Source organism: Suricata suricatta, chromosome 1 (genome assembly GCF_006229205.1).
Source record: "Suricata suricatta isolate VVHF042 chromosome 1, meerkat_22Aug2017_6uvM2_HiC, whole genome shotgun sequence".
NCBI lineage: Eukaryota > Metazoa > Chordata > Mammalia > Carnivora > Herpestidae > Suricata > Suricata suricatta.
In genome coordinates this window covers 91,217,574-91,361,752 of record NC_043700.1, presented here as the reverse complement: position 1 = coordinate 91,361,752, position 144,179 = coordinate 91,217,574, and the positions used below count along the sequence as shown (strand labels likewise).

General features: G+C 36.1%; 4 protein-coding genes and 1 non-coding gene across 10 annotated transcripts in view; 4 read left to right on the top strand and 1 right to left on the bottom strand.

Moving 5' to 3' along the window:
* The window catches only part of PLK4 (polo like kinase 4), a 20,851-nt gene extending 1,836 nt beyond the window's left edge, over positions 1 to 19,015 (top strand). For both annotated transcript variants that reach the window (XM_029915484.1, XM_029915546.1), the window contains exons 3-16: positions 1 to 60; positions 141 to 255; positions 2,934 to 3,954; positions 4,894 to 4,991; positions 7,090 to 7,457; positions 8,286 to 8,390; positions 9,227 to 9,329; positions 10,273 to 10,422; positions 14,023 to 14,156; positions 14,254 to 14,345; positions 14,495 to 14,648; positions 15,645 to 15,785; positions 18,089 to 18,195; positions 18,611 to 19,015. The exon at positions 1 to 60 is cut by the window's left edge and continues 36 nt beyond it. In XM_029915484.1, the coding sequence (XP_029771344.1) occupies positions 1 to 60; positions 141 to 255; positions 2,934 to 3,954; positions 4,894 to 4,991; positions 7,090 to 7,457; positions 8,286 to 8,390; positions 9,227 to 9,329; positions 10,273 to 10,422; positions 14,023 to 14,156; positions 14,254 to 14,345; positions 14,495 to 14,648; positions 15,645 to 15,785; positions 18,089 to 18,195; positions 18,611 to 18,713 (2,751 nt within the window). In that variant the 3' untranslated portion in view covers positions 18,714 to 19,015. The remainder of the gene's footprint in view (positions 61 to 140; positions 256 to 2,933; positions 3,955 to 4,893; positions 4,992 to 7,089; positions 7,458 to 8,285; positions 8,391 to 9,226; positions 9,330 to 10,272; positions 10,423 to 14,022; positions 14,157 to 14,253; positions 14,346 to 14,494; positions 14,649 to 15,644; positions 15,786 to 18,088; positions 18,196 to 18,610) is intronic.
* Positions 19,016 to 34,109: 15,094 nt separating this feature from the next.
* Positions 34,110 to 77,289, bottom strand: MFSD8 (major facilitator superfamily domain containing 8). Of its 3 annotated transcripts, XM_029941117.1 has the most exons (13): positions 77,099 to 77,289; positions 68,797 to 68,888; positions 61,843 to 61,886; positions 55,714 to 55,954; positions 54,551 to 54,664; positions 51,644 to 51,788; positions 50,861 to 50,916; positions 46,596 to 46,704; positions 43,952 to 44,086; positions 40,727 to 40,830; positions 40,391 to 40,638; positions 38,981 to 38,999; positions 34,110 to 34,555 (listed from the first exon to the last, which is right to left on the bottom strand). In XM_029941117.1, the coding sequence occupies exons 1-13, from the start codon at positions 77,161 to 77,163 to the stop codon at positions 34,344 to 34,346; spliced, it is 1,584 nt and encodes a 527-aa protein (XP_029796977.1). In that variant the 5' UTR covers positions 77,164 to 77,289; the 3' UTR covers positions 34,110 to 34,343. The 3 variants fall into 3 exon arrangements, 2 of the variants coding, with proteins under 2 accessions (XP_029796977.1, XP_029796985.1); XM_029941125.1 differs by lacking the exon at positions 38,981 to 38,999 and having other exon boundaries at positions 77,099 to 77,287; XR_003909496.1 differs by lacking the exons at positions 34,110 to 34,555; positions 38,981 to 38,999; positions 40,391 to 40,638; ... (7 more) ...; positions 61,843 to 61,886; positions 68,797 to 68,888 and adding an exon at positions 74,566 to 74,609 and having other exon boundaries at positions 77,099 to 77,188.
* On the top strand, positions 70,924 to 71,030 carry LOC115303020. The gene has a single exon (XR_003913768.1). It is a non-coding gene; the product is annotated as a U6 spliceosomal RNA (small nuclear RNA).
* A 10-nt stretch (positions 77,290 to 77,299) lies between the features above and the next one.
* Positions 77,300 to 119,953, top strand: ABHD18 (abhydrolase domain containing 18). Of its 2 annotated transcripts, XM_029941140.1 has the most exons (13): positions 77,300 to 77,648; positions 92,088 to 92,196; positions 92,846 to 92,930; positions 97,061 to 97,161; positions 100,994 to 101,072; positions 101,179 to 101,263; positions 103,240 to 103,267; positions 108,300 to 108,438; positions 110,479 to 110,568; positions 111,229 to 111,330; positions 114,933 to 115,311; positions 116,012 to 116,174; positions 117,562 to 119,953. In XM_029941140.1, exons 2-13 carry the CDS (start codon positions 92,105 to 92,107, stop codon positions 117,611 to 117,613), a joined length of 1,395 nt encoding a protein of 464 aa, XP_029797000.1. In that variant the 5' UTR covers positions 77,300 to 77,648; positions 92,088 to 92,104; the 3' UTR covers positions 117,614 to 119,953. The 2 variants fall into 2 exon arrangements, with proteins under 2 accessions (XP_029797000.1, XP_029797001.1); XM_029941141.1 differs by lacking the exons at positions 77,300 to 77,648; positions 92,846 to 92,930 and having other exon boundaries at positions 92,094 to 92,196.
* Positions 119,954 to 143,197: 23,244 nt separating this feature from the next.
* Positions 143,198 to 144,179, top strand: part of LARP1B (La ribonucleoprotein domain family member 1B) — a 128,297-nt gene continuing 127,315 nt past the window's right edge. Inside the window, exon 1 of one of the 2 annotated variants that reach the window (XM_029941106.1) lies at positions 143,198 to 144,137. In XM_029941106.1, the coding sequence (XP_029796966.1) occupies positions 143,636 to 144,137 (502 nt within the window). In that variant the 5' untranslated portion in view covers positions 143,198 to 143,635. The remainder of the gene's footprint in view (positions 144,138 to 144,179) is intronic. The other variant, XM_029941096.1, reaches the window with a different exon arrangement.

Sequence of the window (144,179 nt, the reverse complement as noted above, 5' to 3'; positions counted from 1 at the left end):
CAGAGAGTCCAAAATGAGGTGCAAATACATTGCCAATTGAAACATCCTTCTATCTTAGAGGTAAGGTACAAATTTTATAGAAGTAATTAAGAACCTTGAGTTTTTTATGTTATCATTTATTTTTCCCTTTTACGTTTCAGTTGTATAACTATTTTGAAGATAACAACTATGTGTATCTAGTACTAGAAATGTGCCATAATGGAGAAATGAACAGGTACCTAAAGAACAGAATGAAACCATTCTCAGAAAACGAAGGTAGGTGCCCCCCCCCTTTTTTTTGGCATATATAAATTTTACTCTTTAAAAACTAGTGTTTGAAGAATGTGCTATTTTGTAACACATAACTTTCAGTTATTACTTTCAGGTAGAAAAGAAGACTTTTCACTCCCTGAGAATTAGAAAAGCTGCTAATTCCTGTAAATAATTCAAGCATTACAGAAGTAAAAGAAGAAATTCATTATCTGTCTTTCCCCAAAACCACATTTTAAATTAAATCATTGGTAGCAATTTAGTATCTTTGCAAATCTAGAGATAAGCTGTTTAGAATACCGTTGATGCCTATAAAATAGTTTCTAAGTGAAACACAAATAACTGTTAAAATCATTTATTATAGAAAATGTCAAATATATAAGTTGAGACAGTAGTATAATGAGCCCTCATGAAGTTACCACTCAGCTTCCAAAACGATCAATTCATGATCAGATTATTTATTTAATCTATACACTTGTTATTCCCTCAGTTTTTCATAGTGCTTTGAAGCTAATTGTAGACATCGACATCTTTGTATGCATAAATATTTTATTATATATCTTTAAAAGATAAGAACTTAAAAAAATAATAACCATAGAGTCATTATCACACCCAATAATTTCTTATTATCAAGTGCATAGTCAGTTTCAACTTCACCAGTTCCTTATTAGTAACTTTTTACTGTTCAGATTAGTAACAGATACAGTCCGTAAGTCATCACACAAATGACTGTTTTCTAGTTATCTTAACCTGGTAACTGAGATTTCAGGTAAGCTAAAAAATGTGGTTGCTGTTACACTTTTTGGTGTGTGTGTGTGTGTTTAAATTTTTTTTTAACATTTATTTATTTTTGAGAGACAGAGAGTCAGAGCATGAGCAGTGGAGGGCAGAGAGAAAGGGAGACACAATCCGAAGCAGGTTTCAGGCTCTGAGCTGTCAGCCCAGAGCCCAATGCAGGGCTTGAACTTGCAAACTGTGAGGTCATGAGCTGAGCCAAAGTCAGATGCTTAGCTGACTGAGCCACCCAGGTGCCCCTACACTTCTTGTATATTTAAGTCTGTGTAACCCATTTGAAAACAGTTTGGTCATATGTATTGAGTATGCAAATGTTCATATTCTTTGACTCAAGGTAATAATACGAGTTAAAAATTATCTGTACACATGTTAATGGTGAGTATTGCATTTTTTAAATACTGTAAGGGCTTCTTAAGACAGAAACAATAAAAAGTATAAAGGAAAAAAATTATCAGTTTGATTTAATTAAAATTAAGAACGTGTTTGATAAAAAGTTAAGTCAAATTTAAAACACAAAGATACGAATAAATATTTGTAAAATGTATGACTGGCAAATTAATATTTAAAAATATGAGGGATGCTGGGATGCCCAGGTGGCACAGTCAGTTGAGCATCTGGCTCTTGATTTCAGCTCAGTTCAGGATCTCACAGCGTGTGGGTTTGAGCTCTGAATTGTGCTCTGCACATTGACCACATGTAGACTGCTTAGGATTTCTCTCTCTCTCCCCAGCCCCCTCCCCTGCCCTGGCTCTCACAGTCTCTCAAAATGAATAAATAAACTTAAAAAAATACAAGGAATGCCTAACAAAAAAGAGTAATCCAGTAGAAAATTGGGCAGGGAATATAAGCTGACTTCACAGAAAGTACAAATGGCCAATATATGAAAAGATGATCAAATCTATAAACCTAAGAATGCCAACTAAAATAATGGAATACTATTTTTAAATCATTGGATTGAGACTACCAAATGTTACAGGGATGTGCAGGAAATACAGCCTTTTGGAGGACAAATTGGCAAATATTAAAATACTTTTTTTTTTTTTTTTACTTTTTTTTAAGTAGGCTTCATGCCCAATGTGGGGCTTGAGCTCATGACCCTGAGGTCAATCAAGAGTCTCCAACTGAGCCACCTAGGCTCCCCTTAAAATGCTAAATTTTATCTTTCAACCCAGTGATTCTATTTCTTGAATTTAATATAGAGAACCACCCCATACACAAGCACAAGAAAACAAACATTTCCAAAATGTATATTGGTATGTTTTTTGTTGAAGGAACAAAAATTATTCATTAATAACAATTAAATAAAATGAAGATTTATGTGTACTGATATGGAAATATTTCAAGAAATACTGTGAGGTAGGGAAAAAAGTAATGAAACTGTAAATTTCTATACCATTTTACATATAACATTTATTATAGTGTATTTCTGTAGATTTATATAAAACAATATATACACTATTAATAATGGTTATTTTTTCATGAGAGTTTGGGAGGACATCAGATATATTGCTTTTTTTATAATTAGAATATATTTAAGAATTGTTCATTCAATTATAAATATCTTCTCTTAATTGCTATGGCCTTCTGGGTACCCTAGTTTCTCTAGTCTCTCCCAATTGCTAATAATATTAAGCTTTCCTTAACTATATGGAAAATGCATAAGTTAGAAAGGAAAAAGATTAGCAGGGGTTTCTAGTCGTTTTAAAAGGAATTTAAAAATCTTAAATTATCATTATTTTGGTTTATCAAACTAATAAGCTGCAAGCTGGTGTTCTAATGTAATACTGTGGCACATGTACTTGGGTTTCTAAATACTGAATTCTAAGATTCCAGATGCTGAACCTTTCAGATTTTCTAAATTGTAAATTTTATTATTTGCATTCTAACAGCTCGACACTTCATGCACCAGATCATCAGAGGAATGTTGTATCTCCATTCTCATGGTATATTACACCGGGACCTCACACTTTCTAACCTCTTACTGACGCGTAACATGAACATCAAGATTGCTGATTTTGGGCTGGCAACTCAATTAAAAATGCCGCATGAAAAGCACTATACATTATGTGGAACTCCTAATTACATTTCACCAGAAATTGCAACTCGAAGTGCACATGGACTTGAATCAGATGTTTGGTCCTTGGGCTGTATGTTTTATACGTTGCTTATTGGGAGACCACCTTTTGACACTGACACAGTCAAGAACACATTAAATAAAGTAGTATTGGCAGATTATGAAATGCCAACTTTTTTGACAAGAGAAGCCAAGGACCTTATAGACCAGTTACTTCGTAGAAATCCAGCAGATCGTTTAAGTTTGTCTTCAGTATTAGACCATCCTTTTATGTCCCGAAATTCTTCGACAAAAAGTAAAGATTTAGGAACTGTAGAAGACTCCATTGATAGTGGGCATGCCACAATTTCTACTGCAATTACAGCTTCTTCCAGTACCAGTATAAGTGGTAGTTTATTTGACAGAAGAAGACTTTTGATTAGTCAGCCACTCCCAAATAAAATGACTGTATTTCCAAAGAATAAAAATTCAAGTGATTTTTCTTCTTCAGGAGATGGAAGCAGTTTTTATACTCAGTGGGGAAATCAAGAACAAGAAACCAGTAATAGTGGAAGGGGAAGAGTAATCCAGGATGCAGAAGAAAGGCCACACTCTCGATACCTTCGCAGAGCCCATTCCTCTGATAGATCTAGCACTTTTAATAGTCAATCTCGAGGAAAAACACATACAATGGAACGATGTCACTCAGCTGAAATGCTTTCAAAATCCAAAAGATCAGGAGTAGATGAAGAAAGATACTCACCTACAAACAGCAATGTCAACGTTTTTCACTTCTTTAAAGAAAAGACATCGAATAGTTCTGGATCTTTTGAAAGACCTGATCATGATCAAGCAGTGTAAGAATAATTCTATCAAAAGCATTTTATTTTTCTATAAATGTTATATTAGCACAAATATGAAGCTGCATCTAACTAAAGGGTATTAGTTTTTTTCTAACATTATCAGATGTTCCTGGGTACTTCTAAACTATGATTTCTATTATTAGAGAATCAGAATGAAGTTTTTAAAATTTTTTTAACATTTATTTTTGAGAGAGAGAGACAGTACGAGTAGGGGTGGGGGCAAAGAGAAAGGAAGACACACAATTTGAAGCAGGCTCCAGCCTCTTGACTTGTCAGCATAGAGCCTAACACGGGGCTGGAAATGACGAACTGCAAGATCATGACCTGAGTCGAAGTCGGATGCTTAACCGACTGAGCCACCCAGATGCCCCCAGAATGATGATTTTAAATTGCACTTAAGAGACTTTCAAAATGAATGTATGTGTTCATGAATGTGTTTGTAGTATTTTAATACTTAAGAATTTTTTGTTTCATTTTTTATTTTATAGGAAACAGGTCTGTAGTGTAAAGTATATTAAACATATATGAACCCTAACTATTCTCTCTTTCTTCTCTCCCTCTCTGCTCTCTCCCTTCCCTTTCTCTCTCACATTCACACAAGCTGAACCAATGATGAATAATTATATTTTTGACTGCTTCTCACATGAAGGCTAATCTTTAAGTGATTGTAGTGTTTATTTTATCTGTTTTCTGATCTTTGATTTTTATGCTTAAATTATAAGAGGGCACATATGGAAACACAGTATCATGGGCATTTTGGTCTGGAAGTTTAGCTTCTTAGAGATAATTTGGCTATGCAAATAGGTTTCTACAGTTACCTTAAAACTTTCAGATATTCACATCAAATGATAACTACCTTTTTAAATATTTTTATCTTAAAAAGTTACTACCTGATCATATTTTATTTATGAGATTTTCTCTTTCTCTGTTTAGCTCTAATCATCTTGGTCCAGGAAAAACTCCTTTTCCATTTCCAGACCAGACATCACAGACTGAAATGGTACAATGGTTTGGGAATCTGCAAATAAAGGGTGCGTTTTCTGTTTGGGTTCTCTTAAGAAAATAATACATTAAAAAAATAATAATATGTTTTCCATAAACTATATTACAATAACAGTAATAATAACTTTACTCATTTTAAATATTTGCTCTATCACCTACTGTCCTTAATGCTTAACAAATATTAATTTATTAAATTCTCACACACAAAATAGAAGATACTATCATTAGACCTATCTTACACATGAGGAAATTGTGTCGCACAAAGCTTAATTTGCCAAGCTGCATTCCCATAAGCAGAGGAGCCAGGATTCCAAACCTGGGTTCCAATCCAAAGCAGTCTGGCTCAGAGACTTTACTCTTTATCCCTCTGTTCTTGCAGCCTATCTGTAGGAAGCACCTATTAGTGCCTATAAAATAATCAAAAGATAGTTGACCTTATTTTTAAGTAGAGGCTGATGTGGACATCATGGTTTACTGATGGGACCTTACATAACACAAAAGTACACAGCCTCTACAACCTAAACTTTTTTTTTTTTTTTTAGTAAGCTTTAGGCCGAACATGGGACTTGAATTCATGAACTTGAGATCAAGAGTTACATGCTCTACTGAGTGAGCCAGCCAGGCACCCCAAAACCTAAACATTTTTAAACAGCTGTCATCTAAGTCATTATTTAGGTATAAAGTTTGAAGGTTCAACAGTTCTTATTGATGAACATGACAGACTCACAGAAGGTGGGTTAGAAAATAATGATGGAAAAAAGAATAAAAAAGAAAGCATATGGGGAGGAGGAGATCATTTTTTACTACTGAGTATCATATTACTTCAGTCAGACAAAGAGTGTTTAATATGACTAATTTAAGCAGAGTTGTTATGTCACCTCAAGTATCTTTTCTTCCTTTTCTTTTTAAAAAATATATATTCAAGAGTCCAGAAGGGAATTTTTTATGTGTATTTGTTGATGATGACAATTCAAGTTTATGTTTTTAAAGTATAAAATTGCCATGTACTTAATCTTGCACTTAACCTTCTGTTTTGTTTATAGGTACTTTTATTTGGTGATATGGATATATCTGAAAAATAGAAATAAGCTTGTTTATAATCTGGTGCCACAGTAATTTTAAAGTATATTATTTGGTACAAAATATTTTCTGTCTATGGGAGTAGCAGGAAGAAAGGCACTAAAAAGTGATTTAAGGAAAAAATTGCAATACAAATATTTAGAGGTTAGCATTTAAAAAATTGCCTTACAGAGTAGTCTGATCATTTTAAGGGCTTAAGAAAAAATAATGTTCCTTTCTGAACTCTAAAACTACATAAAACAGATATGGGTAAACTTCAACAAGAACTTTAAAGACTGTTATGCAAATATGCCTGCAATACTAAATATTATTAAGGCTATTTCATATATTGTTTTTGGTTTTACTTGCATATTTTGTAAGTAAAGATGGAATAGACAGTTCTCAGCTTAAAGAGAGTAAATTTACATATTACATAGAATGATTCTCAGAATTCCTCTCAAATCTGTAGTTACTGGAGCATTGGCAGTTGCTTGTTTTACAATTACTCAGCAACCCTACATGACGAGATTTTGCCTTGGTTGAATAAATAATTTTATATGAATATCTTTTCTTTCTTAGTTTTAGGAGTATAAAGGTATTTCTTCGCAACCTGGTTTAAAATGTTCTTTTTGGGGCGCCTGGGTGGCTCAGTCGGTTAAGCCTCCGACTTCGGCTCAGGTCAGATCTCACGTTTGTGGGTTCAAGCCCCGCGTCAGGCTCTGTGCTGACAGCTAGCTCAGAGCCTGGAGCCTGCTTCCGGTTCTGTGTCTCCTTCTCTCTCTGCCCCTCCCCCTCTCATGCTCTGTCTCTCTCGGTATCAAAAATAAATAAAACGTTAAAAAAAATTTTTTTTAAATAAAAAATAAAATATTCTTATAAAGTCACTCTTTTATCATGTCATATCATAAAACCTCTTATTTGTTAGAAATATTATGAGCATTTTTTGAACTAGATTTCTTTTGTACCTCAGAAAAAATTGCTGTTAGAATAATACCAGCATGACATTGCGTTGTGTAGACTTAGTTTTTTAATTACTCACTAAATTGCTTCACTCTGTGTATGTTATAGCTCATTTAAGAGAAACTGCTGAGCACAACAGCATTAGCCCAAACAGAGATTTCCAGGGCCATCCAGATTTGCAGGACAGATCAAGAAATGGTTGGACTGATACCCGAGCCAAAAAGAGCCCTGATGCTTCTGAAGATGTGCATTCTACAAAACAGCTGAATACCATGAAATATATGACTGCATTTCAAAGTAAACCTGAGAAAATTCAACAAGAATCTATTTTTGGCTCAGATCCTCTTTCTGAACAAAGCAAGACTAGGGGTATGGAGCCACCACTGGGTTCTCAGAAACGTACGTTACGAAGCATTACATCTCCTTTGACTGCCTACAGGTTAAAACCAATTAGACAGAAGACGAAAAAGGCTGTGGTATGTTTGTCATCTTCTAAATTACTATGTGATATTTTTCTTGAGTATATGGTTTCTTGTATCAAATATGTTTCTTTAGTCCCTGTACTTTTGATATTTACATGATAAACTCCTTTAAGAAAAGAGACTGGGAGTTTATGGAAAAATAGCTCTTGTTTTCTTCTGGCTACTTTAAGAATGGTGAATTGATACTGATAACTTTTGAATTTTAAGTTACTGATAATGAGAAATATTTAAACATAACACTGGCTAAATACTGTATTAAATATTATTTTATTCATAGCTCCAATTACTAAATTAATATTTAATGGTATCTTTTGCTTTTGTTTCTGTATTTACTCCAGTCTCAGTCCAGATAAATAGCATAGAAAGTATAATTTTTTTTTAACATCTGGAACTACTTAAAGAAAAGGAATATGCACAAAATCAAGTTTAGAGTTTAAATTGCATGAATTAGAAATAGCGATTTTTATTTTTTAGTTCCATCTTTCTCCTGTTTGTACCTTGTTTTCTATTTCACCCACTCTTGCCTTTGTTTGGCTTGCTATTGTCTTTTCAGTCTTTATTCTCCACCCCTACCTTCTGCTTTCATTCTGCTCACTGGTTATTATTTCCCACTTAATTATGCCTTCTTACCTTGGCTCCGTATGTTTCACAGTTGTGCTCAAATACACCTCTGGTTTAGACTGTTGCAGAGAAGCAGCCACTTGATTTTGACTTTAATTTTTGTTTCTGCTATGGTTAAGTACTTTTATGTATTAATATATGTCAGAGCTATTACAGTGAACAAGTATTATTAATTTTAGTTTATTTCTGTTTTTTTTTTAGGTTAGTATACTTGATTCAGAGGAAGTTTGTGTGGAGCTTCTAAAGGAACATACATCTCAAGACTGTGTGAAAGAAGTTCTTCAAATATCTAGTGACGGAAATATGGTAATGTGGCTTTACTTTATTATCTTGCAATTTCAAATTATCATTTAGCATTTAGAACTCCAATTCATGCTACAAGGATATTGTTAAGTTTTTAAAAATGGGTTTTCTTGGAGAACCAGGGTGGCTCAGTCAGTTAAACAATCCAACTCTTGATTTTGGCTCAGGTCATGATGTCACAGTTTGTGAGATGGAGCCCCATGTCAGACTCTGCAGTGATAGTGCAGAGCCTGCTTTAGATTATCTTTCTCTCTCTGCCCCCTTCCCACTCTCTATCACACAAAATAAATAAATAAAATTTAAAAGTATCTATTCTTATTAATGTTTTTTATTTATTTTTGAGACACAGAGAGAGACAGCATGAGCAGGGGAGGGTCAGAGAGAGAGGGAGACACAGAATCTGAAGCAGGCTCCAGGCTCTGAGCTAGCTGTCAGCACAGAGCCCGACGCAGGCTCGAACCCACAAACTGTGAGATCATGGCCTGAGCCAAAGCGGGAAGCCAGACGCTTAATTGGCTGAGCCACCCAGGCGCCCCTAAAAATATCTTTTTAAAAATTGGTTTTCTTAATTTGATAGTTACCTCTTAAATTCAAAAACTAAAATAGCATACTAGATGTATTTAATTATTGTGGTTTCAAAAATAATTATAACTTGTAGCAAAATTTTAACTTGAAGCTTAAGTTTGAAAAGCAAAATAATGACTTCTTGAGAATATTTACATTTTCAATAAAATAATATTTTAATTTTACATGTGAGTGTTTTTCAAATTTTATTAACAAAATATAGCACTTTAATTTGATGGCATATGCTTAGAATTCTTAAACAATTTTTTTGGCAGATCACTATTTATTATCCAAATGATGGAAGAGGTTTTCCTCTTGCTGATAGACCACCCTCCCCTACTGACAACATCAGTAGGTACAGCTTTGACAATTTACCAGGTATGTAAATTTACCAGGGGAGAAACTTAGATAATTTATGTTTACATAAACTCTGTATATGTGAATATCATCGATTGTAAATGTCTTGCTTCAGCCAGGCTGTAGCTCACGTTCTCATACCTTATATGTGGTGAGATGTGGTGTGCCTTATTAATCCAATGTTTATTCTCATTCTGTATTATCACATATTTAAGTAAAAACTAACTATGGAGTATTAGTCATATAGCACACATATATAATTTGTACACTTGTCTAGTTACTAATTTGTCTAGAATCATGTTTAAAATCCAACTTGAAGTATCTAATTTTTGATTTCTGAAACTATAACTATGCTACATAAATGATCATTTATAATTATGGTTAACCAACTTTGGTTATTTGTCCAGTTTCTGGATATTCTGGATGGGGGAATTAAATATTGATTAGTAAGACTTCACTGAAGTAACTTTAGAAACGAACAAGAAAATATCTAACCTAACCCTATTAAAAATCAAAACAGGTAGACAAGACTATTTAAATACTGTAAGTGACTATAGTTACAGGGAATTGCAAATACTTACTTTTGATTTTGGGACCACAAAACTTGATGCTTTACTAACAGAAAAAGAACTCAAGTAGAAATTTATTCCTTTCATTTATTAATACTTTCCTGGAATCTTTACTTATATTAAGGAGTCAGTGATTCAAAGAAAGACTTTAAGTAATGATACTAGTCATCAGATTTTGTTATATACTTCTGAAGAATTATACTGTCTTTAGTTTTCATTAAAATAATAGACATGCATCACTAAAATATCTTATTTTGGTAATGAGGTTACTAACGTAGCAACTTAAATTTTTGAAGAAGAGTAGAAATCAGATATTAAACTTTTAATGAAATTTGTGTTAAGTCAACACTTTATTTCCTAATATTAGATCATTTGTTTTTCTTTTCTCCCCCTAGAAAAGTACTGGCGAAAATATCAGTATGCTTCCAGATTTGTACACCTTGTAAGATCTAAGTCACCCAAAATCACTTATTTTACAAAATATGCTAAATGCATTTTGATGGAGAATTCCCCTGGTGCTGATTTTGAGGTCTGGTTTTATGATGGTAAGCACCTTTTAGAAATGGTAATTTTTTTCCCTTTAGTTTATAATTAGTATTTATGGGATTTTTTTTTTAATTCAGCACCACACATTTGTAAGATATATATATTGTATTTATCATACAAATGAATTACATAGCAGAATGTATTTATTTATGTTAACCAAAATTTATATGTGTACTTTAATATGAACAATTTATTCTCTAATATGTACATTAGTTCTCTTTTCCCTATTTAGCTCAAATTTAAGAACATTCAGGTTGTTCCTGTTGCTTAGTAGAAACTCAAATGGACACAGCCAAATTATGAGAATTATAAATGTGGCAAAAGGATACAGTTGAACCAGAGAATATTATTTTCTAAATCTATTCTGTAAGGATAATTTACATTTTAATCATTGTAAAGCTCTCTCAAGAGACACCTAGCACATATACTCACACAGTGCACATATAATTATAACTGTCTTTCAATTCTGTTTTTGTATGAGATTAGTGAGTTTTTTAATTTTTTAAATAGTTTATTGTCAAATTGGTTCCATATAACACCCAGTGTTCTTCCCCACAAGTGCCCTCCTCCAACACCACCACCTCTTTTCCCCCTCCCCCTTCAACTCTTGGTTCGTTTTTAGTATTCAACAGTCTCTCAAGTTTTGTGTCCCTCTCTCTCTCCAACTCTCTTTCCCTCTTCCCCTCTCCCTGGTCCTTCATTAGGTTTCTTCTGCTCTCCTGTTAGACCTATGAGTGCAAACATATGGTTTCTGTCCTTCTCTGCCTGACTTATTTCGCTTAGCATGACACCCTTGAGGTCCATCCACTTTCCTACAAATGGCCAGATTTCATTCTTTCTCATTGCCGTGTAATATTCCATTGTATATATTTACCACATCTTCTTGATCCATTCATCAGGTGATGGACATTTAGGCTCTTTCCATGATTTGGCTATTGTTGACAGTGCTGCTGTGAACATTGGGGTACATGTGCCCCTATGCGTCAGCATTTCTGGATCCCTTGGGTAAATCCCTAGCAGTGCTATTGCTGGGTCTTAGGGGAATTCTGTTGATAGTTTTTTGAGGAACCTCCACACTGTTTTCCAGAGCATCTGTGCCAGTTTACATTTCCACCAACAGTGTAGGAGGGCGCCCATCTCTCCACACCCTTGCCAGCATCTGTAGTCTCTTGATTTGTTCATTTTAGGTGGTATCTCAGTGTGGTTTTGATTTGTGTTTCCCTGATGATGAGTGATGTTGAGCATCGTTTCATGTGCCTGTAGGCCATCTGGATGTCCTCTTTGGAAAAGTGTCTGTTTATGTCTTCTGCTCATTTCTTCACTGGGTTATGTGTTTTTCGGGTGTGGAGTTTGGTGAGTTCCTTGTAGATTTTATTATTCACCTCATTTATAGCCTTTTTAAACTCATTACACCTGTTTTGAAAGTCCCTAGTCATTGTCTCAGTAGCTTCTATGATGCTTTTCTCAAGCAATTAGTTTTATGACAAGTGTTTTAAATTCTTGTTCAGTTATGTTGTTTAGATCTGTTTTGAGCAGTTTCGTGGCTGTGACTTCTTCTGGAGTTTCTTCAGGGGAGAGTTCTTTCGTTTTGTTATTTTGGCTAGTTTTCAGTCTCTTGTCAGTTTTAAAAAGCTCGTTTTGCACTGTGCAGCTGTTAGTATTACTCTGTTAAAGGAGGCTTATTGACTGTCCAGGGCCTGTTGTTTCAGGAAATGTTCTTTTAATGGTGTCTCTCAGTTTCTCTTGTTGTGCATTTGATTGTTTTATTTCCCTACTCAGCAATATTTGGGACTCTCCATTATGCATACTTTGGCTTATTTCTTGGGGTAGCCCTGAAAAGGAAATCAGACAAACACACAGGGAACAGAAGCATGCAAACGCACAGACAAATCAGACAAATAAATTAAAAGGGGGGAAGGAAGAAAAGAAAAGGGAGAGAAAAGAAGAAAAAAATAAGGGGGGGCAGAGACAACAAAAGACAATGGACAGTCTAAAAGTGTATAACCAGTTGAGGGGAGAGATAAGGACGCGATAAGGGAGAATATATCTGGATGGCAAGAGAATAAAAAAGAAAGGAAAAAGGAAAATAAAGAGTAAAAATTTTTTTAAAAATTTAAAAAATAAAAGTTTAATAATAAGAAACAATAAGTACCAAAAAAAGCAGCTCCCCCTCGCAGATAGGCGTGGTTTGGTGTATGTAGGTCTAAGGGGCTGCTGTTGGAGGCCACCCCTTGTTGGTTGCAGAGAGATGAATGGCAGCACCCCAAGCTCCACTGGAACTAAGCGCTGCAGGCCACTCTTATGAGTCAGATCTCCTTGTGCCGCAGCTGAGCCCAGCTGTATTTTCCAGGCCCGCCTCACTTCAAAATCCTAGTCCATACACTATGCAACCACAGCTGAGATGTACTCGCTTTGATGGCTAGCCTCTTAGCCAGGATCTCATAGTGGGAGGAAGCAGTTTCTCTTTGTGCCAGCAAGGATTTGCGCTGCCGCTGCCAGGGGGGAGGTGCGCTGCAGGAGGTGAAGTGTGCGACCCCATGGATGCCTCCTCCAACTGCCAGCTGGGATAGAGTATGGGGAGGGAGCAGTTTCTCTTGGTGCCGGTTGAGATTTGCGTTACTGTTGCCTGAGGCGCAGGGCGCTGCTGGAAATGAGGTGTGCACTCTGCAGCTGCAGTGCACGCCCCTGCATCCACCGCTGCCAGCTCCCTACCGGGATTGTGTACGGGTGGGGGCTATTTTTTCCCTGTTGGCACCCAGGATTCGGGATTCGCGCAGCCAGTGCTGGAGGTGAGATGCGCTGTGGAAATGAGGTGTGCACTCCTGCTCCTGCAGCCAAGGCCAAACAATGCGCTGCCCCCGCCACTGCCACTAACTCCCTGTGAGATCACACAGGGGTGGGGGCTCTTTTTTCCCTTGTGCCACCCAGGTTCGGGATTTTGGCTGCCCAGCAGTTATATATGGATGAGAGTTTTTCTCTATGTGCGGGGTTAAATGTTCTTTATCTCTTCTCTAGAGACAGTACTATGACTGTGTTCAGTTTCTCTTTCTCTTCCCTTTGTCTCTCAGGGGCTCTGCGTGCTTGCCCTGTGTTGGGCTGGGGCTTCCACCTCCCCTGTCCTTTTTGGGCTGGCCCATTTTCCAGTCTCCCCAGTTCGCACTCACTCAGACATCTTTGAGGTTGTCTACTTTCTGGAGTCTGTATTTTCTCCTTCTGCTCTTGCAGATGAGAGTAATGTCCTTCTCAGTTCGATAGATGGGGCAGAAGATGTTTACAGAGCTCCCTTCCTCTTCGCCATCTTGGCTCCTCCCCCTTTGTTTGAGATTAGTGATATTTTAAAATGTCATAAAAGTATCAGATGTAAGTCAGATATATGCAGAATAGAAAAATGGATGACCTGTATTTATTGAATTTTTTGAGAGCCTCACTTTATTTCTGATAAGTGAGCAAATATAAATGATACCTTGATCTAGGAGGCTTTATTTACTGGTATGATAATAATGAATATATGAATAATGAATGAATATGTATAATGATAATGAATATAAAATAATATTTAAAGGAATGATAAAAGAATGGTTTTCTTTTTATTCTTTAAGGAGCAAAGATACACAAAACTGAAAATTTAATTCATGTGATTGAAAAGACCGGGAAATCTTATACATTAAAAGATGAAAGTGAAATTAATAGCTTGAAAGGGGAAATAAAAATGTATATGGACCATGCTAATGAGGTATGTACATACTTGGGATATGTTTTTCATACCAATTAATAGTGATTCCAAATGAGGTGAAGTAATGACAAAAATGACGATTTTTTGATTGAAATAGGGCCATCGTATTTGCTTAGCCCTGGAATCAGTAATTTCAGAAGAGGAAAAGAAAAGTGGAAGTACTCCCTTTTTCCCGATAATCGTAGGAAGGTAAATATTTGAGAAATTTTTAAATGTGGCTAAAATGTGTAGGAAATGTAAAAATAAAAAAACAGTTTGGTGTTTATTATGAACACTTTTTAGTTTTCTGTAGTTTGAAAGCTTTAAGGGAATATATTTGGACATTTCTTTCCCTTCAGAAAACCTGGTATTACTAGTTCGCCTAAGACCTTATCACCTCCTCCTCCTCCTCCTGTGGATCCAAACTGCTTGATGAGGGAGAAAGCATCTTTGAATAAAATGGTCTTAAACAGTGCTGCTTCTGCAAAACAGGCACCAATATTTAATCCTTGTGTAAGTAAATATATGTCACTTTTATACTTTAAACTTTTCAGTGCCCTTCATATAAAATTTAAATTCCTTATAATGGCCTTACTATCACCTGCCTACTTTCCACTCTGTATTCTTGAAGCTCAAGAGCCTTCTTTTAGTTCTTCAAGAAAGTCAAACTTTCAGGGCTTTTTAGTATGCTATTCACTTGATTAGGAACTTTTCTCCTAACCTCTTAATGGCTAATTCTTTCTCATCCTTCAGATCTCAGTTTAGATTGTTTTTTTTTTTAATGTTTGTTTATTTTTGGAGAGAGAGAGAGAGAGACAGAATGAATGGGAGAGGGGCAGAGAGAGAGAGTGAGAGAGAAACAATCTGAAGCAGGCTCCATGTTCTGAGCTATCAGCACAGAGCCATATATGGAGCTCAAATTCACAAACTCAGAGATGACCTGAGCCAACTGAGCCACCCAGGGCGCCCCCTGTAGGTCTCAGTTTAAATGTTACATCAGTGAGGCCTAACCTGACCCCACTAGGAAAAAGCTAAATATATTAATATATGTATCATTTTATTTTTACTATTAAAATATCATTACTGCGTGAATGTCTATGATAATCTCATGGTTACATAAACGTATTAAATTTTTATTCAGTGAACTATCATGTCAATGAAGTCTATATAGCAATATTGGAAAAATGCAGAATTAAAGAAATAGATATAAATGCAGTTATCAAAAATTATACCTTGGGGGGGAAAAGACAAGTTACCCACATGAAAACTGCAACTATGTGATTTTTCTTCTGTATTTTTCTAATTTTCCCTAATACGGTTATATATTTATATATTTTTACTAATACTTTAAATCTGAAATTTATTGTTTATGTGGTTATATTTCAGATTTTTAACTTTGTTATTAAAAATTATTTTAAGCTAATGAAAATCCAGTCATTTTCCACTTTTGCTGAACTTGGCTTATAAATTGCTGGGGAATAATACCTTCCTGTCTTTTACTGTTTATAGATGGTTACAGATGAAGGACATGGCCTTTCAGCTGCAGCTTCTGGAACAAACATCTCTTCTAGTTGTCTAAAAGATTGTCTTCCTAAATCAGCACAACTTTTGAAATCTGTTTTTGTGAAAAATGTTGGTTGGGCTACACAGGTGAGAAGTTTTTAGAAAAGTGAATGTTCTCTCAATTTCTTTAGTTTTCGTAGTGATTAGGCAATTACCAAAAAATATAAACTATTACTTGTAAATTTCTTTTTGCAAGTAAGATTCTACATTATTTTTTTTACCTTGATTATATTAAACGTTTTGACATTTTATATTTGTATACAGTTGGGAAAATTGTTGATAACAGATTGTTAAGGTAAAGGTGATTTGTTTTTATTTTTAAAGTTTTAAAAGCAAATGTTTTAATTTTTTTAATTTTTAATTTTTTTTTTTTTTTTTTTTTTTTTTTTTTTTTTTAGTTTTTTTAGTTTTTGAGAGAGCGAGACAGCACGAGCTGGGGAGGGGCAGAGAGAGAGGGAGATACAGAATCTGAAGCAGCCTCCAGGCTCTGAGCTAGCTGTCAGCATAGAGCCTGACACGGGGCTTGAACCACAACCGTGAGATCATGACCTGAGCTGAAGTCGGATGCTCAACTGACTAAGCCACCCAGGCGCCCCTAAAAGCAAGTGTTTTAAACTTAGTATCCATTGATAGGTGGATAAAGATGACGTATATGTATGTATACAATGGGATACTATTAAACCATAAAAAGAATAAAATCTTGCCATTTGTGACAGCATGAATGGGCCTAGAGGGTATTATGCTAAGTGAAACAAGTCAGGGAAAAACAAATACCACATGATTTTACATACATGTGGAAGCTAAAAAACAAAACAAAAAATCCAGAAACAACTTTATAAATACAAGAACAAACTATAGTTGCCAGAGCAGAAGAGGATTGGCAAACTAGGTGAAGGGATTAAGAGTTACAAACTTATTTGTAAAACAAGTAAGTCACAGAAATGAAAAATATAATATAGGGAAATATAGTCATTACAATAATAATACTACAATTATTATTGTAATGGTGTATGATGATAGATGGTGAACATCGAATACCATATACAATTGTTGAATCGCTATGTTGTATATCTGAAGCTTAATATAACATTGTATGTTAACTATGCTTCAATTAAAAAAAAAGGCAGAATAGAGGTCTCATGATAATGGCTAATTGTCAGAAATTGAGAATGATGTTCATGACATTTAAGTTTTAGAAACTGTAGTCTATCACTATAGTAACTTTCATTTGGCAGAAAAGGATTTTTGCATTTAAAAATTAAGTCCACACTGAGTTTCAAACTTAGAGAATTATATGTAGGTGCAAGCCTATATGTGTATATTATCTGAAAGCTTAAGGTTGGAGACTTGAGCATAGTGCATACAATTTTTACTTGCCAGTGAAGTTAAAATGCCACCTAGAGCTTTCTGAGGGTAGGAAATAAATGAAGGGAACTCGGCATTTGTGGAGTACCTGCTATGCAGTGCCATGTTTTTCATATATATTGTCTTGTTATTCCCCAAAATAAAACTTAGTAAAGTTGGTATTATCTCCTTTTATAGAGAGTAAAATTATGGCTTATCATTGTTAACTGGTTGCATAGTCCTACTCGTTAGTTGGCAGAATCTGGATATCAGTCAAGGTCTGTTTGATTCCAGGGTCCGTGTCTCCTCTCTGCTGTCTGGAGTGGCACATTGTGTATTAGTGATTATATCAAATACCAGTGACTAAAGGAACAAGTTGCACAGCTAAGCTGTAACATTCTCAGGCAGAAGAGAAATTCTGTGACTCAAGGACAGAGAATAGATGGGGCACCTGGGTGGCTCAGTCGGTTAAGAGTCAGACTTCGGCTCAGGTCATGATATCACAGTTTGTGGGTTCAAGCCCCGTGTAAGGCTCTGTGCTGACGGCTAGCCCACAGCCTGGAGCCTGTCTTCAGATCCTGTCACTCCTTCTCTCTCTGACCCTCCCCTGCTTATGCTGTCTCTCTCTCTCTCTCAAAAATAAATAAAAATATTTTTTAAAATTTTTAATAAAAAAAAAAGAATAGAGGGAAATCCTAATTTAAGAAAATGTTACTTTTGCTATTTCTTAAATCTCTTCTTGTTTAGAAATGCTGTTGGAGTTGGAGGGAAGGAGAGGATGCACAAATACTCCAACGTATTAGTAGAAATGAATGGAAAACAGGATTCATTTGAAATAATTTTAATGTTATAATGCCCTAGATATTAAAGGAATAATATAAAAAGATATGAATATTCTCAGTGTTAATACCATCACAGCCCCAAATTTGTAGTTACATGAGAGGGTTGCTTTTTTCAACTATGTGAAAAACCTGTTAAACAGGAGTACCGTTTAAGAACTTGAAATCTTCTACTGTATAGTACTTTTACATTTATTATTTTTCTAGTTAACCAGTGGAGCTGTGTGGGTTCAGTTCAATGATGGCTCCCAGCTGGTTGTGCAGGCAGGAGTGTCTTCCATCAGTTATACGTCACCAAATGGTCAAACAACTAGGTGAGTTCTTAAAATAAGGGTTCACATTTAGCCCTTTGCTATAATTTTGTTTTCTCTATATGTTGAAACAAATGATTTAATAAGGTTTTGTATGTTGTATGTTTTAGGGTCTTCAATTTAATAAAAAATCCAATTTTCAGTTGTTTCAGAAATCATATATATAGCCAGTTCAAGTTTTTTGACCTGATTTTCTTTTAATTATTTAAATACATTTGGAAAGTGGTCTATTTTAAAAGGAAGCAAATTGGATATGCTTAACTTGATTTAGGTATCTACTTAAATAAGGTTGTATAGTTTTTCTAAGGTGCCTCTTCCATTTGAAGAATTACTGAAAAATATAATACTCCTTTTGGTACTTTCATACAAACCAAGTAATTAAGTTATGTTTTTGTCTTTTTTTCTTTGCTTCATTTAGGTATGGAGAAAATGAAAAATTACCAGAATACATCAAACAGAAATTACAGTGTCTTTCTTCCATCCTTTTGATGTTTTCTAAACCAGCTCCTAGTTTTGAATGATTAAAACTCCTTTTAGATATTTAAGTCTAATAAATAACTGTTGGCTTTCAAGCACAGTGACTTTTTTTTATTTAATATAACTTCTTCAGAAAGCCTTTCTATAAAAGACACTTTTAATCTGTATCATAATGGATTTAATCTAATGAGAGAACAAAGCAGAATAAAACTTATAAATATGTACTGGTCATAGATTAAAATAGTATGCCTGACTGCTCTTAGAACAGACGCCCCCCCAACTTTGTGTTCATATGTTTGTATTGGACAGTCTTTTAAAAGCAAAAATATAAATGGTGTGTGGTATATTTATGCTTTTTTTATTGTTTTCCCTACTTCTCAGACATGTTGAGAATCATGGAAAAAACATGCTGGAGTTTTTGAGTATTTAGACATGTAAATAATGTGTATGTTATAAGTAACATATGTAAACATGTATATTTGTTTTATATTTATTTTTGTAGCACCAGTTTCTAATGAAACATTTCTGAAAATGCATTTTATAAAAAAATAATAAATACAGTGATAAGTTGCTTTATCTTTTGATTTATTTAATTAAATACTTATTTTAAAGTAAGTTACTAGTAAATTCCTTTTAAACTTTGTTGCCTGTTTAGGACCCAGTTAAATTTTTAGAATTAATTTTGCAAATGATAAATACATTGGTTCTCTACCTTTATCTGAAAATATCTGTATATTTTCATGACAAACATTTTAACACTGTAGAACTTAATGCAATAATTAAGATGCAGAAAAAGAATAATAGTGAAATAGCCATTCTCAAGGTAAAATAGGACTGAAATAAAATTATGTAAACATGATAAAGACTGTTTAACAATGTTTCCTACTGTTTTTTTAGAATCAGAAATATTTGAACTTATTCCATTTAGTAGATAGAAATAACTAATGTCACAATTATTCAACATTGTTTTGGATGTTGTTGCCTAAGGCAATGAGAAGAAAAATACTTTGCAACATACATTACCAAGTTAGTAAGAAAAAGACAACCCAGTAGAAATATGGACAAAAGATATGAGCAAATAATCCACAAAGAAAGAAATCCATATAGTGAATCAAAAGTAAATACAGGAAAATTCATTCCAGAAACATGCTTGTAACCCAAAGGACTTGTATATCACAGCAAATTTCCCCATAAGAAAGAATGAAAACTCAGATGATTTGTTCCACAACCCAAAATATTCATATAGAAATGATTATAATACCATACTATAACACAAAATAATAAAGAAAATACAAAATATAAAGAAAATTAAATTAACCTGCACTTATCTTTGAAATTTTCGAGGCTGGCGTTCTCACAGTCTGTGGGTTTGAGTCCCTTGTCAGGCTCTGTGCTGACAGCTCAGAGCCTGGAGCCTGCTTCAGATTCTGTGTCTCCCTCTCTCTCTGCCCCTTCCCCACTCGCGCTCTGTCACTCTCTCTCAAAATAAAGACATAAAAAAAATTTTATTAAACACACTTTAATATATTGATAATCATTCTCAGGAGGAAAATTCTGTAAGCTCTTCTCTTAGGGAAAAAGTATCAGAAATAAGAGTTTCCCTCTAAAACCGGAAATACTTAAAGGAATTTAACTCAATTCCTAGCTAAATTTTGAAGGCTAAATACATTTTGCTTTGACAAACTTTAGGTGCATTTTTTGTCATTTTTTAAAATTTTGTATTTTAGAGAGCACAAATGAAGGGCAGAGAGAGAGAAAGAGAGAGAAGCAGGGCTCACCCAAAGCAGGGCTCCTGTTTACCCAAGGTGGGGCTGGTACTCATTGGATGCAGGGCATGAGCTCACTGGATGCGGGGCTCAAGCTTACCTGAAATGGGGCTCATGCTCACCGGAAGCAAGGTATAAGCCCACTCAGTGGGGCTGGAGCTCACCCGGTGCAGCGCGTCATGACCGGAGTCGGAATCAAAGCTTAGTGACTGAGTCATCTAGGCGCCCTGTCATTCGTCTCTTTTAGTCTTCATAAATTTGTCTTTGTTTCAGATATTTCTCTTATACACACCATATAGCTGATATTTGTTTTTTAATCCAGTCTGATAACCTCTGTAGTCTGCTTTGTTCACATTTATTACCATTTCCGATATGTTTACTGTTTGTCATTATAGTTCCACTATATTTACCTCTACAATTTATTTTGTGCTTTGTATCTACATACTTCTTGTTTGCTTTTTTTTCTTTCCTGCCTTCTTTCAGGTTGAGTTTCCTTTAATCTCTTTTATTCCCTGTACTGACTTTCTTTGAGAGGGTACAATAATGGTTTGTTAATATTCACTATGTACATTATTATAATTATGAAATTATTCATAGCTGAGCTATGTACCACACTGGAATTACATTTCCTGGACAACTTTGTGTTTCTCCGGAATTACTTTGTTTGCTCAAGAGCATCAGATAATCTATCTGTAGGGGTTTTTTTTGTTGTTTCCTTTTTCCCTTTTTTTGGAAACACCTCTCTTGAGCCCTTTGATTTCCTTTTATCTATATGGACTGGTTGCTATGTATATAGCATTTCCAGTGTATAAATATATTGTGATTTGTTTCCAGATTTTAGCTATAAAAACCATACTGCGATGACCATGCTTTGGTGCATATGCACACAAGTGTCTCTACAGTATTACTTAGAACTGAATTTGCAGGATCTTAGTATTGGTGTATTTCTTTTTTTTTTTAATTTTTTAATGTTTTATTTACTTTTGATACAGAGAGAGACAGAGCATGAGAGGGGGAGGGGCAGAGAGAGAAGGAGACACAGAACCCAAAGCAGGCTCCAGGCTCTGAGCTAGCGGTCTACACAGAGCCTGACGCGGGGCTCGAACCCAAGAACATGAGATCTGACCTGAGCCGAAGTCGGAGGCTTAACCAACTGTGCCACCCACGCGCCCCAGTATTGGTGTATTTCAAATATTAGGAAGTAATGCCTAAATTTTTTACACTTCCACCTGCAACATATAAGAGTTTATATTGTTCCACACCCTCATCAGTACTAGGTGTTGTGGTCTATTAAAATTTTTCCACTTTGAAGGACGCCTGGATGGCTCAAGCCAGTTGAAGCAACCAACTTCATTCAACTCAGGTCATGATCTCACAGTTCATGACTTCGAGCCCCACGTTGGGCTCTGCAATGACAATGCAGAGCCGGCTTGGGATCTCTCTCTCTCTCTCTCTCTCTCTCTCTCTCTCTCTCTCTCAAAATAAATTTTAAAAAAACATTAAAAATATTGTTTTTCAGTTTGACAAGTGTAGAATAGGGTATTACTGTGATTTTAATTTGCATTTCCCTAATTACTAAAGAATTACTAATTACTGAACTCTTACATGTTTACTAGATATTCATCTGTCCTCTTGTGAAGTGCCTGTTATATCTTCTGCTTCTGTGTTCCCTTGGGTTGTCTGGCGTTTTCTTGGTAATTATGACAAGTTCTGAATAGGTGTCCTTTGTCTAGTGACATACGTAACATCTCCCATTCTAGGCTCCCACTCTCTGAGTAATGTCTTAAAAAACAGAAATTCTTAACTTTCATGAAGTCCAATTTTACAGACTTCTTTTATGCATAGTGCCTTTTATTTTTATTTTATTTTAATTTTTTTAATGTTTTATTTATTTTTGATACAGAGAGAGACAAAGCATGAGGGGGGGCGGGCAGAGAGAGAAGGAGACACAGAACTGGAAGCAGGCTCCAGGCTCTGAGCTAGCTGTCAGCACAGAGCCTGACACGGCGCTCGAACCCACAAACGTGAGATCTGACCTGAGCCGAAGTCGGAGGCTTAACCAACTGAGCCACCCAGGCGCCCCAACATAGTGCCTTTTAAATGCTGTTGAGGCAACTGCATGGCTCAGTCAGTTAATGGTCCAACTTTGGCTCAGGTCATGATCTCTCAGTCCGTGTATTCAAGACCTGCGTCTGGCTCTTGCTACCAGCTCAGAGCTTGGAACCTGCTTCAGATTCTGTGTGTGTGTCTGTGTCTTTCTTTCTCTCCCTGCCTTTCCCCTGCTCAGTCCCTCCACTCTCTCGAAAGTAAATGTTAAAAAAAAATTAAATTCTGTTTAGTATTTCTTTATCTACATGAAAGGTTGTAGATAAAGATTGTAAACAAGAATAATTACAAGTTTAGTTAACATCAGTCACCTCACATTATGAATTTTTTTCTTGCAATGAGAACTTCGGGGTGTATGTGGCGGGTATTTATTTTTTAAAAAGTTTTTTTGAGTATAGTTGACACACAATGTTACATTAGTTTCAGGTGTACAAATGTAGTGATTCAACTTCTCTACACCTCTTGCTATGCTTTTCACAAGTGTAGCTACTTACTGTCAACAATAGCCAAAACATAGAAGGAGCCTAAATGTCCATCACCTGATGAGTGGATCAAGAAGATGCGGTATATATACACAATGGAGTACTACATGGCAATGAGAAAGAATGAAATATGGCCATTTGTAGGAAAGTGGATGGACCTTGAGGGTGTCATGCTAAGCGAAATAAGTCAGGCGGAGAAGGACAGAAACCATATGTTTGCACTCATAGGTCTAACAGGAGAACACGAGAAACCTAATAGAGGACCAGGGGGAGGGGAAGAGGGAAAGAGAGCTGGGGAGAGAGAGGGACGCAAAACCTGAGAGACTAGTGAATACCGAAAACAAACTGAGGGTTGAAGGGGAAGGGGGAGGGGGGAAGAGGTGGTGGTGATGGAGGAGGGCACTTGTGGGGAAGAGCACTGGGTGTTATATGGAAACCAATTTGACAGTAAACTATTTTTAAAAAATAAAAAAAAAGTGTAGCTACTTGTTTTAAGATCTACTCTCTAAGCAACTTTGAAATATATAATATTGTTAACTTTAGTCACCATGCTGTACATTACATCCCTAGGACTTATTTATCTTATAACTGGAAGTTTTTACCTTTAAAAAAAAGTTTATTTATTTTGAGAGAGAGAGAGAGAAAGAACTTGTGTGAACGGGGGGAGGGGCAGAGAGAGGGAGAGGAAAAAATTCCAAGCAGGTTTGCACTGTCAATGCGGAGCTGAACATGGGGCTCAAACTTGGTGAGATCATGACCTGGGCCAAAGTCAGATGCTTAACTGACTGAGCCACCCAAATGCCCCTAGAAGTTTTGACTTTTCGACCACTTTCACCTATACCTCCTCAATTTCCACTCACCCTTCCCCCGGCATCCCCTGTCTCTAGTAACCACCAATCTATTCTGTTTCTAAAAGTTCAGTTTTTTTCCATTCCATATGTAAGTGAGATCATAGAGTATTTGTCTTTCTCTGACTTATTTCACTTAGCATTTTAATCTTTTAATATACCCCCACCTCTATCATGTATCTCTGCCATTCATTTGTTGAAGAAACATTCGTTCTATAGCATTCCTCAAGTTCTAGAATCAACTGATCACATCCCAATGCTGTCATTTACTATGTATCTTCTGAATTTTCCAAAAGGTCTAAAAACCTGATTAGATTTCAGTATGATTGGGGCAGGGGGAGAGGGAGAAGAAGAATAGTTCTTAGCTGGTACTGTTCTTACTACTAGGAATGTATAACTTGTTGCCCTTTTTGTGATACTAAGATTGATTAGTGGATCAAGAACTGTCATTCTGATCTATGCATTATAAAGTTCCCTATGAGTTTTTTCCCCCATGAGTTTTTCACTCTTCATGATGATCATTACCTAGATTCATGATTTCACTGGGGATTACAAAATGGTGACATTTCTAATTCTATCATTGCTTCCGAATTTTGTCATCAATTTTCAGGTTAACCTGAAATAAAGAAGATATAGAAAAGGCTAGCTTAATGCTTTTTTTCCCCTTTATTTACTAGTTTCCATAATAAAAAGAGTTGGTGCTCTAGAAACCACCACAGTTAATGAATAAGGTGTTTGGGTATGTTTGTGAACTCATAGATTTTTTTTTTTTTAGAGAGAGAGCATGAGCAGGGAGGGGCAGATGGCAAGAGAGAGCATCTTAAGCAGGCTCCACACCCTCTGTAGACACAGGGCTCAGTCTCACTACTATGAGATGATGACCTGAGCCAAAATCAAGAGTTTGAAGGCTTAACTTACTGAGCCAGGCAGGCACCCCAACCTTTGCTTTCTTTTGATTTGTATTGGTCTAGTAGATCTCTACTTAGCATTTTATTTTTAACCTTTCTGTATCTGTTTGAGAAATGTCTCATGTACACAGCTTAGTGTTGAATTTGTTAGCAAAAAAAGATGAAAATCTTTTTTCTTATAAAAGATTAATCATATTTGCACTTATTGATATGACTGATTTGTTTGCTGTTCTGTCATGTTGTTTTATATTATACATATATTTTTATATGTTTTCTATCTATGTATATAATTCTTCATTTTGTGGTCTCTTTTATAAGTTCTTTCATTGTTGTATGTCTTGTATCTAGGGAATTTGTGTTCTTGTTTTACTGATTACCCCTATGTTACTACCTTTTTATAATATCCTTAATTTCCTTCATTTTACATTTTGCCTCTATTAGTTCTCTAACATGAGCATATTAAACTTATCTTGTAACTTCTTCCTTCTTCCTCTTTCCCCCAACATTTAAATAATAACCTTTCATTTCCAATAAATAACCAATATAGCTAACAGCAAGCGTATTCTACTCTCTCCATTCTCCCCCCACTTTTTGGATAATTTTACTATATCTACATCATCAGAACGTATAACCATTATGTGTAATTGTCACTTTTTTTAAGCTTATTTATTTATTTATTTTGTGAGACAGAGAGAGCGAGCGAGCGAGAGAGCATGTGTACACAAGTTAGAGAGGAGCAGAGAGAGAGAGGGAGAGAATCCCAAGCAGGCTTCTTGCTATCAAGGCAGAGCCCGAAACGGGGCTCAATCCCACAAACCATGAGATCATGACCTGAGCCAGAATCAAGACTACGATGCTTAACAGACTGCTCAAGCCACTCAGGTGCCCCAATAATTCTGTCCCCCTGATTTCCATCATTTAGTCTTAGTTCTAGAGGTAATATATAAAAAATGCTCACCATCAGTTTTATGCTGAATTATCTCTTGTCATCTTAGTTTTCTGAAATTTGTTCATAGCTCATAAAAATTGTATTCCTTGGGTTCTTCATGAAAACAGTTTGTAAACTTTATGCTTGAAAGTCAGCTTGACTGGATATAAAATATGTAACTTACACTGTCTTTCTTTAAATAAATATATTAATCCACTGAATTCTGGTATAAAGTATCATCACAAAGTCTGATTGCAATATGATTTTCTTTTCTTTCTAAGTGACTTAGTGACTTAGCTATTTGCCTGGTACCCACTTTTTTTAACTCAATATTTTTAATAATATCTGTGAGAATAGACCATTCTGGGTCAATTATTCAGGTACCTTTTCATATGTATGTTAGAGTTTTATTTTAGTGAACTTTTTTTGTATTATAGTTCTTAGAATTTGTTCTGGTTCAATGCTTTGGTTTTCTTCAAAGACTTCTATATATGTTATATCATATGTGCTTAGTTTTTATACCATCATTTTTTGTGAAATCATTTTTATCTCTTTATTTCTGTTAATTTTCCTTTGTCTTTTATTTCCCTTATAAAATTATCTATGGCATCTTATTTACTTCTGTGTTCCTTCTGATTTGGTCTTCATGTCGAGATTATTTTTTATTTTTTTAAATGTTTTATTTATATCTGGGGGATGGGGCAAATAGAGGAGACAATGGATTTGAAGCAGGTTCTGTGCTGACAGCAGAGAGTCTGAGGCAGGGCTCAAATTCATGAGCCATGAGATCATGAGCTGAGCCAAAAGTCGGATGCTAACTGACTGAGCCACCCAGGTTAAATTTATTATTTAAATTTCATATTCTTTCCTGAGCTTTGCCAGCAATATTTTCATATCTTCCTATTATTTCTCAATTTCATTGAGGAATTATCACATTCCCGGTTAAGATTTATGTCATTTTTTCAAGTTTCCATCATTTCATAATTTCTTTCTGCTCATTTTTGTCTATTTTATGGGCATAGCTATATGACATGTCTTTGTTGTCTATAAGAGTATCATTTAATTCAACTGTACTATTTTCTTGTTCCTCCTCAATACTTATTCCAGTAAATGGTACTTGTATTTCCAGCTGTTCATGTTAGAATCCTGGAAGTCATTTTTCACATCGTCTTTTATCTTGATCTAATCAACCAAACCTGTCAACTCTACTTGTAAAATATATTTTTCATGCTTTGCTTTCAACTCCCAGTTCCACTGCCAGTTCTCAGGTCCGTGTCACCAGCATTACCCACCTGAACTACTGCAGTAACCCATTTGTCTCCAAACATCTACTCTTGCCTCCTATATCAGTCAGTGGTTTTTGTGGGGTTTTTTTTTAATGTTTATTTTGAGAGAGAGAGAGAGAGAGAGAGAGTGAAAAAGAGCGAGCGAGCAAGCATCAGCAGGGCAGGGGCAGAGAGAGGAGGAGACACAGAATCTGAAGCAGGCTCCAGGCTCTGAGCTGTCAGCACAGAGCCTGACGCAGGGCTCAAACTCGAGAGCTGCGATATCATGACTTAAGTTGAAGTCCAGCATTTAATCCACTGAGCCACCCAGGCATCCCTCAATCAGCATTTTTAGTTGCAAACATCAGAATTTACTCTAGTTAGTTTAAGCAGAGAATATACTTGGTAAAGTGTATTGGTACATAGAAGCCCTAGGAGGCACAAAGATTCAGAGATTCAAGCTTTGCAATGAGGACCAATGCCTGAATCACTGAATCCAGGAGCTGCCCCCAAAACATCCTATCACCCTGCTTAACACAGATCCTGCAGCCATGCTGATGAAGCTGAGGATGAGGCTTCAGACATTCTGCCAGTGCTCTCCAAAAGTTAGCCACTGACCTTGTTCCTTCACCAAAATCAATTTTGCTCATGGCGCCCACTTGTTCTTTTTGCTCCATTCCTTATGAAATCTCACATGAACCAGAAACACATGCTCGTGCCTTAGCTGCAAGGGTAGATAAGATAGGGTTTTGGCTTCTGAGAAGCTCAGTGTGAGGAATTCTCCTAATGTAGAAGAGGAAATGAAGAGTGGCCACAAACATGATAAGTGTCCTCTACATCCTATCCTAGTGCACGTTTCACCTGCAGCCAGGTCATTCGAAAATACAAAGCTGATTACTACTTTGTGGGGAATAAGCCTAGGGATCCCCTAGGCTTACACCAAAGGGTTAACAAGGCATAAGGAAGTACAAAGCCATAGAATACTCACCCCCCCCAAGACTGGGTAAACAAGATTAGCATCCCAGAATAGGGAGGTGCAAAGGCACCCCAAAATAGAGAGGGGATGCAGAGCCCCCAGAATAGAGAGGGAGAGGCAAAGGCCCCATAATAGAGAGTGGTGCAAAGGCACCCAATGCAAAGGTGTATGAGGTTAGCATGATTAGGCATTCAGGGCAAAGCGCCCCCCAACTTCGTAGTATAGCAGAAAGCTGCTTTCACAGGAAGAAAGGACCAAATAAGGTAAGCAGGTAAATAGGGCTATAGACCTCTGCACTGTTTTGCAGGTAATGCTGCCCAGAGTGGAGCTGATTTACCAAAGAAAAGGTACCTTGTTAACCTTGACGTGTTTTACCAGATCTGTCTTATCCCCTAGGCTACCTGAGATAAACAGACACAGCACCCCCTGTCTGCCGTTAACAACCATTTGTCTATCTGCCTGGTGCCAGAATTTTGTTTTATACTGACCCAAACCCCAAACACTGTATATCTTCAAAAACCCCCTTTCCCTTATGCCCATGAGTTGATATTCACCGATTCATTGTTTCTTTGTACACACCCATCACATTTGTAAGCCTTCTGATCTTAATAAATACAGGGCAAGGACCCTTATTCGGGGCTCTTGTCTTTTCCCAGACATTATCCATCTCTCTATTTTAATCCTATATCCCACTCTCTTGCTAAGACAAGAGAGAGTTTTAGACTCAGAGTCTATGACATAACTTGAAATTAAATGTGGACATTTAAAAACACAAAAGTACACATGTAAGCATATAAGGAGACTCCATGGATCTCCCACCCAACTTCAACGAATATTTTGCCCATCTTGTTTTCATCCATCCTGATGCCCTTTCCCCATTAGAGTATTCTGAAGCAAATCTGACATCATGTAATTTCTAGCAAATTCTTCAGTATCTACCTTTAACAGATAATAACCTTTTAAAGGCATAACCAAAATACTACCACACATCTCAGAATTAGTAATAATTCCTTAATATCATTTAATATTAAGTCTAGTTTCAAATTTTTCTAATTGCCATAAAAGCATCCTTTTACATTTGGTTTGTTTGAAACAGGATCCAAAAAAGATCTAAGTTTCTTTTCATCTCTGACTTCTGCTCTCCTTCTCTCTCTCTCTGTCTCTGTCTCTGTCTCTCTCTCTCTCTGTTAGTAACTGGATCATTTGTCTATAGAATATATAGCCTTCTGGGTTTAGGTGATTACTACCTAAAGATGGCATTTGACTTTTCTTCAGTATTTCCTGTAAACTAGTAGTTTATTGGCTTAATTAGATTCTGGTTTAATTTTTTGGCAGGAACACTTTTCTAAGTGGTTCTATGTACTCCCTGCTGCATGCAGTTATGAGGCACATAATGTTACCCACTTGCAGTGATGTTAGGAATGATCAGGGGGCACCTGGGTGGCTCAGTCAATTAAGCGTTCAACTTCGGCTCAGGTCATGATCTTGCAGTTTATGAGTTCGAGCCCTACATCCAGCTCTGCTGTCAGCGCCAAGCCTGCTTCAGATCCTCCGTCCCCCTCTCTTTGCTTCTCTCTCAAAAATAAACATTAAAAAAATTGATCAGTGGGTTCAGGTGTTGTCAGCCTCATTCATCCTTTAGAAAATTCCTCGTTACTCTTTCACCTAGTTGTTTTGGCCTTCACTGATGATTGTTGCCCACCTGGAGCCTTTTCTGATACTTCTGCCCAAACCATTTTTTCTCTGGAATTGTGAGTTACAAAGATGTTGCAAGCCTGGAGCCGCCAATGGCCATCTTGCCACAAAAAAGTAAAGTCAAGCAGAGGCATGTAGAACTAAAAGAAAAAGAATCCTGATGACATTCTTTGGACTCTTAATTCAAACCATGCTTAAAGTTAGAATTCCTCTTACTACAGGAGGACACCCTACTGCCTGAGGTCTATAAGGCAACGCATTTTCCCTCTATACCCTCAACTAATATGACTCTTTTTCTCAGTCACTATACTCTATAGTCACCGTACACCTATTTCTAGTTCCGTGAAAGTCCCAAGATCTTACCACCTTCGGCCTGAAATGGACTTGTCTCACTCTTCACCAGTCCAAACAAACCATTCTCTCCACCAGGCCTTGGTTAGTCATTACGTCCTTAGCCAAACAGTCCCTGACTTTCCTGTTCAGGTCAGATCCCCTGTTGGTCACCCTCACAGCTCCCTATGCTTCTCTCTCATCATCCTTCCCTTAAGCATAATCATTTGTGTAATCACTTCACTAATTAATTTCTAATGTTCCTGCCAATATGGAAGGTCCATGAGGGTAGGGGCTCTGTATGCTTTATTCACTGCTTTATTCCCAACAATGATATGGTGATTGGTACATCGTAGGTGCCCTTTAAATATATATTGAAGTTATGAATAATTTTAGGCTTAAGGCACATATACATAATAATTGTTTATTATAAATGTATATTCACAATGTTAAAATACATTAAGTTACAAAAAAGTTGCAGTAGTCAAAATGGTACCCAAAATATCCTCTCCCAATAAATTAATCTATTCTTGAGCAGATGCAGATGGTAGTTTATCCTCCCCAAAACAAAAAAATTACATATGGATTTATTTCCCTTTATGCAAGATAACTAGAGGTGTTTAAGTGGAGGCAAGTTTAGAAAGGTAACATGGAGATGCTTTGTGAAGCTATAAATCCCTTCAAATATACAAACCATTTCTTATTAAGTTTAGATTTTCAAAAACATACTATGCATACTATTTTCAGTTTTTCACACCTTATGTCCTCCTATCATCGTTTGCAGTTTATACTCCACTTGCCCCACTCATGACCTTCGCTAGTGACCTTTTTCCTCAGACTTTACCTCCCTGCCCTCTCCTCCACCCCATGTCACTTCCTTATCTTCTTTTGAGTCAAGATGTGTGTTGGTGTAATCCCCAAGAAAAGAAAGCATTCTTAATAAAAAGAAAGGTGTTAGTTGTTTTTGCAAGGTTATAGTTTATCTGAATTTTATCCAGTATTATAAATCTTTGGAAACTGGGAAACTTCTCTGTTGTACTTTCTTGCATGGAAACAGTCTATTATGCTAGGATAACAGCCCCAGTCAGTGGGCTTCAAATATGTTTCTCTTTCTTCTAATAGGAGTCATTGGTATACATAACTTAATTTACTCTAAAATAAGCAATTAATTAACTGCTCTTAAAACTTTTGGGGTTATTTCCCATACTATAAAAAACTCGGTGGTTAAGTGTGTGGACTCTGAAGACAGACTGTTCCTTTATCTGTAAAATGGGGTCATAGTAGCACTTTCACTTTATAGGACTGCTATGAAAATGTACATTACACATTACCTGAAATATGAAAAGAACTCTATAATTGTTTGCTATAATTGTCATCATTACCATTGTTGTTATTACTATCTAAACCAAGGGTGGAGTTTACTCTTTAAGATTAGAAGTTACCCAAAAAATATAAGACTGAGGAAAGAGTTGCAGCATCAGGGAAGAGAGGTCCCAGGACTTGACCAAATAGCCAGAAACCTGGCTATGGCTCTCTCTGATAAGTCTAACTGAAGCAGAGTCTTACTATGAGGGGTGGAAAAGAGTAAACCATCTCTAAAATTTAATCATGGGATGATTTCCATCAGATTAAGCTTTCTATTATGGCTGAAGAAGTTTGAATTTAAAAATACAGCAAATTTCAATAGTAAAAAAAAGACAAACTGTATAATTTAAAAATGGGCAGAGGAGGGGTACCTGTTTGGCTCAGTTAGTAGAGCACGTAATTCTTGATCTCAGGGTCATGAGTTCAAGCCCCACATTGGGTGTAGAGCTTACTTAAAAAAAATTTTTTTAATGGGCAGAGGATCTTAATGGACATTTTTTCAAAGAGCATACATATGGTACATGAAAGGATGCTCCACATCAATAATCCACAGGGAAATGCAAATGAAAACCACAATAATATGTCATCACCTCACACCAGTTAGAATGGCTATTATCAAAAAGACAAGAAATAAGAAGTGAGAATGTGGAGAAAAGGGAACCCTTGTGCCCTGTTGGTAAGAATGTAAATTGGTGCAGCCACTGTGGAAAACAGAATGAGGTTCTTCAAAAACTGACAACTACCATATGACGTGGCAATCCCCCTCATAGGTATATATCCAAAGGAGATGAAGGCAGGATTTCAAAGAGATATGTGCACTCCCATGTCCACTGGAGCATTATTCACAAATGCCATGATATGGAAACAGCCTAGATGTCCATTATGGATGAATAAAAAAGATGCATGTATGTGTTGGAATATTATTCTGCCATTAGAAATATGGAGAAATAAGGAGAAATTAGAAGCAGAGAGCGGGACAGTGGTTGACAGGGGCAAGAGGGTCAAGGAAATGAGATGTTGGTCAAAGGACAAACTTCCTGTTATAAGATGACTAAGTTCTGGGGATCTGTTACACAGCATGGTGATCACAAGTAGTAAAACTGTATGATACACTTTTGTTGCTAAAAGAGTATATCTTAAATGTTCTCACCACAAAAAAAGAAATAATTCTGTAATAGGATAGAGGTGTTAGCTAATGCTATGGTGGTAATAATTTTGCTATATACAAGTTTATCAAATCATCAGATTGTACACCTTGAGCTTACACAATGCTATATGTCAATTGTATCTCAATAAAGCTGTAAAACCAACCAAACAAACAAAAGATCCAGGGAGAAGATATCCATTTACAAGCCAAGGAGCAACCTCAGAACAAACTAACCCTGCTGACAATCTTGGTCTTAGACTTCTAGCCTCCATATTGTGATAAATAAATTACTGTTGTTCAAGCCAAAAAAAAAAAAAAAAAGAAAGAAAACAAATTAAAAGGAAAAAACCAACACAAGAATACAACAAACATAGTATAAAGCACAGATTATAGTGTTTACTTGTTTACTTTCAGATTTGAAAACAGAACTTAGAGTAGGAAACATTTGGAAAAATATTTAGAAATATTTTTGCATTTTTTGGTAATATTAATTATCCATATATATAGTTCTATACTAGTTCCTTTTATCAACATTCAACTTATATAGAGGTAGAAATGCACACATAGTATGATTTAGGCAACTTCAAGTAAACTCAGTAAACTGTTAGATTAAAGCAATTTTACCTCAAATATTTATTAGTCTAACTAGATTAGGGCTGTCACGGCCCATCCAAATTTAAAATTCTGCAGTTTGGAATAGTTACAGAGACATAGCTTGAAAACTGCTATGTCTTCCCTGTCACTACCGAGAGATGGGAAAAGTAAATAAGTTAAATAATTTAATTAAATAATTAAAGTGATAGTTTTTCTCCAGAATTTAAGGGAGATAAGAAATGCCATATTTTAATAAACAGTTGACTATTCAGTATATGTATACAGTAACATATCTGGTTTATGATTCTAAAGTGAATTATTTATTAGTACTTGAAAGAAAAAATAATCAGTCCTACAAAAGGTAGGGAAATAAATCTTGATATCTTAATCTTTATTGCTCAAATATTAGCATTATTTGCACCTTCCTATAAACTTAAGGAACTAAAATAGGACAGAAGGTATAGAATTAAAAATAATGACTTACAGAAGGTAAGGTAGGATGGCACACATGGTAAGTGGAAAATTTAAGAGTCATGATTTGCATTTCATAAGCAAATCTGATAATAGAAGCTGCATTTTTAAATAAATAAAAAGTAGGTATCTTCAAACATAGGTACCTCTATTTAGGTAAATAATTTCTATGATTTCATTTTTGGTAATTCATACAGAACTCTCCTTATGGTTTCAGTACATAAATACTTTCTCATTATTTTAATGACACCTCTGCAGTTTGAATTAAGAGCACAACTTCATATTTATAAACCATTGTCCATTCACTCATGAGTTCATGCGACTGCTAAAGAGATATTATATGAAGAATGTTTTTTGGGGGCACCTGGGTGGCTCAATTGGTTAAGCATCCGACTTCGGCTCAGGTCACGATCTCATGGTTCATGGGTTCGAGCCCACACCTCGGACCCTGTGCTGACAGCTCAGAGCCTGGAGCCTGCTGCGGATTCTGTGTTTCCTTCTTTCTCTGACCCTCCCCTGCTCATACTCTGTTTCTCTCTCTCAAAAAAAATAAAAACAAAACAAAACAAAACAAAAACAATGTTTTTTGAAATACAGAAATTATGAACCAGAATGTTTTTATATTACTGCTCATATTTACACATAGAATTTACTGTATTATTCAATATATGTTCTTGTTACTCAAAATACTCAATACTTGCAGCCTGACTTTTCAAAATTGATTTATAGCAATGGTCTTGCAGAGCCCTGGAAGAAGAAGCCCCTTAACAAGTACCTTCCATCACTGTGTTAGTTAGGTTATTCTTGAATCCTTCCATGCCTTACAGAAAAAGCAACAAGTCTTTTGTAAACCACACCCAGGAGCATGATGGTAAGCACCACTATTCCACACACAAGACTGAATGCCCATCGCGGCCCCCAGGAAGTATACACTTGGCTGATGAACACAGGTCCAAGAATCCGTGCTGCACTTCCAGAAGCTGTTAACCAGCCCATGTATACACCCTGTGGTGGAGAGAGAGAAGCACACTGATAGTTAGGTTTAGTTATTTTAAAAATAAGGATGAAAGTACTATTACCAAACTATGACAAACTCACAAAAATCACTTTATCTTTTATTTTTAAATTAAATATAAAATTGCTCTCTAAAAATACAGCAAATAATGAACAGTATACTTATTTGATTAGTCAGTTTAAGAAAAAGAAAAGTACTCAACACCCAAAAAATAAATAATTCAGTGAAGAAATGGGCTAAAGACATGAACAAACACTTCTCCAAAAAAAACATCCAGCTGGCCAACAGGCACATGAAATGATGCTCAACATCACTCATCATCAGGGAAATACAAATCAAAATCACAATGAGATACCACCTCACATCTGTCAGAATGGCTAACATTAACAACTCAGGCAACAGCAGATGCTGACGAGAATGCGGAGAAAGAGGATCTCTTTTGCACTATTGGTGGGAATGCAAACTGGTACAGTCACTCTTGAAAGCAGTATGCAAAAACCTCAAAAAATTAAAAATAGAAGTACCCTATGACCTAGCATTTGCACTACTATTTATCCAAGGGATACAGTTATGCTGTTTTGAAAGGGACACATGGATCCCAATGTTTATAGCAGCACCATCGACAACAGCCAAAGTATGGAAAGAGCCCAAATGTCCATCGATAGATGAATGGATAAAGAAGATGTGGTATATATATACAATGGAGTATTACTTGGCAATCAAAAAGAATGAAACCTTGCCATTTGCAACTACATGGATGGAACTAGAGGGTATTATGCTAAGCAAAATTAGTCAGAGAAAGAAAAATATCATATGACTTCACTCATATGAGGACTTTAAGATACAAAACAGATGAACACAAGGGAAGGGAAGCAAAAATAATATAAAAACATGGAGGAGGACAAAAACCTAAGAGACTCTTAAATGTGAAAAACAAACATAGGGTTACTAGAGGGGCTGTGGGAGGGGGGATGGGCTAAATAGGTAAGGGGCATGAAGGAATCTACTCCTGATATTGCTGTTGCACTATATGCTAACTAACTTGGATGTAAATTTTAAAAATTAAATAAAAATTTTAAAAAAGAAAAAGAAAAGTAGTATAAACAATGTCCAATGTCTATTAAAGCTGTGGGAAAAATATAATTTTTTAATCTACCCTTTATGGCTAACATTTATTTTGTATTTACTATATTCCAAACACTGTGCTAGGTACTTTACATATATTGTTTCCAATATACACAAATTTCTGCAATTAGTATTATCCTCATTTAACAAATGTGAAAGCTGAAGCTTAGAAAACTCAAGTAACTTATCTAAAATATTTGAGGGCACGTACCACTTTCTACTACACCATAATGTCACTCTTCCAAAACTGTACTCCAAACTATAACCCATACAATCTACCCAAGAACATACAGTGCAGCAGTACTTTTAATATCCCCAAGTTTAAACACCCTAACAATCCATTAATGGTGGATTAAGTAAATAAATTATGATGTATTTAATGAATGGAATGCTAATCAGTTGCCTAAAAGAATAAGGTCCTGTATAGAGTTAAATATTATAATGAGAACATCTAAATGCACTAACATGGAAAAGAAGGCTACGGCTATTAAGTAAAACACTATAAGATGGAAAAAAATATATATATATGTATTATGTACATGAGATAGAATATACTGTTTTATCTTGTTTTTAAAGGCATGAGTGCATTGTAAAATTGGTATGGAACCAGAAAAGACCCCAAATAGCCAAAGTCAAGATGAAAAAAAATAGCAAAGTGGGAGGCATCACAATTCTAGACTTCAAGTTGTATGTATTACAAAGCTATAATCATCAAGATGGTATGTATGGTACTAGCACAAAAACAGACACATAGATCAATGGAACCGAATAAAGAACCCAAAAATGGACCCACAAATGTATAGCCAACTAAACTTTGACAAAGCAGGAAAGAATATCCAATGGAAAAAAGACAGTCGCTTCAATAAATGATGAGAAAACTGGATAGTGACATGAAGAAAAATGGAAACAGGACCAGATTCTTATACCATACACAAAAATAAATTCAAAATGGATGAAAACACCTAAATGTGAGATAGGAAACAACCAAAATCCTAGAGGAGAAAACAGGCAGTAGTCTCTTTGACATTGGCCATAGAAACTTCTTACTAGACACATCTCCAGAGACAAGGGAAACAAAAGCAAAAAATGAACTATTGCGACTTCATCAAGATAAAACGCTTCTGCACGGCAAAGTAAACAATCAACTAAACCAAAAGGCAACCAACAGAATGGGAGAAGATATTTGCAAATAACATATCAGATAAAGGGCTAGAATCCAAAATCTATAAAGAACTTACCAAACTCAACACCCAAAAAACAAATAATCCAGTGAAGAAATGGGCAGAAGACATGAACAGGCATTTCTCCCTAGAAGTTGTACAAATGGCTAAGAGACACATGAAAAAATGCTCAACATCACTCATCATCAGAGAAATACAAATCAAAATCATAATGAGATACCATCTCAGACCTGTCAGAAAGGCTAAAATTAACAACTCAAGTAACAACAGATGTTGGCAAGGATGTGGAGAAAGGGGGATCCCTCTTACACTGTTGGTGAGAATGCAAACTGGTGCAGCCAGTTTGGAGAACAGTATGGAGGTTCCTCATAAAGTTAAAAATAGAACTACCCTATGTATGACCCAACAATTATACTGCTAGGTATTTATCAAAAGGATATAACAATGCTGATTCAAAGGAGCAGATACACCCCAATGTTTATGCAGCACTATCAGCAATAGCCAAATTATGGAAAGACCCCAAATACCTGTTGACTCACGAATGGAAAAAGATGTGGTGTGTGTGTGTGTATATATATATATGTATGTGTAATGGAATATTATTCACCCATCAAAAAAGAATGAACTCTTGGCCTTTTGCAACAATATGGATGGAACTAGAGTGTATTATGTGAAGTGATGTAAGTCAGAGAAAGACAAATACCATATGATTTCACTCATATGTGACATTTAAGAAACAAAACTGATGAGGGGCATCTGGGTGGCTTAGTCAGTTAAGCACCCCACTCTTGATTTTGCCTCAAGTCAAGATCTCATGGGTCATGAGATAGAATTCCACATCGGGTTCTGTGCTGATAGCATGAAGTCTCCTTGGGATAATCGCTCTGCCTCTCTCTCTGCCCCTACCATGCTCCCTATTTCTAAATTAAATAAAACTTAAAAGAAACAGAACAGATGAATACTAGGGAAGGGAAAGAAAAATAAGATAAAAACAGAGCAGTAGGTAAACCATAAGAGACTCTTAACTATAGAAAACTAACTGAGGGTTATTGGAGGGGAGGTAGGTGTAGGGGTGGGGACGGGCTAAATGGGTAATGGGCATTAAGGAGAGCACTTGTGATGAGCCTGGGTGTTATATGTAAGTGATGAATCACTAAATTCTACTCCTGAAATCAATACTACACTATGTTAACTAATTTAATTTAAATAAAAACTTTAAAGAAAAAAATAATTAAATACTTGTAATATACAAAAAAACATTTTCATAATTTTAGCTCAGTATTTGTATCATTGATATTTAACACTCATTTATAAATAACTAAATACTATATACTAATAAATATCTTCCAATTAAAAAAGGCATGAGTCTGCTTCTATACCTATGCTTCAATAGGTATAGAAAAACGTCTTGAGGAATACAAATGAAATGAACAGGGGTCGATTTTAGTCTGTTGAGGCTAAGGGGAGTCTTCATTTTCAGCTATACACATTTCAAACTATTTGAATTTTTACAACTGTCACACATTGCTTTTGTTATGTGCTTTTTAATTCTTGGTTTTGAAAATACAATATTATGGATTAAAAGACTCAGACAGTACCAAATGTTTTACCTACTATTACAGCTTAAAAACACAGTATTAAAATTTTTCTTTTCTCTTTGCTTTATTTCAATAGAAATACTAACTTTTACCCTGAAAATATAATACTATCAGCGAAAGTTTTATTTTATTCTTTTGTTTTTGTTTTTCATAAAAAGGATTTATTGTTTATTTATTTTTGAAGGAGAGAAAGATGGAGCATGAGTGGGAGAGGGTCAGAGAGAGATACATAGAATTTGAAGCAGGCTCCAGACTATGAGCTGTCAGCACAGAGCCGGATGTGGGGCTCAAACTCACAAACTTTGAGATTATGACCAGAGCCGAAGACAGACGTTTAACTGACTGAGCGACCCAGCCGCCCCTATCAGTGTAATTTTTAAAGAAAAAAGTAATATTTTCATTTTGTGACCATTTAAGTAACTTCTACTAAAAAGAAGGGTTAGAAGTAAATCCCAGAAATAACCTAAATGTACTATAATTGGAAAATGACTGAATAAATGATGGTACATACCTAAAATGGAATATGACATCTGTTAAAAAAATTAAAAGTCATAAGACAATATTTACAATATATTGTTATATATATATTTTAAAGCAGATTATAAAATAATAATGTGATGCCTGGGTGGCTCAGTCAGTTAAGCGTCCAGCTTCGGCTCAGTTCGTGAGTTCAAGCCCCTCGTCGGGCTCTGTGCTGACAGCTCAGAGCCTGGAGCGTGCTTCTGATTCTGTGTTTTCCTCTTTCTGCCTGTTCCCCTGCTCACAGTCTCTCTCTCTCTCTCTCTCTCAAAAATAAATAAACGTTAACAAAATTTTTAAATAGTAACAATGATATAATCCTATTTTGTTTTAAACACCCACAGACATAGATAAAAGATTGAAAGTATAATTTCACCAAAATATTAATTGTCTCTGATAGTTTTCTCCATTTGGACTCTATATTTTTTATAACTTTTATATAATGAATAAGGAAATTCTTACAATAAAAACTAATTTAAAAATTTTTTTTTAATTTTTTAATGTTTTATTTATTTTTGATAGAGAGAGAGAGACAGAGCATGAGAGGGGGAGGGGGAGAGAGACAAGGAGACACAGAACCAGCAGCAGGCTCCAGGCTCTGAGCTAGCTGTCAGCACAGAGCCCGATGCGGGGCTCGAACCCACGAATGTGAGATCTGACCTGAGCCGAAGTCGGAGGCTTAACCGACTGAGCCACCCAGGCGCCCCTAAAAACTAATTTTAAATTATACATAGCTGTTATACATATTTAAGACCTCTGTGTTTTCCTCTCTTAGTAATTGTCCCTAGGACTAGATGAAATTAAGCCTAGATCCACATTTGTCTATCAGTTTTGGTTTCCTAACTTTTGCCTAGTTTAAAAACAAGTTTCAGAAATTTATGCTTCAGATATTTTTTTCTCTGAAAATGATTTTGAGCTCACAATCTTGAATTCAAAACATTTTTGAGCTCTAACTTATTCTTTGTTAAATTTCTGCATACTAAGCCCTATAAGTACTTTACAAAAGTTGCTTTTTTATTTAATTTTTTTTACTTAAATCATTTTCATTTTTTCTTTTTTTTTTCCAGTTTCTTTTTTTAATCTAATAGTTTATTACCAAGTTGATTTCCATATAACACCTAGTGCTCTTCCCCACAAGTGCCCCTCCCCTTGACCATCCCCCCCCCCCCCGCCCCTTCCCCTCTCTGTCTTCAGCCCTCAGTTTGTTCTCAGCATTCAAAGGTCTCTCATGATTTGCCTCACTCCCTCTCCCCAACTCTTTTGTGTTTTTTTTTTTTAATTAAAAGTGCTGAATACGATAAAAATCCACCAAGTAAGTTTGTGTAAAAATAGAGAATGGTAGAAAAAAATGTATTTACATGTATATTTCATGTGATTGCAATATCAGCATAAACTTGCTCACCTGAGGTTTTGGTCCCAGAATTTTTGAATATAATGTATAGGACATAACGTTGCAGGATGGATAGCCTACTCCAATTAGCATGGCTGCTGTAAGGAACTGGGCCAGATGGATCATGGGGGTGTAGAGGCACCAGCCTTGTTCAGCTGGGCAGCCAGTGGGTCCTTCATTGTGATCTTCTCTTGGAGACTTCCAAAGTGTAATAATAATTTCCCCAAATGTGGTATTAGGGATTGAATTATTATGTAAATCTATAAAAACAAAATTAGTACAGTACATTACTTGCTAATTTTAGATGAATAACAGCGGGTAACATTATAGAAATATGTATGGCTATACCTTCCCACTGTATTTTGGGAAACTGATTTCCCCAAGGTAACAAGATAAAGAAGCCAACACATACAATGATGAGTCCTCCCAGTAGAATTGCACGCTCACCAATCCTGTTAAAGAACAGAGACTCTGTAATTTAAAAATAAAACATTATTACATGGTTTTATTACTTTTCTATTTTTTTCTATTTCATATTTAGTCATATGCCAATTATTATGAATGCTAAATAAAAATTTTCACTAAAAGGAACCAGCTGATTTCAGATCTGGGACAGAAAATGTGTAAGATGAGCCTAGATATTTTTTCATACCAAAGAACACAAAAGCTATCAGTGGCTACTAGGTACTTTTAGTATCTAGATAAAGGTACTCTGAGCCAATTTGAAGATGCTGGTCAGAATACAACAGCATGAACAACAGAAATGATAGTAATGACAATGGATTAAAACATACAAAAATGTTGCAATCAATGAATCACTATTACATTAAAATAAAATACTCTTGGTTACATTTAGAGGATGTTTTAAATAAACTCTTATTTAAAAAATCAGTTAATAAAAGGAAACAGTCATCTTGCCTTTCCTATACAAACTGTACATCAAGATAACCAAGTAACTGGTGATAAGAAGGTTCTCTTCATAGAAAGTATCCCAAAAAATTATATAAGGACATGATAGAATGAAAATATCAACATTTTCAATTATCTATTAATATATTAATGAATCTAGAAATGATCAATGGTCACTAACATTATAAAAAGAGATAAAATGTAATATTTCTCCTGATAGAAGCACATATTACCACTTACAAAGTATATTCTTGCCAAAAATCTGAACTTAAATTTCATCAAACTTCTAGATGTAAGTACCAATATTTGAGAAATACAGTAAACATGGGAAAATGTTAACACCACTATCACCACCACCATAGGAATTCAATTAGCAAGATTCAAAATGTGAGACTCCATAAAGCATACACCCTGGTTTCTTCAATTTGTAAGAAAAAAAGAGAGAGATGAAAAACCTATTGATTAAAAGAGATTTAAAAAACAAGAGTCTGGGGGAGCCTGAGTGGCCCGGTTGGTTAAGCATCTGACTTCGACTCAGCTTATAATCTGATAGTTCATGGGTTTGAGCCCCAGGTTGGGCTCTGTGCTGACAGTTCAAAGCCTGGTGCCTGCTTCAGATTCTGTGTTTCCCTCTCTCTCTGCCCCTTCCCTGCTCATGCTCTGTCTCCCTCTTTCTCTCTCAAAAACAAAAATAAACATAAAAAAAAAAAAGAAACTTAATAGCCTGAGTCAAGTAAGCTGTGAAACAAAATAAAACAATATGAAACAAAACAAAATAAATTTTAAAATATTAAAAACAGTGGAGAAAATCTGAATACTGTCTGGATATTTGATGATATTTAGAAATCACTTAACATTTTTAGACATGATAATGTTGTCATCATTAACTTTTAGAGATACATACTGAAATGTTTATGGAAGATATGGAAGGATATCTGGGATTGGCTTGAAAATAATCTAGGTATGGGGGCAGGGAGTGTGTAGTAGGTAGAGGTATAAATAAATCACAATTTTACAAGGATTCAGAATCATTGAAGCTGGGTAATAGATATTAGAAATTCAGTATATGATCCTATCTACGCCTTTTTATATGTTAGAAATTTTCTATAATAAAAAATGAAATATACAAACAAGACCAAAGACTTTCTATTTTTTTTATGTTTTATTTATTATTGAGACAGAGAGAAACAGAGCATAAGTGGGGGAGGGTCAGAGAGAGAGGGAGACACAGAATCCAAAGCAGGCTCCAGGCTCTGAGCTGTCAGCACAGAGGCCCATGCAGGGCTCGAACTCATAAACCATCAGATGGTGACCTGAGCCAAAGTTGGCAGCCCAAACTACTGAGCCACCCAGACTTTCTAAAACAAAATAAATAAACCCAAACACCTCACATCACCTTCAGAATACCTACAAGGCTTCACATCTTTCCAACCTGATCTTCTTCCACTGCCATTTCTTTCCTGCTCTGGCCAAATTTGCCTTCCTGCTTGCTCCTTAAACACACAAAGCTCATATTCTGGAGGCAGAGAGTTCCAGGCCCCTGCATGACTGTTTTCTGACTTTGTTGAGGTCTCTGTTTGGATGTAACTTCTTCAAACACACCTTCCTAGAGCAGTCAGTCAAATCTCTCTCTCCCAATCCTCCCCCTGCTACTCTTAATTCTCTTCCTCTGTTCCATTCTTCTTCACAGTACTTACCATTCATTACCTGACTTCATATTTTTGTTTCTTGGTTTTCCTACCCAATAGAACACAAGCTCTTTGAAGATATGGAACTGGAAAATCTGTAAGAAGGCCTATCAGCAGAACTGCTCTATTTCCATAGCAAGAGGTATTTACTAGTATTTAATTTTGAATATAAATCTATGTCTATGTCTATATCTACATCTTACCCCTCTACTTGGCTCTATAAGCATAGGAATCTTCATAATATCCCCAGTGCACCTAACCCAACACACTGAATCAAGATGTGTTAGGGGCTCCTGGGTGGCTCAGTCGGTTAAGCACCAACTTTGGCTCAGGTCATGATCTCATGGTTTGTGCTGACAGCTCAGAGCCTAGAGCCTGCTTCGGATTCTGTCTCCCTCTCTCTCTGCCCCTCCTTTGCTCATGCTCTCTCTCAAAAATAAATAAATAAATTGATTTTAGAACATTATAAAATTTTAAAGTATTATTAAAATATTTTAAGAATATTAAATTGTTAGAATTGTCTAAATTTATCAACTAATGTCTCATCTCAGACTACCTGAATGAACTTAATTTTATATACGCACTTCCCCCAAAGTGTTTTCTTTACACTTGTAGTTTTACAAAATGCTTCTTTAAAACCATGTTCTATGGTCAAAGTTACAAATAACTTTGTACAAAAACTGTGTTATGCTATATAATATATTCATCATAATGATAACATCATATTTATGTACTGAAGATTTGAAAGTTTTAGAGTAAAGAAGTTTGGTACTTTTAAGCAGAATTTTCCAGACTTAACCATTAAATCCTTTCTGTTACATAACATATATTACCATCCAGGGAAACAAAGTTTTAGAAAATATACTTTTAGAAATACTTTAAATAAAACATAATATACAAAAGATACATTAGAAGATAATTAATTCACTTTGTAAAACATCTTGCTTTACCAAAGAATATATCATATGGTACTTACTTCTTGGAAAGTAATTTAATCCCCATGAAAACAATAATTGCCTCAACTCCAAGAGCAGCAAGTATTATTCCACCATATAATACAGCTTGTTTTCGAGTCCAGGCATACATATCCATTGTTAATGGAGTAACAATGCTAAGAAAAACAAATCATTATTATTAATTTAAATCATAGTAATTATAAAAGTGAAATAGAAGCTTTAATAATGATACTGACACATTCAAGAACTTGCATCTCTTTTAACACTGACACCAGCTCTCTAAATAAAAAATTTTAACACATTTAGTTGTTACACGCACAAAGTTTGATTGTATTTTTATTTACTAATATTTATTTTAGTTATGTAAGTAATATATTCACACTGCAGAAAGTCTAAAAGACAGGAAAAGAAATAAACCAACCATAATTCCTACTATTCTAACTAATCATGATTAAATTTGGTGTAAAATGGTTTCTTTTTTATTTCAATGAAATAAGTAATAACATAATAGTACTAATGTTACTATTAATTAGTAAGTTATTAGAAGCTTGTTGGATTTTTTTTCTTTCTCAGTCTCTTTTATCTCTATCCTTGAATGTATGTATCTCTCTTCCTATCTCTGAATGTTGCTCTTCCTTTATATGACTATCTGTCTCCTTCCTTGCCAAGCTTCTTCTCCTACTTTTTATCTCCTCTGTTAACTGGATACAAAATGGAATTGAAATATATTTAAAATATTCATTCTTTTTTTAAAAAAAGGAACAATGCCATTTTTAATTTTAAAATCAACTGATGTGGAAAATGGTTCGGTGATTTCTAAATAACTTAAACAGAATTACCGTATCATCCAACAAATCCACTTCTGGGTTTATCACCAAAAGAATTGAAAGGGGCTTAAACAGATGCCTGTCCACCAATGTTCATCACAGCATCATAGCATTATTCACAACAGGCCAAAGGTGGAAATAACCCAAATGTCCATCAATCGATGAATGGACAAATGAAACTGGTATATACATACAATGGAATATTTTTATTAAAATTAAAAAAAGGATCAAGAAGATGTGGTATATATATATACAATGGAGTACTATATGGCAATTAAGAAGACTGAAATATGGCCATTTGTAGGAAAGTGGATGGACCTTGAAGGTGTCATGCTAAGCGAAATAAGTCATGCAGAGAAGGATAGATACCATATGTTTGCATTCATAGGTCTAACAGGAGAGACCTGGCAGGGGACCATGGGGAGAGGAAGGGGGAAAGAGAGCGGGGAAGACTGAGGGACACAGATCAAGGGAGACTACTGAATACTGAAGACGAACCACGGACTAAAGGTGGAGGGGGAGGGAGGGAGGGAGTGATGGTCATGGTGGGGGGCACTTGTGGGGAGAAGCACTGGGTGTTATATGGAAACCAATTTGACAATAAACTACTGTAAAAAAACAAAAACAAAAACAAAAACAAAATAAAGTCATTAAAAGGTATGAAATTCAGATACATGTTATAACATGGATGAACATTTAAAAACATCATGCTAAGTGAAATAAGCGAGGCACAAAGGACAAAAGGATATGTGTTGTATGATCCATTTATATGAGGTACGCAGATTGAAGAAGGTAGAAAAAAGGCTCCCAGGAGCTGGGTTAGGTGAAATGAAGACTTACTGTTTAATGGGTATAGAGCTTCTGTTTGGAATGATGAAAAGATTCTGGAAATGGATAGGGGTTATGGTTGTACAACATTTGTGAATATACTCAATGCCAGTGATGTGTAAGATTAAAAATAGTTAAAATGATATATTTTATGTTATGTGCATTTTACCACAATTTTTAAAAATGCCTCAAGAATCAAATGAACTGAAATTTTCATATATCTCAATAATTTTAAAAATTAAAATAAATTAAAAATCAAGCCAATCTACATGTACTGTTATAAAAATGTTATAATGTATTGACCAAAAAATAAACCAAATTTTCAAATGATAATGTCACATAGTCTATGTTGATTTAATAGACAGACATGCACATACTATTACTTACACATGTAAGTATAACTAGTACTTACAGTTGTATAGAAAAAAATTTGAAAAATTATACACTGAAGTATTAGCAGTGGTTACTTCCAAGGAAAGGAGTCGATGTAGAAATACAATTGTAGTGCTTATTACATTTACACCAAGAATACGTAATTTTTATAACATAACAGAAAGGCATTTTAAAAATAAAAAAGCCATATAACTAAAGGCCAACAAAGCCTACACCAGGCAGAGATTTTGTAATATATACTAGTTTTTTTTCAGGATCAGATCTAAATAGAGTTAACATTGCCAGACTGAGCTCCATAGACATAGAGTTATGTAGCTTAAAGTTAATTTACTCATGGCACTAAAGTTTTATAAGTATATTTATCATAAAACTCCAAGAAAGGGAGGAAAGACTAGTGAAACAGATTCCTTTATAAGGAAGATAAAGTAAGATTATAGACAGAGAATTAACTATATTCAAGTTAAAAGCATAAAATTCATGTATATTTTTTACATCATGACAAAAAGTTATGCCTTCCATAAAGTTTCTGAGGACATCAATAAACCTATTAATGTTTCATTAAGAAATACAGATAATTTATGCAATATGATTTAGATGAAGACAGAATAAAACTTACGTTTCAAAAAGAGCAAAGATAAATAGAACCACAAAAAACAGAACATTGGTGGCTACAACAGCAACTTGATCAATATTTCCTTGGGGAAACTGAACTTCATCTGTACTTGCTGTAACAAACAGGAGAAAAATTATATTACTTAAAGATTTATTTTTTCTTATGACACTAAAATAATGTTGAAAGTATTTGTAGCAAATTCTGTGACTAAATATTTAAAATCACTTTTAGGCTTCTAAGTGGTTTAAAAGTAACAATTTATACCACAGAAGTAATTTTTAAATGGCTTTTAAAAGTAAAGTGAATTTTCTTCCCAAGAGACATACTTCAATTCTGTCATCTATAAGGAATACTCAGATTTTTTAAATTTTTTAATTTCTTTTTATTTTTTTTATTTACTTATTTTAAAATAGTTTATTGTCAAATCAGTTTCCATACAACACCCAGTGCTCTTCCCCACAAGTGCCCTCCTCCATCACCACCACCTCTTTTCCCCCCGCCCCCTTCAGCCCTCAGTTCGTTCTCAGCATTCAATAGTCTCTCAAGTTTGCGTCCCTCTCTCTCCCCAACTCTCTTTCCCTCTTCCCCTCCCCCTGGTTCTCCATTGCTTCTCCTGTTCTCCTGTTAGACCTATGAGTGCAAACATATGGTATCTGTCCTTCTCTGCCTGACTTATTTCGCTTAGCATGACATCCTCGAGGTCCATCTACTTTCCTACAAATGGCCATAAGAAATACTCAGATTTTCTATTTGCTGTCTCTTAATCCAAAATAGATATATATTTTATAAAATTCTATAAAATGATCTCATACTAAATATATTTGCTTTAAATTCCCACTGCAAGTTTTTTTCTATTTTACATAAATCTTAAATTTATGAGGATTTTTTGAAGACCTCAAATAGTTTATTAAATCAGTTAGTTCTGTGATTCACTTCAGTGAATATGTATTTTGAATATCAGTGTTATGTGAAATTAGTATGAGTAAATATTCTTATAAGTTATTACCACAGTTTAAAAAATCCTTATATTATCATTTATATTTTTGTAAAGAAATATATTTTGCAAATAACCACCAAGACTTGATGGTGGTTTTATAATTTAGGAGAAAGTGAGTATATTAACTTATCTTAAACTATGTATTAAGCTACATATTTAATATTAGCTATTCCTTATATAACTGAGAAGTGTGAAGCCAAATACATCTACTTATATACACTTGTCATGCTATTTAATAATTTACCCACTTATTCAGAGTAAACCAAATAAGTAATTCAAGAATGTTTTCATTTTATGCTATCTTTAAGTGTATATGCAGCACCAGCAAGGGGCAAGGGGCTATTTTCCCAAGATATAGTAAGTTTCTATAATTTTTTTCATAATAGTGATTCCCTTTATATCTTAGGATTCCTGACAAGGAGCTCCTCCTCCAATAATAAATGAGACTTGGAAATAGTCTGCTAAATTTGGGGACAAGGGAGCACCCTGAACACTCAACAAAGAGTTATGATTTCCCTTTCTAATTGCACAAAGAAAACTGGTCACCTTTGTCCAGATCCTTTTCCAGGATAGACTCTGGTCCTTGTAGTCCTTATATTATTTTGGACAAACCTCTCTGATTCTCAATTACCACCTTGAACCCAGTCTTTACTCCTTTGAATTAAAAAGCAACATTGCCCCAGGTTAGGCTGGAGTTTGCATCATTTGTGATTAGTTTCCTGCAGCCTCTACCCAGTGCTGGCTTCAGTGGGAAAGCTCAGAAATGTTGCATCCTAAGCTGTGAGAATTGACTGGGTATCCAAATTGTAAGAATTTTAGGAAAAGACTACACTAATATATTAATTCAAAGACTATGTAATTAGCAATTATGATCCTATCCAATGATAACATTTTTAATAAGGAAAAACAGAAACATTTTATTTAAAATTTTTACTGAAATTTAAAAACTATTTTTGTTTTAGAAATTATTTTGAAGTGCTTAGAAATCTTATGAAAGAAAATAGATCTGGTCTTTAGAAACCCTCACCTGTGCTGTAAGGGCAGTGTTTTACAACAGAACTCTGACATGGTGGAAATGTTCTTTCTCTGTGCTGTCCAATACAGTTAGCCACCAGGCACACAGATACACAATTAGACACTTACAGTGTTGGTAGTGTGACTGAGAAACTTCTTCAGTGTAATTTAGTTAAATTTAAATTTAAATAGCCAAATGTGGCTGGCAGCTACCATATTAGACAATGTAGTTCTAGATCTTTGCTACTTGGTGTGGTTCTTGGACCAGTAGCATCAGCTCCCATGATAGCTTACTATAAATGTAGATTCTCAGAATCTCACTAGGTTTGCCAGATTTAGTAAATAAAAATACAGGATACTCAGTTAAGTTTGAATTTGTGATATAATGACTTTAAGTATTTTCCATGCAATATTTGAAATTTAAATATAAGAAAGTTCCATTAAGTATTTGAGGCATATCTATAATAAAGATTATTTGTTCCTTTTTTGAAATCCAAAATTACCCAGCTGGCACATATTTATTCTAAACAATTATTCAAATTCTCCTGGGCATTCTGCGTTTTACCTGGTGCTTTTGGGTAGCACAGATGCTTTGGAAGCACATTAAATTCAATGAAGCCCTAATCAATATTGCTATTCCCTTCCAACTTCTGAAAGATTTTGCTTCTTGTGTTTCTTTCTTTTCTCAGCACCTCAAACTCACCCTCCTTAACTTGTGCATTCCTTTTACCTGATAGGTCCTTTAAGTTAGCACCCTATTTTTCACCTTAAAAAAAGCGGCTTAAACCCCATGCTGGCACTTCCTCATCATTCTTTCTTTTTTTTTAATTAAGAAAAAAAATTTTTAATGTTTATTTATTTTTGAGAGAGAGAAACAGACTGTGAGCAGGGGAGTGGCAGAGAGAGAGGGAGACACAAAATCCGAAGCAGGCTCCAGGCTCTGAGCTGTCAGCACAAATCTGCAAACTGCGAGATCATGACCTGAGCCGAAGTCGGATGCTTAACTGACTGAGCCACCCAGGCGCCCCCTTTTCATTTTTTATTTTGAGAAATATCAATTATAAACTCAGCCTCTATATTTAACAATATTTTATCATACTTGATGCATCTACCCTTTCCTTTCCTTTTTTCTGTCACTCTCTCTTTGTTGCTGTGGTGTTTTTCACTGGCTTACCTTAAATTTGTATCTCTAGCTTTGATGGCTAAGGCCAAAATTACAAATGCCTCTGGCATTTTCTAGTTGTGCTAGTGTAGCATTAAATTTAGCTTGATTCAAACTAAAATCATCTTCTCTGTTCAGCCAATGTCCTTTCCTAAATTCTTGTTCTCTCCCATTCTTTCATTTAATCTAAACTCAAAGCCTGACAGACATCTTCAACAACTCCCTCTATTCCTTAATATTCCCTATCCAATCTGTCAAGAATCTTAATTTTTTTTCCTTCAATAACTCATATCTGTGTCTTCTCCATTCTTATTTGTTGCCTAGTTCAGGCCTTCATACTTCTGGTTTAGTCTCACATGAAATTTGACTACTGTCATACTTCTCTCTTTTTTTTTTTTTTTCAAAAACTTACTAACCCTCTTCACCACTCTGCTCTCCATCCTGCTTTCAACTTTACCTTCCACTAGTTTTATTGTGAAAATTAAAAATAATGGCTATAGAAGACACTATGTCTTTTCACAACTTTACAAACTCCTTAAAGGCAAGAATTGAGTTGCAATCTTTTATACAGAGGGGGACACTCCCCATGGAAGACATAACTAGTATTTAAATAAGGGTTAACTTATGAAGATATACCTCCTGACCAGGCTGGTTACTTATTTCTAAGTCAGAGAAAGATCTAAGGGATGAAAATGTACATTTATAGAATATACCAAAAGAATAAAAATATAAAAGAGAAACCTATTTCCATGATTATGGAAGCAAAGAAATGCTTGAAACGGAAAGATACATTTGGTAGGAATGTCACAGAAATCATTCCAAAGAACTGGAAGGTTTCAGAATACCGGCTCTTTGCAAAGAATATGAAGTGGGTTTTAGCAATGGTTTTAACCTTGCCAGTCATGAACACCAAATAACTAATCTGAGCATGCCTTTTGAAAAAATTATCATTTTAGGTAACTTTTAATATCGAAGATCCTCCCCCAATCACCCATTGTACTCTCTTCACAAGTAAAATCCAAGTAAAATACCAAACAGAATAATAAGAAATACTTTGATAATGTTATAGTAATTTAATCAAAAGGCTGATAGTACCTTCTTCAAAATTAACACTTTTACACTGTCGTCCTGAGTCATCCACACGATGTTCTCTTAAAAAGAAAAACATAAATACTGTATCCATGAAAGCCTTACTATAATAGATATATGGCTTTATTAGCACCCTTCTATTTTTTCACATTCTGATATAGTTTATTTTACTGACTTCTAAGTAATGGATTTATTACCAATAAGGTATAACCAACAAAATTTAAAAGATGTAAGTTACAATTCTTGTTATATTAACATATAAGATGAAGAATAATATTCAATTCATTAAAAAACATACATGATCTACCTTAATAAATATTTGAAGTTTTCCAGTGATTTTAATCATTTGTAGTAAACATTTTTGGGCCCTTAGATAAAGCACTCCAAAGAAATATAAAGGAATAAAACTTCTCTGGTTTAATAAAATTTCTTTTAATAAATACAAGATAAGATATAAATAACTTTTATATTTAAGGTTGATACCAATCACTAATCTACTTAAAAACGTGCTTTCGTGTCATTCCTGTACTTAGAAACCTGCAGTTAGTAAATCAAGACCAAACCTTTAATCTTCAATGACTTTATAATCTAGTCTCATATATCAGAGTGTCTATTATTTCAGTTACAAGTACTATATGCATTAGCTGATCAAACAACAACAAAAAAAGAACACAACCGTAGACATCAAAGACCAAATAAAGACCATTCAGAATAATTATCTTCCAATAATGATCGTGCTTATTTAATTTCACAATCTACAAAAGTAGTTTATCATTTCTATCTGATTACCTTAATAGAGTAAAGATCAGAATAATATTTAAGACTCCCAGGAATGCGCCAAGTAAAACTGGTGCTGTGTACATATTTATCTGCAGCTTAATGGCATCCCATGTCACACCCTTTTCTCCAATAAGTGCAAAACAAGTCTGAAAAACTTAATAAAAGAAAATGTATACATATAAATGATTAAGTGGGAGGCAAGGGCAAAAAAAAGGGAAAGACATTTACTACAAAACTGGAAGCAACTTTATGGAATCATCCATCTATATCACGCATCTCAATAGAGGTAAGGGGACAAAATATTTACTTTTTTCTGTATAAAGCATAAATATTCATATAGTACATAAAAGATATACAATTGATCTGTGGAGTTAGGAAAAAAAAAGTCTAAAACAGCTCCTTAGTGGGACAATAATGAAAAAAAGTTTGAGAAACACTGATATACATACATTCACAAGGTAGTGGATCTAAAGTAACTTGTCAGTATCTTCCTTTTTTTAAAAATATCTCCACAGAAAATTTAAATGATCCAATTTCTTCCATAAAAATTATAATTTCATTATAAGAAATAGAATGTCACATCTGAAGTCAATATTTCAAATTATCACTATGTATATGGTATTCATATCGTACATATTTTAAAATTTGGATCTGTGGCAAAAATCAACTTGGAAGAGAACTGATTTAGAGTCTCTCTCTGGCTCTTCCAATCATTTACATGTAACCTTAAGGTAAGGATAAATAAGATATTATACATAAAACACTTAAAACAGTATCTAGCACATAGTAAGCATTCAATAAATGCTAGTGGTGTTAATGTGGTTATTACAGGAGAGGTTGTCTAATCTTTTTCAGACCTACATTTACTCGTCTAAAGATAATACAAAATATTTAAAAGAGATAACCTTTAAAATACTTTTTCTTTTTGATTATTTCTCTTATTCTCAGGTTTAAAATGTGGCAAATCAATGAACAAGGTGATATAAATTTTAGTATTCATCCTTTTTTTCTAATTTCTGGTCTTTTTTTCTAATTTCCTGTCTGCCTTTGAAATAGCTGAAACTCTCTGAACCTCCGTTTTCTTAGCTCTGAAAAAAGTGGGTTGACCCAAATAATTTCATAAGCCATTCCTGGTTCTAAAATGCTATGAAATCTACTACATGGCTTTACCTCTTTTATTTTATCGTTATTTAATCTTTAAAATACTTCTTACTTACTGAGAACCTAAGTCTATACCAGGTACTGTGCCAGATACTGAGGGAAGAGTGGTAAATGAAAAGACCCAGACTTATGTCCTCATATATTTTATAATATGGCAGTATGCAATTATTCTACTTTTGTACTTATATTTTACTCCAAAATACTAAACTGACAGCTCAGAGCCTGGAGCCTGCTTCAGATTCTGTGTCTCCCTCTCTCTCTACCTCTCCCCTATGTGCTGTCTATGTCTCTATCTCTCTCAAGAATAAACATTAAAAAAAATTTTTTAAGGAAAACAGTGGAAACGGAGGTGAGGGTAGGATATTAAAATATATGGAACTGGATTCAAAGTAATGGTATTCATAACTGTAATATTCAAAGCACGAACCAATAATATAATTGTTCAATGTTTTTCTTTCTTATTTATTCACTTTTTTAAAGGCTTATATATTTATTTTTGGGAGACATAGAAAGCTGGGGGGAAAGGCAGAGAGAGAGAGAGAGAGAGAGAGAGAATCCCAAGCAGGCTCTGCACTGTCAGCACAGAGCCTGATGTGGGGCTCCAACTCACAAATCATGAGATCATGACCTGAGCTGAAACCAAGAGTCAGATGCTTAACCAACTGAACCATGCAGGTGCCCCTTCAATGTTTTTTTTTAAGCATAAAAATTACTAATTTATCTAATCAGCAAAAACTTGTCTTGGAGAAGTACTAAGTTTTATTGTTTTACATTCAGCTAAAGGATGGATGCTTTGAAGAACAGTCTTTAAGTAGTCTTCCATTTTCTTCAACCTCAGAAAAGTCTGAAAAGAATGGGCAAAGAGCAAAAGAGTAAAGAACTTTCTATACCTTTCTTCAAATCCTTTGGTCAAAAGAATTTTGTTTCTGGGATGTCTGGGTGCTTCAGTTGGTTAAGTGTCCAACTTCAAATTTTTTAAAAATTTATTTATTTATTTTGTGAGAGAGAAAGAGCACAAGTAGGGGAGAGGCAGCAACAGAGCAAGAGAGAGAGCATCCCAAGCAGGCTCTGCACTGTCAGCACAGAGCCCGCTTCAGGGCTCTAACTCACCAACTGTGAGATCATGACCCAAGCCAAAATCAAGAGCGGAAATCAAGAGTCAGACATTTAATGGACAGAGTTACCCAGGCGCCCCCAGCATCAAACTTTTGATTTCAGCTCAGCTCATGATCTCACAGCCCTGGAATCAAGCCTCACATTGGGCTCTGCACTGAGCCTGGAGACTGCTTGATTCTCTTTTCCTCTCTCTCTGCCCCTCCCCCGCTTGCACACATGCACAGGTACACTCTCCAAAAAAAAAAAAAAATTTTTTTTAAGAATTTTGTTTCTAATAAACAAGAAGAAAGCTAACTATAATGGAGATGTCAAGCTAAATGATTATTTCACAGAACATACACTATGGAGTCAGATAGAGTTAGGTTTGAATCTCATATTTCCCGTTTGTTACCTGGCTGACCTTGAATAACTAACTTAGACTCTCTATGCCTTGGTGTCCTAATCTATAAAATGGGACTAATATTATTTACTTTAGAGAACATTTGTCAACAAAGAGCCTAGCCTCCTGCTGGATCAAAAGTATTAGCTTCCCTACCTTTCCTTTTAGCTATGAGGTTTTATACTTGGCTTCCATTTAACATTTGAATCTCAAAAGTTCTCCCAATTCAAATTCAAGTAATGACAAGTAAAAATTCCTACCTGGACCTAGAATAAAACCTAATGCTTGACATGCACTTGTGTTTGCCATGGAACTTATTCTTTCCTGAAGGGAAGTAGCACCAGCGATGTATGATCTAACAACTGCTACATTTCCTAAAACACAATAATCCAAAGTCAAAGAAAATATTCTTCAATTTATAAAATTCATCTTAATTTGGCTTTATATAGAACAAAAATATTATTCTATAGTACAGCCACATTTCTTCTTTATGATCATACAAAGCATATACATTGAGCAAATATATCAATTAGTGAAAAATCTTGCTTTTAGCAACATGAAAACACAATGAAAGACCTGAATAAGTGAAAAAATAACATTATAGAAATGTTTCAGATTCTGTTTCTCTCTCTCTCTCCCTCTCTCTCTGCCCCTCCCCCACTCATGCTCTGTCTCTGTCTCAAAAATAAATAAACTATTTAAAAAAATAATAATCACATAATATGTATAAAACAGTAACATCACAAAAGTAAAATGCCATTCTTTAATTCTTATAAAGTAAATACAATACTTAATAAAGTATGGAGAAAGAACTGAGTAAATGGCAAACTACTGATTGTTACAACTATTTTTAAAACAAAGACATCACAAACTCTACATGCTTAAATGTAATATAAGAAACAGAAAAAGACCCACTAACACTTTGACTCAAAAAAAATTGTTAAAAAAATGTATTGAGTTCTTATTATGTTCAAGAAACTCTTCAAAAAAGAGGCCACAGAATATTTTAGGAAGTCATAAATTACCTCTAATTATAAAAAGTTTACTATCTGGTTGGTGATAAAAGATGAAAACAGAGCAAAACAATATTATCAGCAAGTGCCACAGACGTGCTAGAGACAAGAAAGATCTGTTAAGGGGTAGGCTAACCTAAGAATGCTTTATGGAAGCTGTGGAACTTGAACTGAATCTAGAAGGATGAAGAATGATGGGAACAGAATAGAGAAACTATAGGTAATGGGAATATCATGAACAAAGGCCAAAATGATGGGAAGATATTTGTCTGTCTGCAATGAGGAAACTATATGTTGAGTCGTGACCTATGATATTGAGAAGGGGTGGCACCAGGTGAGAGAGTGCAAATTCAGGGTGAATGTGAATCTGAACAGCCAAACACATACATACATACATACATACATATTACCTGCTCCAAATCCCACCAAACCACGAGCAACCAACATGTAGTATTTATTATGAGAAGCTGGAACGTGGACATATGCATAGAGGCAGTTAGCCGCAACCGAAATGAAGATGGAGACAATAAGAGGTTCTTTTCTTGGTCTATAATTAGACCACAAACCAAATACAGGTGAAGCTACCATTTGGCCAAGGCTATATGAAGCAATAACCCAGCCCAAAAAACTTGCATCAGCTGTCTGGTCAATCTGCAGAAAAAAGGACAATGCTTTAAGAACTGTTATTCAAGAAAACTGAAGTTTGAGACCTAAACACATTTTTCTGACTATGCAACATTTCCTATTTAAGTAAATAAAAACAATAATTCTAACATAAGTTTTGTAACATTACTACTTATAGTAAGAGATTCAAACTTCTGACAGTACAATTAAATGTCCTACCAATTCACTATATACTAAAAACAATACTTGGAAGCTTCACCTTTTAGAATGATTATAGGAATTTTTGGTTCATAAAAGTCTTGCTAAAAAATAATCATATTGGGGGCACCTGTATGGCTCAGTTAGTTAAGCATCTGACTTTGGCTTAGGTCATGATCTCATAGTTTGTGGGTTCGAGCCCTGCGTCGCGCTCTGTGCTGACAGTTCAGGGTCTGGAGCCTGTTTCAGATTCTGTGTCTCCCTCTCTCTCTGCCCCTCCCCTACTCGTGCTCTGCCTCTCTCTGTCTCAAAAATAAATAAACTATTTAAAAAATAATAATCACATAATATGTATAGAACAGTAACATCACAAAAGTAAAATGCCATTCTTCAATTCTTATAAAGTAAATACAATTAGTTAAACTTATGCTACTCCATAAGCTAAATAGCCATTAGCACTGTAAATCCTTTTTTTTTTTAAACTGGGCCCCATAGTCAAATGCTTAAAGAAGAGAATGAAAACACAAAAGCTGAATTATCTCATTAAATCTATTTTTAAGTCTTCCTCTCAACATGAATGACTCAGGGTTCTACCACTGAAAGAGGGTTTATGTATCATGATAAATGTTGAGGAGATAACCAAATGATTAAATTCAGAAAATAAAATTCTTTCAAAAAATAGAAAATTTTACTTTATAAAAGGGACTATGGAATAAATTAACAGATTTAAAAAAATATATATATATATGGTACACTATATAGTAATTTGGAAACAAGAACCATTAAATTTTTGGAAATAAGAGGTGGTTGGGTGGCCCAGTCAGTTAAGCTTCTAACTTCAGCTCAGGTCATGATCTCACAGTCTCAGAGTTTGAGCCCCGCGTTGGGCTCTGTACTGACAGCTCAGAGCCTGGAGCCTGCTTCAGATTCTGTGTCTCCCTTTCTCTCTGCATTCCCCTCCTTGTGCCCCATCTGTCTCTCAAAAATAAATAAACATTTTTAAAAATTTAAATTTTTAGGAAATAAGATTAAACATATATAAAGTGGTAGAACAACTTAAGGAAACCATGGCCTTTTCTTTTTTAAAGATATTTTTAAATAGTTTAAAATGAAAATATTTAGGTACATTCTCTTGTGGGGGATGAGAAGTAAGAGTGAATACATATAATGATATACAATATTAAAGTTCTAGCCTTTAAAATATCTCTTATTTTAGGCACTCTGGCTTTTATTTTCTACCCATATTACCTTTAGCTCCTTTGATCACTCTATTAAAAATATAAAATAACTTCATGTCATAAAATTTTTTAAATTAATTTTCAAAAAAGCAGTGAAAACTCAATTTTAATGTTAAATGTGTAGTGGTTTGAAAGCAAAAGGATCAAAGTGCCTTCTCAAGGTATCAATTGATCATAGTCAAGTATGTGTTTCAGGGACAGAAGCTGACTCTTGCGGATAGCTCTAAGAATATTAACAATATTTTCCAGAGACCAATGGAAACTTTTATTTTAATTGGATACTATTCTTCACAGTGACTAGAAAACTGGAATCTGTTAGAAAACTCTGCTAGAATTTTAACAGGAAAGTAAAACAGTTTGGGAGATACAGGTTCTACACCACGGAAGGTGTCACTCCAGTAACTGAACTGTTATCTGCACTCATGTGTGTTTCTTTTACAGCAGTAACAGCATCTTATTTCCAGTCCTCTGGCCACCTCTGGTGATCTCTATTATGCCATTTTGGGGATAAAATCTAAACTGCTTATTATGAAAAACTAGCTCACAAGTTGGCCACAGTCTCTTCTCTAGCCTCGTCTTTCTGCATGTATCATTCCCCCAATACTAACTTCCAGCTACATAAAACTGTCTGAAGTTTCCAAAATGAGTCAAATTCTTTGCTTCCAGGCCTTGGCACTGAATTCTCTAATGCACCCTTCTACCAGCTATGACTTCCCAACCTCCTACTTTTCTTCAGGAACCTAATTTCTACAGACATTCAGAAGTCAGCCCTGGTATAACTGATTTTTGACAGTCTTCCAGAATTTCTATAATTTGGATTAGCAACATTGCCCTAACAGCCCATGTCTGTCTGTCTGCCCACCTATCTCTCTCTCTCTCTCTCACACACACACACACACACACACACACACACACAATTTTAGACCTTTATCCACATATACTGTAAAGTAACCATATGTAATTAACTTGTTTGCAAAAGAAGTTCAGTAAAAGTTGGAACTATATCTTCTCAAAAAAAAAAAAAACCCCACAAAAAACCTCCCCCCATCATGGTCATTTCAGAAGTAAAAAAAAAAAAGAAAACAAACCACACACTTCAAAGTACATGGTATTGAATTTCACACATTACTTTCTAAACATATTAATAATATTGACAAAGTCAAAGTTCTGGAAATCTTCCTTTTTGGTATGGGAACTAAGATATGAATATTGGTGTTTAAGCATTTTAAACTTTTATTTATAGATGATTGCTTATTAATTCAATTAACAGTCACTGAGTCTTTCTCTGTGACAAAAACATGCTAGGCAATATGGATACAAAAGATGGGTTAACACAAAGTTTCCAAATCAGGTTTCATCATAGTGAAGTTTCCAAACTAGATTTTACTTATCTGGTATTTGAGTAGCTGGGAGAAAAATAACCACATGCTTCAATTTTTTATCTGTTAAATAAGAATAACTTCACAGAGTTGTTAAAAGAATTATTTGAGCAACGTAGAGTGCTTAGGGCAATGTCAGCATATATATGCACTAAATGAATATTACCTATGTGATAGAAAAACTAATATTTCTTAGAATTTTGTTTTTACTAATATGTCAGTTTTATTATTATATTTTATTATAATTCATACATTATAATTTCCACTATCTCCCTGGCCCTATAAAATAACTTATCCTTCCAATCCAAAATCGAGTTTTATAAGAGTATGAATCTTCCTGGAAGTTTATCTCATATCTGGGCAACCGAGCCTCAGGAATCACTTGCCTGATGGCTGTCTATCAGAGATTTACACTGGTGCAAAATTCCTTTCAGACAAATTATTTACTGTTTTGTTTTGTTTTGTTTTCTGGATTTTTTCTTGGGAAGGGGGCTTAATCTCGCTTTTTATCCTTCTCACAGATGGCTTTCAGCTAAATAGTATTTTTTAACATGCTATTGGAAAAGAGACAGAAGCCTTAAATTAAGAATTAATGAGTTTAAGACAGTAGGCAACACAGCACTGTCGTTGAGTCAGATCTGGGTTTCAGATAGGTTTGGCTCTGCTATCTTCTAGTTGTTATGACTTGAACAACCTACCCAGCTTTCTGACTATGAGTTTCTTCACCTGTCAAACAGGAGTGATAATAATCACTTCATAGGGTTGCTATGGATATCAAAAGGTGAAAAGTTTAGTATTGTACCTGGCACAGAGTGAGCTCTCACTATTATTATGAAATAACTTGAGAAAAGTTTTTTAGTGAAATTGTTACATTTGTATTGCCAAAGAACTAGTTACAAGTTCAAGTACTCACTAAATTTACCTTTGAAGAGCTTTCAAATATCTGGAGAAAGGAGTATATGTTTTCAAAATTCAACATATTGTGCTGAGTAGACCTAATTATTGTAAATACCCTTCTTTTGAGGTTAAGCAGACTAGATACAGAGACCATAGAAATAAAGAGTTTTGATACATGGAAATATATTTTTGGCAAAGAAAATATTGCTCTAGAATTGTTAAATATTGCTAATTCTCATAACTGTGCCAATAAGGAAATAATTTTTAGCATCATGGCTAATAATTTCATGTCAAATAATTTTTTGATTAACTTTCAAAATAACAATGAAAATGTGGCACCAACTCAGTAAAAAAATAAAATTTGTATTTTTGTCCTTATTCCTTTTATAATATCAAATATTTTACAAGTTAGCATTTTCAAAAAGTTAAAAATTCATAAAAACTAAAAAATCTAAAATGAAGCATAAAATGCCAATAAGCTTCTTGTATCTCAGGCATTATTTAATAACAGGAATAATAGATGATAGGGATAAAGATAGTATGGAAGAAGGTGGAAGGGAAGGAGAGATGAAGGGAGAAACAGCATCTCAGAAAAAAACAAAGAAAAATGTATAAAGGCCCCAGGAACCTAGGTTCATTCAAGTAGATACATCTAATAAATTGTTGGCTATAGATCTAATATGAGCCAAGGCTTAGGATTTAATCTACAACACACACACACAACACACACACACACACACACACAGCCCAACTTTTGGGAAAAAACAACATGTAAGGAACAAGTTAATAAAGAAAACTCACAAAAGAACAAATATTTAAAGAGCAAAGCTAGGACAGAGAAATGTACAGAAGCTAAGAAAGGGTTTTCAGAAGCAGGGAGGTGTGCCTGGGTGGCTCAGTCGGTTGAGCATCCGACTTTGGCTCAGGTCATGATCCCACGGTCTGTGACTTCGAGCCCTGCGTTGGGCTTTGTGCTGACCGCTCAGAGCCTGGAGCCTGCTTCCAATTCTGTGTCTCCCTTCCTCTCTGCCCCTCTCCTGCTTGTGCTCGGTCGGTCTCTCTCTCTCTCTCTCTCTCTCTCTCTCTCTCAAAAATAAACATAAAAAATAAAAAAAGAAGCAGGGAGAGGTCGACAATGTCAAACGCTACCCAAATGTCATGCAAAGGACTGAAAAGTATTTATTTGGTCAGCAATCAAGTCACTGGAAACCTTATTAAGAGCAGTTTCAGGGTAGCAGAGGAATGAATCAGATTGTAGCAGGTTCAAGAGTGACTAGGAGGGGCGCCTGGATGGCTTAGTCGGTTAAGCCTCCGACTTCGGCTCACGTTTGTGGGTTTGAGCCCGCGTCGGGCTCTGTGCTGACAGCTCAGAGCCTGGAGCCTGCTTCTGATTCTGTGTCTCCCTTTCCCTCTGCCCCTCCCCGCTCATGCTCTGTCTGTCTCAAAAATAAATAAAACATTAAAAAAAAAAAAAAAGAGTGAATAGGAGGTTGGAGTGTACTGGGAACTCCATCAAGAACCTTAACTAAAATACTGTTATAGATGAATTATGTCTGCAACTTATATACTGATTTTTAGCAAATTCATTCCTGCAGATTTAAGATAGAATAGACATATGTTATATGTCAAATATTGTTTTTTTTAAATAACTGGCAGGACTTGATGATTAACTGACGCCAGGGCACCTACTAAACTTGCATCATCTTGTCATCCCTTCTTCCCCATCTAGTAACCGCAGCATCAAAATACATATATTACCTATTCTTTTCACAATGTCACTGGACAACCCAAATTAATCCTATGGGAAAGCACAAAATTATTCCATAAAAATGTCATTTGTAACTTTCAGGAATTTAGACTATCTGTAATCTAGTTTCCTTTTCATCAGGGAGGGGGCACTGATGGGATATGAAAGTGGCTAATAAGTAGGTGAGCATACATCTACATTTGTCTAGGACTATCCAGGTGTAATTCTGGATATTCCTGGCATAGTGCTCCCTTCACTTCAAGAGTGTTCTGGTTTGCACTGTGAAGCACTGGATCGCCTTACTAAAAGCCTCTTTTGAGGAATTATTATATCAAGTCACACTAGTGAAGACTAAATCAGTAGACTGTCAAAGAGACTGTCAAGAAAACTCTTAACTATGTAAGAGTCACTACTACTATAGCTACTTAAAAAAATAATAGATTGAAGTATACAGACCTTTTGGAGATATGGCCATATTGACATTATCACAATAGAAAATCCTGTAAAGAAGCAAATTCTGTTAATTTTAAAATGTCATCACTATTTATAGATATAATTTTTTGAACTATAAGATGGATTAAAATATTCTCAATTTACAAGTTTATGCCCTAAAATCTTTTGTATTAATCAATGGAGTTATATTTATCAGAAGGAAAATAAATGTTAAAGACTTGAAAATCATATGTAATTATAGTCCCTGGCCATAATTAGGATAATAAAAGCAGAAGACCTATTTCTCCTTATTCACATGTCTTTACTGTAAACAGAAACTTTGGAAAGTTTTATAAGCCAAAATGAATGGACAAAAGGCCACTCTGTTACAGAGGAAGTGGTAGACTTCTAATCTGTGTTGTTTGGCAGAGATCATTAACAGTTAGGGAAGTCTAGGAAAAGGGAAAATGATCATATAAAGGAGGCAGTGGCTATAAAGAATCAAAAGGCTTCAAGATGGCTCTGTAATGCCCAAAATTTCAATATCACCCCCAAAAACCAGAGACCACCAGGGAGACCGAGTCACGCATGCAAAAGCAAAGGGTAGTTTTATTACGGCTTAGGCTCGCTGGGCCTAAGTTCGGTCTCACGGCCTTCACCAACGCAGTGGATCTGTGCTGAGAGCCCCGAACAAGGGCTGAGTAGGGTTTTTATGGGGTTTAGGAAGGGGGAGTTAACAAGAAATTGTGACATCCAATCATTATTGTGTAACAGCATTGGCAGCAACTTTAACCATACACGTTGTTCAAAGCGTTCGTTACTTTTGACGGGACCAAATTACAACATTTAGGGTATCTTTGAAATTAACCAATTACAGGGCGAGCCTAGGGTCTTGTTCGGAGACTATCGGGGTTAACTTTAACATTAGGTAACAGGGTACTATCTAAAGTTCCCATCTGCAGGTCTCACCCTTAGTTAGGAATGTGGAGAGTGGTAGCTGGCCTTCCCTGATTGGGTGTTGGGAAGGTGGTCTCTCTTGCTCTAGGCAATGTGTAACTGCCTGTTAGTTTCAGGGAATTGAAACCTAGGCCTTCTATTTCAGAGGGGAAACTTAAAGCCTGTCATGGCATCTATTTGGTTTAGCCTTACAGCTCTACCTTAAAAAAGAACTCATTATCTCTGCTACCCTTTACTGCTTAAGATTTGTCATGATAAGCTTCAATCCTGTCAATTTTAATGTTAGGCATGTCCAATCAAAATTCTATAAAGGCTATTTAAAAAAAACACTTTTATTAAGATATACTTCACATACCATAAAATCTACCCATTTAAACTATTCAAGTCAGTGGGTTTTAGTATAATCAAAACCATGTGCAACCATCACCATTTGAGTCACATCACAAAGAAACTCTGGACCTTTTAGCTACTACTCTGCTGCTTTCCATTCCATTGCCCACCAAGCCCTAAGCAACTACTAATCTACTTGTCTCTATGGATTTTCATATGAATAGAATCAGGCTACACGTGGTCTTTTGTGTCTGGCATCTTTCTAAGCATAATGTTTTCAAGCTTCATCCATGTTGTAGCAGTTATCAGTACTTCATTCTTTTTAGAAAGCCTATATTAAAAATAATTTAATTATTAGTTTCATTTTAGTGTATTTTGAATTGACATTGATTTTGATGAAAAGAAGACTGAAAGAGTAAACCAATATTTGAAATCAAGGCTATAATTTCATAATCAAGAAACTTAAAGAGGTAAAATGTTTAACATGCTAATTAAAATCTAAAGTTATATAAGCTTTGTGTCTGAAATAAAACAATATTAGCACAGAGATCAAAACGATGAAAAAAGTTGCATCAATTCTGTCATTCTGTGTAACTACTGGGAGCTTTTGTGTTTAAATTTTTTGGACGACTTAGACATTTGAAAGCTGCTAGAATTGATCTTGAAGAAACAACCACATGGATAGTATTCTAGTTTTTGGAATTAATAATGGGGTTTTTGTGACTATGTTCAATGTATCTTTATGTTTACATCTTTTCCTAACTATAAGTATATATATTGCTTCATGTGAAACTTTGCAAAATTAAAATGAGTAAGAGGATTCTTTGATCATCTATGATTGGACATAGGTTTATGTATCTGATTATATGGCCTAAGAATTGCAAAGATCAGTTTTGACAAGTCATTATCTAATCTGCAGACGTTAACTTCATTAAGAAAACCAGTAGATTGGAATTCAGTTTCAGTATTGCACAGTGGGCTTCCTTAATGCCTCATGCTAAAGTGTTTGCATAAGATATCTCTCCTCTCTTCCCTTCCCCACTCTATTTCTTAAAAAAATGACATTAATGTAATTAAAGAACATTAATGTGTTACTTTTTTCCCCGTTTTTATACTTTACTATTTATTTTTTACTTTTTAGTGACAGGATTATATATTCCAAGTTTAATAAAAAATATTGGGGGGCCTGGGTGGCTCAGTTGGTTAAGCGGCCGACTTCAGCTCAGGTCATGATCTCACACGGTTCATGGGTTCAAGCCCTGTGTCAGGCTCTGTGCTGACAACTCAGAGCCTAGAACCTGCTTCTGATTCTGTGTCTCCCTCTCTCTCTGACCCTTCCCCACTCACACTCTGTGTCTCTCTCTCAAAAATAAACGTTAAAGAAAATTTTAAAAATAAATATAATTTAAAAAATTTTAAAAATCTAAAGTTAAATTAAATTTTGCCATTAACAGTGAAATTATTTCCTATAATTTTAGATAATTGAGTACTAAAAATTAAAAGTATTTCATTTTATTTATTTTAATTCCAGTATAATTAACATACAGTGCTACATTAGGTTCAGGTATACAACACAGTGATTCAACATTTCTATATATTACCCAGGGCTCATCATGACAAGTGCACTCCTTAATCCCCATCACCTATTTCACCCATTCTCCCACCTTCCCCTCCCCGCTGAAAACCATCAGTTTCTTCTCTATAGTTAAGAGTCAAGGTGCCTGGGTGGCTCAGTCAGTTAAGCCTCCGCCTTCAGCGGGTTCAAGCCCCACAGGCTCTGCTAACAGCTCAGACATAGCCTGGAGCCCACTTGGGATTCTGTGTCTCCCTCGCTCTCTGCCCCTCCCCCACTCACATTCTGTGTGTGTGTCTCTCTCTTTCAAAAATAAATAAACCTTAAAAAGTCTATTTCTTGGTTTGTCTATCACTTTTTTTCCCTTGGCTCATTTGATTTGTTCTTAAATTCTACATATTAGCAAAATCATATAGTATCTGTCTTCCCCTGACTAACTTATTTGGCCTAACATTAATACACTCTAGCTCTATCCATGTTTTTGCAAATAGCAAGATTTCATTCTTTTTATGGCTGAATAATATTCCATTGTTATTACATAAATTATTTATGTTATTACATAAATTATGTTATTACATACATTAAAGAACTTTATTTTTTAAGTGTTTATTTATGAGAGTGTGCAAAAGTTGGGGGAGAGACAGGGCCCAGAGGATCTGAAGTGTGCTCTGTGCTGACAGCAGAGAGTCCTATGAGAGGCTTAATCTCAGGAACTGTGGGATCATGATCTGAGCTAAGGTCACACACTTAATCAACTGAGCCATCCAGGTGTCCCATAAATTAGCAGTATTTTATTTTAACTTTTTAGTGTTTATTTTTGAAAAACAGACAGAGACAGAGTGTTAAGCAGGGGAGGGACAGAGAGAGAGGAAGACAGAATCTGAAGCAGGCTCTGCAAGACTGTGTAAGAAATTATTAAGATTGTATAAGAAACTATAAGATTGTGACCTGAGCCAGAGTTAGATGGTCAACTGACTGAGCCACCCAGCTGCCCATGAAAGTATTTTATTTTTTTTTTAATTTTTTTAATGTTTTATTTATTTTTGATAGAGAGAGAGACAGAGCCTGAGAGGGGAAGGGGCAGAGAGAGAAGGAGACACAGAACCAGAAGCAGGCTTCAGGCTCTGAGCTAACTGCCAGCACAGTGCCTGACGCGGGGCTCGAACCCACAAATGTGAGATCTGACCTGAGCCGAAGTCGGAGGCTTAACCGACTGAGCCACCCAGGCGCCCCCCCATGGAAGTATTTTAAATGAAAAACAAAAACAAAAACAAACAAACAAACAAAAACTACTGCAGAGGTTGCTACCTACACAACACTCATTTTCCCCCTTCCTACTTCCTGATAGAATCCCATGTTTATTCAGGTATCCATCATTCCTCTCCTACATACTCTCTGCCTCTCAAAATAAATAAACTTAAAAAAATTAAATGAGGTTCATAGGCAGCAAAAGAAAAAAAACAGATACATTGAACTACATCAAAATTAAAAAGTACTGTGAATCAAAAGACACAATCAGTAGAGTGGAAAGAAGAGTCCTAGAATGGTAGAAAATATTTATAGGGGGAGGAGGGAAAAGAGATGGTGGTAATGGAGGAGGGCACTTGTGGGGAAGAGCACTGGGGGTTATATGGAAACCAATTTGACAATAAACTATTTTTAAAAATATTTATAAATCATTTATCTGGTAAGGGGTTAATATCCAGAGTATATAAAGAACTTCCACAATTCAACAACAACAAAAAACATGATTATAAAGTGGGCAAAGGAATTTCATAGACATTTTCCCAGATATACAAATGGCCAATATACATATGAAAATACCCCCAACATTACTAATCATTAGGGAAATACAAGCCAAAAAAACCATTAGATATCATTTCTTGCCCATCAGAATGACAACTATTAAATAAACATAAAAGTTGGTGAGGATGTAGAAAAATCTGAACACTGCCTGTCTGTTGGTGGGAATGTATAAATCGTATAGCAGCTGTGGAAAACAGCATAGACTTCCTCAAAAAATTATAAATAGAATTATCATGTGATTCAGCAATTCCACTTTTTAAAAAATTATTATTAATGTTATTTATTTATTTATTTATTTATTTATTTATTTATTTATTTATTTATTTTGAGAGAGGGAAGAGACAGTGCAGGGGAGGGCAGAGAGAATCCCAAGCTCAATTCAGGTCTTTGATGGGGTTTTTGAATGTCAGGGGTTCAGAGACTACAGCCAAGAAAGAATTCTTTAGATGCATTTGGTACAAAAAAGGTGATTTTATTAAAGTACAAGGACAGGACCCATGGGCAGAAAGAGCTGGGTTATAAGGGTGACCTTTTATATATCATGCAGTTGGAGGAGATCAAGTCAAGAGAAGTTCGAAAAGGGATTTTCATATGTTAAAGAAGATTCATAAGATACCAGAGGCCTAGGTACTGTCAGGCTAAAGTTGTTTTTCCTCCAGTAAAGCATTAATATTAGGACAGTAGGAGTTTCCTGAAGAAATGTTTTACTCTATATTTGCCACAAGTATTTGTCAATGGGCTGCAGGTTATAAGAAAATTTAATTTTACCTGCCATTACCTTCTTGCCTTTGTTCCCCCCATGACTATGGAGGGGAGCTTCAGGAAACTTGTCTACAGGTTTTTGGAGATTAGGCTGTTGCTAAGATTGCCTTTTTCATGTAATCTACTAAGACATTTGTAAACTGATGGAGACTCATGTCCTATATGAGTGTGATATCTATCATTTGTTTTCCATTCCTTTGTTCTTGGGCAGCCAGGAGTGTCTAAGGAATATCATACATATCCCACCTGGTGAGAGGGATGGTGCACATGCTAGCTTGTGCTTTGCCCTTAGCTTCCTTTCTGCTCCCTCATCAGCTTGATCTCACGAAACATGAGATCATGACCTGAGCTGAAAACAAGAGTTGGACACTTAATCAACTGAGTCACCCAGGCACCCCTCAGCAATTCTACTTCTGACTGTACATACAAAAGACCTGGAAAGCAGGATATGAAAAAGATACTTGCACATTAATGTTCATAGTAGCTATTCATGAGAGACAAATGGTAGAAGCAACCCAGGAGTTTGTCAACAGGTGAATGAATAAACAAAATGTGGTATATACTAAAGGGCATCAGAACATGCCGCCCCCAAAATCTGCCACTTGGGCATGCTGATTATTTTGAAGTAAAGGCAACTAACAGCAGATGCATGAAGAGCTCTCTGCCCTCCCCCTTTCTGCCTAAAACAGGCATAAATTTCCCTAGGAAGTTGCTTTCCCAGGACCAGGATTCTTATTCCTGCAGATAGAGAATCCATGTTGAGATGTGACTGTACAAATAACCCTTACTAAAATCTTCCTTCAGTGTTCCTCATATATTCCCTAGTTACTTTCCTACAACTTACCATCCATTGAAGCCCAAACTCCTTTCCTTAGTCATTTCTTTACAATCACTGTCCATTGTTAAAATAGTATATAAGCCCCCAATTCTAACCATTTCTTTGGAATTTTTACTTCTTTTCCATGAAGCCCTGTGGAATGTAAAAATATTAACATCAAATAAATTTGTAAGTTTTTTCCTGTTGATCTGTCCTCCATTGCTTTAATTTGCAGATGGCAGCTACAGAATCTTGGAAAGAAGAGGAAAAGATTTTCCTCCCTCACCATATATACAATGGACTATTATTTAGTGTTCAAAAGAAAGAAAATTTTGACTCATACTATAACATGGATGAACCTTGAGAATATTATGCTAAATAAAATAAAGTAGTAACAAAAAGAAAAATACTGTATGATTTCACTTATATGAAATATTTAGTGTAATCAAATTCATAGAAACAGAAAGTATGGTGGTTTCCAGGGCCTGGGAGGAGGGGGAAATGAGGAGTTGTTTAATGGGTAGAGAGTTTTAGTTTTGCAAGATGAAAATATTCTGGAAATTGATTACATAACCATGTAGATATATGTAACACTTCTGATCTTAGAAATGGGTAAGGTGGGAAATTTTATATTATGTGATTTTTACTAAAATAAAAAATAATTTTAAAAATTAAGTGACATTAAGATACTTTATCTGAAATTTTTAAATTATGGATAATCTTTAATACTTACCTACACTGCTGAAAAACATAGTAAGATACAGAATCCTAATAGATATCCACCGGCTCCTACAATGCTCTTCAGTTTCTGTAATATCCCATTCTCTAGGTGTAAAGAAGAAAAAAGTAGTTTAATGTTATCTCATTAAATGCAAATCTTTCTGTGTCACAATTTAATTTCTCTCTCCTAAAGTAATAAAAATGCTATGACAAAGCTATAATTTACTAATATTCATCTTTGCTGTACTAATTATCCATGAGCAAGTATTATTTCTTTGAACTTCCATGATTTATACTTGTACTTCATTACACATAGAAACTTGGGAAACATGAGGTAGCTTAAAAAGGCATAATATTTTGTCAGCCAATTATTTTGCTATCATTGACTTGCTATGAATTAATTAAGTGTTGGAATTTGTTAAACTTACAAATTAAAGTCTATCAAAATAAATCAAAGAAACTAGCTAAAATTGTACCTCACATGGATGAGATATACAACTATTACATATTTTAAAAAATGATAACAACCTGTCATCATTACAACATTTTCCACTTGAAGACAGTAAATTGACTGCAGGAAGGTATTTTGGCTGGGTACTTTTAGCAAAATTAATATAGAAGTGACACCAGCAAAGTTTGATGTGACCTAAGACATTCCTAATCCTGGGACCTCTAGAACACTTGCCCTTGTTCCAACATGGGTTACCAGACAAGTTCTGTTAGTTGACTAAAGAGAGTCCAAAGTCCCTCTAGAGTGGGTTGATCTTTCATATAAGCCTGCAACCTGTAGTAAGGGCAAGTATATTGAGCACACATACTACCTAGAGGGGTCAGGTGATACATGTATTGTTACATTTTTACATACATATACAGAAAGAGTTAACAAACTTACCTTAATGTAAGCCATGTGTTTTCAAATAATTAAGATAAACACAACAGGCAAAATGCCTTCTTATGTTGAAAAGAAATTTTCTAAAATAGACCTTAGAGCTGTCAACTTAGTCTTCAAGAGAGAAACTTTTTTTTCAGATGTGTTGTGATTGGGAGTGGTAGAGAATGAATGAAGAAGAAAGATAAAATTAGATCTACTATGTGCCAGGAGTGTTAGTTATTGATATAATATAGATGAAGTCCTTAATACTATATGTGCCATTCCATAAAAATAGACCTTTCACCATAATGTACCATACTTGAAAAACAGCAGAACCCCAGAGGCCCATAAAGATTTTCCTTGACTTACATTTGGGTTACCATCCAACAAACCTATTGTAAGTTGGAAGTATATTAAATCAAAAATGCATTTAAGGGGCGCCTGGGTGGCTCAGTCGGTTAAGCATCCGACTTCGGCTCAGGTCATAATCTCACAGTTTGTGGGTTCGAGCCCCCCATCAGGTTCCATGCTGATAGCTCAGAGCCTGGAGCCTGCTTTGGATTCTTTGTCTCCTTCTCTCTCTGCTCCACTGTGCTCTGACTCTCTCTCAAAAAAATAAGTAAACATTAAAAAAAAATTAAAAAAAAAACCAAAAATGCATTTAATACACCTAACCTACCAAATATCATAGCTTAACCCAGCCTACCTTAAACATGCTCAGAACACTGACATTAGCCTACAGCTGGGCAAAATCATCTAACAGAAAACCTATTTCATAACAAAGTGTTGAATATCTCATGTAATTTATGAAATGCTGTACCAAAAATGAGAAATGCGATGGTTGTATGGGTACAATGGTTGGAAGTGTATAGGTCGGTTGTTTAATGATCACATGACTGCCTGGGAGCAGAGGCTTGCTGCCACTGTTCAGCACTGCAACAGAATATCCTACCATATATCACTAGCCCAGGAAAAGATCAAGATTCAAAATATTAAGTACAGTTTCTACTGAAAGTGATCACTTTTGCATATATATAGTTGAAAAATCTTAAGTTAAACCGTTATAAGTTTGGGATTATCTGTATTTGGAAATCAATATGCTGGAATTTGGAATTCGTAATGCAGATAATTACACAGCAGCAAAAGGTATGCACCATTCAATCCCACAGCACTGTATTCTGGTATTACTTTCCAGTCTTGGGTATTACAAATTACACTTTTAATAAACCCATTATTATTTCTTGGAGATCAGAAATGAAACTGGCCATCGTGCTCGCTTCGGCAGCACATATACTAAAATTGGAACGATACAGAGAAGATTAGCATGGCCCCTGCGCAAGGATGACACGCAAATTCGTGAAGTGTTCCATATTTTTGCATTATCTGAATTTTATCTCCACAACAAACCTGCAAATTAGGTATTATTTCTACTCTCATCTCATAGAGGACATAAATAAAACCTGGAAAGGCAAAAAATAAAAATAAAAAGAAATGAAACTGGCCATCAATAATAAGAACTATCATTAAAATAAACCTGAAAATTTCCAATAACTATTTTGCTTAGATCTTATCTAAGTTAGGAAACCAGAGAAGTAAATAATTTGATTCTGAAAAGAATGTAATATAATCGTTTGAATTACTTCAACTTGATTTGGAGCTCAGTCAAAACTTTCTTTTTTAACTATCAATAGAACTCCCATATGACCCAGAAATAGCACTGCTAGGGATCTACAAGGGATACATAAGTGCTGATGCATAGGGGCACATGTACCCTAATGTTCATAGCAGCACTTTAAACAGTAGTCAAATCATGGAAAGGGCCTAAATGTTCATCAACTAATGAATGGATCAAGAAGATATATATATATACACAATGGAATACTACATGGCAATGAGAAAGAATGAAATCTGGCCATTTGTAGCAACATGGAGGGACCATGAGGGAATCATGCTAAGCGAAATAAATCAGGCAGAGAAAGACAGATACCATATGTTGTCACTCACAGGTCTAACAGGAGAAACCTAACAGGGGACCATGGGAAAAGGAAAGGGGGGGAAAAGAGTTGGGGAAAGAGAGTAAGGCAAATCATGAGAGACCTTTGAATCCTGAGAACAAACTGAGGGCTGAAGAGGGAGGGGGAAGGGGGATGATGGTCATGAAGAGGGAGGGGCACTTGTGGGGAAGAGCACTGGGTGTTATATGGAAACCAACTTGGTAATAAACTATTAATTTAAAAAAACTTTCTTTTTTAATGACAGCTATTAAATATTGAAGAGATGACAGAATTAGAAAATCACTATTTAATAACTAGTTTCCATATAATAATGGATGAATGCAAGGGTCATTTATGGATCCTAAAACAACTGGTTGAAAGATTGGTAAGGACAGGATAGTCACAGGGCCTCAAAGTATCACCTCACTGTCTACTTTCTAATCACAAAATGGAAAATTAAGCTTTATAGCAGTCACCCTCTTTTTTTTAAGTTTATTTATTTTTTAGAAAGACACACACACACACACACACACACACACACAGAGCGCAAGTTGGGGAGGGGCAGAGAGAGAGAAGGAGGCACAGCATCTGAAGCAGGCTCCAAGGTGTCAGCACAGAGCCCAATGTGGGGCTCAAACACATGAACCACAAAATCATGACCTGAGCCAAAGTCAGACATTTAACTGACTGAGCCACCTAGGCGCCTCAACAGTTACCCTCTTAACCAAGTGGTCAAGCTTGGCTTCCCCAAGAGTTGGATGACCTAGCATTTGATGTCTCCTAACATTAATTGGGATAGTCTCAACATAACCCATGAGATGTCCTTGCCAGGAATGTTTGGCCAGGACCTATTAAAAAAACACAACAGGCTAGGGGCACCTAGCTGGCTCAGTTGGTAGAGCATGGGACTCTTTTTTTATATATATATAATAGTTTACTGTCAAATTGGTGTCCATATAACACCCAGTGCTTCTTCCCACAAGTGCCCTCCTCTATGACCATCACCCCCTTCCCCCGTCCCCCTCCCCCTTCAGCACTAGATTCGTTCTCAGTATTCAATAGTCTTTCATGATTTGTGTGTGTCTCTCTCTCTCCAACTCTCTTTCCCTCTTCCCCTCCCTCTGGTCCTCTGTTAGATTTCTCCTGTTAGACCTATGAGTACAAACATATTGTATCTGTCTTTCTCTGCCTGACTTATGTCGCTTAGCATGACACCCTTGAGGTCCATCCATTTTGCTACAAATGGCCAGATTTCATTCTTTCTCATTGCCATGTAGTATTCTATTTTGTGTGTGTATATATATATATATATATATATATATATCACATCTGCTTGATACATTCATCAGGTGATGGACATTTAGACTCTTTCCATGATGTGGCTATTGTAGAAAGTGCTCCTATGAACATTGGGGTACATGTGCTCCTATGCATCAGCACTTCTGATCCCTTTGGGTAAATCCCTAGCAGTGCTATTGCTGGGTCATAGGGGAGTTCTTTTGATAGTTTTTTGAGGAACCTCAATATTGTTTTCCAGAGTGGCTGCACCAGTTTACATTTGAGCATGGGACTCTTGATCTCAGGGTCAGTGGTTTGAGCCCCAAGTTGGGCAGAAAGCCTACTTAAAACTTAAAAAAGAAGAAGAAGAAGAAAAAGGAAGAAGGAAGAAGAGAGGGAGAAGGTGGAGGAGGAAGAGGAGAAGAAGAAACAGGCCAAAAATCCAGAATGTGAGATGTTCTACAGAAAACTGACCTAGACTTGTCAAAGGATTAATTCGATGTTAGGAAGAACAGAGAGAAAAGATCAGGGAACAGTTATAGGTTGAGAGAGTATAAAAAAGATATAACAATGCATGACCATTAATTGGACCCTATTTTAAAAAAAGAATAGTTATAGAGTACAGTTTTGGAACAAATGAATATTCTTGAGTACAGACTGTATATTGCATGATATTTTGCATTAGTATTGTATTTTTAGCTATAACAGTGATGTAGTTGTGTAAAAGGATATTTTTGTTTCGAGAAGATGCAGGCTGGATCTTCTGACTGAAATACTTGGGATAAAATTGTCATGATTTCTGCAAACTACTTTTGGGTAGTTTGGCAAAAGAGGGGTGTATATGTACACAGATTTGAGCAGTAACCTTGAACAAGGCTAATGCTTAGTAATAGGGTGTACAGGTGTTCACTGTACTGTGTTTTCAACTTTTCTATAGATTTGAAATTTTTCAAAATAAAGAATTTTTCTTTTTCCTTTTTAATTCAAAAAATATAATTTTGGTGAAGAAGCGTATCTTTCTACTCTGTTAGAGAGATTAGGAACATTGGAGAGTATAGCTGTTCTTCAATGAAGTTACCATTTTTACTGTGTTTTCTTAACTGATAATTCAACCAGCCATGTCACATGGCTAAGATTGAGTTTCTAAAGGTTTCTGTCTTGTATTAAAAAACACAAGAAGAAATGCTGCACTTCCAAAGCAATTTGTTTTACTTTTTGATTCCTTTCTACTATTACTGCTGTCATTTGGTATTAGTTCTCCATTTGAGATTCTCCTTCAAGTATAATTATAATGCTATAGAGTTTTGTCCTGCTCAACATTTTCATTACAAACTATAATACCTCAAATGATAATATGTTTATCAAACCTGTAACTTAAAAACTAGGAAGAATACAAGATATCCTGGAGTGAGTTAATCCCCAAAATAAGAAATAAAAGTTAACAGGAACAAGTAAGAAGTGCCAAATTCAGGTTCAATAAATCATTATTTAATACAAGGAGGCTTGGGGCGCCTGGGTGGCTCAGTTGGTTAAGCCTCCGACTTCGGCTCAGGTCAGATCTCACTTTCGTGGGTTCGAGCCCCGCGTCATACTCTGTGCTGACAGGCTCAGAGCCTGGAGCCTGCTTCCGGTTCTGTGTCTCCTTCTCTCTCTGCCCCTTCCCCTCTCATGTTCTGTCTCTCTCTGTATCAAAAATAAATAAAACATTAAAAAAAAATTTAAAACACCATTCCTCTTTAAAAAAAAAATACAAGGAGGCTTGAGTAAACAGCAGTACTTTATTTTCAAAAAATGACTCTAGATTTACTGAGGGAAAAATAAAATTACATTTATCAGAGAGAGCATCTGTGAACTACTGAGAGCAAAAAAGGAAGCTATATTCAAAGAAGATAAGAGAAGTGTGTGCTCAATGACAGAAGAGTGTAATGGTGTTCCAGCATAGAATTTAGAAGACAGAAATAAATTGAGAATGTTCTAAGGATATGCTCTACAAGAACAGAAGTCATAGTAATATTTATATTATGGAAATTAGGCTAAAGTTGCAAAGAAAAATTTTAAGCACCTGTAACATTTTAGGATATTCTAAGAAAGGGATCAGCAAACTACAGACCACAATCCAAATCCAGTCTATCACCTATTTCTAGATCACCAGTGAACTAAGAATGATTGTTACAGATGAATATTTGTGATCAACTTAGTAGAAAACATTAACTTTTAACTCTAGTTAAGCAAAATGTTACCTCCGACATTCTATTCCCCTCATAGATTTGTATTACAAAAAATGTTTTACTCATTTATTATAAATTTCAATTTTTTTGAGAACTGGTTTTATTTCTTGTTATCTAAGTACCTATAAAATATCTTTGATTTCACTTCTTGTCCTGCAAAGCCTAAAATATTTACCATCTGGACCTTTACAGAAAAAGTTTGCCAACCTCTATTCTCTCAAACATTGTAGATAGAGTCAGTAGAGACCACTGAGGACTCATCAGACAATAAATTAAAACTAAACCCTCCTAGTGAGGAAATGTTGGTAGTGAACAAGGCTGAAGTTTCCACAATTTACTCAGAGTGAACACAGCTTACCAATTAGTTATATTTGTGTTCACTTTACTAGGGAATCCAACTGTGCTTTTAAAGACAGTATACTTTTTGAATTATTCTCAAAATACATTCTTATTTTTAGATTGCTAAATCTAGAACCTCAATCAAGTATTGTTTATGGTCAGAATATCTGAATTTAGATGCACCCTAATGAGCCTCAAACAATCACTAGACATAATTAAAGCTAAGAGTAAGGGGAAAAAATATTTTTTAATGTAATTTGGGTACAGTGACAGAATGTATAGCAAGACTACATCTAACCATTAACTCAAAGATTCTGAATCTATATGGAAAATAGCCAAGAACCAGTAAGAAGCAAAAAGAAGTTTGAGAAATCCAAATGTGGCAGCCTAGGCACTGAAGCACGTGCACTTGACTAATAAGACAGATCGTTAGCCCTAGTCATAGCTTCCATATTCTAACAACACATAGTTCTATTAAGCTTAGATATGGTTTTCAAAACAGCAGCAAACTAGAAGTCTCAAAATAAAGTTGAGAGAAGAGAGGTTGCCGACAGCAACAAAAACAGAGGTTGTCAAAAGATAGTAAAAACATGATGAGGAAGTTAGCCAGCAACAGAATAGGCAGAAAAACTAAGAAGCAAACATAAAACATTAATGGTGTAGCAAGTGCAGAATAAATTTGTAAGAAAGTGTAAGAAAATAGTGTAGAATAAATAAGCTAGTATAGAAACAAATGGTCCAAAAATGTCTCAATAAGCCCTGAGGACATCACTCTATTATGACATACTTAAGCATTGATAATAATTGTATTGATCTCAATTTAAAATACAGATAAATTGCAATGCATGTATTCTGTTTAGTAAATTGGGGACCAGAGAAATATGCTGTTCAGAGTTTCAAAGTAGTTAAAATAAAAGTTTGGTGCTTGAGAGACCAATGAGCAAAAATTAACATGGTCGTTGACAGCTTAACTGGTATTAATTTACTTGAAAAATTATGTTTCAAACATAATGATACTTAATTCCATTTTCCTAAAAATAAAAAGATTCTTAATTGCGTATTAAGAGACAAATTAACAATTCTAAATTGCTGTCCATAAACTAGAATTAAAATAACCAGAAATCATAAGGGGCGACCTAAAGTTCATCCTTTAAATGCTAAGCAATTCGTTTTTATATATTTAGCATAGGAGAAAGCTGTGCCCATTTTGTACAGGGTTACTTGCAAAGTATCAAAAAGTTACCACCCAAATAGGTCAATACTAAGAGAGAGATCTGCAAGTATCGACTGAAACCATCATTTCGGAACTTTCGGGAAACGTGTGAAGTGATGAGTTCTGTAGAGGAATGCAGGGGCTTAATGGCTGCAACTCTGTTGGAGTGAAGGTCCAAGAAGCAGTTTGAGTTTCTCTAGCACCTTTACCAGAGCCCCGCTGGCTCACCGCGTACTTCTTTTCTCAGGAGCACATCGCCTGGTCTCGCCAGGCCGGCCGCAGCCTCCCGCCTCCATGAGACCCATCTTTCGTTCCCCCAAGGGTGACGCCAGGAAAGGGGCCAGTCCCAAAGCGCAAGAAAGTATGGGGGCCTTCCCCTAACATCCGCTCACCTGCTTCCGGGTGTGCAGTTGCCTAAGAGCGGCTCCTGCTCGGTCTCGATCCCCGAGCTCGCCATAGTTACACCGCCTACAAGGATGTGAAGCCAACTCTCGCGATACCTCCTACTCCCTCCCACCTCGTTTGGCCAAAGCTGTCAAATAAGCCAGCAAGTGCGCGTGCGCGCGCAGCTACCAGAAGTGGGTGGAGCGTCCCGGGGTCAGAGACCGGGGGAGTCACGGGGTAGCTTGGACCCGGCGGGAAGAGGTCAGGGGCGGGGCCTTGTGTCGTAGCTCTCTTTCTTCCATCCGCCCCTCGTTGCTTCCCAAGACTTGGTGGGGGTCAACGGGGGAGGGGTTAAGGGCGTGTCCGGACGGTTACCCCGCCCCGGGCTCGTCCCTCTCTAGGCTTCACTGCCCGCGCACCATTGCTACTACGTTACTGGAGAGGTTGCAGTAGCTGCAGTTGGGGCTCCGACCAAAGGCAAGTCCTGGGAGCCCCGGGGACGATAGTCCCGGGAGAATCGGCCAGCTGGACAGCAGGCGCACTAAGAACGGCCATTGAGTAAGTAGCGGTCCAGGCCGCACTCCCCCCGCCTCTCAGCACACTGCGTACGTGCCAGGAGGCAGGGACTGGGGGCGCAGGCGTTGGCCGCAGACGCTGGGGTCTAGGGCGCTGGACGAGGTGGGGCTTTGGGGCGCGCTCTGGGCGACCCTGGTGAGTTAGGCTGGCAGGTGGTTCCTTTACCCCTGTGGAAGATGAAATTGTCTCGGCGCGGTTGTTTTCTCACTCCGCTAACTACTGAGGCATCTTACCGGGAGTGCAGTGTTAGGGCCTGGATGGGGGTTCTGAAGGTGGGGACCCTCAGATCGGCATCTCACGGCCCGATGGGGGATTCAGTCTTGCAAGATGCCACTGAGCAGACCCTGCTGCTGTAACCTACGGGTTAGAAAAGGCACGACACCAGTTTAGCGGTGACCAGCTCCTTTCATCAATAGAGAAGATGACATTTTTAGAAAATATGGGTTGTTGGGGGGTTTTTTCCCAGTAGATCTTGATTCTCTTTCTTTCCTTGTGTTGATATATAAGCATCTAACTTCTACAAGTAGGTTTGTAAGCTAATTGGTAGCAGTAGTCATTATATGTCCTAATTATTGTTTTATTAGTGCTAATACATTCTCATGTGATATCATTTGACCACAACTGTCCTGTGAGATAGGTAAAGCAGACACATTTATATTTAACAGAGAGCTAAGGTTCAGACAGGTTGATAACTTACTCAGAGTCACTTGATGTGAAAGTGGCAGAATTGGGATTCAATTCTTTCAACCAATATTTATAAGCAGTTACCCTTTACCAGGCCCTATATTAGTTATATATTGTGTGGTAAATGCCATCAGTTCTAACCTTTGTCTGGTTTGTGTGTGACCTTCCTGTGTTTATCCTGTCATGCACATCCCACTGATAAACAGCTAAATTTGAAATGTGTTTTTTGTTAGTTCAGAATTATTTTCTGAATCCAGACTTGACTTTTTGGGCTTGGATTCAGTCTTTCAAATTTGTAAGAGCTCACAAAAACCTATCAGATTCCTATCACTGGTACCATGAAGGTACCTAGGGAAAAAAACATTAAGTGTTATTTTTTGTTTTTTGGGTTTTTTTTGTTTTGTTTTGTTTTTGCCATATGTTAGGCTTTAATGTATCATTGACTTTTTGAATCCCGGAAGTCTAGCAGTTTAGCACAGTGTGTGTGTGTGTTTGACGTGGGGCTTTTAACCAGTATTGCACCAAGCAGAATGATTGCTACATAAATGGATGTTGAGTGAGTGATTATTGAATTATCACATTTAATCCCTACAACAATCCTCAGAGTTGGGATTGTGTCAAGCATAGAAGGAAATTGAAAGCATGGAGAATAATTTGCATAGGGTCATACTGCTAATTATTAACAGAGCTAGAATCCAAGAAACACAGAAATCCTGACTATAAAACCTGGGCTTTTTTCAACAGCACCCTTTCTGTGAAAATAATTTTTAAGAAGAATCTTTTCCTATATCTCTTAAAATATATCAAAACAGGTGACCAATTTTTATATAAATTGAATGATTTGCTATGTGTGTATAGTAGGCTAGATACTATTCTCCTTTTATAGATTAAGGTGGTTTACTCAAGGTCACATAGCTAGTGAAGGAACCCAGGTCGTCTGACACTGCTATTTTCCATTGCTACCTCCAAGTGATGACTGTAGATCACAAAAGCACATGGAATGAGTATGTGTAAAACTGGTGAAATCTAAGTAAGTTCTGTGTATTATACCATAGGAAAAAAAAAAGAAAGAAATCATTTCTTAGGAATAGTACACCCAAACAAAGTAAACATTTTAAAAATCTTTTAAAAATATTACTTTCTTTAATGTCTATGGAAAAGAAAAGCTAAGTTTGAAAAGAGCTGAGATTATTTGGTGAATGTTTCACAGAAGGATATCAGACAATCCACCAGTTAGATTTCCTTAGATGACTGCTTAGAATAGACAGCCACCCCATAATATGAACAGATAAACTTCCTATTTATGGAACAACTTTGTGAGGATAAAAATCCAAAAAAAAATTAGGATTGCATTGTTTAAATGCTTAAGTATTAGAGTGATAGGACATAAAAGTATACTATATGGTATATAGACACTGAATGCCACTTTAGCAATAGCGCTAATTTCCAGGAAAGATTTTTCATTCCTCGGCGCCGTAGTAGAACTACTTTGTAAAAGTTTGTTTTTGTAGAAGTGCTTTGACATTTCCTTTTGCATTGGCTTTATAAAAGTATAGATGACAATTTTATCAGTTTGGCTTTATACATACTTAAAAAATGGATCATGTCTGCAGAAGCTCACTGGTGTCAATCCAACCCGACATAGAGTATCTGATGTGCCTTTAGATGATGCCTCCTTTTGCTGAATTGGAGTTATCTCTACCCTGGACTTAGATTATTCTCTGTTCATGGCATTGGATACCAGTTAGCCCTGTTTAGAAGACTTATGTGTTTAGAATGTCCCAGAAATTAATATTAATATTGTTCTTGGAACTGAAATGGGATTTAAGAGGTTCTATGTAATCCTAAACTCCATAACCAAGCTTATAGCACACTTTGTGTGTTCTTGATTTGCTTTCTGTAGCTTATTGGTCAGTGGCTTACTGGCAGGTAAATACAGCAAGGAAGCAAGGAGTATGCTGGCTTTAGATTTGGAGTGCTGACTGTTAAGGCCTGTACCATATGGAATTAAAGTGATTTGGAAAGCTTTTCTGGTATAGAATTGAAAAGAGTTTATTTTTTATTTCATTGTTCTCAGGTCTTTTCCTGCTTCTCGTGAACTTTACTTTTGTATATTTTCCTTTGTTTACCAACTTAGAAGAATACTGTATAGAAAAATGGAATGTCTAATGAGCAATTTAGTACTTTTCTTATTGAAAAATATGAGTGTTGGAATTTTGCTTTTAAAAGTGCCTAGGGGGGGCGCCTGGGTGGCTGAGTCAGTTAAGCCTCTGACTTCGGCTCAGGTCAGATCTCACCTTCGTGGGTTCGAGCCCCGCGTCAGGCTCTGTGCTGACAGCTAGCTCAGAGCCTGGAGCCTGCTTCCGGTTCTGTGTCTCCTTCTCTCTCTGCCCCTCCCCCTCTCATGCTCTGTCTCACTCTGTATCAAAAATAAATAAAATATTTTTTTTTAAATGCCTAGGGGCGCCTGGGTGGCTCAGTTGGTTAAGCGGCAGGCTTTGGCTCAGGTCATGATCTCACAGTTCGTGGGTTCGAGCCCCGCGTCGGGCTCTGTGCTAACAGCTAGTTCCGAGCCTGGAGCCTGCTTCAGATTCTGTGTCTCCCTCTCTCTCTGACCCTCCCCTGCTCGTGCTGTCTCTCTCTATCTCTCAAAAATAAATAAAAGACATTAAAAAAAATAAAAAATAAATAAAAATGCCTATTTATTTTTTAGAGAGAGAGCATGTGCAAGTGAAGGATGGGCAGAGAGAGGGGGACAGAGGATCCAAAGCAGTCAGCCGTATGTGTGGCTCGAGCACATGAACCACCAGCTCATGACCTGAGCTGAAGTCGGGAGCTCAACCAACTGAGCCACCGAGGCGCCTGGCCCTTTTTTTTAATACTAATGGAGAATGTGTTAATTGCTTTTGATGCCATGAATGTTACAAAGGAAGATATCAACTCCATCCATTTCCACCACTATAGAGAAAATAAATGGCCTGTTAAATGATAAATGATGTTATGTTACATGGCAAAGTTGATGGAATGACACTCCTATGGTTACATTAAGTTATATTAGATTCCATCTTGCTAGCACAGTCTCACTCTTCTGTTGGCCTTGAAGAAATAAGCTGTCCTTTTGTGAACTTCTATGAAGACAGCCATGTGGTAGGGAACCATAGATAGCCCCTTGGAGCTGAGGTTGGACTCTGGCTAACAAACAGCAAAATATTGAAACTCTCAGGCCTATAGCTGCAAACAAATGGATTCTGCTAATGACCTGAGTGAGTTTGGAAGCAGGTTCTTCTCCATTCGGGCTCCAGAAGAGAACAGAGCCCAACTGACATTTAGATGGAAGCTAGATGAGACCTGAAAGCAGAAAACCCAGGTAGGCTGAGTTCTCTGAAACTAATCCTCAAGATGGGGGAAGTGTAAAGATAGGAGAAACCGATAAAAGAGTCTTATTCTTCAAATTATTCTATTTAAAGTAGCACCTGGGTAGCTCAGGCTGCAGTTATGACCTCACAGTTGCTGAGGTCCATTCCTGCTGAGATCCAGTCCCAGTCCTGCATCGGGCTCTGTGCTGAAGCGCAGAGCCTCCTTAGAATTCTCTCTCTGCCGTACCCTGCTTGTGCTCACTCACTCTCTCTCAAAATAAATAAATGAACATTAAAAAAACTATTCTATTTAAAAGCTTTAGTGAGGTCTTCAAATATTTAAATTATGCAATGGCATAGTGTTGAAGAGAATAATACATGCTTTGAGTTCTGTTCTTAGATCAATAGGATAATGAACTACTTATCCTTACTGAGAAAGTTAACAAGAGGGAAAGAAAATATCAATTCACTTCTGAAAAAGTTTGTAGAGCAACTATCAAAGTAACTCCAATTTCTACATTTTTTCCAGCTTTTTGTGGTAAAATACACATCATATAAAATTTACCATCTTAACCATTTTTAAGGGTACAGTTTAGTGGTATTAAGTTCAGTAATACTGTTGTGCAAACATTACCACCATCCATCTATAGAACTCTTCATCTTAACAAAACTGAAATTCTCTATACATTAGACAATACTCCAGGCCCCCTTCCCTGTCCTCTCAGCCTCTGGTAACTACCATTCTCCTCTCTATTTATGAATCTGGCTGCTCTAGGTACCTCAAAAAAGTAGAATCATTCAATATTTGTCTTTTTTGTGACTGGCTTGTTTTACCTAACATAATTTCCTAAAGGTTCTTCCATATTTAGCATGTTAGAATCTCATTCCTTCCTAACGCTGAATAATATTCCATTGTATGTATATACCACATTTTGCTTATCCATGCATCCATTGGTGGTCACCTGGGTTTTTTCCATCTGTTAGCTACCAAATTTTAAGAAGTCAGACAAAACATGGCTAATTAAATAACTAGTGTTTGTTTTAGATAGAATACTGATTTTAGATGTACCTTGTGATATATTTAATTATTTTAAAGTCAATATTTATGTAGTGCCTGGGTGGCTCAGTCAGTTAAGTGTCTGGCTTCAGCTCAGGTCATGATCTCATGGTTCATGAATTTGAGCCCCAAGTTGGGTTCTGTGCTGACAGCTTGGAGCCTGGAGCCTGCTTCAGATTCTGTGTCTCCCTCTCTCTCTGCCTCTCCCCAGCTGGTACTCTGTCTCTGTCTCTCTTTCTCAAAAATAAATATAAACATTAAAAAAAAGATTCCTTCAAAAAAAATAAATCAGTATTTACATTTTATATATATCATTTTATAGGGTTGGATAATTTATAATTTTCATACAATACTTTGTAAGAGCTGCTTGGAAGGGGTTTAAAAAAGAGAATTAGAAGGAAAGCTTCTAAACCCATTCTATAAAGCCAGCATAACCTTGATTACAAAACCAGACAAAAACCCCACTTAGAAGGAGAATTACAGGTCAATATCCCTGATGAAACTGGATGCAAAAATTCTCAACTAGATATTAGCAAGTCAAATTCAACAGTACATTAAAAGAATTATATTCACTATGAATAAGTGGGATTTATTCTTGGGCTGTAGGGATGGTTCAGTATTTGCAAAAAATCAATGTGATATACCCAGTTAATAAAAGAAAAGATAAAAACCATATGATCCTTTAAATAGACAAAAAATCATTTGACAAAATACAACATCCTTTCTTGATAAAAACTGTCACAAAAGAAAGGATAGGAGGAACATACTTAAACATCATAAAAGCCATATATGAAAGGCCCAGAACTAATATCATCCTCAATGGGGAAAAACCTAGAGCTATCCCCCTAGGGTCAGGAATATGACAGGAATGTCCACTCTCACCACTGTTGTTCAGCATAGTACTGGAAGTCCTCACCTCAGCAATCAGACAACTAAAAGAAATCAGGAAAAAAGAAGTGAAACTCTCAAACTTCGCAGATGACTTTTTGTGGAAAATCTGAAAGACTCTACCAAAAAACTGCTAGAGTGATAGCAGTCACAGAATATAAAATCAACATACAGAAATCGGTTCCATTTCTATACACAAATAATGAAGCAACAGAAAGAGAAATCAAGGAACCAATCCCATTTACAATTGCAACCAAAACCATAAGATAACCTAACCAAAGAGATAAAAGATCAGTTTGCTGAAAAGAAAGCTTATGAAAGAAATTGAAGAAGACACAAAGAAATGGGAAAACATACCATGCACATGGATTGGAAGAACAAATATTGTTAAAATGTCTATACTACCCAAAGCAGTCCACACATTCAATGCAATCCCTATCAAAATAACATCAGCATTTGTCACAGAGCTAGAACAAACAATCCTAAAATTTGTGTGGAACCAGAAAAGACTCTGAATAGCCAAAGTAATGCTGAAAAAGAAAACCAAAGCTGGAGTCATCACAATTCTGGACTTAACCGGTAGTACAAAGCTATAATCATCAAGACTGTATGGTTCTAGCACAAAAATAGACACATAGATTAATGATACAGAATAGAGAACCCAGAAATGGACCCACAAATGTATGGCCAACTAATCTTTAACAGAGCAGGAAAGAGTATCCAATGGATAAAAGTCTCTTCAGCAAATGATGCTGGAGAAACTGGACAGCAAAATGCAGAAAAATTAAACTGGACCACTTTTCTTAAACCATACACAAAATTAAACTCAAAATGGATGAAAGACCTAAATGTGAGATAGGAAACCACCAAAATCTAAAGGAGAATATAAGTAACAATCTCGTTGACATTGGCCATAGCAACTTCTTACTTACTAGACACATCTCCAGAGGCAAGGGAGGCAAAAGCAAAAATGAACTATTGGGACCTCATCAAGATATAAAGCTTCTACACAGTGAAGGAAACAATCAACAAAACTAAAAGGCAGCTGACGGAATGGAAGAAAGTATTTACAAATGACATATGGGATAAAGTGTTATTATCCAAAATCTATAAAGAATTTACCAAATTCAACACCCAAAAAACAAATAATCTAGTGAAGAAATGGGCAAAAGACATGAATAGATATTTTTCCAAAGAAGACATCCAGATGGCTAACAGATAAATGAAAAGATGCTCAAAAATCACTCATCATCAGAGAAATACAAATCAAAAGTGCAATGAGATACCTCCTCACACCTGTCAGAATGGCTAAAATTAACAGTTGAGGAAACAACAGATGTTGGCAAGGGTATGGAGAAAGGGGAACCCTTTTGCAAACAGTTGCAGCCATTCTGAAAAACAGTGTGGAGTTCCCTCAAAAAATTAAAAACAGAACTAACCTATGATCCAGCAATTGCACTACTAGGTATTTATCCAAAGGATACAAAAATGCTGATTTGAAGGGGTATATGCAGCCCCATGTTTATAGCAGCACTATCAGCACTAGCTAAATTATGGAACAGGCCCAATGTCCATTGACTGATGAATGGATAAAGAAGAGGTAGTAGGGGGTGCTTGAGTGGCCCTATCGGTTAAGCGTCCAACTTCGGCTCAGGTCATGATCTCCTGGTTCGTGTGTTCAAGCCCCAAGTCAGGCTCTGTGCTGAAAGCTCAGAGCTTGGAGCCTGATTCCAAGTCTGGTCTCCCTCTCTTTCTGCCCCTCCCCTACTCACGCTCTGTTTCTCTCTGTCTCAATAATAAATAAACATTAAAATTTTAAAAAAAATAAATAAAACATTTAAAAAAATTTTTTATAAAAAAGGTAGTAGGGGCACCTGGGTGGCTTAGTTGGTTAAGCGTCAGACTTCAGCTTAGGTCCTGATCTCACAGTTCATGGGATTGAGCCCTGCATGGCTCTGTGTTGGATTCTGCTTTGGATTCTGTATTTCCCTTTCTCTCTGTCCCTCCCCTGGTCATGCTCTTTCTTTCTCAAACATTAAAAAGAAAAAAAGAAAAGAAAAGGAAGAAGTGTGTGTGTGTGTATATATATATATGTATATAGACACATGTGTGTCTATATATATATATAGAGAGAGAGAGAATGGAATACTACTTGGCAATCAAAAAGAATGAAATCTTGCCATTTACAACAATATGGATGGAATCTAAGTGTATTATGGTAAGCAAAATAAGTCAGAGAAAGACAAATATCATATGTTTTCACTCATGTGGAGTTTAAGAAACACAACAAATGAACATGGGGGAAAAGAAGGAAAAATAAGATAAAAACAGAGGGGAAACAAACCATAAAAGACCCTTAAATACAGAGAACAAACTGAGAGTTGCTGAAGGGGAGGTGGTTGGGAGGTTGGACTCTGTGGATGATGGGCATTAAGGAGGGCACTTGTGGGATGAGCACTGGGTGTTGTATGTAAGTGATAGCTCACTGGGTTCTCCTCCTGAAACCAGTACTGCACAGCATGTTAACTAAATTGAATTTAAATAAATAAATTTTAATTTTAAAATATCTACAAAAAAATCCTGTTGAAGAAAAAGGAATCATTCATAGTAGTTATCACAAATACTGAATAATTTATTAGTCATGTAACATGTTTAATAAAAATACTTCAAGGATAAAAAATACTGAAAGGATAGAATAAAATATTAATGGAGGAAATAAAGAAAACTGGATGAAAAGGCTAAAAAATAATAAGAGTGTTTCTAAGTTAATATGTGAATTGAACACACTGTTGGTTACATTACAAATAGAATATTTTATAAGTTATGACAAACATAATTGGAATGTAAATGAAAAACTCATTGTAGACTTATAAACACTAGAACAAGTTTGTAAAAGCTGCTTAAAAGGGGTTTTAAAAATAGAATGTAGGTTTTAGAACTAGATCTATGTTTATAAAAGGTTTCTAGGCTTAAAAAATAGTAATTAGAGAGGAATAGAGAGAAAAATAATGTTTCTGGAAATCTCGTTAATAAAAAATATTTTATAGTGACCTCCAATGACAAAAAAATGAGTGACAGGTGGTAAGGAGGGCACTTGTTGAGCAGTGGGTGTTGTGCCTACATAATGAATCACTAAGGTCTACACCTGAAACTAATATTACACTGTATGTTAACTAACTGGAATTTTAATACAAACTTGAAACTACAAAAAATAGGGGAGGGTCAGAGGAAATGTAACATTATAAAAATTGAATCATACCCTTCTGCCAATGTGTTAAGGATGTGTGAGATGGATTGGTTTGATTATACAAACATTTAAGAAAATTTGTAGAATGCATGTAGAACTAATTTTCATAATTAATAGAATGGTAAAAGCTTTTTTGCTGTGAATCAACTTTCACAGTTAGTGTCAGAGATATCATTTAAAGTTGATACATCAGGCTAGAGAAGTTAATATACCTAAAGGTATAGAGATAAGCACATGAAAAACTATCAACCAAAATTGGGTCGTGAAGTGAAAGGAGTAAATATCCGTCATTATTTAAATCTGAAGTTAACAAATACTGTGTAGAACATGGAAATACAGGTTTGAGTATTAAATAGTTAAAGTGTAGAGGTCACTTATAGGCAACCTACTTAAATAATGGAAACCTGAAGGGGCATCTGGGTGGCTCAGTCGGTTAAGCGTCCAACTTCAACTCAGGTCATGATCTCACGATTCATGGGTTCGAGCCCGTGTCGGGGTCCAAGCTGACAGCTCAGAGCCTCGAGCCTGTTTCCAAGTCTATGTCTCCCTCTCTCTCTACCCCTCACCACTTGTGCTCTGTCTCAAAAATAAATAAATAAAAGAGAAAAAGTTAAAAAAAAAAAGTCTGTTAAAAAAAAAGAAACCTGAGTAAGGTAGAAGGGCCCACAGTGACCCCCTATCCCGTGGCTGAACACATAGGCCCATTAGACCCACAATGAAATAGGCTTAGACTCTAACCAATTAGAACCAGGCACAGTTCCTAAGATTACCAAAAATGGGAAAATTCCGTATGTTCCCATGCTCCCTCACTCTGCCCTAAAACTGCCCTAAAACTGCACAGCCTTGTGGCAGACAGTCTCTGCTTTGTTATCCTTCCTGCCACTTCCTTACAGTGTATTCAGTAAACTTCTGTCTCCATTATTCTGCCTTGGATGAATTCTTTCACTGTTTGCACTGCTGGCTTCCAGCCAGTCCAGTTGCCCCATATTTCGTGCCCCCCCAACCATTTGGGAGACACCACAATAAGGATAATCAGTAATATTGTTGCTATTAGTAGTAGGTATAGTACTTAAATTTACAAAGTACTGTTTAAGTGTTTCATAAATAGTAACTAATTTTATTTATTTATTTATTTTAATATTTTTGAGAGACAGCAAGGGCATGTGCACATGTGAGTAGGGGAGGGGCAGAGAGAGGAGGGACAGAGGATCTGAAGTGGGCTCTGTACTGATAGCAGAGAGCCCAATGCGGGGCTCAAACTCATGAATTGTGAGATCATGACCTAGGCAGAAGTGGGATGCTTAACTGACTGAGCAACCAGGAGCCCAAGTAGCTCATTTACTTCTTATATCAATCCTAAAAAGTAAGTACTGTCATTATCCCCATTTTATAGATGACTCACAGGTATATCACTGTAAGGATAAACAACTTGTGCAAAGTCACATGGTAGAGGACTCAACCAAGGAAAAAGGGTATGCTCTTAGCCATTAAGACATACTAAGCCTTAAATATTTCTTTCAAATTTATATATACTCAAATGTACAACAATTAAATATGAATAATTTTTTAAAACCAAAAAAATCAATAAAACTAAAAATGTAACAAAAGCTAAACCCAAAAGGTATTATAATAATAAATATAAATGGGTTAAACTCGCCTATTATTAGAAAAAAATAAGGCAGTCATATAAATCAGCACAGTGAGGAAGAACATTGGAAAAAGACAAATATGAAGTTGGTCTCTTCTGTATTTAAAAAAAAACCACCAAAAACTCCTAAAATATGTATACATGTATACATGGATAGGGCTCACAGATATATAGCACTAATAACAATGATCACCATTTGGGAAGAGAGGAAACTGCACAGGAGTAAAGAGAGAGTTCTCCGCTTTGCTGTATATATTTTTATGTTGTTTAAATTCTGCCAAAAATGTGTAACATATCTCCTAAATTTTTCAATTAAAAGAAAAATTTTTAATGTTTATTTTTGAGAGACTGAGAGAGACCGAGTACAAGCGGGGGAGAGGCAGAGAGAGGGGGAGACACAAAATCTGAAGCAGATTCCAGGCTCTGAGCTGTCAGCACAGAACCCTTTCTGTGGCTCAGACTCACCAATCAGGAGATCATGACCTGAGTGAAGTCAGACCTTAACCGACTAAGCCACCCAGGTGCCCCTCCTAAGTTTTCTTAGAGTTTGTGTAGGTAAGTAAATAATATCAAGGAAAACAGATTACAAACTGTTAGCACTAAGTATCTCTGAAAAGTAAAAGAAAGTAATGGGAACAAGAATATTCTTCCCCTTTTTACTGTATCTCCTTCTCTATTTTTTGAATTTAAAAATGTTATGGTGAGTGGGTGCCTGCGTGCCTCAATCAGTTATGTGTCCAACTCTTGATATCAGCTCAGGTCTTGATCTTGGGGTGATGAGTTCAAGCCCCACATTGGGTTCAGTGATGGGCATGAAGCCTACTTAAAAAAGTTACAGTGAGCATCTTTAAAATAGCAAATAAAGAAGAGAATATGTGATGATTTGCTCTTGCCTTTCTTCTTACATAAATTATCTATTCCTGTGCTTTACCCACTGACTAGATAGTTTTTACAAATTTTATTGGAATATTTCCGTGAGCAGACTTCCAGAAGTCTATGATTTTAATGAGCTCTGCAGTTTAAAGTCGTGGCTGCTGCTGCTTATGTAGGTCTTGACTTAAATGTTACCTCTTTGGTTAAGTGGGGCTTTTTTTGACACTCAAAGGAGTCTTCTTTATCACACTCTCTTGTTATAGTATCATTATAGTCTTGTCATCATCTATCCTTTGCTTTTTAAAAAAAATTGTTTTCCTCCATGAAAATACAAGATCTGTGAGACGAAGAGTGTGCCATCTTCTAGCACAGGGCCTAAAATAATGTTTAGCATATAGTAAGCACTTAATACGTGTTGCTTAAATGGAAAAAAGTAATATTCTTAAAAGTTCAGAAACTTGCATTTTTGTTAGGTCGTCCTAGAATGGTTTAGCTTTGGGAAACTAAATGATGATAATTTACTGGAGTCTGGTAACCAGAATGCCAGTTTGTTTATTTATAGTGGTAGATACAAGTAGTATAATAAACAAAGTTATGTGTCCAACTCTTGATATCAGCACTATGCACTATGCACTATGGTTTCTTTTCCCTAACATTATTATGCTAAAACCAAATTTTTTCAAGGACAAGAATTGATTGGGGTGCCTGAGTGGCTCAGTCAGTTAAGTATCAGACTTCAGCTTAGGTTATGATCTCACAGCTCATGAGTTTGAGCCCATGTCAGGCTCTGTGCTGACAGCTTAGAGCCTAGAGCCTGCTTAGATTCTGCGTCTCCCTCTCTCTCTCTGCTCCTCCCCCAGTTGCATTCTGTGTGTATCTCTGTCTCTCTCAGAAGTGGAGAAAAAAATATTTTTTAATTTTTTAAAAAATAATAAATTTATTAACACATGAAAATTGGCAAAAAGAGTTGAGTGGTATTAAAAAATACTAAATGCTCTACTCTGTCTTTAGATTGCATTGTTTAATAAGTAAATTATCTAGTAAATGTTTGTTCTTGATTCTGAGAATTATGAAACAATATGAATAATTTGGTTTTGCTGGTCCAGTCGTAAAAACAATAAAGTGTCAGCCCAGTTAATGGTAGGTTAGACTGTGTACTTATATAAACAAAGAGGTATATTAAGTTAAACTTGCATTTTGTTACAAATCAAAAAGCAAAAGTATAAAACATAAGTGGTGCTCCATAAAACCTTCACAATAATAGATAAGAACTTACTAAAGCTCACTGATGGAAATGCACATTTCTTTTTTCCTTTTTTCTAAGTAGAATAAACCCTGAAAATCAGGCTTTGCCCACAAATCAAAACTACACCATTCTATTTGAAAAGAAAGAGGCAGATATTTTAAAATAAAATAAAGTAAAATAAACAAAAAAAACACTTTAGAAATATTTGGGAACAATAAATAAGTGGTACAAAGTTTATTACTTTTCATGAACCATAATGTAGTAGACAGGCCATGTAAAATAGTAGTTAAATCTGGGGTTCCTTTTAGCTCTACCCACCACTAGCTTGTGTGATCTTAGATAAACCACCTAGTTTCTCCACGCCTCAGTTGGGATAACAGACCCTTCTTTATAAAGTTGTTGAGAGGTTTAAACAAGAATGTGTGTGTGCATGTGTTTGTATTTTTACAGAATGATGCCTGGCAGATTGTACAGTACTACCTAAGCAACAGCCACAGCTATTGTTATCCAATAAATATTGAGTGTTAGTTGCTGTACTGAAGATGTGAAGACCTTGCCCTAAATGAATACACACAGTTTATCTTCTCTACTTTCATCCCAGTCCCTTTTTTCTTTATTTCATATCTTATATTCAAGAGAATCAATTTAAGGTTCATAGTTTAATCTCAATCTTAAATTTTTTCTCCAGTTTTATTTATGTATAATTAATATATAACATTGTATTCATTTAAAACTTATAGCGTAATGATTTGATGTATTATATATATATTGTGAAATTGTTAATAAGTTTAACATCCATAACCAAACATAGTTATACATTTTTTCTCTTGCAATGAGTACTTTTAAGATCTGTAAGATAAGTAGTTCTGCAGTTGTAATGTCCATTATGGTAGCTGTAGTTAAAAATATGTTTATATCGGCACCTGCTGGCTCAGTTTCTTAGGTGTCTGATTCTTGGTTTGGACTAAGGTCATGGTCTCACACGTTTGTGAGTTTAAACCTTATATCAGGCTCTGGGCTGACAGCAGGGAGCCTGCATGAGATTTTCTTTCTCCCTCCCTCTGCCCCTCACCTGTTCATGCTCACTGTTACTCAAAATAAATAAAAAATATATTTATATAAATATATTTATATTATATATATGTATATATATATATATATAGTGGCAACTGGGTGGCTCAGTTGTTTGAGCATTGGATTCTTTATTTCAACTCAGGTCATGATCCCTTCTCTGCCCTTCCCCCACTCACATGTGCACTCTCTATATAAAATTAAATATAGATAGATGGATAGTATATTTGAAAGTTGCAAAGAGAGTAGATCAATCTGTAATTTTTATCTGATATTTAAATAGATGGTTAGAAAATTGACCTGGTGCCTAAAATAAAATATTTTAAAGTTGTTTTAAATTTTGTTTCATAGATGTTTGTTTGCTACTAATGGGTGTGAGCAAGTTAGATATTTTATACCGGAGACTTCTCCTCACAAAACTTTTTATCAGAGGATGGGGGAGGCCAGAGGATCTCAAAAGGTAAGCATTTTTTTCTGCATACTTATTCTAAATTTGTTTTAGTAAAAAGATTCAAAATTTTTTCTAGTGATAAAATCCTTTGCTATAAATATGAAGTGATTGGCAAATTAAGCATTAAAGTATACAAAATATTAAACTACTTCCTTTTCTGTCTTTTTAATTATTTCTCTTAAGTTTTATCCTATATAATCCTAAATTATTTTAAAAGTAATTTTAAAATTAAAAATAAAGAGCTCTCAAATACAAAGTAGATTTTTAACTTTAATTATTTTTAAGTCACTTATAGTTTCCAGGGACAGAGCTTCCTCACATAACTTGAACTTGTAATGACTGTAAACCTGGGATATACTGTAGCTCATAAAATATATGGACTTAAGAAAATGAATTTTCAGGTTTTATGCCTTTAATTTTGAGTATCTTGAGTATTGTATATGTTAATTGCTTTCTGAACAATGATATTTCTCAAATGTCTTAAGAGATAAAATGTGCAGCTTAAAAAAAAATAGTAGCCCCATCTTTTTCTCTAATGATTCAAATTAAATTTTAACATAGCTTATGAACTGGACTTGCAAATTTTTCAGCATTATACATCACTCTCAGTATAATGGACATGCTGTATTTTCCCCTTTTTTCCCCCTTATCATAATAGACTCTTCGAATTCAGAAAGATTATTGGAAATCGAGAAAGATGTCAGAATCTGGTTTCAAGTGATTACCCAGTACACATTGATAAGGTATTCAAATGAAAGAAATGCAATTACAGGATTTCTGGTTTAATAAATACGTGTCAAGAATAGGTTGAGGGGTATCTGGCTGGCCCAGTTGGTTGGGTGAGTTCAAGCCCCATGTTGGGAGTAGAGACTACTTAAAAGTAAAATCTTAAAAAAAAAACATAAAGCTTTTAAAAAAGCCTGGGTGGCTCAGTTGGTTAAGTGTCCAACTTCGGCTCAGGTCATGATCTCATGGTTTGTGGATTCGAGCCCCACGTCGGGCTCTGTGCTGACAGCTAGCTCAGAGCCTGGAGCCTGCTTCGGATTCTGTGCCTCCCTCTCTCTCTGACCCTCCCCTGCTCATGCTGCCTCTCTCTGTCTCTCAAAAATAAATAAAAAACATAAAAAAATAAATTTAGAAAAGAATATGTTGAATATTGGAGTAAAATAACAGTAAACACTAAAACATGAGTACAGTATAGATTTTTCATTTAATATGATTAAAACAAATACTATATGTATTCTAACAGGATACATATATTTCATGAGCATATATTTAGTACTTGCCTAAATAGAAAATATTTAAGACGTGATCTTTTTGAGCCTCATTTTGTATCTTTAGGATTAGAAGGGTTAAAATATTTCGGAAGAATTATGAGTAATACAGGGATGTATTCTAGTTGGAGACTCAGCACATGAGAAGTTGTTACCACCACACCTATTAAATAACATCAGGGAAATGTTATGGGATATAGTTAATTGATGAGAGAATGGTAAAAAGAAAATGCAGTAACATTGGAGAAGATTAGAAAATACATTTGAAATAGTGTTGTTTTTTAGCAACCATATATTTTTCTGTAAAACAGTTCTAGGATTACATAATTGGATAATTAAAGTATTGTTGGGGAGGGGTACAAATGCATAGGCTTCAAATCTCATTGCCCTTCAACCAAAGTAACTCTGTTTTCATCTCTTATTATGTATTGGGTATCCTTAGAGGATTTCATTTTTCAAAACAGTTCCACTGCTAAAATTAAAATTTTATAAATTGGAAATCCCTCATCCATACCATATAGCTGTTCTTTCTATAACTTCTGGATTTAGAACATTTCTCCCTCACATTTTGCTAAATATTATTATTTCCTTGTTTTTTTTTCCTATTAAAAAGCATAGGCTTAAAATAAAATGAATTAAAAGCATACCAACTAAAAAGTAAAAAACTTCCTGCCATCAAAAAATCTAACTTTCTGCCACTTTCCACCACTCAATTCTATTTCTCTCCCAAGGAAGAATTACTGTTAAGATTTTGGGATGCATTCTTCCTCTCTCCCTATTGTCCCCATCACTGTCTATCTTGGTTTTTAAAAATTGAGGTAAAATTCACCTGCCACAAAATTCACCCTTTTTAAAGTGTGCAATTCAGTGTTGTTGTTTTTTATTCTTCCCAAGATGGCCAATCATCACCACTATCATTATCTAATTCCAAAACATTTTTGTCTCCTCAAAAAGAAGCCAGATACCCATTAGCTGTTAATTCCCACTTCCCACCTGTGAGCAGTCACTAATCTACTATCTCTATTCACCTATTCTAGACATTTCATATAAATGGAATCATATAATATGAGATCTTTGTATCTGGCTCATTTCACTTAGCACATTTTCAAGATTTATCCATGTTACATAACAGTACCTTCCTCTTTTTTATTGCTAAGTGATATTCCATTGTATAGATATGTGACATTTTGTTTATCCATTTATCAGCTAATGGACATATGGCTTGTTTCTGCTTTTTGACTATTATCAATAATCATGTGATTATTCATGTTCAAGTGTTTTTGTGGATATATGTTTTGAATTTTTTTGATATGAATCTAGGAGTGGAATTTCTGGGTCATATGGTAATTCTGTGTTTAACTTTTTGACAAACTAAGAACTGTTTTCCAAAGTGGATCATTTTACTTTTCCCATCAGCAGTGTACCAACTGTCCACATTCTCACTCACTAATATTTGTATTAAATAGCCATCCTAGTGGGTGTGGAGTATTTAATTGTGGTTTTCAATATGCCTTTCCCTTATGACTATGAAGTTGAGCATCTTCCAATGTGCTTACTGGCCATTTGTGTATCTTCTTTGATGAAACATCTATGAAATCATTGCCTATTTTTAACTGGGTTATTCATCTTTTTATTGTTGAGTTGTAGCTTGTTTAGTTTTTAAGTCTATATTGCTTATGGTTCTAAATTGCTTTTTTTTCTTAACAAGTTGCCATTGGTCCCAACACTATTTGTGGAATTATTACTCCCTTTCACATTAATCTGTGCTGCCTCCTTTATCAAATAATTTATTATTATAAATCCTATAAATTCATATTGTACACAATAGGTGTCCTTACCATTTTGAAAAAATGCAGTGCAATCATAATTAAAATATTCAATTTAGGACTAAAGTCTATAAAAGGATCCTGAAATTATTTTGGGAAGAATCATGAAAGTAAGATCAGATCAGGAACATCTAAAAAAAGAGTAATAAGTAAAACCTACTTCAGTTATTTATCAGTAGGCTTTATAAAGCTGCAGCATGATCAAAACAACAAAGATATTGGTATAAATAAAAGATAGGCTAATAAACATTATCTACAATAGCCAAATTATGGAAGCAAACCAAGTGTCCATCAACTGATGAATGGATGAAGAAGGTGTGGGGTGTGTGTGTGTATGTGTGTGAAATGGAATATAATTCAACCATTAAAAAAAAGTGAAATCTTGCCATTTGCAATGACATGATGGAACTAGAGAGTATTATGCTCAGCAAAATAAGTCAGTCAGAGAAAGAAAAATACTGTATGATTTCACTCATATGTGGAATTTAGGAAACAAACGAACCAGAGGGGGAAAAAGAGAGAGGGAGGCAAACCAAGAAACAGACTCAACTACAGAGAACAAAGTGATGGTTACTGGAGGGGAGGCAGATGGAGGGATAGGTAAACAGGTGATGGTATTAAGGAGGGCACTTACTGTGATGTGCACTGGGCGTTGTATGTTAAGTGATGAACCTCTAAATTATACGTCTGAAACTAATATTGCACTGTATATTAACTAGCTAGAATTTAATAGAAACTTGAAACAAAAAACCAAAATAACTTTTAAAAGAGCGGGGCAGAAAGATAGACTAATAAAACCTATTAAAGGATTGAAAATAATTTTGTTATTATTTATTAAAACTTACTTTATGATATAGTTGCATTTTAAGTCATATGCAAAAAAATGTGGATTATTTAATAAGATATTGACACTACTGGCTGGAATTTTTGTTTTAAGATGGTTATAAACAGTGTCTACAGATAAAGTCTTTTGTTTCCAATTTTAATGAAAATATGTGGTGTTTTACTGCTAATTTAATTTTGACTATCAATCTGGTAAAGATTTTTTATTTTATTTTTATTTTTATTTTAACATTTATTTATTATTGAGAAATAGAAAGAGACAGCATGAGCAGGGGAAGGGCAGAGAGAAGGGGAGACAGAATCCGAAGCAGGCTCCAGGCTCTGAGCTGTCAGCACAGAGCCTGACGCTGGGCTCAAACCCACAAACTGCGAGATCATGACCTGAGCTGAAGTTGGACGCTTAACTGACTGAGCCACCCGGGCACCCCAAGATTTTTTATTTAAAAACAAATAACTTCGAGGAGGGAAAAGTTTAGGTGTCAAACACTAACAAATGCCTTTGCTATATACGGAAATATACGTGTCTCCTTATTTAATGTTTATATGACTCCTCTTGCTTAAATATCAAGTAAACCCTTATTTGATTGCAGTAAATTATTTTTACAGTTTACTTGTAAATTGTACTTACGTTTATTTTTATAATTTTGCATTTTTCCAACTAGTATTTTATTGACTTATTTCATGCTTTTGTATAAAGGAAGTTTATTTATAGTTTACTTTTCCAACTAGCGTGCAGTAAAGGATGTAAAAGGAAAAGAAATGTGTGTGAGGAGCCATGCCTTCAGAAAGTTGACTGAGGCAAAAGAATACATAGTAGTCAGTGAAAAATTTTTTAATTGAATGGAACGTTTTTATATGAAAACATGCATGATAGACCAAGATTTCTTAGTCTGTATGTATGTATACATTTTGATTTTGCTTTTCTTTTAGATTGAAGAGCAGTCAGACTGTAAGATCCTAGATGGACACTTTGTTTCCCCCATGGCTCACTATGTGCCTGATATAATGCCAATTGAATCTGTTATTGCAAGGTAAGAATTTTTATTCAGAAAGTTTAAAGTAGTAGGTTATTTTTTATTTACAATTATAATATCAATGGCATATTATTTTTAATAGTTTAGCATTAATTGCAATAATTATTTAGCATTGCTCCCATCATGTGGGGTGGGGCAGAATAAAAATATAGAGCTTTAGTGTGCATTCAGACTTAACAACTTTAAAGAGACTGTTATAAATAAGATAATTTTATAAGCTTCATGGAACCACAAAGCTAAAACCTATTAGTTAAACAAAAGACAAAGAGAAAGAAATCTAAGCATATTGCTACAGAAAATCATCAAATCACAAAGAGACAAAAACAAGGAACAAAAGAATAATAATAAAAAGATTAACAAAACAGCCAGAAAACAATAAACAAAATGGCAATAGTAAATTCATAACTGTCAATAATCACTTTAAACGTAAACCATCTGAATTCTCTAATCAAAAGACGTAGACTGGCTGAATGTATTAAAAAAACAAAAAACAAAACAGGACTCCTATGTGCTGCCTATAAAAGACTCACTTCCTGGACACTTGGCTGGCTTAGTCAGAAGAGTATATAACTCTTCATCTGGCGGTTGTGAGTTTGAGCTCCACATTGAGTGTAAAGGTTACTTAAATAAGTTTTAAAAGAAAACGGTTTTAAAAAAAAGATTCACTTCAGATGAAGGACATACACAGACTGAAAAGTGAAGGTATGAAAAATGATACTCCATGCAAGTAAAAGCCAAAAGAAAGTGGAGGTAGCTATATTATATCATACAATAAAGACAGAGATTGGAGGGGCACTGGGTGGCTCAGTTGGTTAAGCATCTTACTTTGGTTCAAGTCATGATCTCATGGTTCGTGAGTTAAAACCCTGCATGGAGCTGTCTGCTGTCAGCACAGAGCCTGCTTCAGATCCTCTTTCCCCCTCTCTCTCTACCCCTCCCTCTTTCTCAAAAATAAATAAACATTAAAAACAAATATTGGAGGGGCGCCTTGGTAGCTCAATTGGTTAAGCATCTGACTTCGGCTCAATCATTTCATGGCTGAATGGTTCAAGCCCCACATTGGGCTCTGTGCTAACAGCTCGGAGCCTGGAGCCTCCTTCAGATTCTCTTTTTCTCTCTCTCTCACTCTGCCCCTCCCCTGCTTATGTGCATGCTCGCTCTCTCTCTCTCTCTCTCTCTCTCTCTCTCTCTCTCTTGCTCTCTCTCTCTCTTTCAAGAATAAATAAACATTAAAAAAAATTTAAATATTGGATAAGGGGCAAAGAAGGTCATTATATAATGATAAAGGGATCAGTCCAACAAGAGGATATAACATTTATAAATATTTATGTACCCAATTTAGGAGCTAAATATATATTTAAAAAAATTAACAAACTTGAATTCAGCAATAGAATAATAGTAGGGAGCTTTAATACCTGATTTACAACAATGGATAGATAATTCAGACAGAAAATCAATAAGAAAACATTGGACTCAAACTACCCATTAGATCAAGTGGACTTAACCAAAGTATTCACAAAATATTGTATCCAACAGCATCTGAATACACATTCTTTTAAATACACAGAGTGGGGCACCTGAGTGGCTCAGTCGGTTGAGCTTCTGACTTTGGCTCAGGTCATGATCACAGTTCATGAGTTCTGGCTCCATATCAGGCTCTATGCTGACATCTCAGAGCCTGGAGCCTGCTTCCGATTCTGTGTCTCCCTCTCTATCTGCTCATCCCTGGCTTTCACTCTGTCTTTCAAAAAAATAAATATTTTTAAAAAATTAAAAATAGAACTACCAAATGATCCAGCAATTCCACTTCTGGGAATATATTTGAAAGAAACAAGAACATTGATTTGAGAAAATATCTACACCCCTCTGTTTGTTGCAGCATTATTTACAATACTCAAGACATGGAAACAACCTAAATGTCCATCAATGGATGAAGGGATATGGAAGTGGTATATATAAAGAGAGTGCAATATTCTTCAGACATAAAAAAGAAGGAAATTCTCCAGGGGCACCTGCGTGGCTCATTTGGTTAAGTGTCTGACTCTTGATATTGGCTCAGGTCATGATCTTGTGGTTGGTGGGATTGAGTCCCATGCTGGGTTCTGCACTGACATCACAGAGGCTGCCTGGGATTTTCTTTCTCCCTCTCCTCCCTCTAGCCCTCCATCCCTCCCTCTCTCTCTTTCTCTCTCTCTCTCTCTCTCTCTCTCTCTCTCTCAAAGTAAATGAAATAATCAACAACAACAAAAAAGGAAATTCTCCCATTTGCAACTACATGGATCTTGAGAATATGCTAAGTGAAGTAAGTCAAAGACTGATACCGTATGATCTCTCTTATATGTGGAATCTAAGACAATGACAGCAACAACTTTGAACTCAGAGATACAAAGAACAGACTAGTAGTTGTCAGTTGGGGGTGGGGGCTGGGCAAATTAGATGAAAGTGGCCAAAAGGTACAAACTTTCTGCTACAAAATAAGTCTTGAGGGTATAATGTACAGCATGATGACTGTAGTTAATACTGTATTGTATATTTGAAAATTGCTAAGAGTAGATCTTAAAAGTTCTCATCACAAGAAAAAAAGGATTTTGTAGTTATGTATGGTAATGGATATTAACTAAACTAAACTTATTCTGATTATTTCACAATACAAACATATATCAAATCATTAAATTATATACCTGAAACTAATTATGTCAATTATCTCAATATTTAAAAAAATTTTTTTACATTTATTTATTATTAAGAGACAGAGATAGCATGAATGGGGTGGGGGGGCGCAGAGAGAGAAGGAGACACAGAATCTGAAGCAGGCTCCAGGCTCTGTGCTGACAGCTCAGAACCCACAAATGTGAGATTCAGTGTCTCTCTGTCTCTGCCCCTCCCCCACCCATGCTTTGTCTCTGTCTCAAAAATGAATAAACATTAAAAGAAAAGAATGAAGATGAATGGTGGTGATTGTTGTACAACACTGTAAATATACTTTTTAAAACATTTTTTTAAGTTTATTAATTTTGAGAGAGTGAGCGGGGGGGGGGGCAGAGAAAGAGGGAAAGAGAGAATCCCAAGCAGGCTCCATGTTGAGAATGCAAGCCTGATGCGGGGCTCAAACCCACAAACCATGAGATCATGACCTCAGCCAAAACAAAAGTAGGAGGCTTAACTAACCGAGCCATCCAGGCACCACCCCAACAATGTAAATGTTCTTAATGCTGCTGAACTGTACTACTTAAATATAGTTAAAATGGTAAATTTTATGGTAGGTGTATTTTACCACAATTTTTAAAAAAGGTAGAAAACATTAAATGAAGAACAAATTACTACAATAAGAAGACAACAAATAGGGAAAATTGTTTTTTCCCAGCGTTTGGCATGAATTGCTTTCTTTCCAAGTTGAAAAAGAAAAAAGATAGCATAAAATATTTTACTGATACATCAACAACTTGTACAACCAAGCATTATTCCTTCAAGGAGAAAAAGCAGAGCTGTATAGAGAGTTGTTTTTTCTAAGATTTACTCATATAGAATGATATCTCTACAAAATAAGAAAATTTCAATGCATTTATAAAGTTGTGATATTGAATAAGGTAAAACTGATTAGAATGAATTTAGTGTTTATATTGTACTGAATATTTTAATATCCTAACACAAAACAAATTTATAATGTCTTATTTGCCTTTATGCAAACATGAATTAATCATAATTTGAATGTCAAAATTCTGAATGATCTCTTCTCCCAAATAATTTAATTATGAAACTTTTACAGACTGAAAGTTTGTATTAAAAACCTTCTAAAGAGAATTCTACTTACGTGTTTTATTGTAAATAGGTTCCAACTTATTGTTCCTAAGGAGTGGAACAGCAAATACAAGCCTGTGTGCATTCATCTTGCTGGCACAGGAGATCATGTAAGACTTTTCTTTTAATGCCTTAATCCCTAATTTGTTAACATACTGCTTGTAACACAGACGTGGTTGTTATAATCTTTAAGTGCGTCATCTTTTCTTTCCTTAGCATTACTGGAGACGGCGAACGCTCATGGCTCGTCCTATGATTAAAGAGGCCCGAATGGCTTCGTTGTTGCTGGAAAACCCTTATTATATCCTTTTGTGACACCTAGAAATCTTTTATTTATAGATTCAGTCATCGAAGGAATGATAGATAGTAACCAGCTTTTCTAAACCGGTTAAATTTATTTTAGTTCAGAAAATATTTAAGAAGCAAAAGCGAAAAGAAGTAAAAAATTGTTTCATGCCTTTAAACAACCAATGTTAAGGATTGTGCTTCCGCTGTATAATGAAGATAATTGTACTTTTCTTGTAAAACTTATGCTGGATTTTAAAGTATTAAGTCAAATGTTTGATATTAAGGAAACCTTGATGTTTTAAATGCATTTACATTTAAGTCATCAGTTGAGGTGTAGAACAGTTCTTAACTTGACTTTCAAGATGACGTCATACTATTCCCAGAAGAAGAAACGAAACTGATGCACAGATATAAAGAAATGTTCGGGGCACCTGGGTGGCTCAGTCAGTTAAGCATCCGGATGGCTCTTGGTTTTGGCTCAGGTCATAATCTCACGGTTCGTGAGTTTGAGCCCCACATCGACCTCTGTGCTGACACTGCAGAGCCTGCTTGGGATTTTCTCTTCCCTCTCTGTCCCTACCCCATTCACATACTCTCTTTCTCTCTCAAAAATAAATAAACTGTTAAAAATTTTTTTTAAAGAAAGTAATGTTCAATATTGCTGGTAATAAGAAAAATATAAAGTTAAAGCAACATTACCAAAGTCTTAAAAAATTAAACCCAGGGTGCCTGGGTGGCTTAGTCAGTTAAGCGTCCAGCTTTGGCTCAGGTTTGAGCCCCATGTCAGGCTCTGTGCTGACAGCTAGCTCAGAGCCTGGAGCCTATTTCAGATTCTGTGTCTCCATCTCTCTTTGACCCTCCTCTGCTCGTGCTGTCTCTCCCTGTCTCAAAAATAAATAAAAAACAGAAAGAAAATTTTAAAAACATAAAAATAAAAAATAAAACTCAGTAGTTGTGAGGCTATTATATTTTTAAAAAATAGGCAGTCTTATTACTAATGGCTGTGAAAAACGGTTTAATCATTGGGGAAAGCATTTCTACCATATGTATCAGGAGCCTTAAAAAATCTTACAGCCCTTGACAGTGATTCTGATTCTCAGAAATTTATTCTAAGGATAAAAAAACTAAGAAAAGAGAAAGTGATAGGAAAGAGAAAAGAGATTTATATAGCCTTCTTTAAAATGGTAAAGCTATTGGAAATAGTTAATGTCTAACAATAGAAAAATGGTTGGGAAATTTGTGGTTCATAAAATTAGAATATTATGCAATTGGTTATGTTTATTGCTCTACCACACACTACCTGTATGACCTGTTACTTAACCTGTAGTACCTCAGAGTTTTCACTGGTAATTGGGAATAATCTCTTAGGTTATTCAAAGTATTAACTAGTTAATACTGTCTAGAATAGTGCCTGGTAAATGACATTAAGTACATTTTAATGGTTAATTGTTAAGAAGTTTACAGTCATGTACGAAAAGTATAATGCAGAAATAGGATACAGCACTCTGTGGTGTGACATAGATATGCAGAAAACCTAAAAACAGAAAATACATTAAAAACTGTGTAAGAAAAAAAATACTGGACATACACAAAAATACTAATATAGTTGTCTATAGATGAAGTAGTTTTTCTTCTAATATGCTTTTCTGTGTTTTCTAGATTTTATACAATCAACATTATAAATGAAAAAAAACCCTTTCATTTTAAAATTAAGTTGAAGATTGCACAGCTCTGAAGATTGCACATTAAACTGTACACTTAAAATGGGTGAATTATATGTTGTGCAATATCAATAAAGCTGTTTTAAAAAAGAAAAAAATAATCACTTTGAAAAACCTGAGACCTCAACAGGCTATTTGAGATAACTAGAAAATAGCTATTTCAGTATTAAATTGTGTTCAAATGTAACTATTTTGCTTAAGTTAATGTGTTTTGAGACACAAACTGTATTTAATTATTTAAAACTTTCTCTTTGACCCACATTCTTAAATGGCTGCAGGAAACCCAAAGACCAAATGTAAGTATCCATCACCTTCATATCTATAGTCTTTATGCCAAATTTTCAGTGATATTAATTTTTTGTTAGTCTTTGGTTAATCATTTCTAAGTTTAACATGCAAATGTTTTTTGGGGAAAAAATTCTGTTATAACACTGTAGTAGGCATGTTGACTTAAGTTTTTATTTTAAGCTTTTTGTCCTTAAAATGTTTGATAAAGAGATAAGAAATTTTAGGGATGCATGGGTGGCTCAGTTGGTCAAGCATCCTACTTTTGATTTCATGTTAGGTCATGATCTCATGCTTTGTGGGTTCAAGCCCCTCCTGGGTTCCATGGTGCAGAGCCTGCTGGGGATTCTCTCTCCCTTTCTCTCTGCCCGTCCCCCACTCTCAAAATAAATAATAGAAATGTTTTTAATAGGCTGATGGAAGATGTATTTTATTTGTAAAACTGTAACTGAAGAAATGTTAAAACATTTTCCTTCTTAAAGTACATTTACTTCGCGAAATTAACACAACTCTTTTTAATCTTGCAATATATAGTATCAGTAATATGAAGATAATCTCCTTTTGGGTTTTTAAAATGATGAACTTTGAAGGCAATTTTTTATGCACTTCCATAACCTATATCATGTTTAGTTTTGATTCATTAGTAAATATTTGATTCACTGGGAAGATAGCAACAAAAAGACAAGGTCCTTACTGTCATAGAGCTTATATTCTACAATGGGAGATAGATAAAAATAAATAAGACAAGTTTGGATATTTATCAGTGCCATGAAGAAAATAAAGCAGGGCAACCAAGTAAAGATTAATAAAGGGTGGGTGCAGGGCTGGAGCAGTATTAGATATGAAGATATGATCTCATGAGAAGGAGTCACCAAGATGAAAACCTAGAGGAAGATCAGCCTCAGAGAAGGAAGAATGAAAAGCCTAATATGAGCATGGGAGAGTAGTGTAAGACAAGGTCAGAAATGTAGCCACAGGCCAGATTTACGAAGAGCCATGTGTTTTGAATTTTACTGTAAGTGTAGTGGGAAACCTTTGGAGTGCTTTAAGCAGAGGAATGATCTGATTTGTGTTTTTAAAGGCTTATTTTGGCTTACTGGGGCTAGAGTAGCAGCAAAAAAAATCAAATAGGAAGCTATTCCAGTAATGCAGGAGAAAAAAAAAAAGGACTTTAAGGCAGTGGCAGTGGAGATGGAAAGAAGCTCTCATGGATAATTAGAAGTTGAAATGATAAGACTCATTGATAAGTTGCATATTGTTGGTAAGAAATCAAAAGTTCTGACTTGCACGTGTTAAATTTGTGATGTCCGCTAGAACTGCAGGTGGAGGAGTTAAGTAGGGAGTTGTAAAGTCCTGGAGAGGTAGATTTCGAAGTCACATGTTCTATGTGGTCATGACACAAGGGAGGTATAGATGACAGTGGGGTGGGTTGGAAGCAAACCTATATCCTATGAAGGATAGGTTTGAATAAACTTTGTGAAATGTGAAAAATTATTGTCCAGGCTAAATAGTTCAAGAATTCTAACTCTGGAACCCAGCTCTGAATTCAGAACTAGCTGTGTCATTTTTACTCTGTTCTATTGGTGGTTAAAAACCCAAAAGAGCTTACTGAGTTATAGTTAGAGGCAGCATGGGTTTAACAGAAAGACCTTGACTTTGGAGTCATAGAGACATAGGTTGCAATTGTAATTTGTCCTTTAATAATCATATGACCTTGGTCTAAGTATCTGTTACCTCATTTATAAGGTGAGAATACTCTATAATTTTTTCCACACAGAATTGTTGTGAGAATCATGTCTATAACATAGTCTATCATGTATCATATACCTAGGAAACATAGTAATGCAGCAATATATTTGATTTTTCTCAAATAATTCATTGTAAGAGATGGCTTGCAATTTAAATAGTAAATTTATTATTCTCGCTCTTTTTAAAAGCCATGTATGCCTGTTTTCATCGAAAGTGTTTAAACATTTTGAGACTGGGCCCACTGTTAAAATAAATAACCGCTATCCTAGAACACCACATCAGTAACTTCTATTACAAGAGTAAACTGAGGTGAGTTTGATAATTCAAACTTCCATACCAAACCAAAATAAATAATCAGGGAAGTTATGTGATCCTAAATAGAAAATTGGAATGAGAACTGGACACAAATGTAGGGATACATGGGCTCTTTTATGAGGAAGCACATGTATGATCTTTTTTGACCGAGGATAGCATAATTTCCAAAAAGAGGAATTCTGCCTAAAGGACTTAGAGCTCTGAGAAGATGTGGTAGGACAGTGGACATAAGCTCTTTGGGGACCAGAAATCTTTTCCACAGCTTGGCATTCCTACAGCAGCTAGTTCATTGTGCATAATTATTCTACGTAGACATACAATAAACCATTGATAAAGTGAATTTTGTGCACCTTGACAAGGTTTCATCCAGTAGCCAATCATTTATGTCTTTATATGAACTAAATTTTGAAAACAGATTCTAACTTGGACACGTCAATAATAACATAGTATTCTTTTTTATCACTATTCAGGCATACCTTGGAGATATTTCGCCAGCTACATTAGCCCCTAACAAGAGTCAGCCTCTCCTTTGAAGCTAGCCATTGACATCTCCTCTCTAGCTATAAAAGTCCTAGATGACTTCTTCCAACAGAGTGCTGTTTTTCAACATTGAAAATCTGTTGTTTAGTTATCATCACTAGATCTTCTGGATAACTTACTGCACTTCCATATCAGCGGTTGCTGCTTTACCTTCTTGCACTTTTATGTTATGGAGATGGCCTCCTTCCTTAAACCTCATGAACCAACTTCTTTTAGCTTCAAACTGTTCTTCAGCTTCTACACCTCTCTCAGCCTTTATAGAATTGAAGAGAAGTAGGGCCCTTCTCTGGAATAGGCTTTGGCTTAAGGCAGTGGTATGGCTGGTTTGATTTTCTATCCAGATCAGTCTTCTCCATGTTAACAAGACTATTTTGCTTTCTATTTTGTGTGTTCACTGGAGTAGCACTTTTAATCTCCTTAAAGAACTTTTTCTTTACATTCACAACTTGGCTAACTGTTTGCTGAAAGAGGCCTACCTTTTGGCCTGTCTCTGCTTTTGACATCCCTTCCTCGCTAAGCTTGATAATTTCTAGCTTTTGACTTAAAGTGAGAGATGTGTGATTCCTCTTTTCATTTAAACATGGAGGCCATTGTAGGGTTATCAACTGGCCTACTTTCAAGATTTTTATGTGTTAGAAGACTGGAAGGTGGGAGAGAAGGAGAGAGGGAGTCAGCATAGCTGTTAGAACACACATGGCATTTATCCATTAATTTTGCCATCTTATCTGTGCACAGTTCCATGGTGCCCCAAAATAATTACAACAGTAACATCAAAGATCATCATAACAAATATAATGAAAAGGTTTCTAAATATTGTGAGAATTACTAAATTGTGACAGAGACATGAAGTTAGCAAATGCTTTTGGAAAAATAGCACCAATAGACTAAATTGATACAGAGTTGCCATAAACCTTCTATTTTTTTTAATGATTGTTTATGTATTTTTGAGAGAGTGCAGGAACACACACATGTATAAACAGGGATAGGAGCAGAGAGAGATGGAGAGAATTTCAAGCAGACTCTGCACTGACATTGCAAAGCCCTACACAGGGCTCAATCTCACGACCTATGAGATCATGACCTGAGCCTAAATCAAGAGTTGGACGCTTAACTGACTGAGCTAGCCAGGAAACCCATAAACCTTCAATTTGTAAGAAATGCAGTATCTCCAAAGTGCAATAAAATGAAGTATGCACGTATAAGAATAGTTTGGAATCTAAAAAGATTTCAATAAATGTACTTACATGTAAAATTAGTTTCTAAAGACAGAAAATTCTAGTTAAATTGGTTTTGTTTTGTTTTGTTTTTACTTGAGAGAAAGAGAGAGAGTGGGGGGAGAGAGGGTGAGAGAGAGAATCCCAAGCAGGCTCCATGCTTGGAGTGGATCCTACCACCCTGGGATCATGACCTGAGCCAAAATCAAGAGTGACACACAACTGACTTAGCCCTCTAGCCGCCCTTATTTAAGTTAATAAAAAATTACATATTTTTATGAAAAATTACTTTTTCAACCAACTTTAATTATAAAATAAGTCATAGAGATGAAAAGTACAGCATAGGGAGTATAGTAAATATTTTAATATATGTAATAACATTTATATGATGACATATGGTGTTTACAGTTACTGTGGTGAGCATTGAGTAATGTATAATGTCAAATCACCATGTTGTACAGCTGAAACTGATATAACATTGTATGTTAATTATACTATGATTTTTAAAAATCAAAATAATTTTTTCCAGGTGATTATATTCATAAATTGTGTATTTTGTGAAAATAAGCAACATATTTAAGCTTTTGGTAATGCATGAGCCTCGTATTAGGTTAAATTATTTTACATTGCCTTTTTTTTTTAATGTGTTTTATTTATTTTTGAGAGAGAGAGAGACAGTGCGAGCAGGGGAGGGACAGAGAGAGAAGAAGACACAGAATCTGAAGCAGGCTCCAGGCTCTGATCTAGTTGTCAGCAGAGAGCCCAACATGGGGCTCGAACCCACGAACCATGAGATTATGACCTGAGCCGAAGCCAGATGCTTAACCAACTGAGCCACACAGGCACCCCTTACATTGCTTTTTAAAATTTTTATGCTTTAAGTTCTATTGTAATGACTTACCCCTATGTAAATTCATAGGGGACAACTATGAATTTCTTCTAACAGTTTTAAAGTGCTATCAAATAAAACATTTTATGGGCTTCAAAATAGCTAATCAAATTTCAATAAAGATTCAATAGAGAGCAGATACAACTTTAAAAATAAGTTTTATTGATTAATATGTAGAATAATGTTAGCACTCTTAATTTCTTTAATTTTTCCATTGTTTTACTTAGCTATCTGGTCCTTTAAAAGAAAACCATGAAGTCTGGCTGCCTGTTGTAATTTTGCATATATTAAAATTTAAATACATAAATAACTTTCTCTTTTGTCTTGTGAGGCTAGAAGGTCCAGCCTAAAAAACGTGTCTGACCTTTTTGTGATGGGAGGAGCTCTTGTTTTAGAATCTGCAGCTCTCTTGCACTGGCTAGAGAGAGAGGGTTATGGACCTCTAGGAATGACCGGAATATCCATGGGAGGACATGTAAGCCTTTTAATTTCAACTGATACTTAATTGTGATTATGTTCATAAGATCTAGAGAATGTAGTTATTTTAAATATTCACTTCAGGTGTAGAATTAATTTTAGTTTTGGCAAAAGCAGAAAATGTTTCAAACTTTTACCATTATAAAGTAATGACTTTTTTTGTTATGATTTATGTAAACATTGATAAATACTTCACATTCATAGCTCAGGTATTGGACTTAATTTAATATTTTATTAAAAGCTGATTTTTATAAAAACAACTTTTTACATCTCAAATGTAAGTGACTTATTTTCTGTTAAATTGGTAAGGATAGCAAATGTAGAAAATACTTTTCATTTATCTCTTACTGCTATCCCCAGTGATAAGAGGTACCTATTTTACCTTTGTCTTCTAGACTACTGAAACAGCCTCCTAACTGGTTTCTCTGTCTCTAGTCTTTTCTTTCATTAAACTTCTTAAGTAGTTTTTCTGCATACCATAACTAGAGTGATTTTCCTAAGTCTCATCTCTGCTCTCCTATTTAAAGCCTGCCAAAACCTTGCTGTTGAAGTGGGCACTAGATATGAGGGTGCTAGCATTCCCCTAGTGCTTCTCATGCCTTTTCACTTAACCCAAATAATAGCTTGCCCTTCTGTTTCCGGTCTAGAGCTTACTTCCTGTGAGAAGCTCTTCCTGACTACCAGCCTAATCCCAGACTGTACTTTATCTCTCATTAGTACTTAGTTCACTGCACTGTGATTACTTGTATAGCAGTTTCTCTCCATGAAGCAGTAGGTTCAGTAAGGGCTATTAATATGCTCTAATTGTTTCCTGAACATATTAGTCACTCCTTACATTTAAAAAACAACAACAACAACAAAATTTATACAGTTTTTGTAAGTCATTTAAATTATAAAATTGTTTAAAAACTGACTAAAACTCAAACATTATCAGTGAAATTGAAGGTGGAAAATTATATCTTTTCCCTACCTAGTAGTGTTTCCATTTTTATGACCTAGATTGGTATCTTAGAACTTTTACCTGAATACTGCTGTTGGTTTCCCAACTCAGATCTCATCCTCTCTAGTAAATCCAATAAACTGCTATCATTTTAGCTTCCTTGAATCACTTCTTTAACAATATCACTCCTTTGCTTAGGTCTCTTTATTAATTTCCCATTATATTCAGAGCAAAAGGGACCTCTAATCTGATGCTGTTCAATCTTTCCAGCCTACCTATCTCCCTCACCCCATTCACCGTATATGCCCTACTGACCAGCCAAAGTAAGGTATATTGGCAGTTTTCCTAGCAGACTTTGCACTTTTTCACCATCTTGCCTTTGATCATGTTGTCATCTTTATATGGAAGACAAGACCCCATCTTTCATTTCCCCTAAAAGACAAGCCATTTTATGAAGCCTTCTCTGATTCCCCTAGCCAAAAATATAACCCTTTCCTTCTCTAAATACACACATTACATTGTATCAGTTATACAATTTACTTTGTAGTTCAACAGCCTTTATTCAGTTAGCTTCAAAGGTCAGAGATTTTATAGTTGTGATTTTGCTGTCAGTGAGCAAGTCACTTAGTTATAGAGTGTGATCAGCCTGTTGCCTAGCATCTACATTTCAGCATGTTTGCTCTATATTTACCCAGTAGAAAATAGTTCTCTGTGGAGGGTCTTGAGATTACCTAAAATTTCCAATGTACTTTATTGCTTTTAAGGGAGAAGTTATGTTATTGTTGAATTTATGATTTGGGGAGATTCAGGTTGCTAGACATTCTCCTGAGTATTCAGAGATTTTTTTTTAAGATTTTATTTTTAAGTAATCTTTATCCCAATGTGGGGCTCAAACTTAAAACTGTGAGATCAAGAGTCACATGCTCTACCAACTGAGCCAGACAGGCACCCTAAGTATTTAGAGATTTTGTTGTGTTCATGTCACCAATGTGTTCATCTCACCAATTATTACCCAGACCACTTCTTAATAGTAAATAGTTTTCATTTTAATAAATAGAAATTTAAACAAAAGCTCTCTGACTATTAAACATATTTCAGATGGCTTCCTTAGCAGTATCCAACTGGCCTAAGCCCATGCCGTTGATCCCATGTCTATCTTGGTCCACAGCATCTGGAGTCTTCACTACGGTAATTTAATTGCATTTAATACTTAGATTGCTATATATAATGAAATGTAATTGTTTTGGGGGTTCCCAAAACCCCCTCCAGGTTTGGTGATTCTCTTGAAGGAATCACAGGATAACCACATATATATAGTCTTACTCACAACTAACACCAATTACATCAAATGCATCCAATACAGAATTAACAAAGGGAAAAGACATATGGGGCAAAGTCCAGAGGACATATGGGGCACAATCTTCCGCTGGAATCTCACAGGATGTGTTTAATTACTCTAACAGTGCATTACAACAATATGTACAAAATGTCCATCAGTGAAGGTTGATTGAGCCTGGGAGCCCAGGGTTTTTATCAGGGATCAGTCACTTAGGCAGTCTCTGCCTCATAAGTACCAAAACTCCAGATGGAAAGTGCGTGTTCACAGAAACTACATTGTTTAGGCACAATGACCCGCTTTATCATTTAGAAAGATATATATTGGGGCAAAGCACTGTTTATTAGTCAAGTTCCCAGACTCTAATCAAGGGCCAACATCTCAAGCAGGGCTTTCTAAAGATGGGAAATCTCAAACCTACTATGTTTACTTTCTTCTGCACATTAATAATAAAATTATTGGACAAAATACTTGATGGTATGGTTTGATCTTAATTTAGTTTGTTATTTCAGGGTGTGCTAAGTAAATCGATTAATTGGAGGGAGCTGGAAAAGCAGTATTATACACAGACAGTTTATGAAGAAGAAATTATTCACATGCTTGAATATTGTGGAGTAAGTATTTTTAATATCTGCATAACATTGGAGGGGGGCAAAAGTTAATTGTATTTCATGATTTAAATTTTTAAAAAGAATTGCAAATTTGTTAAAAGGCAGTACTATTTTTTAGTTTTTGAGATGCTTTATTTAAAAATAGAAAGAGAGAGAGGGGCACATGGATGGCTCAGTCATTTAAGCCTCTGACTCTTGATTTCGGCTCAGGTCATGATCTCACAGTTGTGACATTAAGCCCCATGTTAGGCTCTATGCTGACAGTGCGGAGCCTGCTTGGGATTCTCTCTCTCTCTGCCTCTCCCTTGCTTGGTCTCTTTCTTTCTCTCAAAATAAATAAATAAACATTTAAAAAATAAATAAAAGAAAATTTAGATATAAAAAATCATACAGAGCAAACGTATGGCTTATAACATTTATTCCAAGGCAAATCTATTTGTAATAGGTCAAGAATAGAAATTGACTATCCAACACAGAAACCACTTTCATGTGTCCTAATTAAAAACTCTTCTCCCCACACTACTAATCATTACTCTGATTTTTATAGTAATTACTTCCTTCTGTCTTTAAAATAATTTTATTGTCCAAATATGTATCCTTAGACACTACAATTCTTTTATTTGATGTGCTTTTCAGTGTCTTTTAATCTATAAATTCCCTTCCATTCCTTTCCTTTTTCTTATAATTTATCTGTTGAAGAATTTAGGCTATTTACCTTTAGAGTTTCTCACCATCTAGATATTTTTTAATCTCATGGTATAGTTTAGCATGTTCACTCATGTTCTATATTGCCTGAAAGTTGGCAACTGGGTCTAGAAGCTTGATTAAACTCAGTTTTTATTTCTTTGGTATGAGTGCCAGAAGTGCATAATGTCTGGTTGTCTCTTTTAGTGATGTAAGCCTCTATGAATGTTTAATGCCCGTCTATTAATTAGTGGAGGACTGCAAAATGCTGATATTCTAAATCTATCATTCCTTTTTTTTTTTTTATTTATTAGTTTGAATGCCTGTATAAAAAGGCACTTATCTACTTTTTGGTTACTTATTCTTTGGCTCAGTTCATATATGAAAGGCAGGAAAAATGCTTGATTTTTCCCTTAATTTACCAGTTTTCAAGATAATGAATTGGTTCCCTCTTAGTCTCCTAAGGTGACCAATTCCTTTCATGATTTTTTTTTGTATTAATTTTTTAAATTTTATAGATTCAGTTTGGAAGTTACCGAGGATCTCAAGAAATCTCAGAAAGAAAAAATATCTCTACTATCACTTAGGACTTTTTATTTATGATTACATCACCATAAATCTCACTCTTATAGAGTAAATCTATCTTGCATGATCTCAAAGGGTAGTTATTTACTTGCCTAAGAACTTTGTAACAAAATACCTCTACCTGCTAGTTACTTATGTTCTCCCATACATATAATTTAAAAATTCCTATATTTGAGACCTTACAGTAAACTCAATATGCATCTTTTTAAAGGGAGAGTCAAAATTTTTGGTTCTCTGAAATGGCAGTGTAGTCTCACCCAGCACTTTCTTTATGTCTCTGACTCTCGGTGGTTCTATACAAGTCTTTTAGTCTCAGAACTTATTCACAGCAATGCATATTCAGGGAATGTCAAGATGGCTTCCTTATTTTTTGTTATAAAAACTGTTTTTCCAATCAAAAGCAGTTAAAGTTGTTGATGTACCACTCCTAGTAATTCTAGGGTGCTTGATCTTACATTTCTCATATGTTTTTAAACTTCTTTCCCTTTTGTATTTCTTTGGTCCAGATGACTTTAGTGATTTTTTTATATTAATAAAGTTGTTGAATGTTTTTTTCCTGCCTTCAATCAATTTTTCATTCTTAAATTTTTTTTACAACCTATTTATAGTAGTTTTTTTTTATTTTTTTTGAGAGACAGAGAGACACAGTGTGAGCAGGGGAGGGTCAGAAAGAGGGAGATACAGAATCTGAAGCAGGCTCCAGGCTCTGAGCTAGCTGTCAGCACAGAGCCCGGCGCGGGGCTTGAACCCACAAACTGTGAGATCATGACCTGAGCCGAAGCCGGACGCTTAACCAACTTAGCCATCCAGGTGCCCCTCATTCTTAAATTTTTTAAATAGCTTATAGGTCATATAGTTAAAGCATCAAAAAGTATAAAAAGGCATATAATGAAACAATTCCTACCCCTACTCCCAATTTGTCTAAGTCCTACGTCCTTAAACAAATAACACACTATTTATTAATGTTTCAAGGAATTTTTCAAACCAATAGAAATATGACTTTTTTTGTACCTTTTTTTATGGACTATACCCAAATGTTTCCTTTTTCTTTTTTACTGCTGCATATGATTATATGGATGGACATAATATGATTTATTAACTAGTGCCCTGTTGATGAGTATTTATGTTGTTTCTCATTTTTCACTAGTAACAAACACTGCTGCCATGAATAAATTTCACAAGTGTAAATTCCTAGAAATATTGTTCCATTTGTAATGTGTCATCAATTTATACTACCAGCAGGAACATGTGTTTCCGTTTTTCCTTAATTTCACAAATTCAGTGTGTTAGCAAATTTACGGGTTTCATTTTTTTTGTCAACCTGATGGTGAAAATTGGTATTGTTTTTATTTAATTTACTTAATTATAAGTGAAATTGAACATGTTTATAAGTTTATATTTCATTTTCTATGACCTTTATGTGCATATACTTTGCTCACTTTTTCTATTGTGGTTTTGGACTTAATATTCACTTCTAGCTTTTAAAAATTAAAGCAACTAGCTCTTTGTCATAGGTGTTACAAAAATACTTTTCCAGGCTGTCATTTTTTTTTCTTTTGACTTTACCATTAGTATTTAACAAAGTTTATTTTTACTTAAATTACATTGTACTTACAAGTCCTTAAACTTAGTACATACTTTTGAGATTTTAATAGGCAATTTTTTTTCCTTGATAATTTTTAATTCTTCAGCTTAAGAAAGGGATTTGAGGTAGCTGATGTATTACTGCCAGGATACTCTCATAAGGCTTTTGGAAGTTCTAAGATTAAGGCAGATCATGAATTTCAAAACTTTGGCAATAAAATCATGATGCAGACTAAATGATACCCTTCACTGTTTAATAGGAAACATTAAGCAATATAGTATGTCATTAATCTTAGTCCTCAGATAAATTCTGACCTCTCTTTTTTCTGTTATTTTTTGAGTTTTAGTCAAATGCATGCAACATAAAATGTACTATTTCAACCATTTTTAGGTGTACAGTTCAATGGCATTAATCAATGCATTCACATTGTTGTGCAACCATCACCTCTGTCGGTCACTACCATCCATCTCCAGAACTTTTTCATTGTACTGAAACTCTGTACCCGTTAAACAGTAACTCTTTGTATCTGGCTTATTCATTTAGCATAATGTTTTCAAAGTTCATCCATGTTGTAATATGTGTCAGAATTTTGTTCCCTTTTAAGATTAAATGATAATCCACTGTATGTCTATACTACATTTTGTTTAATTCATTTATTCATCGATGGACATTTGTGTTTTCTTTTTGTTTTAACAAGGTTATTAAATAAAATGTATTTTGTACAAAATGATGTTTTCTTTTGTATATTCAGACAGATTCTTTCAAAATGGGACAGGAGTTTGTGAAACGGTTCCCTATCGATGCAGACAAGCTAACTAACCTTAATCTGGTGTCTAGAACTTTAAATTTAGATATGACAGACCAAGTTGTATCCCCAAAACCTAACGACTACCATAAATCTAGTAAAACATCTATCAGTGCCACATCAGAAGGACTCTTGTTGCAAGATACCTCTAAGATGGAGTGCTTCAATCAAACACTTTCAACTAATAAAACCAGTTATACAAGTTGTGGTCCTCAGTCATATCACCTACTCAGTAAAGAACAAAGAAGAAACAATCTTCAGAAAGAATCTTTAATATTCATGAAAGGAGTCATGGATGAATGTACTCATGTGGCAAATTTCTCAGGTACCAATTTTTATATGAAATGGAGAATGTTTGCTGGTGTGTAAATATTTGTGAAATATTTTTAAGGATGCTTTACATTTTAAGGATGTTTACAAAACAATTTCGTATTTTTGAAAGTATGTTTCATGTTGGCTCCAAAATGTATTTTCCAAGATAAGTTGGTTAGTTAAATGTATCATATTTTATCCATGAAACTCTAAAGCCATCTTATTAGGGGTGCCTGGGTGGCTCATTTGGTTAAGTATCCAACTCTTGATTTCGGCTCAAGTCATGATCTCACAGTTTGTGCAAGCCCTGCGTCAGGCTCTACGCTGACAGCACAGGTCTTGCTCGGGATTCTTTCTCTCTCCCTGTCTCTCTGTCCCCTCCCTGCTAGTGTGCACACATGTGTGCTCACTCTCTCCTAAAAAATGAGTAAACTTAAAAAAAATACATCTTAGTAGTTAATTAAAAATATATTGGCTTTCCTATATATTTAGAATGTTCATCTCATTGTATTAGAGATAAATATTATGATATTATGTAATATTACAGTTGATGTTAATCAAAAAGTTTTAGTTTGACTAATGTTTCACTTAATGTACTATCAGGTGTATTTCTTTTTAGGTGTATTTCATTTTCTAATATGATAGTATTTATATAAAAATCTTAGAACTTTTTAAAAGTATATATATTGCATCTTTTAAAATTCCATACCTAGTTCCAGTTGACCCAAGCCTCATTATAGTGGTTCAAGCCAAAGAAGATGCCTACATTCCACGAACAGGAGTTCGAAGTCTACAAGAGATTTGGCCTGGTTGTGAAATCCGGTATCTAGAAGGGGGTCATATTAGTGCTTATCTTTTTAAACAAGGACTCTTCAGGTAAGATGATTGGTCTAATATCTATTTATTTGTTTTTTGGAATTTTTTTTGCCTCAAGAAACAAAGAGGATTGGGTATTTTTATTGTATATTTTAGTCTTTTTTCTTCCCTCCCTCACTCAATTCTCATTTCTTACCTATCTCATCTTTTTATTTTCTTGTTTCTTCTAAAGAACTAGAGAAGTAGTATGATAGGTGTATTTTACTGCGTTTTTACCCTCTTCAAATGTTAATAGCCAGGTATTTTAGGGCATAAGGAGGAGCACAGATTGTAAAACTTGCTTTAGTTCAGCTTGAGTTTTTCACTCCAGTCTTCTCTTCTCTTTTAACCTTATATGACTCCAGTATTTATTAGACCTTAAAAAACATTTGATTCTATATCTCTAGTTTTTTATAGCCTTTATTATTTCTACCTCTATTCAAATTTGATGGCAAAAGGTATCATTGGGATATATTTATCATTAATTATTAAGTAAATCAGTTCACATAAAATGCTTAGAAGTGTACCCTGTACATGATAGGTTTCAAAACTGCCAGCTGCAGGGGCGCCTGGGTGGCTCAGTTGGTTAAGCATCTGACTTCGGCTCAGTCATGATCTTGCAGTTTGTGAGTTCGAGCCCTGTGTCAGGCTCTGTGCTGACAGCTCAGAAACTGGAGCCAGCCTCGGAATCTGTGTGTCCCTCTCTCTCTCCCCCTCCCCTACTCACACTCTGTCTCTCTCTCTCAAAACTAAATAAAACATTTAAAAGAAAACTGCTAGCTGCATAACTATGTGATAAAAGAACTGTGTGTACTATGTTTAACATCTTTTAGCTCTTTTGAATCCAAGAAGTAAGTTTGTTTGTTGTGACTCATTTAGTTCAACTTTTAGATGTCATCTTAAATGTCCAATTAAAATACCTTGTGAAGGTACTGCAGGAAACTAAGGCTTTTTTTTTTTGAGGCTTTTGCTTTTACGTTCAGTTTTTCTGGACAAAAATATCCTTATCTTAAATTAAAAAATAGATTTAATACTACATTATGAAAAGTTACATAGCCAATTAATTTTCAACAAGTGACTTACATATGTATACTTTATATTTTTCATACACATAATATATAAAAACTAATATATATAATATAAGTTCTACAGAACAAAAAAGTGCTTTACAGAAAGGATAGTCCTTCTGAATTCATCATCAGTTGAAAGCACATTGGAGGTTTTCTATAATGGTGATGTCACATGGATCCAAACACCTACCCTCGAGTACCCGCCTCTTTCCGATCTGTTTGGAGAGGAAGTCAGGTTGCAAGCCCCAGGTGATTTTGGACATAAGCAGCAATAAAAGTACTGTCTATCTTCCTTTTTTGTTCATTACTTATAGTTTTCCTTTCGTATTTAATTTTAGACGCGCCATCTATGATGCCTTTGAACGCTTCCTCCATAAATACGCTGACTAATTGGATATCTGTATGTAACCAGTATGGCCATCATGTTTTTTACAAAACGGGTTTCATCCTTTCATGATGTGAAGAACAAGCAGACAGCACTATATTTCTAATTGGTGTTAATTTAGTCTGGAATTCATTGATATAAATCCGTCAGTCATCAATCTTTAAATACATTTGAATAATTTTAAGCCAATATTTGGATGAAATAATGTTGAAATATTTTGTTATTGTTTTGTGGAAATCCCATATACTCAGTATCTAGTCTGTTGTTACTATTTATGAAAACTTTAGATTTTTAATTGTGAATAATTTATTAATTAAAATAAATTTATTCATTGAAGTCCTGTTGGTTTTTAAAGAACTGCTAAATCAAACTAAGTTTGTAACACATCAGCCTTTATTGTATAGCTTTATGTGATAGTTCTACTATTGACTTGATTTGAGAACATGTTTCTTTCTTTTTTGGATTCATAGTGAATTTATAATCTTATTTTCAATTTAATTTCTGCCATGGAAATACTTAATGGTGTGTAAAATCAGTGTTAACTTTGAATTCTAAAAAAATCCTGATGGCCTCATATATAAGTGGTTTTAATAATTAAAACAAATGTGAGTATGCAAATAAGATGCATATGACTTGGCTGTACTTTCAAACTTTGCCAAGTACTAGGTTAGAAAACAATGCCAAATCTTAAAAAGTGTGAATTCATGAAAAATGGAAATAACGAAAGACTTCTTGCATTACTTGATACTGTGTCTTTACATTTTCTTGTATACCTGCCCTGGGTTTGCTAAACATCTAACTTTAGTTAGATATAATTAACAGCTTTGGCTTTTTAATTTCAGAAATTAAAGGCCACATATGAAATTGATTTGTTCCATATGACTTTATTTTACAGAAAAATGATAATAACTACTAACTTTTAAAGTGGAAGATTATATGGCTAGATTTGGTGCTGTGCTTTTGTTTTATGTTAAGCTTCTCAAGCTAAGATCTAAAATGTTTGAAAAAAGGTAGAAAATATTTTTGAGTATTGTACCAGGTTTGGAATAAATGTATTTGAGTTTTATTTGTTTGAAATTTGTGTTGTATGGATTATTTTAAAATATGTATTCCTAGTCTAGCAAGGATATTTGAATTATAATATGCTTTTATAGCCTTTTAAAAGATTTTGTCACTCTAATGTCTCCATCACTTTAATTTTTAAAAGCTATTTAAAAATCACTAATGTGAAGTCATTGCTGGTATATAAAATTGTAAATTCTGTAAAACTGCTTTGGCATAGCAAACCAAACCAACTAGGTTACAGCCATTTGGCCTATATAGCAATTTTATATCTTCAGACTAAAACCTTTACTTTTAACTGAAAATATAAAACCTACTAAAATTCTTAAAATACCTTTTAAAGATAAAGTAAAACCTATTGTTAACTGAATTACAAGTATTTTCATCATATATAGTGAGGTAATATGATTGAATGCTTTCTGAACTATGGCTTTAGTAAAACCAGTATTTGTTTTTCACCTAAATATTTCTTACTAAGCAGTAATGTGCTGTGGTATATAACTTTCTATTGGTAAAAGAATGAAATTTCATTTCATTTTTATTAACTCATGTCATAAGTAATTTTTCCCAAATAAATGTGAAAGTAGATATTTTAAAAGTTTCATGTTTTAAGCAGATGTTTTTAAGATATATCCATGCAACTTCCTAAATTCATTAATTCAAGGTGCAAAATACCTTTTCATCCCAAAATAGTGACTCAAGCTTTATATATATATATATATATTACACATACTATGTGATATATATATGTATATATATATCATACATACATATATAGTGACAACATATTGATTTTAAAATGTGCAGTGTGCCATTTTGAGAATTGGGTATGTAAACTGCTAGAAATTCACTTAGGCCAGAGTTGCAAACTGGCATTCAGTACTGGTATTCAGCCAGCTTGGCCTACTCAGTGTGCATAATATTTCCAAATTGTTTTAATTTGAAGTCTTTCAGCTGGGCATGCATCCCTAGTTTTCCAGTCTTCTAGACTCCTTATATCAGGCCACTTCACGCTACTCTGTGTTTCCTACTTCGTTAGCCCTGAACACATCTGAGTTTGAGACTCTTGATTTAGATCTGTGGTTTGAAATGTTTCTGAATTTCATGCTTTGCTGTTGTAATTACTATTAATTATTTTTTCATATTCATTTTAGATTGTTATGAATGTCATTTTTAATGTGGTGCTTTCTCTTGGAAAGATTATTGAATTAATACTGTAACTGAAAAATTTTTAAATCACTTATGAATATTTTATACTTCACAATAAAAGTCTCTTAAAATTATTTCATATATTCAAGGGGATTTATTCTAAATACAAAAAACATGTGTCACATTTAATTAATATGTCCAAACTTGAATTGAGTGTGTGTTCCTTCTTAGTTCTATTATAAACCAAACAAGGTAAGGCAGAAATAAGCAGGGAAGGCTCTGTCAGCATAGTATTCAGTAACTTCAAGAGTCAGATTTACCCCCAAGTTGTGTGATCTCAGGGAAACTGATAAGAGAAGATAGGATTCTGCTGGCAGAGAGGGAAATATTAGTGCCTGAGGTCCCAGGGTGGGAGAAAACTTATTTTGGAACAATGCTGGGAGTGTCTGACTCTCAGGCATGAGGTTCCTCTTAAGAATGTAACAGACCCCACCTACTCCACCTCAGGTTTCTCCTTTGGAATTTGAAGGAAGACCTGAGTATGGCCTTAGACCACCCCTCATACAATGGAAAGTAGCCAATCAGGAATGGACAGCCCAGGACCTAGAACTGTCAAGCCAATAAGGTTAGATAGAACCTGAGAAGAAACAAAGGGGAAGAGAAGGGAGAGGGCTGACCAGAACCTTATAAGACAAGGACCCTTGCCTACAGTCCTTGGACATTCACTTTTTAATGTCTTTCCTTCTATTCTTCCTTTCTAATCTTCTATTCTAATAAATTTTTGCCTGCTACTCATTTTGTTCCCACCTCTTCATTCTTTGAAGCGAGGAGACAATGAATTGTGGTTAAAAAAAAATACTACAACAAAACCAGCATTCGACAAACTGCATTTTTTTTTAAGGTGGGGGAAGGACAGAGAAAGAGTCTTAATCAGGCTCCACACCCAGCACATAGCCAATTCTGGGCTAGATCTCTCAACCAGCCCTGCGATCATGACCTGAGCCAAAATCAAGAGTCAGACATTTAACTGCCTGAGCCACCCAGCCACCCCTGGCAGACCATACTTATCTGAGTGTTGTATAACTCACTCTTGGATATAATTAGATTTATACTAGTAAATGTACAAGCAATTAAAACCTAGAGATAAGAATTTAACTAAAGGACTCAGCATGGAAATGCTGGTAAGAGGCTGCTATAGAAATTGGATTTGGAAATTGTTATACCCACATTACGGGTTCCCCAAAGACCAAGACCACCAGGGAGTCCAAATCACATATGCAAAAGCAAAGGGCATTTATTCGGGTTTAAGCTCCGTCTCTCGGGCAAAGGGAATAGAGGTACTGTAAGGACGCAGGTCTGAATTCGGCTTCTCAGAATCCTCACCAACGCAGTGGATCTGTGCTGAGAGCCCCGATCATCAGTAGGGCAGGGTTTTTATTACAGTAGGGGCGAAGGATGGGGTGAGGGGCAAGGATTACAAGATGATTGGGTGGCACATCGGCAGGGGTTGGCGTGGCGCAGGGTGATTGGCTAAAACCATCAGGCGTCGTATGATTGGCACGGTCTAGGGGTGGTATGCTTGGGCAATGGGTGGGTTGTTTTCCTTTCTGTTGCTGCTGAGTCACACCTGGGGAAACAGAAACTTAGGCCTTCTAGTTTCTGAGCCTTATCTGGAGCCTGTCATGGCGTTAGTTTGGCTCCAGAAATGAAAGATTTTGGCCGATAAGACAAAGGGAATAGAGGTACTGTAAGGACGCAGGTCTGAATTCGGCTTCTCAGAATCACGAGACAATAGAAGGACACACATTGCCCAAGGAAGGAGGGACAACCCTTGTAACACCCAATCAGGAAAGGCCAGCTAACACCCTTAACATTTCTAAGGGCAGGCCTAGAAGGCTAGTCACGCCCTACGTAAGGATCCTGGGCCCACTCTGTGATTGGTCAATACTCTAAGTGTTGTGATTGGCTCCCACTAAAAGTATCAATGTATGGTTAAAGTTACTGCCAGTAATAATAGGCAATAGTGATTGGGTCACTACCTGTGTCACAATTTCCTGTAACTCCCCCTTCCCAAACTCATAAAAGCCCTACCCCACCTTTGTTCGGGGCTCTCCGCGTGGATCCACTGTGTTGGTGAAGTCTGTGAGCCCAAGCTATAAGCCCGTAATAATAAAGTCCTTTGCTTTTGCATGCATGACTCGGTATCCCTGGTGGTTTCTGGTTTTGGGGGACGATAATAAAATCTGGGTAAAACAGTACATTTGGACTATTTTGCAGAAGTAGAAAAATTTAATTCTAGGAATATTCTTATAGGCAGAATCCTAAAAAGCCAATGATTTCATGAAGAACTTGGAAAACGGTTTAGAAAATATTGGACCGAAACCCAGAAAGATTTTCCTCAGGACCATTAGAGCTAATGTGCAGATTCACCAGATTGTGTTAATTAAAAGAAAATGTGGGCACCTGAGTGTCTCAGTCGGTTAAGTGTCCAACTTCAGCTCAGGTCATGATCTCAAGGTTCGTGGGCTTGAGCCCCTCGTCAGGCTCTGCTGACAGCTCAGAGCCTGGAGCCTGCTTTGGATTCTGTGTCTCCCTTTCTCTCTGCCCCTCCCCTGCTCATGCGATCTCTCTCTCTCTCTCTCTCTCTCTCTCTCTCTCTCTCTCTCAAAAATAAATAAAAACATTAAAAAAATGTAGACTTAACATGAAAAGTCTAATCTGTGTATAAACTGTGACTAACTGAAGTATAACTGTTTTCCTATATGATGTACCTGGATCATTCCATAGAAAGAAAGCAGTACCCTCACACTTTGCTGCTGAAAGTGTGGTCAGTTGATTGGCAGCATGCTCAGGGAGTTGTTAAAAAATCACTATCTCAAGCAGTATTCCAACCTTACTGAGTCATAATTTGCATTTGAATAAGATAGTTCAAATACACATTAATTTTTCAAAAACACCCACTTTGAGTCAGTGGTTCTCAAATTTTAGCTTGCATTGAAGTCACCTGGAACCTTGTTAAAACACAGATTTTTTTTTTTTTAGACCCCACTACCCTGAGTTTCTGATTGTGTAAGAGGGAAAGGCCGGCCGCCTGAATTTGTATTTCTAACAAGTTTCCTAGGATGTTGATTGCTGTCTGTCAAAGAGATATACTTTAAGAACCAAAGAGCTATGGCTCTAATTGGATCTCAGGCCTGGAACATATTAAAATCACCTGGATGTTTAAAAGCATAGGTGGGTGGGTGTCCTTCCCTATGCTAGATCTCTTCATCCAGAGATTCAGATTCAATTGGCTTGCAGTCCTAACACTTAAGGAAGACAGATTCTGCTGAGTTTTTACTCAAGTTGAGCTGTAAACCTACACCAACAGCTTTACCTGCTAAGCATTCTTTTCTGAAGTCACAACTCAACTAAACAATTGGACTAATTGATAGACAGTGATAATATGGAATATGAATTTTATTTTTTATTTGGAAATATAAATGTTTTATACATTTATTACTTCACTGACTTCCTTCTAGATGTCATTTTATACCAATATTGCCTTAGATTATAAAGTAGGAGAAGATAAATTGGTATTCTGAGAGATGCACTGGGAAGCCCTTTGAGTAATAAAATCTACCTTGAGAGAAGATACGTTCGCGGTCACTTGCAGAACTGTACCATCAGGACTATCTGGAGTTTGCTCTTGTTTCTGCTCTTGTTTCATGTCTTCAATTCACTCTTTTGTATTTCCAAAATGAATGAAGATTCTGGGGGCTAATCTAGTCATTTTCCTGTGTCCTGACACCAACCACTTTCTCAAATTTTCATATCAGAAGGTAGGGAATCACATCTCTCCTGACACTGAATTCATGAGAATAAAGGAAGAAAAGATTCACCAGATGCACATTTTTTTAAAAACGTATTTATAAAACAAAGAGTATATGTATATGAGTTTTGACTATATTTCAAGAGGACAGGGACCACAATGATCATCACATTCCCAAACTCAAACTTGCATCCTCATAGCCAGATAGATTTACGTATATTGCATTTAAGTCCACTTATTTGTTCATTTGCTTATTCATTCACTTAAAATATATTGACTGAGTACCAGAAGCAAAGTGGTCAAACAAAATGTTTAAATTAATTTTCAAGGACTAGACAAGTTCCTTTTGATATTAATTCTATAGCAATTTCTGGCTTAGCTCTATACACAGATTATTTTTAACTTTTTAATGTTTATTTATATTTGAGAGAGATAGAGACAGAAAGTGTGAGCTTGGGAAGGGGTGAGAGAAGGGGAGACACAGAATCTGAAGCAGGCTTCAGGCTCCACAGAACCTGATTGTGGGGCCCAACCTCAAGAACTGTGAGATCAGGACCTAAGCCGAAGTTGGAGGCTTCCCCAACTGAGCCCCCCAGGCATTCCCACAGATTCTTTTTTAAACAGCTTTATTAAAATATAATTTATGGGATACAAGGGTGGCTCAGTCGGTTGAGCATCTGACTTCAGCTCTGGTCTCACCATTCCTGGGTTCGAGCCCTGTGTCTGGCTCAGTGCTGACAACTCGGGGCCTGGAGCCTGCTTTGGATTCTGTATCTCTCTCTGCTCCTCCCTCCTCTGTTCTCTCTCTCTCTCTCTCTGAAAAATAAACATTAAATAACATTAAATATGTAATATATATAAGTATATACACAATATATATGTATATATATACACACCATACAATTCATTGATTTAAAGCATACAATAGTTTGGGGTATATATTTTTTAGACACACACACACACACACACACACACACAAACATACCACAGTGAGATACCATTTCACATCCCTTAGGATGGCTATTAACGACAAATGGAAAATAACAACCATTCGTGAGGCTGTGGAGAAACTGGAACCCTTATGTGTTGATGGTATAAATGTAAAACGGTACAGCCACTATGGAACACAATATAGCAGTTCCTCATAAAATTAAACATAGAATTATCGTATGATCCAGCGATTCCACTTCTAAGTACTCAAAATAATTGCAACAGGAACTCAAACAGATACTTATGCACCAATAGTCAGAGCAGCATTACTCCCAAAAGCTAAAAGGTGGAAAAAACCCAAATGTTCACTGACAGATGAATGAAAAAACAAAATGTGGTATATATATATATATATATATATATATATATATATATATATATAATGGACTATGATTCAGCCTTAAAAAGCAAAGAAATTCTGACTTTCATTGCTTTTTAAGGCTTAATCATAGAAACTTGAGAGAAAATTAAGCTACATGAAATAAGCCAGACACAAAAAGACAAATAATATATTATTCCACTAACATGAGGTATCCAGAGTAGTCAATTCAAAGACAACAAGTAGAATGTTGGTTGCAGGGGCTGAGAGGAGAGGGGAAGAGGAAGTTATTAATCAATATTGATTGATAGGTACAGAGTTTGGAAAGAAGATAAAATTCTGGAGATGGATGGTAGTGATGGTTGCACAATGTAAATGCACATAATGCCACTGAACTGTACATTTAAAAATGGTTACAATGGTAAACATCACAAATTAGAGAAAAGCAATAAATATTGAAAAATCTCTAAAGAGAAAAGAAAAGAGCAAATACGGGAGGGGCCAGAACATAAAGACAGCAACCAACTATAAGCTTCTCTTTGGGAAACTGCTAGAAAGGCCCAGCAGTGACTAGGTGGGGAAATGTTTTCAAATTAAAGTTTGTCTATATGTTGGTGAGAATGAGGCAGGAGAGAAGAAACTATTCGTTCAGGAAAGGGATAACAGAACAAAGTCCTTGAATAGGAAAGCAAAATTTCAAAACTTATTGTAAAACCAAAGGATTTCATAATTGACTATCTTTAATTTTTCTGATTGATAACTTTGTTGTTTGAACATTGTTAAACAAAAATAGGTGTATTTTTTTTATTTTACTATTGAATTTTCAGTCTTGGGATTATATTTTTTAAATTAGGCATTAAGTGTTCTAAGTAGTTCATCTTTTTAAGATATAGATGTCAGCATAATACATAACCTTCTATTAAGACATTTTTCCAAGTGTTCAGTTAAATTACAGTAATGTCCTGCATTTCATAGTAAATACCCATACTTTTACTGAGGTTTTTAAATTAAATACTACTGCCCTTGGACAAAATTCTCAAAGTAACATTATCTAATCATATACACTTAAAAAGATACTCTAAAATGGTATGATTTCACCCCATAGTTTGTTCCTTGATTGACTAAGGACTTATCTCTGATCTTCCTGTATTTCTTACTTAGATTTTAACTGACAAATGAGAAACTAAAAATCTCGAAACACTATATCTAAATTTTTCAAAATAAAAGGAAATTTTGGGGCACCTGGATGGCTCAGTCAATTAAGCGTCCAAGTTCAGCTTAGGTCATGAGCTCGTGGTTTGCTGGTTCAAGCCCCACATTGGGCTCTGTGCTGATGGTGTGCAGTCGGCTTGGGATTCTGTCTCCCCCTCTTTCTCTCTGCCCTCCTCCACTTGGACTTTCTCTCTCACAAATACATACATACACACATACATACATACATAAAAGGAAATTTTTAAAAAATGGATTTCAACCTTCCAACAATAATGACAAAGAAGAATCTCCTTCAAGATTTCCTAAGGTTATAAATAATGTCAGGTGAAAAGGTAAGGAGATTATATCAGCAAATAAATAGTCAAGAAACAGGGGACCTTCTTTATCCATTCATCAGTCAATGGATACTTGGGCTGCTTCCATAATTTGGCTATTGTAGATAGTGTTGCTGTAAGCATCAGGGTACATGTATTCCTTTGAATCAGTATTTTTGTATTCTTTGCATAAATACCTACTAATGCGATTGCTGGATCATAGGGTAGTTCTATTTTTAACTTTTTGAGGAACCTCCATACTGTTTTCTGAGTGGCTGCACCAGTGTGCATTCCCACCAGCAGTGCAACAGGTTTCCTCTCCACAGTCTCATCAGCACCTGTTGTTTCTTGCATTGTTGATTTTAACCATTCTGACAGGTGTGAGGTGATATCTTGTTGTGGTTTTGAATTGTTCCCTGATGATGAGTGATGCTGAGCATCTTTTCATGTGTCTGTTGGCCATCTATGTATCTTCTTTGGAAAAATGACTATTCATGTCTTCTGCCCATTTTTAATTGTGTTATTTACTTTTTGGTGTTGAGTTTTATAAGTTCTTTACATATTTTGGATACTAACACTTATTCTGAAATATCATTTGCAATTATCTTCTCCCATCTCATAGGTTGCAGTTGAGTTTTGTTGTTTCCTTGGCTGTGCAGAAGCTTTTTATTTTGATGATGTCCCAATAGTTTATTTTGCTTTGTTTCCCAGGCCTCCAGAGATATAGCTAGAAGGAAGTTGCTACAACTGATAGCAAAGAGGTTACTACTTTTGTTCTTCTCTATGATTTTTATGGTTTCAAGTCCCACATTTAGGTTTTTAATACATTTATAATTTATTTTGGTATATGGTATTAAAGTGGTCCAGTTTCATTTTTCTGTATAGTATGTTGCTGTCCAGTTTTTCCCAACACCATCTGTTGAAGAGAGAGTCTTTTTCCCATTGGATATTCTTTTCTGCTTTGTGGAAGATTAATTGATCATATAGATGTGTGTTCATTTCTGGGTTTTCTATTCTGTTCTATTGGCCTGTACCAGTACCATACTGTTTTGGTTACTACAGCATTATAATAATATAACGAAGTTTGGAACTGTGATCCTTCCAGCTTTGCTTTTCTTTTAGAAACCCATATATTTACTATGGATATTATTAATTCTCATGAAACTCCAAGTGCTGCCACACAAAAAATAGGTTGTTAATTCCATTATAAAATATAATTTTGTAATTAAAAAGTTTTGTGAATAACTAAAAAAGATATTATTAATGAAAAAACGTATATGGTTTTGAATGACTTATCAACAGTAGCCATTTGCAAGTGTATTTTTAAATAGGCTCCACGCCCAACATGGGGCTCGAATTCAGGACCATGAGATCAAGAGTCACATGCTCGACTCACTAAACCAGCCAGGCACCCTGCTGTTTGCCAATTACTAAATGATCCAACTGCTGCACAAGAACAATAACATTATCTGCATACTCCCCTGATCAAAGAGTTTACATTCTATTAGCGATAATGAAGAAGAGCAGTGGCATCAAAAGAACAAGTTATTCTTATTTATAACATTTTGGTACTTCCATTTGGATCTAGATACATATGAATTCACCTCACACACATGAAAACTCTGGGCAGAACTTAGATTATTGAAAACCACTTAGCAGGGTCTAGAAATCTTCAGTTTTTACCAATAGTTTTACCTTTACACTTATATAGGATATCAAGGAGTTATTAATTGAAATCATATATAGTATGGAAGAATGGATATATAAATATGCATAGAAAAAAACTGGAAGGATATAGAGTATCAGGGGAGTAAGAATAGAAAGGACAACTCAAACTTATCAATCAATGACCTTTATTGTAAAAAAAAAAAAGTTACCATAGCATGTATTATTTCAAACAAACATAAAAAACCAAATATTGTCATTTTTGTTCCTTCTTTGAGATTAATGGCTTATGAAAAATTTCCAGGAGTGGGATGACTAGCCCCATATACCTAAGTATTTCTTTGGTGCCAAATCTTCTGCCAAACCGGAGAAGATTCTTTGAATGTTGCAGATGTAGCACATCTTCAAGTATTATCTCAGCATATAGTCTGGAATTCTGGTAAACATTCCTTCTGTAACAAGGTAGGAAATCCTCTTTCCATGATATAGCTCATCTGCCCTGTTTTCAGCCACCTGTCTTCTAAAACAGGTAAAACTCAGATATATTGGAAAGCATAGAACACAAAGAAATAAATTGATTCGTCAGTTTTTAAAAAGCTTCCCTAAAACCAGCACAAACCAATCTATATTTTAGATTTAAAAAAAAGCAAGTTGCAGGATTGGTTGCATACTAATATATTATACTAAGAAAAACCTTAGCAAAAGGACATATTTACAAAAGAGCAATGGGACAATGTTATGACCCTGAGAATGTTCTTTGTGTCTCCAAGAAAATGAATGAATTTTGAGACTGGTAAATGATTTTGATAATAGAGCAATCCTAAGCTGAGTGAAGGGTTAATGAACAAATACAAAATCATCAGTACATACATTAGTTATCAAAATAAACAATAGAAAACAAAACTGATGATGGCTATAATTGCATACATAAAATATATATATGTATGGAACTGCCTGGGTGGCTCAGGTGTCCAACTCTTGGTTTTGACTCAGGTCATAATCTAATTGTTCATGGCTTCGAGCCACATTGGGCTCCAAACTGACAGCATGGAGCCTGCTTGGGATTCTCTCTCCCTCCCTCTCTCTCTCAAAATAAGTACACTTTAAAGAAAAAATAGAAATCTAAACAGAAGATGAAAACTTGGAATCACTGGTATTTATACACTAATGAATATGACAGGCATGGTTAAGATTTTGAGGAGTCTAGGGAAGGAAAGGGACCTAGGACAATATTTCTCAAACTTTTTGTTCTCAGAATTCTTTACACTTTTAGAACTTGAGGACCCTAAAGAGCTTTTGTTTATGAGTATTACATTTATCAATATTACCACAGTACAAATTAAAATTAAGAAATATTTTTATATACTTATTAATTTAAAAATAACAATAATAAACCCAGCACACATTGTATTAGATTTCTAGGGGTGCTGTAAAAAATGTTCCACAAACTGATGGCTTTAAACAACAAAAATTCTCTCATAGTTCTGGAGACTAGAAGTCCAAAATTAAGGTGTCCACAGAGCCATGTTCCCTCTGAAGGCTCTCCCTCTCCTCGCTTCTGGAGGTTGAAAACACTCCTTTAAATCTGGTAGTATCTTTGTTTCCAGTCTCAACCTCCAATATTTGCTTCCTTCATGTCGCATTCTCATTTCTGTACCTCGGTCAAAATTTCCTTCTTCTTAAAAGGATAACAATTATTGGATTTGGGCCCACTGTACTCCAGTATGATCTCATTTTAACTTGATTATCCACAAACCTAAACACTTTTTAATGAAAAATAACTTTGTTTTCCAATACAAATAAAAAAATTTTTAGTGAGTAGTTTATTATTGTAGGTTTGTAAATCATCTTAATATCTAGTTTAATAGAAGGCAGGTAGACTGTCATGTCTGCTTCTGCATTTACACTGTTGCAATAGATTGTTTTGGTTAAAGTATAAGAAGAAAATCTGGTTGGAAAAGGGAGAAGTATTTTAATAGCTTTTTCAGATTATTGAGGGTATTCTTTTTTTTTATTTTTTTTAATGTTTTATTTATTTTTGATACAGAGAGACAGAGAAGAGAAGGGGAGGAGCAGGGAGAGAGAAGGAGATACAGAACCAGAAGCAGGCTAATAGCTCAGAGCCTGATGTGGGGCTCGAACTCACTAACGTAAGATCTGACCTGAGCCAAAGTCAGAGGCTTAGCCAACTGAGCCACCCACGCGCCCCTTGAGGGTATTCTTTGATGTTACACCCAAACTCAACAAATGATAGCTTCTTAAAGGTTAGTTGCAATGTGGAATCTGAAACCATATTAATAACTTTTCATTCTCTGATTCATTAAAACTCATTGGAACGTAAAAAGACATTAGTGGAAAAGGTGGTGAAATCTGAATAAAGCCTGTAGTTAACTGTTGTCATATGTCAATTTCTTAATTTTGACAAATGCACCACAGTTATGAAAGATTTCAGGGGTAGCTCATGAAGGTCACATGAGACATCTTGGTACTATGTTTGCAACTCTTCTATAAAATTATTTCACATTTAAAAGTTTTTTTAAAATAATGGGGGCACCTGGGTGGCCAAGTCAGTCTAACATAACTCTTTGTTTTGGCTCAGGTCATGACCTGAGGGTCATCGGATTGAGTCCACATCAGGCTCTGTGCTGAGCATGGAACCTGCTTGGTGTTCTTTCTCTCCTTCTGCTCCTCTCCCCTACCCTCTCCTCTCTCTCTAAAATAAAAAATTTTTAATTAAAAAATTAAAAATAAAATATTTTTTTAAATGGATGCTAATATTGACATGTTTATTTGTGCTTTGCAAATTAAAAAAATATTTTCTCCTCTTATCTTGCTATAACATAACAAACTAATGGGGTTAGCAAGAATGGCTGGAATTACTATGTTTATTTTATAAAAGAAAAACAGTGAAAGAAGCGCAGGGACTTGATGAGTTCTCACTGTTTAATGGTAGAGCCAAAACTCTTCCCTTTCCTTTCCTTCTGTATCAATCCTCCAGAGAGATTCCCATTAGCCTGGACTAAGCACACAATTTTTGTGTTTCTGTAACATTCCTGGCTTATTTTTATCGTAGCTCTTAGCTCATTATATTTAAATAATTAGTCAATTGTGCCCCAACCTGTTGAAACTCAGTCTGTAAAAGCAGCAGATCTTACTCATTTCCTATGCTCCCAGTACCTGCCATAGTTCAAGCACTACCAGGTGGTCCAAAGTTTGCAGAATGATTCCAAGTGCAGTATTCTGTCCACTGTGCCCAGATGTAGTTTGAAACTATAGACTCAAGCAGCTGAGGAGAGCAGGAGGAGGTTGCATAGGTAGAAGACCCTGCCCTGCAGTATAAAATGAGATTGGGGATTATTTCCCTGTCAGAATTAGAAGAAGCCCAAGAATCATTCTAAAAAACGAAGCCCAAGGTCACCAAGGAGTCATGTGAGGAGAATTGTGGCAGGGATAAAATTCAAAAGATGCACAGAGCTGCCAGTGATATCAACAGCATTAGTTCTCGGTCCAGTTCTACCTCCCACTTTGACCCAGAACCAGTAATGGCTCCAGTTCCTTCTACTTGTCCAGCTGCTTAGAAAGTTCCAGCATATCCTGTGGGTTCAGCTCCAGCAGTTAGCTCTTTAGCCTTTCCAGTCCCTCTTATAAGGTGGCATAGACATGACAAAGGAGTGTTCCTGCTCCCACTCCAAACAACTCAAAAGATGTGAAAAACAAAGGAAAAGGCAGAGTCTTTCCCCTTAACCCACCAAGATGCACATTATGGAGATATTCTCCACCTATTGAAAAGTTAAAATTATTGACAGGCCTGTAGAAAGGAAGCATCCCAATCTATCTATAGGCCACACATATGTGGAATTTGAGCATTCAGTTAAAGCCCAGAACGTCCTGAAGCAAAGGAGATATAAATCTATGGCCAAGGAATCATGGCCACTGTTGTGCTGGCCCCCCGGCCTAGGCCACCCCAAGGCAATTCAGGCCACCCAGAAAATGCTGCCGCTGCCTTCCCTGTGGTGCAGGTCACCCCCAGGGGATGAGGATAAGGTTATGCTCCCCCAGGCACAGGTTCTCATGCCCAGCAGATCCCACTTCCATGGCTGCAGCTGACTCCAACTCCTCTTGGTAACCATGGCACTGAAGCTCTTATATCCCAAGCAACTCAATTTTATCACTATTCTAGCCAAAGAAGGATCAGTAGGAAACAAATCCCTCTCAGGCACAGGCTTAGAAGGCAGCGATTGAGACATTTCCTCTGAAGGCTGAAGAAGTGTTAGCTGCACAAGTGTTGATTTAAGGTTGTGCCTATAAAGATGCCTTCCAGTTTTCTGGCTAGACAGCTCATGTTACTGAAAGAAGAGTTGATTCAGTGGCACAGCCAGCAGGGGTGAGCAAGGCTCCAGGTAGCAGTGTGGCCCCAACTTGTGTGCACATTTTTCCTTTCACAGATGACCCAGGACCAGACTGGTGGCCTGGTCATATTCTTGCTTGTTGCCTGGACAAATCCTTTGAGAAGAGGGGGTAAAATTTTATGCAGCTGCTGTTCCTATTAAGTCTGTCCCTTTGCTCCCTATTTGAGTCCTTTTCTCACTTCTAGGCTGAAACACCCCAGGAAGAATTTCTGTCACCCCATGTCTCCCATTCTTCCTCTGAAATTGGTGAGTAAGTTGAAGTCTGCAGGGATATCAAGGACTCCCATTTTCGCTGATAAACATGATGGTCTTGCAAGTTACCTTGGCAATGTGTATACTGCTTTTTTAGCTTTCATTACATAGTCAGTAAAATAGGGGAGAGGGGCTGGAAGTTCAGTTAACCACAATAGCCAACAGTTTAATCAATCAAGCCTAAGTGAGGAAACCTCCAGATGAAATCCTACACGGTGAGATTCAGGAGGGTGACATGCCCTGAGAGGGCATGGAAGCTCTGAATACCTCCTCCCCATACCTTATCCTGTGAATTTTTTTTTATCTGGCTGTTCCAGAATTGTATCCTTTATAACAAACTAGTAAGTGTAAATAAAGTGTTTCCCTGAATTCTGTAAACCATTATAGCAAAATTATCCAACCTAAGGAGGGGTGTGGGAACTGATTTGTAGTTGGAAGGGGAAAACTGTGGGTGGCCTGGGTGCCCTACTTGTGGCCGATGTCTGAAGTGAGGGCAGACTTGTGGGTATGAGTCCTTGAATTTGTGACATGGACACTAACTCTAGGTAGGGTCAGAATTGAATTGAATTTTTGGACACCCAGTTGGTGTAGGAAACTAGAGAACTAAATAATTGGTGTCTGGTGTCAGAAAATAATCTAGATCTCTCATCAAAATGTGTTCCAAATACTTACCTGTTAATGTTGACCTGTAATTGGATTTTATATACTGTATTTCATCTTTGAAAATGTCTTTTCATACAGATAGGTACTGCCAAAAAGATACCCATTTATAAGGGAATGTTTTTAATTAAACATATTCATCATCATTTGGAGAGTATTTTATGGAATTTTATTGGATTTCTCTCTTGATATTTCCCTTTCAGCAATAGTACAAAGTGATGACAGCACCACATATGGCTCCTCTCACAACTACTCAACTCTGCCTTTGTGGTGTGAAAGCAGCCACAGACAATATGTAAACGAATAAGCATGCTGAATTCCAATAAAATTTATTTATGGAACTAAAATTCAAACTTCATACAGTATTTATGTGTCACACAAAAAATTCTTCTTTTCAACCATTAAAAAAAATGTAAAAACCATTTTTAGCTTGCACCTGTATAAAAATAGGTGATGGTCAGGATTTGGCCCATGGGCCATAGTTTACCAAGGACTATGTAATAATAGTAAAAACATTTTAAGTCAGAAAAAGAAAACCAATAGCCTTTCTTACCCTTTGTCTTACCAATGTATGATTTGGTAATGTTTTTAGTCATTTGAAAAAAATATTAGCGGGGCGCCTGGGTGGCTCAGTCAGTTAAGCCTCGACTTTGGCTCAGGTCAGGTCTCATGTTCGTGGGTTCGAGCCCCACGTCAGGCTCTGTGCTGATAGCTAGCTCAGAGCCTGGAGCCTGCTTCTGGTTCTGTGTCTCCTTCTCTCTCTGACCCTCCCCCTCTCATGCTCTGTCCCTCTCTGTATCAAAAATAAATAAAACACTAAATAAAATATTAGCTATAAACTATATTAAAAAAACCAACTTGACAATAAACTATATTAAAAAAAGAAAAATATTAGCTTAGTTATGCAGCCCTTCCAAATGTTGACATACTTCATTACACAATATCAAAAAATTATATTATTAAAATCACTACTGTCTCATCAGAAGAGTCTTCAAGCATTGGGAAGCTGTTGAGTTCATGCTGTAATTAAACGCTTTATAAATTCTAATTTTCTCTTGCTAGCTAGAATTTTATCACTGGTATTATCAGTTGTTTCCATTGACATGACAGATTGGCTTTGTTCATTTTTGGGAAAATGTCTGCCAAATTATCTAAGCATGAATAAACCTAGTCTGTTGTCAGGTGTTCTTTCAAGTACAAATGGGTTCCATGAAGAAAGGAGCTAGTCCATGTACAACTCAATCTAGTGCTTTTCCTCAAGACAACCATCATACTTTGATATACAGCAGAAGTGAGTTATGTACACTTCCTATTTCATCACACGGAATATTAAAAGACTCACTTAAGGAGTGCCTGGGTGGCTCAGTCAGTTAAGCATCCGACTCCTGCTCTTAGGTCACGATCCCACGTTTTATCGGGCTCTATGCTGATGGCATGGAGCCTGCCTGGGATGCTCTCTCCCTCCCTCCCTCCCTCTCTCTCTCTCTCTCTCTCCTGTCCTCTCTCAAAATAAATAAACTTTTAAAAGCAGTTACATGGCTAATCACATTAATAATTTTGACTGCTCCATCAAAGACATTCTTAGGTAAAGCTTAAAATTTTTGTTTTTTTTGGTTCTTTTGAAAGGGGAGGAAAGTGTTGTGAATGAGAACACATGGGGTTCTAATTTTTTTTTAATGTTTATTCATTTTTGAAGGAAAGAGACACAGAGCATGACCAGGGGAGGGGCAGAGAGAGAGAGGGAGACACAGAATCCAAAGGAGGCTCCAGGCTGTCATGAACCACAGGACCATGACCCAAGCCAAAGTTGGTCACTGAACTGACTGAGCCACCCAGGCACCCCCACATGGGGTTCTAATACCTAAGGGGGGTAGCCATTACATGGCTGTTCACTTTACCCATTAATTTATGCATGTGTGGGTTTTTAACTTGTGTGGGGGCACTTTTCTGTGTATGCTATATTTCAAAATAAAGAAGGTTGTTAATATAAAGAAAAAAACTGGAAGACAGAGCGAAGGATTGGGTCATATATTCTCACTTTACACAGTGAGGATATAAGAGATTCTGTGTAAAATTGCATAGAACATTCGAGATGCCTGGGTGATTTTGTCAGTTAAGCATCCAACTCTTGATTCAACTCAGGGCAAGATCTTCCAGTTTGTGGGATGACAGAGTGGAATCTGCTTGGGATTCTCTCTCCCCTCTTTCTCCATCCCTCCCCTGTTTATGCTTGTTTTCTCTCTCTCTCTCAAAATAAAACATAAAAAAATAAAATAAAAAATAAAAAATGAAAAATGAAAAATAAATAGAAAGGGGATGGAGGTTGGGTTCATGTAAGTGTGCTAAATTCTCTTATTTTACAGTGGCTTCCTATTGCTCTAAAAATAAAATTCAAACTCTGCCATAATCTAGAATCCCCTGCAGGTCTGCCTTAGGTTATCACGTTAGCCTCCTCTCTAGCTATGCTTTGTTTATTATGTGCCACATACTCGTCTCTTTCTTTCCAAGGCTTTGGTAACCATACCACTCCAGCTTCATCATCATCTTCACCTTCTTAGCAGGAAGCTACACTCATCTTAAAAGAATACTTGTCCCATGGCATGTTCCTTTTCATACTTTCTCACCTTAAATTTTACCTCCTTGATATGTTTTCTTCATCACTGTTGTTAACAATCTATACTTACCGAGTTTACTTTTTTAAGTCTCTAATAAAACAAAAATAATAGTAATAATAATAACAACAATGGCTTGTAGTTATTGGCCCTTAATATTTGCCAGGTCCCATTCAATGAGTTTTAAATAAATTAACATTTTTTAATTCTCACAATAACCATACAAAGTAGGTACAATTACATTTCATGTTTTACAGATGGGAAAAGAAAATCACAGAGAGGTTAAGTAATTTGCCTTTTTACTGTTACGTCATGGCAAAGCTGTCATTTGAACCCAGATAATCTAGTTTCAGTTTAATTACTGTGCCACTGTCATTTTTCAAACTGTAGTTACAATCTGTACCTGGACCAAGAAATTAATTAATTTCATGCTTTAAAAAAAAAAGTGAAATGGAACAGATCACATAAGAATGTGTTCACTTAGTAAGGATAAGTAGCAGTTTGTGAAACTTCTGATTCAATTGTACATATCAATTCATGAGGTATGAAAGCCACTGCACAATGCATTCTGCATCTCTGTGTAAGTTCTGGAACTGACCAATTCACTAGGATATCCCCAGGGTCTAGCTTAGTTACTGAACTACAGTAAGCTTTCAGTGAATATTTTTGAATTGTTTAAAATAAGCCATAAGTATTAAAAAGCTGATAAAAACTTTTCCTAATTTTCTCTACAAAGCTTATTTTTTCTGATGTCAACCACTGAAGTTCATCTGAACTTGAATTTATAGATTTCATCTTTGTTGTGCTAATATTTATAAAGCTATACAAATATTAAATATAATTAGATAGTAGGAAGAATTCAGACAGATTACTAACCCTATTGTTTCAAAGTCCTGTTCTTTGAAAACTGGAGGAGAAAAAGTTGTTTCCTTGAGCTTACAGTTTATTTTTAGAGTATTTTAAAGAAATTAAATATTACTTCCTATTGTTTGTGTTATTACAAGTTATTATAAAAGAAAGAAGACTAAATAGTATGACAGAAAAGACAGTTTTGAATATCAATCTTAGCCATTAATTGCTGAGAATTCCTTTTTTTTTAATGTTTATTTTTGAGACAGGGAGAGAGAAGGTATGAGGTGGAGGAGTGGCGGAGAGAGGTAGACAGAGGATATGAAGCTGGATGGGGGGCTGACAAACCCATGAGATCACTACCTGAGCCGAAGTTAGGCACTAAACAGATTGAGCGCCCCGGCTGAGACTTCTTAGGCAAGACACTTAAACTTTATTATTTAAAAATTTTTTGGGGGGCGCCTGGGTGGCTCAGTTGGTTAAGCCTCCGACTTTGGCTCAGGTCAGATCTCACCCTTGTGGGTTCGAGCCCTGCATCAGGCTCTGTGCTGACCGCTGGCTCAGAGCCTGGAGCCTGTTTCGGGTTCTGTGTCTCCTTCTCTCTCTGCGCCTCCCACTCTCATGCTCTGTCTCTCTCTGTATCAAAAATAAATAAAACATTAAAAAAATTAAAAAAAATTTTTTTTAATGTTTTATTTATTTTTGAGCATAGGGGAGAGGCAGTGAGAGGGAGACACAGAACCTGAGGCAGGCTCCAGGCTCTGAGCTGTCAGCACAGACCCCGATGCAGGGCTTGAACTCATGAACCCTGAGATCATGACCTGAGCCAAAGTCAGTTGCTCAACCTAGGTGCCCCTAGACACTTAAACTTTTTAGAGTTCCTACTTGTGTTAAACTCGTTTATAAAAACATACCTAAAAAGTAAAGACAGCACCCACTTCAGAACTTTTCTGATTGAAAAGTAGCCTAGATTTGTTTTGAACCTTTGTTTGCATAGCAAGCACAATGTTTTTACCTATTTGTATGACAGAGTAAAAATTTCTAAAGGTGCTTTGATTTTCACTGTATCTAGGATTGATATTTATTTACTGAAAACAGGGTGCAAAGCCTTTCAAACATACATTAGCATTGACCTGCCTTGAAGGTTAAAGATAATTGGAATTATCCAGTACTTACCTGAGCATTCAGCTCATAAGGAAAGCTATTATTCCGATAAACAGGGCCCAAAGCTCTGTGACTTGAAGGTAAGGATGTACATCTTACTAAAAAATCAGTCTTTTCAAAAGTGACTATAAGAAGTTAAAAAAAAAATCTCTGGGTTCAGTTTTGTGAGAAACAGGTCCACTGACCCAGTCAAAGGAGGCACGTGGACACTGGGAGCACAGTGAAATGAAGCTTTAATCAACATTTTTGCAGCAGCTCATGTCTGATAGATAGGCACACTTGGGGCAGTTACAGCAGGCAATTTACCTCCTAGTGTGAAGTGCCCCTCCCCCCATTCCTCATTGACTGAGTACTGCGGAGGTTACAGCCTTACCTGGAAGCCACCTATGCCCATATTAGGCAAAAAGTAGTCTGATTGGAACAAATGTACATTCCTTGAGGTAATGTAGAAACTTTAGTTCTTTAGCGCATACTCACTGAAAAGCCCGCAGAAAATCAGCCTGTGAAAAGGAGAGGGGAAGAACCAGGAAATGAAGTGTCTAAGGGTTTGGGACTCCATTGTGGATGGGGGGAGGTTTGTACATATTTCCAATAGATTGTAAACCTATTAACTAGTCAGCACAGCTTTTATTTGCCATTTCTGAAAACGAATCATCTCACTTCTCACAAGTTTTCTCTTTTCCTTGGATTGTTGGACTTTGAAATAATTTATATCTAAAGCATTCTTTGAAACTTCTCTAGTATATAGTACAGCTATTTGTACATGGGGTTTTTACCAACTTGAACCTAAATTGCACTGGTAATAATAATAAAGATCTTGATGTTCTCATGGGACTTTAATTTCCTAAGGCACTAGGAGGAGGGGGAGAAAGAGTGGGTTCAATCATTGACAATACATAAGCCGTTTAAACAGGAAAAACAAGATTCATCTTTTAAAGGCTCATCTAAACAATGGGATCATCAAGTTTGTATGTGGATAATTATTTTAGGTGTTTTATAACTTCCGAGGACCCAGAGAACCATTCTCCCATCTTTGAAAAGATAACCTTATACCCTGCTCTCGATTCCAGTTTTCCACCAGAAAAGTAAGTAAGTAAGTAAGTAAATAAATAAATAAATGAGGCTTCTAACCTCAGTAGTTGGGTAAAATTATGGTCATTTACCCTGGTTAAGTCTGTGGATTTAAAAGCAATAAAAATAGGTAGTATCACTGAGCCAAGGTTTTTGGTAAGCACTTTACATGTGTATCTCATGCAACCTTTACAACAACTTTATCAAATAGGTCTAAGTGAAGGCCAGAGAGGCCAATTAAGAGGGTGTGACAGTATCATACAAGCATGGTGGCATCTTGGAGTAGGATGGTGACAGTGGTGAAAGCAGGACTTGATATTTAGCAGGTACAGATCTTGGTGAGTGCCTAGAACACTGCCTGGCAGAAGCCTGAGAAATTCTGTAAACTAATGAATTCCAGAGAATGAGGGAAAAGAGAGGTGAAAGGATAACTCCTAGGTTATATGGACTGGAAGGTGGTGCCATTCAGTAAGACAGGGAAAAGATACTTTAACTTGGTTAAAATATGTACCTTTTTGGGGTGCCTGGGTGGCTCAGTCAATTAAGCCTCCGGCTTCGGCCTAGGTCAGATCTCACGTTCATGGGTTCGAGCCCCGCATCGGGCTCTGTGCTGACAGCTGGTTCAGAGCGTGGAGCCTGGAGCCTGCTTCAGATTCTGTGTCTCCTTCTCTCTCTGCCCCTCCCCCTCTCATGTCTCTCTCTGTATCAAAAATAAATAAAACATTAAAAAAAATTAAAAAAAAAATGTACCTTTTTCACATTCTTCCTAACTGGCTCTCCCAACTTAATTGCCTTGATGGCAGTGTTTTGAACCAAATAGCCTTGTTTCTCCTGGCTACATGGGAATTCTACTGGAGAGCAAATAATCCACAGAATGGATAATAATTTGGCTACAAAAAATAAATTGAGCCTATCTGTCTTTCTTCCTTGATTTTGAACTAAGAAGCAGAAGAAGGATCTGATTATTAGCAGTAGAGGCCAAACGACTTAACATAATGGAGTTTTGTTATGCCCAAGATTTCTTTATCGTCCCCAAAAACCAGAAATCAGAAACCTCCAGGGAGACGGAATCACGAATGCAAAAGCAAATGGCTTTATTACAAGTTTAGGCTCGCTGGACCTAAACTCGGGCTCACAGACTTTACCAGCACAGTGGATCCATGCTTAGAGCCCAGAACAAAGGCGGGGTAGGGCCTTTATGGGTTTGGGAAGGGGGAGTTACAGGAAATTGTGACACAGGTACAGTGATCCAATCATTATTATACAATATTATTGACAGCAGGTTTATCCAATTACAACATTTAGAGTGTTAACCAATTAGAGAGTGGACCCAGGACCCTCACGTAGGGTGTAACTAGCCTCAAGCAATAAGTGATTACCTATAGCCTGGAAAGGCCTGGCCTTTCCTGATTGGGTGTTACAAGGGTGGTCCCTCCTGCCTTGGGCAATGTGTGCCCTTCTATTATCTAATGATTAGAGTCAGTTTGGTTTTCACAGTTTCAGCAAAGACAAATTAGGTCAGTCAAAGTCCCATCAAAAATCAGATGGGGGTTGCCTGGGTGGCTCAGTAGGTTAAACGTCTGACTCTTGATTTTGGCTCAGGTCATGATCTCATGGTTCATGGGCCTGAGCTCCACATTACCCTCTGCAGGGACAGTGTGGAGCCTGCTTGGGATTCTTTCAGTCTCTCTCTCTTTTTCCCTCTGCCCCTTCCTGTGCTCTCTCATTCTCTCTCTCTCAAAATTAATAAACTTAAAAAAAAATCAGATGATGAGGCAACTGGGTGGCTCAGTCAGTTGTGTCTGACTCTTAATTTTGGTTCAGGTCATGATCTCATGGTTCATGGGACCAAACTCCGTGTTGGGCTCTGCGTTGACAGTGTGGATCCTGCTTGGGATTCTCTGTCTTCCTTTCTCTCTGCCCCCAGCCCCAACCCCCAGCTTTCATTCATGCTCTCTCTCTCTCTCTCTCTCTCTCACAAAATACATATTAAAAAAAAAAAATCAGATGGAGGTATCTGGCTGGAGTGTGTGACTCTTGATCTCGAGGTTTGAGTCCCATGTTGGATGCAGAGATTACTTAAAAATAAAATCTTAAAAAATATACATATCAGTTGTAAAACTTAAACTGTATAATTTGAATAGAGTTATTAAAAGGTTGACTTACAGAAGTGCAGTACCTAGAGTCAGGGAAACCAATGAGAGGTAATGCAGTGCCCCAAGGACTAGCAGTTATTAGTAGGCCTGAAGGGACAAAGGAAAGAACTGGAAAGATAACTGAATAGAAAAGGTTCTCCAGTTAACCCTTGGTGAATATGGACTATGCCCTCACTATCTTCTGGCCTCCAATCTCTTGCATATACTCCTACTGTCTGAACCCATCGAGATACCAAGGACTGTGAGGGAATGCATTTGTACAACCTGGCCAGGTCAGCTCTGCCTGGCACACAAGGAGGCAAAGGGTGGAGAGGCAAATAGAGGACAGGTAAAGTTGTTTCCAAGAGGCAGCTATGTGGAAATAGGAGTTATTAATATGTGTTTAAAAGAAAGAACAAATTGACAACTCCCTTCACTGACATTAGTGGCACTGCATTACAGCCAAGATATCAAACACCAATTACTGAATTCTTTAGAGACTTTTTGAGTACACATTTACCCAACAGTTCCTCTCTTCCTGCAACCACAACTTAGTTCCATGAAAAGTCCTCCTGCGTTTCTTCAATAAAGCACCTTTACAATTCACTTCAAAACAAAACAAAGAGTAACAAACAAAACCACCAACTATGGTTAATTAGCCCATATGAATTTAACTTCAGAAAACCACTCCATATCACCTTTTCCTCAACAGAATCAGTCTTTAATCCACCTGTATTTAAATAGATGGTAAAATAGAATGTATCTCTCAGTCACTTCCAGTGTGAACTTGTTGCTGAGCTTTTGTAAACAGAGCCAAGCATTACCTGGCAGGACTCCAAAAGGCTGATTCCAACAGGAAGAGTAGCTAGTTGATAGTTAACAAAATTAGGCTTTACCAATAACGGAGCTAGTGAAGAGGGGGCCTCCTTGGGAATATAGATAAGTACAATCCATATTCAACTGGAAATGGGTTCTGAAGGTTGCTCAGGGTCAGATAAATCAATATGTTAAACTAGGCCTTATTTTTTTATAGCTGTTGTAATGTATACATAGTTTACTAACCATAGGGAATTAAAAAAAATATGCCTAGCACAACTTTCGAGTAAATATCATCACTCACTGAATTTGAGTGCCAAGTAGACAGCGCTCACTGAATTTAATCAATACATATTTGTACCTTTTAAACATATGTCCATTCCAGGAAAAAATATTAGGAAACAGTTAATTTGTAAACAAGCGTTATTTCTACAAAAAGGAACTTGTAACAACAACAAAAAGCCGGCGAAATATTAACCATTTGTTTTACTCAAAAACACTTTAAATGTATTTCAGTTGGAGGGCTGGAAATAAGGGCGGGGAAGGGCACTAAAAACCTACTGCCTGGGCAAAGGTTTCATAAACAGTTACCTACAAATTACACAATTTCCATTCGGGACGAGGCTCGGGATTACAAGTGACCGCAGTGTCCCAAAACCTTAGGGGGAAATTTTCACAGTGTGAAGCAGAGGACAAAACGGCACAGTCTGGGACAAGGACACCACCCTACGGTAATCGGCTGAGACTACCCACCGTCCTCCCCCTCCTCGGGTCGAGTCTCCGTCAGGGCAAGGGGCAGAGCGACCGCCCCGCCCGCCTGGCGCCACGTGCGTAGGCCGCCCCGCCCCTAGCCCGGACTCGGCAGAGCCCAGCGCCCAAGCGCCGCGAGTCACAGAGGGCCCTTGCGCGCCCCGCCCCTGAGCCTGTAGTCTGGGCTGCAGTAGCCCGCGTGCGGAGGAATCGTCCAGTTTGCCTTCCCTCCCCCACGGCTGGCCTCTGGGGCGGGGCCGGCCCTAAGGCCGGGCGGTACCCGGACCGGCTCATCAGTCAACCACCGCGGGCGGCGGCTTTGCGAGGGTAGGAGCCGGTGGATAGCCACGTCACTGTCCTCCAGGAGGCCCCGCCCCCGCTCTGCCCTCTGGGACCGCCCCCTTCACGCCCCCGCCTCCGCCCACTTGTGCAGTTACCGGCTCCGGGGGCTCGCGCTTCTTTGACTCCGCTAGAGGTCCTCCACCCCTGTTCTCAGTGCGTCCACCGCTGCCTGCGTCAGGTGAGGGCTCGCGGCTCCCGGCTGCGGCGCCCGGCGCTTGTTGACTGGTTCTGGGCGTATGCCTCTGAAGCGAGCTGGGCAGGCGGGCGGTTAGCGCTCCGTTCCACGCGGGGAGGGGCGGCACGCCGGGCACTGCACGGCGTCGGCCGACGGGCTCCCGGGTTTTCTGCCCCAGGCCGGAACCAGTCGGTTTCCCGGCGGAAAGACAGGCAGTCGGGCTCCCTGGCCCCGGGCCCCCCTGGCTGGGGTGGCTGGGGCAAGGGGACCATGTCTGCTCGCGCTCCGGTGCCCAGCGCTCACTCTCGAGAGGAGCCACCACCCACGGTGACTGCTGAGGAGTCGCTGTTAGTAGCGGCGAGTCGGCAGGCCGAGCAGCTGTCCCCGCCCGAACGGGAGGGCAAGGGGGCGGTGAGTGAAGAGAGGGCCGCGACAGCCACCAGCGCGGGGGCTCGGGGAGAGCCGTCGCCGGCGCTGGTGCTGGGGTACAGCGTGCCCCAGGCGGCCGTGCCCGTGAGACCCCTGGCGCTGCACCTGGCGCACAAGGCACGCGGGCCGGGGGGCCCCTTTGGTGGGGAACCCCCGCCACCCTTGCCTAAGGACCTGCGGGCCGAGGACGCCTTGGAGATTGAGGCGGCGGCCAGACCTGAGGAAAAGCTGCAGCCGCCGCCGCCGCCGCGTAAGGAGAACCCGTGGACCAAAAAGCCTCCTAAGCACCTGTCCACCGCCGGGACGGGACTGCCGCCGTCCCCACTGGAAACCCTGGAGGCAGGTCTGTGGTTCCTGCGGCGGGCACTGGGATGGTGTGTGCAGG

Coding starts and splice junctions, on each gene's coding strand:
- ABHD18 (XM_029941140.1), top strand. CDS start 92,105: ATGGGTGTGAGCAAGTTAGATATTTTATACCGGAGACTTCTCCTCACA. Junction 92,197..92,845: donor AGGCCAGAGGATCTCAAAAG/GTAAGCATTTTT, acceptor TTATCATAATAG/ACTCTTCGAATTCAGAAAGA. Junction 108,439..110,478: donor GAATATCCATGGGAGGACAT/GTAAGCCTTTTA, acceptor AACATATTTCAG/ATGGCTTCCTTAGCAGTATC.
- MFSD8 (XM_029941117.1), bottom strand. CDS start 77,163: ATGGCGAGCTCGGGGATCGAGACCGAGCAGGAGCCGCTCTTAGGCAAC. Junction 68,889..77,098: donor AACTGCACACCCGGAAGCAG/GTGAGCGGATGT, acceptor CTTTACACCTAG/AGAATGGGATATTACAGAAA. Junction 46,705..50,860: donor AAGTGTTAATTTTGAAGAAG/GTACTATCAGCC, acceptor TGTTTGTTACAG/CAAGTACAGATGAAGTTCAG.